The sequence below is a fragment of the Aythya fuligula genome, chromosome 1 (assembly GCF_009819795.1).
Source record: "Aythya fuligula isolate bAytFul2 chromosome 1, bAytFul2.pri, whole genome shotgun sequence".
Classification (NCBI taxonomy): domain Eukaryota; kingdom Metazoa; phylum Chordata; class Aves; order Anseriformes; family Anatidae; genus Aythya; species Aythya fuligula.
Window position 1 is genome coordinate 179,138,894 of NC_045559.1, and position 118,397 is coordinate 179,257,290.

Below are 118,397 nucleotides of genomic sequence, written 5' to 3' on the forward strand. Positions count from 1 at the left end.
GTTAATCAGACACAAAGAAAAAGCCATCCCTTTTCCAAAACATTGTTCTGGTATCACCATGATGCTGTGCTCCAACACGAGGCTGCAGGGCTGGTAGGAGTCTTATTGCCATTATATTTGTGAAATCCAGAGAACAAGGGGAAAGCAAAGGTAGAGGGGGTTTTGTTTTTTGTTTTTTGTTTTTGTTTTGGGTTTGGTTTTGTTTTTGGCAGTCAAGTAGGTTTATTGGTACTAATAAGAGCAAAATAAGAAGAGTAATAGTAATAGGGTTTATACCATCTCATAAGCCCATCACTCACCAGTACTTTTCTGTAGAAACAACTGTAGAAACAATTTCTGTAGAAACAACCGGTGCTAAGAACGAAGCACTAAGGCAGCTTCTATTTAAATGCGAAGTAGCATTTACGGTGCTAAGTCCAATAAAACCAACTCACAAAGCAGTGCAAAGACTGAAGAGCTGTCATAGCTCAAGTGCCTAAGCCTAGCCATCTTGTTGCCTCTGTGTGCACAACTTCTGTCTCAGTGTCTGTCACATTGCAAATGGCCCTGTTTTTTTCCTAAAAATGTGTTTTTTGATTTAGTAGGAGTAAAAAACAAATAGCTGATAGATCTCTTGATCTTTCTAGTTGGTCCTATGTCAGAGAAACCGAGCAGAATGGTTACTGAGGTTGGTAGCTAGTGACAGCTGAACCTTCTTCGAAGTAAGCCATTAATGATCCTTTCCACCTCATTTTTACAACCTGGAAGTTAGTACTCTGCGCAGCCTGGTTGTTATTAATGGACAGCATCCTGAAAAGGTGATTTTTTGTATTCCAGAAAGAATTATCTGCTGAAACTGTGGCTTTTTCTAATGTATGATAAGATGAGTCTATACGGCTATGTGGGCTCGCACACAAAATTTATAGGTGGCTGTCTTCAATGTCACTGCAGCGTCTTCAAGAATTGGAGGCAATCCTGTGTTTGAGGAATTGAACTGAGCCTTCAGGCTGGACAGGATAGGCCAGGCTTTGAAAATCCATTTGGTTTTACATAAAGTATTGTTTCTCTCTCGTCATTTTATAAATCTCCAATAAGCATAGTTTTTAACCTGTTCTGTTGGGAGGGGAAACCTCCCCTCTCCACCCTACATATTTTCTCCAGAGGTTACCATCTGGTTTTCTCTTACAGCCCACCTAAACGGTTGTTGAAATTGTACCCTTTTACCTCCTTCCTGCCCCACAATCCACTCTGCTGTGGTTGTAAGGGCAAAATTTGTTTGTCACCATTTTGGAATCCGCTCCCCGATACCCAAAACATTCCCATCTGTCCACAAGGAAGCACTGAGAAAGTGGACTAAGCTATCAGCTCAGCTCGCAGGCAGCCAAGGTAGGCAAGTTGATCCGGACCCCCTTTTCCAGATGTACTCTCGTGACTGATATTAAGGAGTTTTAGCCCCTTAATTTCCAGTTATTTTTTTCTCAGCTGTTAACTGCCCCCCACCCCTCCGTGACTTATTGTGTGAGGCACGCTCAGCCTTTCAGTGTGAATTAAAACAGCACCCAACAGCCAAAGGGTCGTAACTGTTTAAGCTGTTAAGGCTCAGCTGAAAGAGTATATCCAAGCATACCCTTCAGCTCTCTGTCCCTCGGCCTTCAATCTATAAACTGTGAATTACGTCTCCCTGCCTCATCACGGTGAGCTGTGACAGTTGCTAGCTCACAGGATTACGTTTAAATAAAAATATATTTAAAGCTGAATCCAGTGAACTCAACCTGAACTTTTTTTCAACTCCCATATGCCTACCGCAAGGAAGAATCCCTCTCTGGAGGATGTAACTACGTGGAGACACCGATTTTGGGAAAAGCAAGGTGAGATTACCACTTGGTTCATAACTCCACGCAAGACAGACAAGAGTAGCTGTGCCCTGACCTGGGCTCCCAAATCTTGATGGACAGAAGTTTTTTCTCTGCATCCAGGTCATGAGGTGTTGGTTTAGGCTGGGCTCTAAGGAATAGAAGCTCTGAGTAGGATTTAATACTGCCATTTGTTCCCACAAAGAAAAGCCCCTACAGTCTTCGTGCTGCTTGGGTATGGCTTTGCCTTTAGTAAGCACAAATTGAACTTCTGGCCTTCCTGGAGTATGGGTAGAACATAAACCCAGCAAAAAAAAAATAATAAAAAATGTTAGTAGGGATGTAGCAAGATGATTGCTCCCAAGATAACTCACAGGTTTACAGGGCAATCTGTGGGGTCGACAAGGAGAGATTTCCCATGCACATTCCTCCCAGGCAGAACAGGACTTTAATTTTTGCGTGTCCTCCACACCCAGAACAGATATGACACGTGCTCTGCTCCTGCTCTAAGTAGACAGAGCAGTGGCAGACCTGGAGTGCGACCGAAATGAGAAAATAAGCCTGAATGTGGTGGGGAAATGGGTAATGGATGTGCTGCCCCAGAGCTGCTCTGAGTGTGCTGTGTCCTTTTTCTCCAGCAGGTTGGTTGGAGATGGTAGCACTGGCAGAGAGGAGGCGTGCAAGGAGGATTGCCTGCTGTGGTTTTTGTTTTCAGGCCAAGTTGTCCCTGTGTTCATCCATGTGGCTCAAAGAGACTGAGATTTCCCCTTCAGGTCTACTGCTTAGTGACCAGCAGTGCAAGCCAAAGGCAGTCCTACAGGGATCAGAGTATTTCTGCAGGAAACAAAGTGGGGAGAAAGGGCTCATGATGGCAAGTAAAGGAACAGAGGTAGGAAGGGCAGAGGGGGGAGAGAGAGAGTGCCTGGACAGCACAGGAAAGCAAAGACAGCCATGGTTCAACACCTTTCCAACCTCTCATTTTGTCTGGGAGTTGAGCAGTGAATACACTTCTTTATCTGTGCCAATGGTATGTGAAAACCACTAGGTAGAAGGCAACTCATTAGGATGGACATGCTACTCCACGGCAAGAAGAAAATGTTTCTGAACCTTTTTAAGGAAAACCAGCACAGAAATGAGTTTGCCAATAGCACTTACAAGGATCAGACCGATTATTTTTACAGTGTCCTACTTGGCTTTGAAGACCCCTGAGAGATATCTGTCCCAGAGGATGTGCAGAGCACCTGCAAGCAGTGACATTCTCAGATGTCCATGTCCATGTGTCCCCTCATTGTCTGTATTTTTGACTCTGCCAAAGTTTAATGACACAAATCCTATCAAACAGAAGGGGAGTTGTGTAGCTAAATTCTGTCCTGGGCTTCGGAGGTTAAATGAACAGCGTGGGTTAACATCTTTATGTTTATAGGTTGGCACAGCCATTGTGCTCACAGTACCTGGTCTCCATGAGACAAGGGGAAAGGCCTGGGGAGGTGCAGGTAGGCCAACACCTGGTTACACACCTGGTGTCAACAGGAACCAGCAGTTTGGACCATGGGACCTGCTGTGAGGGCTGAGGGCTGCTAAGGAGAGATCTCTTCCAACAGTCTGACCAGCTTGGTGAGGAGAGCCGAACTAGGAAGAACGGGAGGGAGGGGACAAAGACGACACAGTGAGGTAGCAGTGTAAAAGAGTTAAGGAAAAAAAAAATAGAAAGATGGCAGGGTTTGGGGTAAAAGAAAGACTTCAGAAGTAATAAAGGAAGGCAAAAGGACAAAAAAAAAAAAAAAAAAAAAAAAAAAAGGATGGATGTGTGGTTAAGGATGGATGTGTGGTTAAGGATGGATGTGTGGTTAAGGGAAGAGCATTGGCCATTATTTGCACTGATTTTAGCGAGGTTTTTGGTATAGTTTCTCACAGTTTTCTTGTACCCAGCTTGGGACGTTATGGTCTGGATGGGTGGTCAACCACATGAGTAGAAGCTTGGTTGGACAGCCAGGCTTGGAAGGTCATGGTTACTGATCAAGCCCTACCTGGACACCTATGATGTGAGGTATTGCAGGGCTATCCTGGGACTTCTCCTGTTTAACAGCTTTACCAGCTACCTGGAGAAGGTGGAAGAATGTGCTCTCATCAAATGTGTAGATGACACCAAGAGGGAAACCAATCAATATACTCAAGGACAGGGCTGCCATTCAGAGGGACTGAGACAGATAGAAGGGGCCAACAGGAACCTTGTGAAAGTCAACAATGACAATGCCAAATCCTGCACCTGGGAAGGAAGAAGCCCCCCAGTACATCTAGGAAAGTGGTCATCCCACTGTGATCAATATATGCTAGATCATATCTGGATGCTGCATCTGGCTTTGGGCTCCTGGTATGAGAGCAATATTGAGAAACTGGAGGGAGTTCAGGGGAGGCCACTGAGATGGCTGGGGGCTGAAGCACCTTGTCCTCTGAGTAGAGGCTAAGAGAGCTGGTCTTTTTCAGCCTGAAGAAGAGACATCTTCACGCAGACCCAGCAGCAAACCCCTAGAGCCTATAGGAAGGTCATCAAGATGGAGCCAAGCTCTTCACAGCAGTACAGAATAAGAGAAAGCACACAAGGAACAGGATTGCTTCTGACCACAAATAAAGAAAAGCTTTTCTTCCTTTTAAGACAGTCCAGCAGTGTGGCAGTAAAGAAGTTGTGCTGTCTCTGCTACTGTAGGTTTCAGGACATGAATGAAGGGAGCCCTGCACAACCTCGTCTGATCTCATATCTGACCAAGGAGGTTGGATAGAGACCTCCTAAGGTCCCTTCCAATGTGAATTATCTGACTGACCTATGCAGGACCTAGATGAATTCCCATATAGTGTAGACCACCATTCTTAGGAGAATAAGTAATACCCAACCTTGATTTGTACATCCAGACCTTGACAAGCTGTGCTTATTCTTAAGTATCTTCCCAGTAAGAAGTATGTACTTTATTTTTATCCTAAGTTGTGCTTTGCCTTCTGGACAATAAATTTCTTCCTCCTCTGTTTGTGGGATGGAGAACATAACTGCCCTCTGTTCCCCAAGTTGTCACGATTCAGCTTTTCTCAGGGAAGCTGAATAGATTGGAGTCTTTTACAATAAAACTTACTTTTTCTGTTCTCTCAGCTCAGGTATCAGTTCTTCAAAATTCATATCCAACTTGGTGTTCTTCAATTCTATGTCCATGGATCACAATCTCCTTTTTGACCACGATGTTGCACACAGTGTGGGTGGTCCATCAATAGTACTCTGGGCCCCTACCATGCATTTTTGTCAGATTCATTGTTTCCTGGGATGGCTTGAGCTGCTATGGACATATATGGCTTGTGGCCCACTGTCGTGACAGTAAGTATCAATAACTTCTTGTTTTTCACCATTAGTACTCAATGAGGCATTGCATCAGCTGTAAATATTCCTAGGAAGGTTTCTGTGTGTTTTGCCAAGTTGTTGTAAAATACGTATTTACAGAGAAAAAGAAGAGGTTATCATCTTCCACACAGCCTTGCTTGACAGAAGCCCAGCTGCCGCTGGTGCTGATGCTAATGTCCCTTCTGCAATTGGAGGCTTCTCTCCCATTTGGGCTTGTTTTCACCTACCTGATCTGTGGGTCACTGATATTCATTTCTCATTGAAGAAGCCATGTGGTGCTTATCCTCTGGTGTTACAGCAGCACTTGTTTGTTCAGCAGTCTTTAAAGCACTGCTGTGAGGTTCAATGTGGTTTATCTCCTGTCACAGGTCTGGGAATGAAATATATGAGATGGAAGTAAGGATCAGGAGAAAGGTGTCTTAATGAACAGGAGACACCTTCCCTGGGGACCAGAAAAAAAAATAAAACCAGAACCTGACACCAGCATGGGAGCAGGAAAAGGGAGCAGAGATCTGGAGAAAACAAGGCCAGGAAGGTTCACGACCTGCAGTCAGTGACACCCACACTGGTTCCCAGCCCACGAGCTATGGATGGCAGTCTGCAGTTTTACAGCGAGGCTCCTAGGGTTGCAAGGATGGGGTTAGGTCTCTCTGGACACAGATGTCTCTTGATGCCAGCAGGCACTTCTGCTCTGCATTTCTAGGAGCATCAGGGCCCAGACACCCACCTCCAGATGGACCCAAACCAACATCTGTGGGTTTTATTCCCCTCTCACACAGGTAAACCTGACCTGACCTGACCAAGAGAGGAGCTTAAAAGACCTGGCTGGCACCTGAATCATCTGGATTCAGTTCTTGACTTGCACCAAAGCCCCTTTGAGATCTGGGGTGAAGCACATACCTTTTTTCTTTTGCCTTGTGGAGAGGAGGGAAGGTAGAAATCTCTGCTTTTCCCCCCATCTATGGTTTTGTGATGCCTTGTACTTTTTAAGTGAGCTCCTCGAGGCAAGGCCCATTTCTTCAGCCATGTTCTTGCAGCTCTTGGCTTGCAGGAGTCCTGATCTCCAGCTGGCCCCCCGTAATCTCAACCATAAGCGTTGTGCCTTACTGAGGACTACAGGATTTGCCCATCTAAAATATCCATTAAACAAATAAATCCTCCCTGAACAGTGCTAAGTGCTTTTTGATCTTGCCTCAAAATCCATTTAATTGGATGTTTCATTTTTGATCTACACCGCTGCACAGCCCATGCTGAAAAACATGTGTGTTTACTGGTGCATATTTGACTGAAACAATTTTAAAATACTTTATTCTCCAAAATACTCTATTCCTTGGGCCCCAGATTCCTGTTGATTTCAACTGGGCACGAGTACAGCCCCTGGTCTGTGTTCACTGGCTGCCGGCTTCGGACTGCTGTTGGTCGATCACCCCCGGGGGAGCAGTATGAAGCTAATGACCAAGGGCAGGAGAGAGTTACACAAAAGACTGCTGAATACAGCCTGCAACAAACCAAAAATAACCGGGGGAAGGCGAGGAGAAGGAGGGAGGGCTGTGCCACATGAGGCTCTAGACCGCTGCTGTGCACTGCATTACAACGATGTGGGCAATAGGGGCTTAGCAGAAGCCCCCATCCCCATCTCATGGGTCTTGGCTATCACCAGGTGAAGGACAGCAGCTCCCTGCCCCGAGGATGCTGCCTGAACATAGGGTGGTGTTGGATGAACTGGGATGAGTGTGGCTCTTCCATCCATACAGCACTTAAAAGGCTCTACAGTACTTAAGCAAATCCCTAGCAAAGCGTTGCAAGCAGCAGACGTACGGTAGCATCCTGGTTTAACCCAGGGTGGAGGTGAAGATAGGGTTGAAAGCATTTATTTGTGTTTTAACGGGCTACTACTCCACAACTCCTTTTCAAGGATGAGTTAAGCAGCCCCATTGTCGCAACGTTATTGCATTTTGAAGTTAAACAGCCCCGTGATCTATGAACTCGAATCACACAGTTAATTACCCTGTGCCCCCCCTCGGTCCCCTCCCCATCCCCCTTTGCTCTTGAAATACATTATATTTCTTTGACAGTCCTCCGAGAACAATGTCTGCTTTTGTGACAGCGACATTGCCAGTGGTGTAAAAATCTATGCGTCTGTCAGGTTTCCCCATGTGAAACATAATTGCTTAATTTCCATTTGAAAGTACATCCCTGACATTAGAACAACGTAGACACACCAAGGATAACAATGATTTCCTGACACCTACAATGGGGCATAATGCGGTAATAAATATGTGTGCAAAATGAATGCTCTGCACACAGAGGGAGCAGGTCTGAATTTACAGCTGCAGATGAAGTGTTCCTCAGGAAAGAAAAAAAAATAATAATAATAAAAAGAAAGAAACCAACAGATTAGCATCAGTGTGAGTCTATGTCAACCAGATGGCTTGCTATGGAAAAAGAGCTTCCCTGCTTTATTCCAGTAACCCTGGCTAGCAGGCTGAATGTCTGAGATGAGAAGAGAAAAATGATCTCATTCAGGGTTTTTCTTTTCTTCTTTTTTTGCCTCTTGCATGCATGCAGCTTGAGCTGGAGCAAAGAAAAAGCTCCGAAAAGAGCACAGAAGTTGTCCCTTAACTGTGGCACATGAGATGAGGTGGACCAGGAGAGCTCAGAGATGTGGGTTCAAACATGCCAAGAGCAGAGTGTGAAAGCACTGGGATCACAAGAGGGAAGGAGGAGAGCCCCTGGGGGACGTCACCTTGAGATGATGATGTGCTTTTCCTCTGACTCCTCCCTCCCTTACGAAGTCCCTGAAATGTTTGGAGCAGAGGTCATCTCCCCAGGCTCTAGTTGCACCCTTAGATGCTAATGGGATGCCAGTCATGGCCAGGCCTGTTGGTCCTGGCCTGTCAAGGGATTTGGCCATGCAGCACATAGGCAGTTTGTGTGGAAGCAGCAGCTCCGATGGGCTATGGCCTTGCCCAGGTCCCCCCACCTCATCTTAGGCCTGTAACTGAACCCTGTGTTAGGAGCTCGGCTCTCTCCAGGGTCACCAGAGACAGAAGTGTGTCTCCATTTGAGTGCCTCTTTCCACTGATGTGGGAAGAATATCCTAGTGTAACAAGACTCTCAACTTGACCTGATATTAAATGGGATGCATCCAGGCCCAGATGCCTACCTTCAGGGCGATGACCGCTCTCCTTTCCTGGAGCAGGTCAGGACGGCCTCACTATCTGGGTCACAAATCACTTCTCACTGCAGGCACCTCAAGTTTGACAGCTATGGAAGGGACCTGTAATTAGCAGTTTGAAGAATGCCATGCTTATATTTACAGAGTTTTGAGACCCAATACTCGATTTATAGCCATGGCTCACAGCTAAGCTTTCATTTCAAGACAACTCGAGTACAGCGGTTTCTGGGTCAGGCCTTGTCTTTGGACACGGTGCTTCACACAGCAGGAAATTTGGCTTGGAGTTTCTGTGTTCAGTGAGAAGTGAGTGCATTTTAGTGACACTGTGATGAGAGCCGTCCTACAGAGAGGTTGTAAAAGTGAGGGTGACTCGACCTGTCTTATCTGCAACAGCTGATAAGATGTGAGTGTGCACCAAGAAATAGGAGATGAGAGTCTTCCTTCTCATAGGAGAAGTTATGACATGGTTTGTCAAAACCTCCTTCAAGGCAAGGGCATGATTCACAGGGCAAGAGCTGAATAGTTATTTTTTTTGTGTTTCTTTGTTTAAATTCTGTGCCCAGTGGAAATTTCTCACAGTAAGAAAGGAGGAGGATGTTAACTTTGATTGGGCCTGTGGTAGAATTAATGTGCATGGAATATCCAGTCCTTGATTCTTTGCTTGTCTTTGGCAGTGAATGAATGTCTGTCAGTGCGAATGTCTACAAAATTACTATTTTAATGACCTGTTTGCTTCAATTAAGGCCTGGCTATTATCTTTCCAAGAAGCAGAGGGTTGGGGAGGGGGAGATGGAGGGAGAGAAAAGAGCTGATCACTAGGACGTGTGAGCAGAACATTTAAGGGGCCAGCTGAAACCGAGAGTAGATTTGGAAAGGCTGTGTGATGAATCTGTGACATTGCAATATTTCAATCATCACATTTCAGATTCTGGTTCATGCATCATTTGCTATGAAAGTTTTGTGATTTTAATCAGTGTTTCAAGAGTAAATTGATACAGCCTAATCATTTAGAATCTCTGGCACAAGCCCAAAGTGTATTATGTTAAGTGTATGTTATGTATTATAAAAGCTGCTTGCTGAAAATTAATTGAGTATTCCCGTGCTAGATAATGTTTCTCCATTCCCCAGAGCCCATCCCTTTGCGTGCGAGTGTTTTCCCAAGTGCAATGCAGATGCCAGAGAAAAGGTGAATATATAACATATGTAAAAGACTGGCTCAGCACAGTATCAGGCCTGCTAACCTCCCTGGCTAGATTGTGTGGCTGTTTATTTGTCTGCACGATGTGTAGGAGGAAAACTGCTGGGTACAAAAGAGAAAAAAAAAAAAAAAAAGAAAAAAAAAGAAAAAAAAAAGTATTTTCCATAGACGCAAAGCATAAGAGAGCCTGTGCCGTGACTCTAATTCATGTAAAAAATTGGAAACGTGTTTGCATTTCTCCTGATGACTTATGTGGACTTGGCAGAACAAGCCACCCAAGTAAATGACACGGTTAGCAGCCAGTGAGTCTAGGTAACAATCGTGCCATCATACCGTGTATTCAAAGACTTGGTGAATTCCCATGTCATGGTTGTCGTTCTTTTTGTACCTGTGGCAATGCTCATTAAATGAATGTGTATGGAGATGAGGGGCTGGGCACACCTTTAATTTGCCAAAGGCTGACAGCGGGTGGCCACCAGCATTATTTATGCTTGGTGCTGACATTTCTGATATAAACCATTTCCATCTGGAGGGGTTGATTTCTCAGGGGAAATTGGGCCCCTTTTGCAAAGAGAGGTTGTTTTTGGAGTCTACCCTAACTACCTAGTGCACAGGCAATAGGTTCAAATGCTTTTGACCTGAGTTAAAATAACCCTGCTGCTTGATTCAGGGCTTTGAGCAGAGGCTCTCCAACTGAATATTCCCACCATCCAGATATATTCCCCAGAATTCTGGCTAAAGCTGTTTAGACTGATTTGTGTTTTTCAGTCATTCTCAATGTTCAGCACAAGAGGATGGGTGCTTACTACCTATCTCAAGTCACCCTCACACTTCTTTCCTTTTGATCACACAGAAATGATTTTCAGAAATTGGAACATGAGCATCCAGGGCACATGTCCATGCACTCTTCAGGTGCCAAAGCAAGACCTTTATTTTCAAATGGGTAGACCAAAAGCTGTGAAGCCCATTTGTATACATCCCAAGTGAGAGTCTCCTATTGCATAAGACCTTCAGGCTCAAAGTGGGGAGAAAAACATTTCTTTCAATGGCTTTGCCTAGAATAACTTATGTCCCTGTGCTACTGTCTTTCTTTACCCCTTTGGCTTTTTTAAAGCTCCATAACAATGGAAGGAAAGCATATGTTTTGGAGTCACTTCCAATGCTTCAGTCCGCCAGAATTAATTGTTTCATTCTGCTGAATATGAGGAAATATTTTCTTTCTGTTTCAGTCAACACAGTCTCTCCCCACAAGGAAAATCAATAATTCTCAGTGGCCTTAATCAAAGCATGGACATTACCAGACCTTTTAGGGTCAGATGTGGTCCGTAAGAGGGAGGAGGGAGGTAGCTGGCAGGAGGTCATCCTGCTGTTCTGAGGAAAGAGCATCTCATGGTACTCAAGCAACTCCTTTCTAGTCTGTAAGTTTGCAGTGCCTTCCCTCCCTACAGGGTCTGGTTTGACTGATAACATCACAGAAGGGTCACAAGTAAATTTGCTGCATGCACACATACTCTACCTCATTTACTGAGCTGGGAAGTCCCACATCTGGCTTCCCTTAGGGCCAGGTTATTCTGCAGTCATACGTTTGCAGTACCTCTCTCTAGTACTCTCTGGCTTCTTTTTCCAAGAACAGCTAGCTGGCCTCATCTGCAAGCCTCTTGCCAATTGCCCAGTGGCCACAAAACAGCCAAGGGGTGCCCTGTTAGTGGTTCCCCTGCTCCTGGAGGAGTCCTCCTGCAGTCTAAGGCTTTGCTTTATCACCTGACAAATTAATGTGCTGTCTGTGGTCACTGAAGGTACTTGGGTGTCCTAAGTTTCATGTTCACAATCACAAGTGATCTTACATTGCAAGTAAATATAGCTTGGCTGCCCACGGTCATGATAAATAATAGAAATAATCCAAATGTTTAATCAGTAATTCTCTCTTCATTTTTGGCACCTTCTGGTAGGACACTGAGCAGAAAATAGAAAGGGGATACCCAGGTTGGTAAATTTAAGGTTTACAGCCGATATCCTTCAACACTTAGGTTGAAAGTTCTTCCCTTTAGGAAGAAAGGAATGATTTAGTAACCATGAAATCCTCATCTTCTCCCCTTCCATCATTTGGACATAGATAATATTCCTCCAAGGATGGGAGGCCAAACTTTTTTCACACGGGTCATGGAAGAGCTCGAAGAACTTCCTTGGAATATCCTTCAAAGGCAGTGTAGCTTTAACACCAGATGCCAGAAGATACAAATATTTCTGCTTCATTTAACACATATATAAAATGGCATAAAACCAAGCAAAGAGATGAGATTTAGGGCTGCTAGAGCCGAACATCTCCTTCCTAAAGCTTGCTGCCTGTAGCTGGCTGCTTATTCACAACAGTGCTATGGTCATCCAAATACACTTGGTCTCATTTGCTGTGCTTCTCCAGAGGGGGCCTAAGAGTAGACAAGAAGAATCAAAAAAAAAAAAAAAAAAAACAAAACCAAAACCAAAAACAAAAAAACAGTCTGCACTGGGCCAGCTGGGGCATTTCAGGGAGTCTCCTCTCAAACTCCTTTCTCCTCCATCCCATTGATCTAGCCTGTAACATGGGAATTGCTATCATCCTCTGCAATGGTATTGAGAGGTCTCACACTTCTACAGCCCCATCAGGCCTCATAATTCCCCTCCTACAGCTACTGCTCTACTCCTCTCTCAGCTCATCTCAGCATCTTCCAGAAGCATGGAGGGGCAAAGTGGCATAAGGCCATCCCTCTCTGCCCTGTTCTCTGTGCCCTTCACCTAGGCCAGCTAAAAGCCCTGCTGCTAAAAGCCCAGCTGAGTGCAGGCCAGGGATATTATCAGTGATAATATACCTACAAGACCTGTTGCAGGCTGGGGCTCTGCTGGGCTGCAGACTCAGTGGAAGTTGTGTGACTGTGGTTCACAGTCAGATACAACAGGCCATAACAAGAGCTCAGCACTGCCTTCACACGGTTTCCAGTCAGGAAGGGTAAACGAGAACTCATGAAGATAGAACAGAGAGAGTTAATGTTTGCCAGCTCTGCAGGAGCCATAAACACTTCTGTGCTCTTTTACCTCCCAGAGCTAGGCCTGGGTGTGCTTGTGGGACCTTTTCTCTGGATTAGCTCACAGAAAGGGAGGGATTGTGGAGGTTGAGAGCCCCGGCTATATCTCTTGTTCATATCCTGACCACTGCCAAGTTGTTTTGTCTTTCTGTGTCTACAAGCCCTTGAGCTAAATCCCATGGGGCTTATGCAGCTCGGTGAGGCATCTGGTGCTCTTACAATGGAAGGGCCAAATTGTGACAAGAAGTAACCAAGATACCACAAGCTGTGTATGGGGATTGACCTTAAGAATGTCTGCATCAGAAAAGTAAGAAATCACAGACAAAATATTCAAGCAGGTCTCAGAAAACATCACGGAGGGACAGACCCTATCATCATGAGAATCAACCTGGTGTCAGGGCAAGAAATCATAGCTTTACTCATTTCTGTAAATTTATGGTTTCCATCTTTTTCTTATTCCCCATTTACAGACCCTTGGATTATTTTTTTTTCTAAGGGCAGGACACATTGCTGTTCAGTGAATTTAAGCCCACTAACAAAAAGTATTCCTGGTCTGCACAGGTCACAGAGAACCTGGGTTGAAAAATACGTGCTATAGCTGTAAGTAATAACTCTTAGATTCTTGCTGTTCCAGACCTTAGAGGACAACACAATCTCGTTTTCTTAGCCAAAGCATTACATGGGCCGCCTACTACCGGATCTCTGGCTCCCTATGCTTAACTTTGTGCTGCGCTTCACTTGTGAATGAAATCAAGCATAAGGAGCCAAAGTCCTTGGTCAATGTTGCCTCTGAATCTTCTGTATAGTGCAGAGGACTTGAATTATGGATCCAGATCCAGCTTGTAGATACCTGCCCTCATCTTGTATGTTTTTTATTAAAATAGTCTCTTGGTGAATGTCATATTAGCAAACCAAAGTTTGGGGGCTCTTTCCTCATTTAAAGGGCTGGTGTTGTGTCATGATATTATACCTCATCCTCTTTATATTAGCAGCCAAAGAAAAAAGCTCTAGACTGTATTTGCAATAAAGTTTCATCTTTTTTCATTTTGGAACTCAATAGCAAAAGCACTGAACACTTCTGTTTACCTTTTTTATTACACATTATTGGCATTCATAAAGTGTGGGCTGAAAACTCATTATTTTTTTTCATTAAAGTGCTCAATATCAACTTTTCTGCACTGTATCGTTCCTTATTTTCAATGTATTATGACAAAACACTAACCCTAGGATGTCCACTGCCACTGCTAAAGAGCTGTGTCCTCGTGTGGTTGGAAAGCCACTCTTCACTGTTCCCTTTCGTACACTCTCTATCGAGCCAACTGGCTTCAGCTGCTGACAGATAACAAGTGAGAACAAGAAGAGGTGTTAAAAAAAGTGCCAGGAAAATCTCCAAGCAGTCCTTGGTGTGAACAGACCTAGTCTGTTAGCCACCCCAAGAGAAAACTCTGGCCAAAATGGCAAGCCTCTTGCTTAGATGCCTGTGCTGTCCCAAGAGACTTGCTCATTTTTCTGGGCTCATCTGGTGCTTTGAGTGGAGCTCTGTCTGACAGAGCTGCTGCATCATTTCTGATTCATCTGACATATCCCAGGTTCTACGGACCATGCAGCAAAAGAAGCAATGACAAACCCCAAAACCTTAGAGCAAAAATGTGCCATACACTCTCTTATGGGAGGTGGAGTAAAACATCACCAGGTCCAGAGAATGTATGTGAAGTGGCTTGAAGAGACGTGTCAGACCAAAGGAACAGAGGGCAAAGTCCTGAGCATGATGCCCCTCCTGGTTTGGAACTGTGTCTTGGCAGACCAGAGGTGAGGGTGATGGGCTGAGGAGTGATGTTATAGAAGCACAGGGTGTCTGCATTCTTATATCCCTTTGTCTTCTTTGGAGCTGTACTGACTCATCTGCTTCCCTTTCCCCATGAAGCCAATAGCAACTTTACGATGTCCCTAGGAGAGTCCAAACTTGGGAAGAGAAGTGTACAGCAAACATAAAACTCTCAAAAAAAACAGCGATGAAGGTCACTCATGATTTTGAAGCAGGGCTGCTACAGACAAATGGCTCTTGGAGGGGCAGGTGATTCGGCATCAAAAGGACTGGTTGCCAATGCAGCTTGGGAGCTGATGGTTTGTTCTAACACAAAGTAGATGAACCTCACAGTAACTCGTCATCAACCCATAAAAGTGTGAACTCTGCAGTGTCCAGACCAGATTAGTGCTGTATTCGATGGCAGCAGTCCTCAGAGTGAATAGGGCCAAATCAGGCTATAAAACCCCTTTAGCTCACATTAAAGTGTCCCACATAGTGCAGTGGTCAAAACCTGGCTTTCAGCGTGGTTTTGCTCTGGTGGAAACCTAGCAGAGATGCCCTTTAGCAACAGCTGGGTTTAACACTAACACAAATCCCTGCTGCCAAATCCTGTTGCTGCTGTGCAGGTCCATCAGGCTTAGGGTAGGTTTTCACTGGCACTGGTGACCGTGAGTCTTTGCTCTAGGAACAGCCAGGGACCAGGTGCAAACCCAGGCCAGCAAACAAAGCCACAGCCTCTGCCAGCACCAAGCAGAGGTAAGTTGTTAGGGATGTAGTAGCAATACCAAAGGGGTAGATTTTAAAGGGACTTTGAAGCACATAAGTGCCGTAGAAAAAAAATTTGGCCCTCTGGGCACTCCTTGTCATAGCAACCTGATGAGGGATGGCCTGGCTTTTGCAAGGCTCATCTGCACCATTCTCAGCCCACCTCTGCTTGTGTGACATAAAGTGTTGGGACCATTTTAAAGCCAGCCTTTGACGTACTCACCACTGCTCATGGTGAGCAGCTAGTTGCCAACAGGGTGCTTCGTAACAGTGAGCATCTCACTGGTCAGGCTTCCTACAGCATCTGGCCCTACAAGGAGCTAGAGGAGGGAGAGGGCAGGAATGACAGCACACATGAGCCATGGTGGGCTGAGGAGCTGAGAAACCAAGGCCTCGAAAGAGGAGTGAGAGGGAAGGAAAGCTCTGAAGGGCCAGGCTCTCTTACATTTGTATTTTCTTTTAACAAGCGTAGGTTTTCTTGGGCTCTCCCATACGCACAAGGGCGCACGTGTGGTTGCCAAGCAGCGTCTGTGTGTGCGGCTATCACAGAGCTATGGAGCAGTGGGTCCAAGAAGGGATTAGACAGATTCAGAGAGGGTAAGTCCATGGTGGCTGTTAAACTTGGTGGTCTGGACGCAACCCTGGTCCCAGAGAGCCTTTAAGTTGCTGGTTTCTGGAAGCCAGGAGAGTATGCCAAGTGGAGCCTCAGCCTCTGCATTTCCCATTCTCAAGGATCTTCCCTGAGGAATTTCTACTGGCCCCTACCAGGATACCGAGCTAGTTGGACCTTTGATCTGCCTTCATGTTATTTCCTGATGTAACTTGGGCACAAAAGTGAGAGATGAGCTTAGCTGTCCTCCTCCATCCCTGTGCTGTTCCTAGCATGTCCCGCACACGGAGGTTCTGCAGTCCTAACTTGTTCTGGCTGAAGGCTAAAGTCTACATGCGTCAAGGAGGAATTCATAAATCTCTTGCTGTTTTCACACTCCCAAGGTTCAAAACGTAGTCTTTGCCAGTAGCAATAGTCTTTTCGTCTTGCTATATGGGAAGTGGGATCCTGCTAACTCACTTTCTGCCATGAATGTGCCTGCCCTGTTAGTATTTCACTCTTTCTGTATGGTGAGGATCCATGCTGAAGAGCATGCAGAGAGTTTTCATCTGGACTGAAGTTCATGGGACACTTCATGGGATGTTGCTTCCATGACATTTGTTTTCACTGTTTACTGCAGGGTGGGAGCAAGCACCCCATCAATGGGCACTTTAAATACAAGCAGCTAAGCATGCTTAGAAGTGAACCCCCCTCCTATTGCTGGCAGAGGCATGTTAGTCACTGATTGTGGCTGGCTCCCACTGGCAGAAGGTAGGGTGGTGGTGGGGAGAGTGCACAGCCTGGGGAGATGCACCTTTCTGTGCAAACATAGGCTGCAGCAGGTGAAGGTCCTGGGGCAATTTTGTTCAGAAACAGGGCTCAAAACAGCCATTTGAGTCACGTTTCTAAACATAAGCCATCCCTCAAACTTCCCTCTCTTACACACCAGAGAAAGTTTCTATTCATGCTTCCGATCCTTTGCCTGGTCCCTTGTCCTTTTGCATGTCTGTCTGCTGGTCTGCCCAGACCATTTTAAGACCACCAAACTCCCAGACAAAGAAAACTTTAGCTCTTATGTCACTTGATATCCTATTTATGTAGATTTTGTGTTGTCTCCTCCGGTTCCAAGCCCCGTGCTGGAGACCCATCTATTCTGGGCCAGGGCAGCGTTTCCCTGCTTTATATGTATGGCATCCCAAGCATGGGGAGGCATAGATGTAATTGCGTGTCTACTGCTTTAATTTTCCTCTCCATCTACTTTCGAATGACATCCTGCTACCTCATTTTCATAACATCCTCTGTGCTCACTGACAGCCTGAGGGGAAGGAGGAAAAAAGGTATACCTGGTCACTGTGATATATAAATTGAGTGTCTTGAATGATTTTATTTGGGATTTAAATTAAAAAATAAATCGAACTCCCTACCTTTATACAAAATTTAGAGGAATATTGTTTTATTGGCTCTATATTAGGCCAGTAGCACCCCTGTACTTCCATCCCACTCAGCCTGGCTGCAGTGAGGCACTCTCCCTTTGATTTCATTCTCAGTTGCATGCAGATTCTTCCTCAAAAAGTATGCAGTCCTCTTCCCTTTCACTTCCTCTTCCGTTTCTCTTCTTTCATCTATTTCAAAGCCTTGGTTTTGCTGAAATCTGCACAAAAGAAAAGGTGGAAGGTAGGACAAGGAGGCCTGTAGCAACAACCAAGAACTATCAAAAAGAAATTGAGAGCCAAAATGACCATGCAGCATTGTTTGATACATTTTGATGGCCAGGACAGTGGTACCCAGGGCAAGAGCTTACTGTTCTAAGTGTGCTTGCCTGTGTTGTAATGGGTTCTGGGTGTAAACAGCTCCCTGCATATACAGTGTTATATAAAAGCACCTAATTGTGTAAACCCCAGTCCTCCAACCACTCAATATACCACAGCCTACTACTTCTGACAAGGATCTACCTGGAGTGGAAAACATATCAAGAGCTTATTTACTTTGAGAAAGGAAACATTTTTTTAAAAATCTGGAGGAAGCGTTACCTCTCTACTTATTATATAGCTGTACAAATGAATTTAAACAGAAAACCCCAGAGTCTGGTTTATAATGTCTAGTTTATAATAGAGCATGCAGGTAGATGGCTAAACCACTGCCCAAGCATGTCAGGTTGCAGGACTGGGGCTCAGTGATACCTTTTGTTATGGCATATTTCATTTCAGTATCCAAATTCCATGCACAAAAAAAAAGGAGTGTGAGGGTCCATACTTATGGTTTCTGATCTGATTTTCTCAGTTTTTACCAGGAAATCATTTTCATGAATGCCAGCTCTAAAACCATTTGGGTTCTGCTCTTTTCTGGCTCATGCATCATCACCAGGAATAAAAAATCCTGCAACTGGAACTTAACAATTCCACTGCGAGGCATGAATCAGAAACGAATCCAGAGTTCTCTCCTACAGCTCCATTAGCTCTGCAGTGCTAATAAAAATAATTTGTTGCTAGAAAAATTTTTGAGAGAAAAGAGCTTTGCAAGACTTCTCAGAAAGGGATCTGCTCTAGGCATTTAAGACTTCATCTGCACACTTATTTTGCTGTTTGTTATGGCACCTTACAGTAGTTATTGCTGGTGTGAAATTTGTGAAGGTGTTATATGTTGGGCACAGCGTGCGGCTTTTCGTGACTCTCTTTAATGAGTATTTCTGTCTGTTTTTGTGGGACCATGTGTCAGTATTATACAATGCAAGTCAAAAAGTCTGTGTGGTGCTGAGCTCTCAAATTGCATTGCAGTAGAATTTTTCCCTCTTTACATAAAAATACATAAATATCTTGATCTCACTAACAGGCAACATTTTTCCTGCAGGTAAAACCAGAATTATTCTGGATTGCTAATTATGAAGTGATGCCCAAAGTGACTAGGGTGTAGGAGCCAGCTGAGAACCTCGGCTTTACACAGGGAGCAGAGCAGATGAGCTTCAGTCAATGGTGTCACTACTACATCGTCTGAGCAGATTTTAGACTACTGAGGCAAAAGGCCCATTAACACCAACATAATTTTTGCCTGAGCATGGAATGCAGAGCAGGACTCTTTATTTGTTCGCTAGGGGAGGAAGTAATGCCACAGTGAGAAAGCTGTTCTTGTAAGTTATTTATTGCTGAGCTTGGGGTTGGTTAGGACTTGTGCCAGGTACTAAATCACTGCAGGTCATGGAAATTTTATTTTTAAGCATTGCTCTTTTGGATGCCCCAAAAATTGCTTTAGCTGTGAATTATTCTGAAAGACCATGACCAATAAAAATGTGCGAACCATAAATCAGAGCCAACGTGTTCCTGCTGGAGAACCTGAGTATAAAATAGGAAACCAGAATCAGGACTACCAAAAAATAGGTTTCTTTTTCTTCTGCAGGTAAAGATAAGTTTGAATCCTGAGCATGTTTTCAAAGAAGTGACTTTAATTATTCCACAAAATCTATACGAATCTAAAAAAATAAAATAAAAAATCATGTTTATTTGCCCGAGCAACTTCTCTGAATCCTCTATATATTTTGCTTTCTTCTCCTGTCTATTCTCTGCTCTAAGTTTATTGTGTGTAAGCACCTAGTTCCAGCTTATCCATCCCACATTTAGCACTGCTGTAAAGCAGCCAGTCTCTCAGAGCTCCTGAGATGAAGTACAGAAGACAAGACCAAGTTGCTCAAGGAATCTCCAGATCCTCTGTAGCTCAACTCTTTCCAGGTAAAAGGCTGAACAGAAGAGAAGGGAAGCCTGCCAGAAAAAAAGTCCAAGCAGAGAAGGCAGTGGATGTTCCACCCTTTCCAAGTTATTACTTCACTCAGTACACTCTGTTACTCTGAGAGGCCTTGAGCCCATGGAAACCTGTCCAGGCAGGGAAGCACGCTACTGCCGAGAGGTCTGGCTCTGTCTGCCAGCAATGGACTCTTGCGTGAGCAAAGCATTTGCTAAGATTTTAACAATGTGAAGGTTAGGAGAATCTTTCTCCTCCATTTAAGTACCTGAATTTTAGCTGGCAGATGGAAATAACAAATAATGTGAAAATAATTCTGTTCATGTGATGTGTGCCTGTGGGTGGCACTGTTCACAGCTCCGTTATGGCTTCCCTTGATGTCTCTCTTACACGTTCTGGATTGGTCTCCTGAAGCATCCTTGACCAGCGCTGGTCAAGGATGGATCCCAGCTCTGAATCATCATGAATAAAGTAATAATAATAATAATAACAACAACAACAACAACAACATGATCTACCACATGCAGAAACATCTTATTGTTACTACCTAGAATATTTAGCAGTTCTTGAACCACCACACCATGCGTGACCTTGATCAAGCTTTTCCCCACATCCCATTCTAGGAAATAAATAAAAGCTTACTCCTCCACAGGAACCCATGTACTTTCTACAGAAACAAGAACATCGCCTGGGGCTGAGAACACAGAGTGTGTTGTTTGTAACAACAATAGGATGAAGGTGTGTAGCATTATATCTACACTTTCCTATCTTGTGACCTCTATCTTTTGACTGTCACACTGGTGATGGTAATTTGCAGAAGAGAAGAAAAGGGTACAGCACCATTGTACCAGGGTAAAGATCACCTTGGACACCTCTGCACTTGACTGTTCTCTCCTCCTCCTCACCCAGCTCCTTGAAGTCAGTTCTATGTGTATAAACAATTAATGTTAGGTTTTTGTAGCTGGTTAGTAAAGACTTATGTTTTCAACAAACAATCTAACATATGCCCTTGTGTAAGCAGCTCTTACAATTGAGGCACTAGTTCAAAATATATCATTACGTCAATTATTTTGTGTCGGTGTGCAAGTTACTAAATGACTTTCTAATTATCTCTGAACACAAACAACAGTAAAGATAGAGTCTGTTTCTGAGTACTTACTTCTCTAAATAGCCAGTGGCCTGACAGCTTGACTACTATTAAATGTGTGTTTCAGTGTGTTACTAACTCCAGACTGCGAAGTCCTGCCTGCTGCAAAATTAAAGCCTGGATTCACAGTCTGAATTCAGCAAAGGACACGGATATTACCTTGAAGCACAAGTATGTTGAACTCTGATGGGACTTGGGGTCTTGCTTAAAGTATCTATTGATATATTCATTCATTTCAAAGTAAGAATTCTGTCATCCTTATCTAAATGGGCTTCTCAGTCGTGAACTCTTAGGAAGCAAATCCCATACCAAGTGCAAGGTTGGGCACTCTTGGTGAATGGGTAGCAATGGGGACAGTGACTCAATATTCTGACCCTGTTCTTTCACCTGAGAACAAGAAATTTTACAGTCCTAAAATGCTTGATCCCTGTGACCCACTGAAGTAAATGGAAAAGTTCCCATAGATGTGAGATGAACTCCAATAAAGGATCAGTCTTACGAGACATTAAGTGCCTCCATTTCCATTAATGGCATGGGTATTCAGACACTGAAATCATAAAAAGAGACTCATATACAAGATAACCAATGTTCCTTTATCATTTCAAAAATTACCTGGGGACTAATTTTTAGTTTGTTATTTTCTACATGGATGAGTAAAGGAGAAATTGATAAGATCTCTAAATTCTTATCTCAAAACATTGAAAAGAGAGAGAGAAAATACCAGGTTGCAAGAACTGATGGCTGAAGTTCTCAACGAACTATGTCCATCTCAAATTTTCAGCCAATGTCACTTCTTATTATCACCATCAGTTCTGTTTTGTTAGATAAAAGAAAGCTCATCATAAAAAAATAAAAAAATAAAAAGAATTACTTTATAGACATTGCGGACACTTTAATCAATCAAACTTGGAGTAAGCTGAATTCATCGTGTTCACTATTTGGATGGGCTCGCAGGCAGAGCAAATATTTGTGAACATCACAACATCACTGAAGAGTAGTCGGCAGGAATCAAATTCTCCCAAGTACAAAGTCAGCTCTTAGATGTACATTTATTCATAAATGCTTCTATTTCTATTCAACTGTATTAGTACGAGACTTTGACAACAGAATTCTTTAACTTTCCAAAATCCCATTAATTGTTTTAACAGCAGAAGCAGAGCTTGCTGTAGGCATATGAAAGGTTCCCACCTTTCCCTGTTTGGTATTTGAATTATACTGACTCGTGGAGTGACTCCATTTCTCACTTCCAAGCTTCATTTGACATCCCAGACTGAGTATTCTAATATCCTGAATCATTTCTATCATTTCTGTTTTGCATCTGTTTACGAAGTCAATTCTTCTGACAGAATTTTTCTGAAGAAGTGGAAGTGCCCAGCAGACCTCCTGCCAAACAGCAGGCTGGGACCAAAGCAGACTTCTACGCCATGCTGTGGAGGTGTGCTGTGGAGTCATGGACTGAGAAGCAGGATTTCAGCTAACAAAATACCTCAGTTCACTTCCCACACAGTGATTTTTCCTGCCTATGAAAAGTAGTGAGCTAGGATGGGGTAGGGAGTGATGGGAGATGTTGCATCATAGAATTGGGCAAGGTGAGGATGGGATCTAGACACAGGAATTTAGGAACACTTCTGTGCTTCCCAGTTTGGCTGTAATTGGAAAATGCCTTTGAACCTCTATTTTCAGTGAAAAATCAAAGGTGCAAGTTTGCAGAAGTAATTCCAAATTCATGGTCACTATTTTGTTAAATAAACGCATACAAAGTAGGCAACAAAATATTTGTGCTAGGTGAGGACCAGTCAAACATCTCTAACTGGAGTGGCTGAAAAGCACTTGTTAGCACATGTTGGATGGGACTTTGCTGAGGTAGTAGATTGGAAATAAAGCAATACCCATAAAACAAATGCCCTCCTTGTTGTGAACTAGGATTCTACTTTTTCGTAACAGGGTTCTTCACAAAACCTCACATCAGTGGTATTCAGGCATGAATTTATGATTAAAATCCCATAGCTCGAGTTCCCAGACAAAGCCTGTTCTGTACTTCATTGTCATAGCTGTGAAGGTCTTTGATGATTTTTGTGTTCTCTAGCTGTTGTCATTCATCATGTAGAGGAAAGGATACCTTGGAACTGTTGTGGAAAATACAGTGTTACAAAGAGAACTGCAAAGTTTAAGAACGGACACACTAGGAGAACCATAAGCAGAGGAAAATAAAAGAACTTCCTTTTTTTTCCCCTTCCTTAAGCTGATTCCTTAAGCTTCCTTAAGCTGATGTGTTTCAGCAGCATGGCGTGCAGCAAGTTCTCTGTCTTTTCTGACTCCAGATTCTTGGAAATGATCCTGAGCTCTTCCGTTTTCCTCTCCAGCTGGCTTCCTCTGCCAGGCACCACTGGTTCAGCAGGATAAGTTTACTTGTCTTGTCATGAATCATAGAACCATGTAATATTCCGAGTTGGAAGGGACCCACAAGGATCATTGACCCCAACTCCTCAGTCCCCAAAGGACCACCCAAAAAATCAGACCATGTGTCTGAGAGCACTGTCCAAACACTTCTTGAACTCCAGCAGGCTCAGTGCCGTGACCACTGCTGCCCTGGGGAGCCTGTGTCGGTGCCCAACCAACTTCTCAGTGAAGAACCTTCTCCTAACCCCCAGCCTGACCCTCCCCTGTCCCAGCTCCATGCCGTTCCCTCGGGTCCTGTCGCTGTCCCCAGAGAGCAGAGCTCAGCGCCTGCCCCTCCGCTCCCCTCGTGAGGGAGCTGCAGGCCGCCATGAGGCCTCCCCTCAGCCTGCTCTGCTCGGGGCTGAGCAAACCCAGGGACCTCAGCCGCTCCTTTGGGCACTGACAGCTTTGTGCCCTCCTTACACCGTGGCACCAGAGCTGCACACAGTGCTGGAGGACAATCCCTTCCCTTGCCCGGCTGGCAGTGCTGGGCCTGATGCACCCCAGGGTACGGTTGGCCCTCCTGGCTGCCAGGGCACGCTGCTGGCTCCTGTTCAGCTTGCCAGGACCATAACACCCAGATCCCTTTCCGTGGGACTGCTCTCCAGCATCTCATCCCCCAGTCTGTACACACAGCCAGGGTTGCCCCATCCCAGGTACAGAATCCAGCACTTTCTCTTGTTAAACTTCATATTGTTGGTGATTGCCAAGCTCTTTAATTTGTCTAGATATCTCTGCAAGGCCTCATCACCCTCGACAGAGTCAACAGCTCCATCCAATTTGGTATCGTCTGTGAACTAGCTCAAAAATCTTTAAGACCTACATCCAAATCATTTATGAAAACATTGAAAAGGACTGGTCCTAAAATGGAGCCACGGGGAGCCCCACTAATGACAGGTCACCATCCCAATGTAACCCCATTAATGTCAGGGAGTTGCATCTGCAGTTCTTCTAGCAAGGCCAAGCTACAGAGCCTTGGGGTGAACAAATACATCATGCACAGCATGGACTCCATATAGATTATCCAACCTTTAAAAAAATCATGGGTTAGTGACACTGCCAACACACATGTTTCTCCTTTACACCTTCCCAACCAAATTAATTTGTGATAGAAATAACATATACAATCTAGCAATGTTTAATATTTTTTAGAAACATGTAGTAGCATTTGTCCCAACCTTGGGAAGGGAAGCTCTAATAATAGACTAGTATAAACAACCACGTAAAGCCTCCTGCACAGTCTGAGGTATAAACTTGGCTTCCTCTCATCACACTCCTGCCCACTGTTATACCTCATTCACTAGCAAGACAATGCCAGTGAATTTTTTGTCATGCCCTAAAGCCAATCAGGCAGCTCCTCTATGTATTTGGCTATTGCACCTGGTTATGGAATAGGATAAGACCGTAACTAATAACCAAGGTAGAATTTTGTACAACTAAAAACCTTCCTAGAAAACATACCCTGCCTGCGGTGCAACCCATCATCTCCTGTCCCTGCCCTATGATACAACAAATGTGGGACTTGTTTCATGGAACAGAAACAAAGAGACCTGGCAGGTTTTACAGACATTTTATCAACTGTCACCTTCATGGAAAGACAGGCAAGGTGTCATTCAAAATTAATTGTTAGGAACAAGGACATAACTAAGATCATTCTATTGATGCTTTAATGAGAGGATTTTTGAATTTGGTCATTGGTAACATATCTTTGTTACCACTTCAGTTAGCACTAAAAGTCTCTGTGGGAGCAGATATGATAATGCAGAGTATCTACACATACCAGAAATTACATGTGGAATTATGGATGCTTGGGAAAGGAGTGCTCTAACAAGAAAATTTCTAGGAGAGATATATATTCTGAATAATGTTTTTTGTTTGTTTGTCTGTTTTTTTTTTGTTTTGTTTTGTTTTGTTTTGTTTTGTTTTTCCTATAAAACATATATTCACAAAAGCTTCCCCATGTTTTTTGTCTGTTTTTGTTTATTTTCTTTTTTTTTCTCTCCACTCCCAGGTTTCTGTCCACAAAAGAGAAGTAAAAAGATACTGCAGAGCACCAGTACAGACTGGTTTCTTCATGATTTAGATGAATTTTCTCCTTCTATTTTGAAAACAAAAAGTCATGATGCATTTCCTTATGCTGAAAATGGGGATAGTAACTGATAGATCAATAATGGCAAAATATTTATCTAAACAGGTCCCTGTGTCCCATATTTCTGATGTGAGCTTCTGAATATTCATATCTTCTTGCTAGTTCCACCAACAAAGAAAAGAAGGAAAGCTATGAGCTCCTGTTTCTCATCCCCTCTTTGGGAGGAGGACCTACTCTCACTATTACATCCTCAGAAGTTTATATCCACACTGTTCCCAACAGATTAAAGCACTTAATGTAAGGACATTATCACTTTTAAATTCCCCTTGAAATCAAGGGATAAAAGCAGGCACTCTTAGATCCTGATGTGCACTCTGAACTCTGAACCTCTGAAGAAAGTATACATGTATTGTAGATCTCTCTTTCACTGCTGACTATAGTGGGGTTCTTGGCTGACCAAACTCTTGACTCTTGCGCTTCAGCTTCTGACAGAATTCTAACTCCACAAATGCCATAATTCTGCTTCTGTCTCAGCCCCTTCATTTGGGAAACACTGTAGTGTCATTTAATGATGAAGATCACAAAGCCCCAGCCTCCCAGTTCTGAAGTATATCACATTTTGAGAACACTGACAAAGTTTGTTTTAATTTCTCAGATATATTAACACAAGCATCAAGTGAACAATGTGGTGTTCCTTGATTTCCAACATAAGATAACAAAGGCTCTGGGGAAAGAATAGAAAAAAAAAAAAAAAAAAAGGAAAAAAAAAAAAAAAAAGGAAAAAAAAATCTACCTGCATCAATTTCATAAAAAGGTGGTACAATTTATGCCAGGTAAGGAGCCAGCCCATGGACTTATTTCTCTGCAATAAAGGTTTAGATCCATGTTCAAACCAATAATATTGCCTTTCTGCTTCATCAAACACAGCATGGAAAGGAAATGCACAGCAGAATCTCCTGTCTTCAACCCAAAGCTTCTCTGGAAAAAGATCAAAAATAAGTTACAAGTTTCTGTAAGAGAACACAAGACAAAATAAACGCTAATGCCAAGGATAGGATTTTGAAAAGTGTAAGTGCTGCTAAAGCAAAGGTCTTGATGAAGGAGTTGGATGTTTTTCTGCTCTTTATACCTTCAGAAATATTCTATAACAACTCATCCTAAATAATCAGGCAATTAAGCAAAAAATAACTTTATTATCCACAGAACAAAATATCTTAACAAAGCTGATTTGTAGAAACTTGCTAAATAGTTATGAGGTGATACTTTTTTTTTTTTTTTTTGGAGAAAATTTTAAAAAAATCAGTTTTCAAGGAAATCCAGACTATTTCAGTTAACTTTCATTTTACTTTGCCTGCAGAAATGCTTTTATTACCTTTCATCAAAGGAATGAATTGACACTTTTACCCTTTCTCCCATGATATTATAGAATCAAAAAATCACACAACAGCTTGGGTTGGAAGGGATCGTAAAGATCATTTGATTCCAACCCCCTTTCAATAGACAGGGAAGTCAACCAGTAGATCAGGTTGCCCAGGACTTCTTCCAACCTGTTTTTTAACATGTCCAGGGATGAATGGGGCATTTACAGCTTCTCTGGACAAGTATCTCATATACTCATAGGCAAGCTCAGGAAGCGTGAGCTGGATGAGTAGGTGTGGAGGTGGATTGAGAACCAGCTGAATGGTAGGCTTCAGAAGGTTGTGATCAGCAGCAGAGAATCTAGTTGGAGACCTGTAGCTAGCAGTGTTCCCCAAGGACAAAAAAATACTGGCTCCAATATTATGTAACTTGTTCATCAATGACTTGAATGAAGGGATAGAGTGCACCCTCAGCAAGTTTGCTCATGATACAAAACTGGGAGGAGTGGTTGATACACCAGAAGGTTCTTAACAGACTGGAGAGATGGGCAGTGAGGAACCTCATGAAGTTCAACAAAGGCAAGAGCAGGATCCTACAACTAGGAAAGAATTACCCCACACACCAGTACGGGTACTGTGAAAATGTAGCTAGCTAATTTATTCTGGTAAGGAAATAAACATAAGGTAATGAAGTAGTTTGAAATATTTCTATGAAGCAGGCTAAATGTGAGTATTTTTTTCCAGTTCTTGGACATTGTCCATTTCTTGATGAGTGCAGCCTTACCAAAGTAAAAGCAACAAGTTCATACCAATGCGCCAGGAAAGAGCAATGAAACATTACAGGGAAATCTACATGCCTGAACCCAGGTATAGTCATGTGCAAATTAACAATGTCCAAATTATTTTTAAATTTCCAAAGTAAATATAAAAGCAAAACATCAGAAAGCCTTAGTTATCATGTTGAAACTGCTCCCCAGTGCCAAATTTCTTCCCACAGAAATTTTACATTTTAAGTCCAGAAAATAAGTTTTGTGAAAAATCTGCCAGAAAAAGATTCTGCCTATAATAATAAAAACATTTTTCTTATTGCTGTACAGAACTGCTTTGTATTGTGCTGGAGGCTACCTCAGTGACTTTTGAGATGGCACTTTCTTCATTACAAATACTCTGATGAACATTGAAAGGCAATAGTTGCTATTGATGTGTCTTGGTAGAAACAGCAGTATCTTGGCTGCTTCAGCCTACTGAAATTCTGTGGCTGGCCAAGAGTGCAGTTGTTTTCTTACTGACAGTGGAAGAGTTTGAAGGGAAACCAAAAGCAGTCTTAAAAAAGCATTGAAATGCAGCACATCTGGGCATACATACATATTAGTACTATGTATGAATTCATGAGCCTCAAAACTGAGATCTTGTCTTTAGCCAGCATACAGGTATACAGGTGTATACATATAAGTGTGTATGTGTAAACACTAGTGGTGGTAGCAGGCAACTATCAGCAGTACCTATCTGATATCTGAAGAGTTATCATTCTGATAAAGAAAGAGCTTTCTTCCCCCTCATCATCCTTCAAAACATCGATGTCCCATCTGACACCATTTATCAAGGGTATGTTACATTTCTTTCACTTTGGACTCTTCTTGACAATCTAACTGAGAACAGTTCCTGTCTCCTCCTCTGGTTGTATAAGCAACCGCAGCAATTATGTAACTGCTGAAAACCCAACCTCCTTTCAGGACAAAACACACATAGGATTGAAAGTAACATAAGGAGATCCAGAATATGTATTTTTCCTGAGCAACTCACCCAGTGAACCCAACTATACAAATGGAAGTTAGGCCAAAGTAAAAAATACTACAATCATGAGAAAATAAAGTCAGAAGAAAATAAACTCACTGCATATGACAATCTAGCTGCATTTAGACGAGAAAACCTCTCTCACCAAGTCCAAACTCTGCAATCCTTGCATAAATCAATGACATCATCTTTGGTGACTCACTGCCTACAATATTTATATTCAGCAGGCTGTGTCCCTCGTGGGAAAGTGTCTGTACTGCTGAGACCTATATCTCATTCTGATCCTTGTAGAGGAGGTAAAGAGGATGTTCTCTCACCTTGCCTTCATTTCACACACTCCACACAGTATCCCAGTAGGATTTCTTTTCTCAATTTCATAACAATGTTGGACAATTCTTCATCTCCCAAGAAGCTTCATCTTGTGCTTTTGAGGGAACAGCCTAGAGAAGAACATATGAGTGTGCTCATGTTCATGTGTATGATATGAGTCATCTTGGTAGACTGTTTTAACATGATACACTAAGATAACATGAAGGCTGAAAGATAACTTAGTAAACATGAGATGGCAGTGGTGCATGTGATATTCATTTTGCTTCAGTCTCTGAAAGAGTGATGACACATTCTTTCATTATATCCTCATACAGCCTTTCTCAAATACTCTCTCACCTTTTTTTTTTTTTTTTTTTTTTTTTTTTATGTTTTCCTATTATCTGAGCTGGTCACCTGAGGCTTCCTTTATAGTCAGTAAGAAGAAATCAGCATTTCTGCAGTGCAATTCATCTCATCTGAAAATAGACATCTAAAATATGACAGCTGAATCACACTTGAGAAGTATCCCTCAGTCATTTACACCTGCATAAAATACAGCTGCTTGGCCTGATTTAGCTCACAGACAATTGTCCTGTGTGAAAGGCAAAATAAAGGACAATCCAACTCATCCTTCTCCATCCCTCTTTAAACTTCAAGGCGGTAATGTGTGTTATCTCTAAAATATTTCTGGTAGATGAAAAGAAAGCCAAACTGGCAGAGAAAATTGTAAGCAATTTTCCTCATTTCTGTAAATCATTGAATGCACCTCATTATCTTTATGAAAGGCTCCATTTTCTGAATTTATATCTATTCTTGTGTTTCTTTTGGGGCTGTTAAACTTCTGCAGCACCAGGAATACTACATGTTTCTCTCTCCCTTTATGCTCCTCTTCTTCTTGATTAATAATTTCCATTGTTGCTTCACTGTTGAAGAACTCTCTGGGAATAGATTCTAGCTTACCTATTTCAAAAGTAATCATGGCTTTGTATGGTGGTCTAATGGTTTAAGTAAATTATTCTACATTTACATTATGAAAAATCTTTTCTCTTCTCCATCTTGCTTAACCTGCCTTTCTCTTGTTACCTAGTTCATCAACAGGACTATTTGGTATAAAATATGTCATATAAGGACAATTATAACTATATTTAATGATGATTTATGCTCCTGCAACTTTGCACTTCAATAGTTTTAGTCAAGGTGCAATGATTCCAGATTTACACCAGAAGAACTGAAGTCAACATCTGGCTCAATTTCATTCAGAGTGAGAATGGTTCAAACTCTGAAGCTTCTTTGTGCATGTGCTGGTGAGGGGTAGAAAAAGCAAGAACAAAGGCATCTTTTTGAAATAGAAACACTAGGCAATATTATAATTATATTACTAAAAGTTAGGAAAGCAAGTTTTTTTCTGCCATGCCCAACATAAAATTATAAACCCAAAACCACAATGTGCATCTGACCTTTTAAATGTTATCTAAGTTACTTTCTATCTATGGTTTATAGAGTATCCATGACTGCATACAGGCATCAACTGCATAACCACAACTATTCGGACATAACCAAGCAATTGTTAATTTTAATTATGAGTTCCACTGCCCATGACAATGCAATGCTCACAGTATGCATACACATGTACAGAAAATAAATCCTGACCTTCAGAACAGCCAGAGCTGTGTCTCTAAATATGGTAAAGACAGGCTTAGATCTCAGGCACTTGTAAGCATAAATAATGCAAATCATTGGTTCTGTGTGGAACCAGGAGTTGGACTTGATGATCCTTGTGGGTCCCTTCCAATTCAGGCTATTTTACAATTCTGTGTGCTTATTCCAATACACAGCATTTCTAGACACATAGGTATGGTTCAGAAATAGCTTAGGTTTTGTTCGTACAGCCTCTTCTAGCTATAGTTGTATTGGTAGAGGGACTATCATTCCCAGCCTGCCCAAGAAGTGTCTCACCACCCTGCTTTCTGGCCAGATTTGCCGGCTGTGCTGCTTGTGTAACTGTTCTCTATCTATTTTATCCAAAGCCTGGCATCCAGAAACACACAGACATTTCAGAAGAACAATGTAGGGAGGAGGAGTAGAAGGGAATATAATAATTGGTTATATACTTATTTTATATTACGGATCCCTGTATGTGACTCCGCTTCCTGTGAAAGTGTCCTGTATTCACAAAGAATACAGGATTGCTTTTCTTGAAGCAAGATTTTTAGGACATGCCTGGCCAAGTGCATTGCAAGTGAGGTAGCACTTCTGTCTTAAAGATATGACAAAGGCCTTTCCTGGTAAAACAGCGGTGAAGAAACATTCTTCTTTCTGTCATCCTTTCCACACAAAATGATGGTGCATTCATTTCCTAGTACAGAAAGGTGAAGACCCAAATTTTTTAGAACAGAACTTCATAGCATTTCCAAAGATCTGCAGAGTCTAAAAATATCTTGGGCACATCAGCTGCTGGTGAAATCAGCATTCTATATTTGAAGTAAAATAACATGTCTCAGCCAAGGATCATGAAAACAACCTAACTTACTGGAATGAGACATCCCTTTTTGTTTGCTTTGTGGATTTTGTATTTTGAAATATAGCAGATGAAATTCAGTGTTAATCTGGGGCAGACAACACAGGAGTGCTACTTGTTTCTATGAGCTTTGGTTATCCCTAGGGAGAAACAGAGAGGGATGTTACCTTGTGCAAGCATGAATTCAAAGAATGAGGCACTGCCTCTTCATGCAGAGATTGTACACCCTCCATTAGCCTGGCCAGCGGTGTCCATTTCCCCATTCCTCCATATGCCTAAGCTCAGTTCAGTTATCAACATATTGCTGTCTGGTGACATTTTAGGTGTTACAGGATATCTGAAGCATCCGTATGTAGAAGAAAGTTATGATATAGACTCTGGGGGCTTGTGGGTCTGTAGGAGATGCCCTTCGGGCAGCAAGAAGAATATTTGTTATTGTGCATTCTAAAGGCTGTCTATTCAGAAAAGAATGAGGTATGGAGAAGATATAGAAGGGAACATTAGAGCTGAGGCTTGGGAAAAAAAAAAAAAAAAAAAAAAAAAAAAAAAAAAAAGGACCTGGAAAAACTATAAGGATTGACAAGAGCAAAGAATCTAGCAACACTTTTGGATTTGGGAGCATTGAACGAGAAGAACGGAGCTCTGAAGAACACCATTGCTAGGATGAGATTACCAGGGTACCTAGTCAACAGACAGATAAGATTTTATGAATGCAGCCTACATTTCACTGCTTAGTTTTACACAGGCTTGCTTATGCCAAGTGAAGCCTGTCTATAAGAGGATTGACTAGATCTAGCCATCTAGGTGTGTCACTTTGACAACAGTGTGAAAGACCTGGAGCATAGTCTAATGCAAAGCTAATCATCAAAAGTATAGTGTATGTTCCTGTCTCTACAGTCCATGCCCTTTGTGTGTCCTTTCACCATGTACACGAGGAACACTGTGTCTTCTGGAGCACAAAGCTTCACAGGGCTTACTCTGGGATGGAAAATGATTCCCTTTGCCCTCAGAGAAAGGATATGGGCAGATCTGCCACAATCTGGGATCTTGGCATGACAGAAAGATCTGCCAGGAGGCAGTGAGTTTGATGTCAGTGCTTACTAAGTCTTAGAGAAGTAGCAGACTGTCTTTATTTAGTGTGTTACAGGCTTCTTAAATCAGCCATATGGTTGTGACTTCATCATACACAGCACAGGTCATGAAGGTGTTTTCACCTCCTGCCTGGGTTCTGAAAAATACGGAGGATAATGGCTCCAAGCAACATAGAGGGAAAAACACCCAAATTAGTTCCTTCTGAAAATGAACCTGCCAGTGATAGTGTTGAACACAGGAGAACCAGAAAGCAGGGCATATCATGCTTTAAGCTTCTAATTTTAATAGAAGTAACTCCCAAGGAGCAAAAAGAAAATTTAATCAATTTCTTGATCCCCCTGTAAAGATGTCTTTGGAGTGGTGGGCTGAGGTGAACTTCACAATAGTGAGAGTTCTGTGCTTTTGTCAGAAGGCATAGTTCCTCTAACAGAAATGCAAGTGGAAAAGCCATGTGAGAAAATAAAATGCTAGCATTACCTCCTTAGATTGCCTTATCTCTTTATGCCTGTTTTCAGCTCAACACAGAGCTCCCCATGCCTTCCCTGTTGATAAAGAAGATCCATAGATGCTCTCAATTAGAAAAACAGGCAAAACACCACAAATAATGGCTCATCAGAGTATGCGCGTAGCTTGCATTCCTCTGCATTTTCTGCATTTGAGCAACTTCTCAAGGCCTCTGGCCTTGCTGTGTTAGATGCTACAAAAATGCTATGGGGAAAAAAAACTTCTGGCACAATGGGAGTATGCAAAGGATGACAAGGAAAGAAAGATGATATGAGTTTAGAGGAGCAGTTAACATCAAGGTTTCAAAGGTAGGTGTTGGACAACCAGTCTGAAATATTTCAAAGGACTTGATGATCAAGTGTTTTAAGCTGAACATCTAAAATCAGAGGAATTTTCCAAAAACCTTGACCTACACCACTGTGTCACAATAAACAAAATTTTCCCCTACACAATGAACATTCATGATTGAGGATTCATCTTTTGGTGACCTAACCTACATTAAATATCACTCTTATCCACCTACATGTATGATGCTCCTCATGTGGACATGGTTTGTCATGATTAACTTCTAGACCTGACCAAGTAAATGCATAAAGCAGATTACAGTAAATTCAAATTTCTTCCTAGTGCAGCTACTGAGGTTAATTTAATCTGCGATCCTTTTCTGATGGCCCTGTAAATATCAGCAAAACAGCATAAAAACTACGGAGGTAGGGACAGAGGTACTCAGACTACCCACAGTGTGCTTAAGCATATGACTCCTTTCCACTTATGACCAGGAACATTGGATTCAAGCATGTCTGGATATTCAGCCATCTGGCTGAATGGCATATTGCTCTAAGATCTCACACGTGTTGCGAAGAAAAGATTTGCAATTCCTTCCACCTGACTTTGGGTTGCTAAAAGCCATGCATGTAAATCAGAGCTAATTGCTGAGAGTCCTTTTATAGACCATGAGAAAGGCATTTTCAGAAGGTGATTCATCCTACCCGTGCTAACTCAGAGACGAACAGCCTGTATGAATGGCTCTCAGCCCATGCTGAGCACAGGGAGCTTAGGCATGGCTTATACTAGATGCATAAATCTTTAGATGGGAAGGGTTGTGCCAACAGAGTTACACAGCCCACATACCATGCTCCAGAGGAATTCAGGTGCATGCATTTCTTTACATTTCATAGAGGATTCTTACACCAGCTAGCTCTCTCTCTGCATGCTCTTGTGTTTCGGCCAATATCTATCATTACATTTCTCCTCCTGTTCTCCTGATGTTAATGCAGAAAGGCACTACTGGAGAAATTCTGTTGTACTGACAGAAGGAGGAGGAACAAAACACACTGTGTGCAAACCTATTTCAGAGGCTGAGAGCAGAAAATTTGAGTGCAAGCAGAAGAGTCTGAGCATTTCTGGCGTGCTCACAGGCACAACACAAGTAAACATCTGAATGACAAAACTACTATCGGCTTAGCACAGAAAGAAAGTTGCCAGATTCAGACAAGAATGAGTGCGAGGCCCAACCTAAGCATGTGTGTGCATGCTGAAGGGAGCCAGAAAACCTCCACAAATGTCACCTTCCATTCCGTTTTGATATACAGTACCCAGAGGCCAAGAACTTGACTCTCGGATCTTTTTTGTGCAAACTGTGACAACTCCGACTCACATCAAGAGCTTTCTATATGTTTTGGCTCAATATCTGCTCCCAGTTATGTTGGTGGAAGGAACTTCAGATTCACACCAACCTAACAGAGTTTATTTTGCCATCTGTCTGTGTTTAGTCTTCATATTAATAATTAAGGCAAGCAATGCAGATTGGGATGGAAATTCTTTCTCAGGGAGCAGAGCTGTGTGCCATGCAAACCACCTTACAGCTGCTGAAGCTGTTGTTTCAAAAATTACCAGTGAGAAAGGTCTCTGCTCATTTTTCCATAAGTATCGACACTTCTAGCATGTCCATTGCCACGGACTTGTTATTGAACATTTCTGCTGAACAAAGAGTATGTCCAAAAAGTAGCAGGCTCTGTTAACATGCTGTGAACCTTGTGAGGATTTCTGGTTTTGTTTTTGTTTTTGTTTTCTTTGTTCTGTTTTGTTTTGTTTTGTTTTTTTTTTTCTTTGTTCTGTTTTGTTTTTTATTATTTGTTTGTTTGTTTTGTGGGTTTGTGTTTTTTTTTTTTTTGGGGGGGGGTGTTTGGGTCATTGGTTTTTTGTTTGTTTGTTGTTGTTTTGAGCTACAAATGTACTTTCTAATGAAATCATCCTTCCTGTCAATGAAACAGGAGCCACGGCTCCTGGCTTTGTGCCCACACACAGACATGCACACACGTGTGCACACTGTCCCAGCAGCTCTACAAGACCTACGAGATCTGATAGAAGCATAGCACAAGGTTACCTGGACAGAGGCTCACCATCCCATTCACTGGTCCAGGAAACCCTCCCGTTAAAGGCCACATCCCTCCTAAGTATGTATTTTCCCCCTCCCTGCAGGTATTCACAGCCCTGGGTGAGATCCCCTTGAGCCTCCTCTTCTCCAGGCTGAGCAGTCCCAGGTCTCCCAGCCTCTGCTCACAGGAGAGGTGCTCCAGGCCCTTCATCATCTTTGTGGCCTTCTGTTGGACTCTGTCCAGCATGTCCAACACATATGCAACAACTGAAATCCCACAGGGAAAAGGTGAACCTGGCAGAAGGTAAAGGCACTATTAATCTCATGGATAAATGCATCTGTCACTGCTGAAGTGGGATGTCTTTGCTTCTTCTGAGTTGTTTCCTGATTTACACTGAGCACAATCCGCTCAGCTTCTAAGGGGATATGACTCAGCACTGAATTTTGGCACAGGCTGCTGTGAATTAATTATAATTTTGAAGTGCAGAGCTGTGGGGGCCCCAGTTCTTTTGATAATCCTCTTCTCTACGTAATCAGATTTTAACCCCCTTCAGTCCCATTACAAAAGTCCCCATCCAGAACCAGTGTTTCTCTTCTGGAGGACAGAATATGTAATCAAGTTTTTTCCCAGGTCCCTTTACCAAAGTTCTCCATAATAAGAGATTTCAGACAGGAATTGATAAATCCATAGTAAAGGGAGGGAAAACATTAACATATTATACCTCATGGAATAAAAGGGGAAAAACAGAGCTCTTGAAACACTAGTTAAAATGTAATGGCAACCCTCTAAAGAAAACGGCAATGCCCTCGTCTTGTGTACGTTTGTTTTTTTAATGGCTCTCCTCATTTTGACCCCCAGTCCTAAATTCTTCACATCAGTATTCCAAGTTTCCATAAGGAAAACATAGTAAATTTTGAAGCCAGACTGTAATTAAAGACAGTTACAAGAAAATCATCTCTGGGTAATTTGAACCCTTTTAGAACCAATATGGCAAAACTATTGACAGAATAAAAAAAGGAAATTAATGGATCTCATATCAGACTTGAGTGAAAAGCAACTATTTTGTTTGGGAAAACCACACCACAATTGGCATTTAAATCTGACTTACAAAGCTTGCTATTGATTTTTTTTTTTTAAAGTGTTCTCTCACCGCATATTTTCATCTTAAGCAGTGATGCTGAAAGAAGCTTACCATGCTTTGGCTGTCTGCTCGCAGCTTCTGCAAGGCAGGTGCTCTCAGCTCTTTACAGAGCTGAGACCAAGTTGCTCCTGCTTGTTGCTGTTCTGGCACACCGACTGTGAGTTTTCTTTTCTTCTTTGTTTCTTTTAATTATTATTTTTTTGTAGCACTTCAGTTTTGAATGTCTAGAGCTGATGGTAGACAGGATTGTGAGACTCACAGTGAATTGAAAAAAAAAAAAAAAAAAAAAAAAAAAAAACATTATTTGCCGTTCCTTTCCCAGGAGAGCAGGAGAGCATATTGCTCTGAAGAAAACAAAGAGAAAAGTAGTATTTTTGTTGGCCTGAGTCTGAATTGTGTTTCAGGGTGAAAATCTGAAGTTGCTCAGGAGATGTTGGGGATGGGGTGGATATTATTTTTAATAGAATGGGTTTGAAACCCATGGACTGTGGAAGTATGCTACTCACTTATTCAACTGCTGTTGTTGAGCCAGATCAAATGTAGTCCATCTGTGTGTATCTTGGTGCATGTCTACCCAGTCAAAGGCAGCCCACTACCTGCCCAGTCTTAGCTGACCAGAAACTCTCCACAAGTTGTGTACCAGCTGTACCTGGAAGTCATGCTGATCTTTGTCACCAGAAGACATCATACCATATGAGATGTAAGACCCATACTATGATTAAAAATGAAATGTTCAAACTGAATCTCTTCATCCTGGGATCTTTACTAGGTAAATTAATTCCTTCCTATCTTCTGGTTCCTTTCAGCCCCCTAAAGTCAACAGAAGAGCTCTGGACCTACCAAAGTAAGGGAGATCAGTCTCTGTTCTTCCAAATCTTGCTTCAACATAAAAAAATCCCTAAGGAACAGGACGTGTGGTGTTGACATATGCAGCATCCCCTGGCACAGGAGTACTTTTTCAAGAGACTTTGGACTTGGATGAATATAAGAGCAGCAGCAGTTCTCATATTCACATGGCTTTCATAGAAAATCGAGTTTTGTGAGTAATTGCACTTCTAGGAACACAATCAACAAATCCTTAGGGCACTAGTTACATGGGAGCATCAGTAACAACCAACAGCGCTGCTCAAAGAGGGTGGCAAGGGCTGTGGAAATCTGATAAAGGTGTGGGATGATTCCTTTTTTCAGAAGATTCCTTTTTTCAGAATTGCACTACTTGAGAGCTTCAAGTTAGCAAGGCCTAAAGTTAGCCAGACTGGGCTAATTTTGGACTTATCTCAGTCTAATTTCATTCCTAGAAGTGGAGCTGCTCAAGCTTGGCTCAAAACCATCTTTTCCAAAAGCAAACAGGCACCAGTGCAATTGTCAGTCACCACTGATGCTGGTTACATGATTTTTGAAAATCCCACTAAGGACAGCTGAAAATCTCATCCCAAGTACACTCACTTCAATTTACTCAGCTGTAATTACAGCTCAGCTCTGCTCACACTGGAGTCCTTTGACTGATCTGTTCACTTTCCTAGTGCAGCAAAGATCTATATTGTTGTGGTGAGGGGGACAAAAAAATATTTCTGCCTATTAGAAACTGAAAAGTGAAGCTACTGAAGAGTAAGAATGAGATGAAGGCATAAAGAAGCTTAATATCTATTTATCTAATTTACAAACAATAAAAAAGATATTGTTTATCTATCCCCCTTCTCTCTTTGCTGCTCCCCGTAACAGTATCTGAAAACAACCATACCGTGTTTTTTAGTTAACAATGTCATACAACAAACCAGAAGTCCAGACTGAAAGCCTATGTGTAAGCAGTTCCAGCACTGACATTATACCTGTGCCTTATTAATGCAAGGAACTTTATTAATCTGAACACCTTGGGACCATACTACCATCTGAATTAATGAAAGTTCATGTTGCCAGTATGTAGTCATAACCTGTGTAAGGACATTAAAAAAAAAAAAAAAAAAAAAAAAAAAAAGTCTTCAAAAATTTGGAGTGCATGCACAATACATAAAAATTATCTGGAAACCACAATAGTAGGAGCAGGTTAGCTTTTGATTAACCAGCTGCCTGGATTAACAAATTCTGGAATAACAGCATTACAGGACCTAAAATGGTGGTAATCTCATACATGGATTCTCCTGGGCTTTGGAAGCAACTTCAAAATCAGGTCAGATTAATATAGTTCTATCTCAAGACTAAACTTTGAATTATCAAATCCTCTGCTTATTAGTTTAAAACCCTCTCTGTGTTTTCTGTGCCTGAGAATGCATACTTTCTGGCAATTACATTATTTTGGCCCGTTGCTTCCAGATGCAGCAAGTGGTCAGCATCTCAGATGTGATTTACTGAGGTCTTGGTGTCTCCTATGATGTCACGGTTATCTATTTCCTAAGGAAATAATCTCCCTGGAAGAATAAACTCATTTAAAGAGCTAATGTTAATTGGAAACTGCCAAACAAGTGTTTGTCAATTCAACAGCCTAGAAGTGAATAACAAATACACACACTAACTTCTGTTGATGAAGCAGGACAAAACATTCCCATTTTCCTTTTATCCTCAATTCTCTTGTTGATCACAGAAATAGGAGGGCTGCAGAATAGCTAGGAATGAACTGCCACCGTGTGGCCAAGGGACAGTTTTAGCTGCATTTCCAGTAAAGTTCTTCAAGAGCTGTTGCTCTCAAATAAGTGACAGTTCACAGTGCTTCCTAGTAAAAGTTTTAGTCTTGATCACACATTTCACTTCCACGGTATTTGCGATGCCTCCCTAGCACTGGTCACAGGCTTTTTGCTGAGGGATTGCTCCCTTTTCATTCTCATGTATAAAAATAAATAAAAAATAATTAAAAAAAAATGGGTTAAAAGTGGGTTATATCACTTCTAATTCCACATATTCTCTGCATTTTCTCTAACTGGTCACCTCATTTCTCATCTTCTGACAGGTGTCAGGGTATCAGAATCACTGAGCCATTTAAGCATTGGTGCCTGGTCTTGCCTTAAAAAGGGTGGATAAATTTTTAATAGATCACTTAGTAGACCAAAATGTGGCAAAAGCCCCCTAAACACAGCCTGCTGTGACCAGCCATCCTCACATTGCTTTTTTTTTTCTCTTTGTGGACCTGCTCCACCATGGAAACAGAACAGGAATTGTCCAAAATTTGCCCATGAAATGCTATGGATTGTCCCTACAGCTGTGAAAATTTTGAAGACATCCACTAGGTGCTAATCTAATATTTTTTGTGCAGCCCATTCAGTCCTGAGCTGCAGATAACCGTATATCTTTGCTATGCATTACCTTGGAGGGCTTCCTGCATCACTTAATGCGGTGCTGACACCTTCTGCCTTCATTGTAACTTTATGGCACTGAAAGATTCAAACCAGAGTGCACATCTTGTCCAGCTGCCAACTTTCCATTAGCTGCCTATATTTCTTCTATGTCTGCCAAAGACACTTGCAATTTCAGCTCACTTACGTTCATTGTGGTTACACCGACTTGCTCAACACAGAAGGATAGTATAAATAAAATGATTTTGAATCCCCTAGGACATGACTTCTTCAACAGACTTCATCTCTCTTCAGTTATTGGGTTTCTGCACACAGTGTCTAGTTTCTCACAGACAGCTGTGGTTGTGGCGTCACCGAAATTCATAGCCAGAGGCCAGTGGTCAGCAATGACATTAGGTAAAGGAACTTGAAATACCCCACTACTTCAGCTGAGCTGGATCTGAAACAATGAAATAAGAGATACTCTCCTAATGATCTTGCCCGTTACTCCAACACATTCTGGAAAAGAGCTTTTGGAGCTCAGTGCTGTTGGGAACGCTCACATACAGCAACCTCCATCGGTAGATGCCCTGAGTTTATTCATTTCATTGTCACAGCCTGGGGACGTGACTGAAAGGCCTCACTACTAATCTCTGCAAGGGATCTAGGTCATACGGAGCTCTGCCGGTCATAAATAATTCTTCTGTGCAGTTTGCATCATCAGGGCACCTGTAGTAGCTTCTTAATTAATTACCTGAAAATAACCGCACATTGCATCAAGGTAATTTAGAGGGCCTACACAAAGCCAAGGGGCTCCCTTTGCTGCCAGAGCAGACAGCTCTGTCTCCAAAGGCTTGGAGGGTATAATTCAGAGCAGCCAACAGGCACCTTCACAGGCCAACCAACTGCTCCTGGAAACTTAGTGGAAAGCTGCCTAGACGGAGTTGGTGCTAGGCAGAGGCACATTTTAGTTTTAGGGTAACACAGAGGCCACTTCCATCCACACGAAAGACTTCTCTGAGGAGGCAGCCATCACAGGGAGTGGAAATGTTCCCCTTTCCTCTCACCTGCTCCCTTTCTGCTAAACAGGGCTGTCCTAGGTATCAGAATAACCATCTTCTGGGCTTGAACCCCCAGCTCCCACCTCCTTTCCCTGGTGGAGCTGAGCCTTGTCCATCTGAGGAGCACACAAGGCCTGAGATGACTGAAAGAGAATAGAATAAAGAAGCCTGCATCTGTGGACTAGGAGGTAGAAAATGTCCTCAGAGAGAAAGTGCTTTGTTTTCTTTTCTTGATTACTTGAATTAAGATTTCTTTAAATTATAATAGGCTTGGAGTGAGCTTTGAGAAAATAAAATAAAAATAAAAGGAAGGGAAACCAAAAAAAAAAAGAAAAGAAAAAAAAAAAAAAAAGAAGAAGAAGAAAACACAGAATCCAAGACAAAATTAGCAATCCTTTTTTTTACACTGGAGTTTGTGTGCTGGACAGCAGGGGGACCCTTACCCTCTGTCACAGAGAGATGACCAGAAATACCGCAGCTTTATAAGGATGGACAAGAAGTTACAGGGAAGCTCAAACATGCTGAAGCAGTCCAGTTTTGCACACCATAGTGCATCCATGAAGCAACAGCAAAAAAGATCGGCTACTCCAGTGAGTAAAACCTTGGCACTATGAATACAAAGTATACCCCAGGGCTGAACACCATTGGAAACCTTTTCTTCTTCTTTCATCAGTATTTTAATTATGCACATTTAATTCTATTACAGTACATCAAAATGACGATGAGGTTTTCTGTCAGCATCTCTCGGTGTTTCATGTCCCAGTAGCAAAAAAAAAGTGACCACACACTTAGGAAAACTGTTCCTCCACAACTTCGGTGTGAGATTCTGCTTGGAGAGGAGTTTCAGGGTGTCAGAGTTGCCAAAACAGTGCAGCAGCCCCCATTTTCTCACACACATACAGAGCTGCAACCTTGAGGTACCCCAGGCAAGGGGGCTGTGTTTGGAGCAGACTGTGCTCTGCCTCTCCCATCTGGCTGAAGTGAGTGGCCTTGTGTGACCACATCAAAGTCAGAACAACTTTGTTGTAATGGGCAGTTGCAATGCCCAGGTCAGGGCAGTCAGGTCAGCACTGGGGAGTTACAAAGGCAGTGATGCTATCTGTACACAGACTAGTTGTGGGAAGCACCAACAGCAGGGAAGCAAAACACAGACCTTAATTTAAATTTAGTTTACACAAAGATGTGTTAGTGATGTTGTTTTAACTGGTTACTTTCAGAAGAATACAGACTAAGAGTGGCAAAAGCACCTCCAAGATTAAAGCACTACAGAAACAATTCCTCCCTCCCCTTCACAAACTCTACTAGAAAAATAAACAAAATGCTTTAATCGAACAGGAGATGCCAGCTGTGAATAGAGGAGCATATATTCTTTGGCACTCTCCTATCTCATGACAAAAAGTGTCCTTGATCAGTGAGATCTGAGAGAGGTACTTCCACCTAGTGGCAGAAATGCTGGTTGAATAAAGTCACGAGGACCAGGATCAGCAGAATTGCCACTCGCCAAATATTGTGTAGTGCTTACAAGCTTTATGATGGTTATGATATATCAGATGGATGCTATGGATGGCCAGTGCCTCAGGCAATTTATCCAAGGCTGTGGGCATAAAAACTACCGACTGTAGAAACAAGAAATCACGAGGAAATCATCAGCTGGTCATACAAGCGTTGCCATGATCTATCTGCCACAGTGAACAACCAATTCAACATCAGATGAAAAAGTTAACGACTTGATCCCAAACATCTTAGCAAATTCTTAAGGCAAAGTTTGAGCAGGGGATTGTGGCTCAGGCTGACTCCTATGGTAGGAGTTCAGGTATTGAGAGGTAATGCTCCCTCTGAAGGGAGAGCATTAGTTAGTACATCCACAGGGTCTTAGCTTCATGTCACATTCTTTGCATTTTTACATTGCTGTACATCAGTAAAATAGTCAGAGTATGGGTCTTAACAGTTCTAAATATCACATGTAACACATACCACCTCTAAGGTAAAAGAGCCTGAAGAAGAACAGCTTTAGACCGTGTTCTTCCTAACATGTACTTTTAATGACGAGCTAGCAGAAATCCAAATACTGGCTATAATTTAATGCTGATGCAATGAATTTGCTCATGATTTATCTTCTGCCCTTGAGAACAACATCTCCTTCAATTTGTTCACCAAGTGCTCTTCTCCAAGATTTTAAGCTCACGTTCACTGGGTTGTCTGTATTCCTAGCATTTGGATAAGGTTCGTTCAGCATCTGGGTGTTACCATATGAAAGAAAGCTGTACACATTTATGCATGTATTTATGCATGCTTACTATCCCTTGGCATTGTATCCAAGTACAGAATGATTCCCAGTAGTAAGCAGAGTACAAGATAGTTTGGGTATTTCTTTCTTTCTTTTTTTTTTTCTTTCCAGAACACACTGGAGCAATTCCTCAAAGCAACATTAGATTCCCAATGCTGATTCTCTGCAACCTTTTCTGCTTGTACCACAGCCTGCCTGTACCTCAGTGCTGCTGTATATTTTCAGGCCACAGAGTCAATGATGGCACATACAGATTTTCACATGCAAAAAATGGAGAAAATTCTGCATTCCCACTCTGAAGACGCAAACACTGGTGCAAAAGATCACAATGTCTTAGCTGAATTGCTTTACAGTACTAGAGTCTGAATAAAAATTACTGCACCAGGCAATCTCTGAATCATTGCTTTCAATAACAGCACTACAAAAAGGCTTGTCAGGTTGGAGTTCCCCCAAGCTGAATGACAAAGCAGTATTGTTAGGCACAATGAACTCAATGAGTTAAACACTCAAATGAGTCCAGCGTTGGAATTGCCATGGCTTAAAGTACATCCCACACAAAGAACCTTCAGTGACTGCACATGTGACTTCTAGAGAGCAAGAGATGGGCTGGGATAAAAAATAAATAATTAATTATTTTTTTCTAAAAAAAGCAATTCTTTCGTGCCTCACTTAATATGTTCTGTCTTCAGCTGAAGATGGAATATTCTTTCAATATTCTCTCTTATGTGTTTTGGGCTTAAATTTTAACGTGTTATATGCTCCTTCCACCGCTTTGGGCAAGTACATGGGATGCCTTTCCAACCTCTTCCTAGAGCCAGTGGTTCTCCGTTGGCTGTTTCTCTGAGACTGGTTTGCAGCCTTGGCTGTTTGGGCAGTATCTTGAGAGTACCTGCGGGGAGCACGAAGGATCCAGTTTGAATGTAAACTGTGTTCACGTGTGCTCTTAGCAACTGAAAGACAGAAGATAATCCCAAGTTAACAGAGTTTGCCAGTGATATATTCATATGTACAGTAAGAGAACAAGGTGGTTCCTGGGTCCTTCCTGAGTAACCAGAAGCTTACTGATAGGTTTCACCCTCTTTACACTTCAGGATATCACTTGGGGTGGGATTCATCTTATCTACTATTTTAATGTCTGCAGTGCAAATACATGTGTCAGAGTAAGTCCTGAACACTCTTTTAGGGCAAAAATAACCTGACCTGTTTCAGGTATTTACCTTAGTCTAAGCCAAAGCACAGACAAACAAAGGGAAAGTCGGATTCTCTCCACTGATTATACAAGATGGATAATGAGTTCAGATGGGAACCTCTTCATTTAGTCAGGTAATCCCATTCTTTCTGATGGCAACATACCATTATTTAGACTAACTTCTAAGGGAACACTTTTTTTCTATTTAGAGAGAAAACATCCATCCATTTGGGATGGATGCTGGGGTTGTTCACTCTGGAGAAAAGAAGGGTCTGGGGAGACCTTATACTGCCTTCCAGTACTTAAAGGGGGCTTACAGGAAAGCTGGGGAAGGACTCTTTGTCAGGGGGGTGTAGTGATAAGACAAGGGGGAATGGCTTTAAACTAAAAGAGGGGAGAATTAAATTAAATATAAGGAAGAAATTCTTCACTCAGAGGGTGGTGAGGCCTTGGCACAGGCTGCCCAGAGAACTTGTGGGTGCCCGATCCCTGGAGGTGTTCAAGGCCAGGCTGGATGGGGCTTTGGGCAACCTGGTATAGTGGGAGGTGTCCCTGCCCACGGCAGAGACATTGGAGCCAGGTGATCTTCAAGGTCCCTTCCAACCCAAAACATTCTATGATTCTATGAATCTGTGATTTCTCAATGAGAAAAATGAGAATGAGACATTTTCATAGCTCTTTTCTGAGAACAGCTCAGGGTAGAGGTGCGGTGATGGAATTTAACCCTGGGCAGAGGACAGACACTACCTCAGCACTCCAAGTACTACATTTGCTCATATAATGGTCACAAATAAAAGTTTTGCACCCTTTCAATAGGGATCAAGCAAAGTATTACTGTAGTTTCACCTAATGCATGTAATACTCCTGGATTTGGGAAGTAACTCTGGGAGGAAAATTGTGTCCTTTAAATAAACAGACATGGAACTACATTGCCACTCTTTCCTCTATTTGTCCCACACTAGAAGTATTAATATTTTGTCTGTTTTATACCCTACCATCAAAATCAACATCCACGTTTGGCAAATCCGTGTCAGGAACTCTCCGCCATCTCTCTGAATCCAGATCTGCAATAACAGAGTCAAAGAATGCTATTGCTTCTCTTATATCTGAACTGTGCTGTGGGACTATTCTTCTCTCCATAGATGCCTGTTAAAAATAAAATAATAATAATAATAAATAAATAGCTAAGGGTTGGACAAAATTACCCCTTAATGAGTGAACTGTATAAGGAAGTTGCAAAGATTGTATTTGGTTCCATATTTCAAGCTGCCAGAAAGGGACATGGGTCCAGACTACTCCAGAGCAGCCATCAAAGAAAGCAGACCAGCAGCCTAACAAGTGTCCATCTTGTTACGTGCTCAACACGAAATATCTTCCACTTGGGCACTGCCAGCAGGATTTTATAAAATCCCTCAGAATCCCCTTATCAAGCTATTTAATTGGGTGTCTAGGTGACAGCTGTGCTTTGTGGCCAAATTTATTCTGCCTAGCAGTAGGCACCTAATGAGACACACACATTAGAAATGTAGTCATATAGGGTTCCTTCTCTAATTAATACAGGGCTCTGGTGCCTTCAGAAGATGAGTCAGACCTTAGGTAGGCTGAATTCCCCTCTGCAGGCAGCTCTGTCCCTTAACTGCAAAGGGATCATAGGGTAACTTAGTTACTAATTTAAGCATATTATTAAAATGCCTAAGTTAGATGAGATGAATCCAGATCTAAATTGCTAAAGTCTTTTTTGAAATGGAAAAGGACTGTGTGTGCTAAAATGTGAGTCATTCAACACTGTGATAATTCCCACAGGAAAGCCACGGGTTTTAAAATTAGGAGCCTGTCTTGATAAAAAAGTACACGTCTGCCAATAAATGCTGAAGCAGTCATAAAGTCCTCGGTTAGCAGTTCTGTAGGACCATGTGGGATGAACCCTTCTGCCATTCATGGGGGCTCTGCCCAGTGAAGGGCTGTGTATTTTCCATTCCAACCCAAGCTAGGCATGTCGCCAGAGCAATTCCAAGTCAGGAAAGTACTGTCCTGGGTTTCAAGTACATAAGCAAAAAATACATGCTGTATCACATCTTTAAAGGGCCAGCTTGCTCCCCATTAGTGGGATGGTGGAGGCAGACAGATGAGTTGGCTTCCCCTCCTGACATTATGGGATGATTGACATCCTCTGTAGAGCTAAGAGATAACAGCTACCACACATTGACTGAGAACAGTGATGGTTGATATTACTAAGCCCTTACTGTTTAAAAGACATACCAGACAAATGTCTGTGTACTTCCAGCATCTGACACACCTCTCTTTTTTTCTCAGTAGTCCCAAGAGGCAAACTTTGAATCCACAAGCAGCCTGTAGTCCAGGCTTTGGGACTTGCATCTAGACTACAACTACAACTGCCCTGAGGACAATGTTGTCTGGACAAAGCACATTCCTATTAATCATACAGCAGGTAGGAGGAAAAAAAAAGGGAATGCCCAATGACAGGTAATTTAACAAAAAACAGGTAGTAAGGGACAAAGCCACTCAAGCCTGCTGATAAAATCAACTTTGTGGTATATGAACATAAAACTTGGAGTTACAAAACAGAGTATTCTGGATGGTCTGGAAGTCTTCTTGACCTCTTCCTAATTTTTGCAAAGTCAGGGTGGTACAGCTGTGGCCCTGCCATTTATGTCAGCAAGAATAACTCACTGGGTGGCATATGTTCCTTTTGATGTTCCTGAGGGGAAGGCTCATAGAGTTACCATGATACCCAGTATCAGGGCTCTTGGTGCATAAGAGCTAGTTGGCCACAGCGAGATCACAGCACTCCTAGCCTCATCCTGTGGGAGATAAACATATTTGCTAAACCTGAGTTAAACTTCTGGTGTTTTTTTTAACTGGTACTTTCAGTGGCAAATCTCAGAAAGTCACAAAGTTACCTGAAGCCTAGTTGGGAAGAATCTATTTCTCAGCCTTCTGGTTCCTGGTTTAAGTGTTCTTCTGCATTCATTTCTCCCCCCTTATTTAGTGGTTAGCTATGTTCTGCTCCCTTACATCACTGTTCAGCTCATCAGGGGATTCAGCATGCTGTAAATCTCCCCTGTATCAAGCCAACCTTTGTGTGATGGTATGAAAAGTCAGTTCATAAGCTGTGTATCTGTAGTCTTGAGATTTGTCGCCCGGCACATGGCACCAGCAAACCACTCTCCTATATCTCAGTCATTCTCTTTGGATGTTTTCCTAGTCCTAAATAGTAACGTCTTTATAAAATTTGTCTTCTCCAGCCCCCTGAGCAGAGTGTTGTTTCCCACATTTTATTCCCAGCTTCTGAGAATCACCACTCAAAGCATTAAAAAGATGACATAAAACCCAATAAAACCAAATGAAAAATTCCTGCTGACTGAATGGGTGTTAAATCAAGAAGTAAAATGAAAAAATGTGGCATCTAGCTGTAAAAACATGAGTTTTGTCCTTTGGTTAAATAATGCCTGCAACAGAGCTCAGCCTCAGCCATTCTGACATTATGCTGTGACAGAACATCTAAATGTGGAAATAATTTTCTGGTAAAGTCCACATGGATTAATCAGTAGGTCAGCCATATGTCCCTTCTTCCCACTTTCCCTGCTAATATCCAGTTCAAAGGCTGCACTGGGTAACCTGTGAGCCTGCTGCCAAAGCAGGTCTGGTTGCAATTCTTTCCTTTTTCCTCACTGAATCAAGCCCATGGTGAAATTAACTGCTGAACTGTCTAGTGACACGCGATCTGTAAAAGGCAGCCATGAGGAAGCTTTGCATTGCTTTTCTCTCTAGGATACATGGAAATAATCTGCATGAAAAATTCAGTGTTATTTTTCAGTGTCATTACAGCAAAGGGTAAAGAACTACACTGTCTGCCTCACAACTACTCAACAGCTTACTAATTAACAGAGAAAGAAACCCCTAAGAATTCTTCATTGGCTATCAGTAGAACTTGCACCATAGCTAAATGTAGCACTAACAAGCTACCTGACCAGTCAGAGAAAACTGTAGCTGTTTCAAAGAATTCACAATTATTTTCTGTAAGTAATTTTATGCCAATGAAAAGGCTGCCAGTAAACCCAGGGATTTACTGTGCTTGTGGTCATTAACAGCTATAAATAACCATAGCAGAGAACTCTGAGGCACTTAAGTAGCCTGTCAGAGTACTGAGAGAGCAGATCTCTTTTTCATAACTTGTTTTCAGATACTTCCCATACTCTCATAGTTCTTTCCTTATTTTCTCTTCACACACCTCCAAACACATACGTTTCTTTCCATTATCAGTCATTCATACTTGACCTCACACTACTCAGAAAGAATCCTAAGGTATTTAGTAGTATTCCAAATGATGTAACAATAAAAAGACAAGTAGCTGAAACCAGTAAGGCAGAAAATCAGCAGAAGTCATACATCTAATTGATTCATGGCTTAGGACTATTTACATGACAGAAGTTCTTAGGTCTTCAGAATTACCTTAGAAGACTCTTTGGTAGGAAGTAGAAGAAATGACTTCTTTCCGGTTTTGGATGACTTTGTGGATGTTGGGGAATCTGCAGTCCTATGCATGGATTTCAAGTTATTAATGTTGTCAAGATATTTTTTCCTCAAGGCTAACAGATCCTGCAAGTACTTCAAGCAGTCCTGAGTCTTAGAATACATCCAGTCCCTGTCTTCCTCTTTTGACTGGAAGCAAGAGTCAATGCTGGATGTACTTTTGCATTTTTTTAGTGATTCACCAACTTTTTCCTGCTCACCTCCAAGGACGTACATAGAACTGCTGCGGATCAATCTGACAGCAGAACCTGTGCCATCACAGTAAGGGATGTCATCTGTCACATTTCTTCGGTGGAAGCTGGGGTGAAATATAGAATGGATCTTTTTGAACATAGTGTGTCGCTTCCTCCCCTTTATACCTCGTCTCTTTCAGCTTCTTAATTTAATCTAAGATCTAGTAACCAGTAGCTGCAACCCTTGCCCTCAGCTGCCAGACGAATTTGTCACTTAGTGTAACAAGGACACAAAAATCTATTACTGCTTCACTTGCCTTCAGTCTAACACGATGTGAAGAGCATGATGAACACAGAAACGTGCCTTCTATTCCGTCAGTGTCAGGAAAATAGCTCAGTCCTTTCCTCGGATTAAAATATAGCACAGGAGGCCAAACGTCATGCTTTGACCTTCTGTTTGACGGCTCCTCGTACAAACCATCAGCGTCGGGATGGAAATTGCCCCCTGATGTTTCTCTGTCCCCTCGTTTTCACCACCCCGCTCCGAGGGCCGGAGGGCGCCCGGCGCTCTCCATGGTGCTGGATCCCTCCTGAGGTCCCTGGAGCATCCAAACCCGTCCTGGTGGTGCAGGGCACCCCGCCCTGTGCTCTCTGCAAGAGCTCCTTCAGATCAGCCTCGACGGGGACAAAAGGCTGAGTGGGGAGGAATGGTTTCTGGCGGGTGGAATTCAGAAGTCGCTCTGGGTTTCACCCTGTGGTAACCAGGAGATGGCTACAGCTACCCGATACCGCAGCACTACCGGGAGCAAAGCGGATTCAGATGTCAGGGTCTATTACACTCAATACAAAGTTGCCCTGTTTAAGAGATGCTGTAAAGTAAAACTGTTCTAAAATGCTTCTCTATCAAAGAAGGAAGGAAGGAAGGAAGGAAGGAAGGAAGGAAGGAAGGAAGGAAGGAAGGAAGGAAGGAAGGAAGGAAGGAAGGAAAGAAGGAAAGGAGGGAGGGAGGGAGGGAGGGAGGGAGGGAGGGAGGGAGAGAGAGAGAGAGAGAGAGAGAGAGAGAGAGAGAGAGAGAGAGAGAAAGAAAGAAAGAAAGAAAGAAAGAAAGAAAGAAAGAAAGAAAGAAAGAAAGAAAGAAAGAAAGAAAGAAAAAGAAAGAAAGAAAGAAAGAAAGAAAGAAAGAAAGAAAGAAAGAAAGAAAGAAAGAAAGAAAGAAAGAAAGAAAGAAAGAAAGAAAGAAAGAAAGAAAGAAAGAAAGAAAGAAAGAAAGAACAAGCTTTTGTTAGCATTTGTGACTTTGTAATGGCATGATACATGCTTTAGAAATAAGTAGAGAGTATATTTGGTCATCTCTCACCACTATGATGATCAACACCTCTTCTAAAGCAAACAGGAATGTCCAGATTTAAAATTTTCAGAAGAGCTTTCATAATTCGTCTTACTCAAGCGTTAGATGTTTGAGAAAATAACTAGACTGAAAGGTCTTGGACATCACCCTCCAGACTTTACTGAGTAAACTTCTGCTAACGATACTGGAAGTGTCAAATGAAGGTTTATGCAACCTAAGAGCTATAGGATCTGAAAAAGAAAGATATCTTCTAATATAAATTTGCATCCATTCCCTCAAGCACTCTGATCCACCAGGCACTAAACATATATTGTAACCTTCTTAAAACATGCACTTTGTCCCTTTCACTTTTAGCTAAATTTGAAAAGTGCTTACAACAGAATGAAAAAATTATGCAAAATAACTTCTTGGCACTTTTTCATCCTTTTAATACTAGCATAGATATGTTTCCTGCTGCAGTTGAGAGCAGCCTAGAGATTGCTCAGAAGTATTCATCTGCTTAAGACCTCGTACCTGTTCAGAGGTATTCCATTATTGATTTTCTCACCATGTCCCATTCTATCCTACAGCTAGGTAATAAATAAAGTTGAATTTATGCTAGTGTGGACCATTAGAACTATGAAAAGAGATGAAACCTATCTGCAAAATTACGTCTGAGTTGGAGAAAAATTCTGGTCATCAATAATGACTTGATTTGGTGTTTGGGTCTATGTTTGTAGACATGACACAATACCAATGAGCCTTAGAGAGGCAGTCTATAAATGACCTTGTACTCTTGTACTCACTTTACCCAAAAACCAACCAACCAAACAAACAAAACAAATAAAATCAGTGGAAGCTCAAGGAGTTATTGGCAATGACTCTAGTCAGTAAGGGCAATGGGAACTCCACAAAGCAACTGCTTATAGGATCAGACATTGTCTTTCAGTAGTGACTGATTTCTAAGCTCAACTGGACTCATGAAAAGCTACAAGGCAAATGAAAAAATATGGAAAAAAAAAAAAAAAAAAAAAAAGGCTTCTGTTTGTAAAAGAGAAAAAGAAGGTACATTATGTACCGTGAAGAGTAAAAACGATGACATACACTGTGATTTGAAAAACATTCCATATAGGCCATAGATTTTCCTGTCCTCCTTCAACAAAGTACTTAAGGCATATGATGACATCTCATTGATTAAAAAGAAATAAATAAGTAAAATTTTCAAGCTCTCAAGAGGGTTCTCACTTTCAAGTATATTTCATTCCTTTTTTTAAAAAAAAAAAAAGCTTGCTGGGCCACATTCATTATGTGTCAATGTATGCATGGTTCCCATTTTTCATTGTAGTTTTAAAATAAGAAAGAATTAATAAATGCATGAGTCAATATAATAGCTGCATTATATACCAGAATTTCATTTGGTGTAATAAAGGGTCATTTACAATTATTTCAGACATGAATATTTTATTCTGTGCACTGGTTATGAGCAGTGGGAATACACAATCTTCCTTTCTGATTGTAAAAATTAACATTAATCTGTTTTCTTCAGAGTCTCTACTGTAATTTAAATAGCTCCATGGATTTAGAAAGTTAGAGGGCAAAATTATGGATACCTTTAAAGGTCACAAATGTCTCTAGTGTGTTTTATAAGCAGAGGAATGTCCTACTTCTTTTCAAGATACCTTCCTATAGGGCATTTGTGTTCAAACATGTTTCCTGAATAGCGCTTTATTTATTTAAAGTCAAACTCAAGTCCCCTTGTATCTGTGAGTGCTTCCATTTAAGTAAATAGCAGGGCAATTATAATTCAGCCACCACAGATCACAGGTCTCTTCCCATCTCACCACTGGGAACAGAATATGTTACCATATCTAAGCTGGCTGATAATTAAAAAATGCGGTCTTATTCCAGAATGATTTTGTTCTGCACAAGGACACTTATCAAATGACAATTATGGTTAGAGAAGAATATTTACTCTGTTAACTCAAAGTACCAAATTCACAGGCAGCTATTAGATCATAAAGACCTCCTATAGAAGGAGTTTGTGAGAAGCAGATCACATAGACCACACTAAATATTTAACAGCATCTAAGATTACTAACTTTGACAAGACAATGCCCATACCTTACTGTTCATTTGACTGCTTGATTCTGACTTTACTTGTTCAGTATTTTTAAGTGACTTCTTTCTATTACTGCTTTCAATTTCTGTTTGGCTTTGTAGTTAACATAGTGATCTAATTTCCACAGATCACCACTCAATAACACACAAAATTGCCTTTATTATCTACACCTGGCATACTGGCAGCTCCTGAACCATCATGACTGGGTAAGAAAATGCAATTAGAAAATCCAATATATGTGTTCTGTGTAACTATATTAACAGTGCAGTTGAACAAAACCCCATAAAATCAAATGTGTATACAGATGTAATTAAAATAAAATAGATTGATAGCAAGTGTTCCTGATTAACGAGTGGATTAAATCATAAAATCACACATTTGTAAGGTTTTTTGTTGTTGTTGTTGTTGTTGTTTTTTACAATAACTTATTTGTAAAAATGTATGGTTATCTCCAGAACAACATATCATGTATACAAATTTTGCTTGACTCAGATGATGACTTCACCCAAATCTATGATTCTATGATCAAAATGACTGATACAAAGGAATGTCAAATCTTTCTTGAAACAAAATAACGTTCTGATGCCAAAGAAGGAAACCTTTGTCAAACTGTAGATGACAAGATATTTTTTCTCTGTCATAGAGTTGTATCAAGCAATTCTATCTCATTCAGGATAATAAATTTTGTGCATTTAAAAATATATAAAAACAAATAAAAGAAAAACACTTTCCCTGCTTTTAAACAAGTAAGCAATAAATAAATAAAAATCAGTACTTCTAAAATACATGAATGGATAGTGAGATTATTGAGCCTTGTGTTATTTTAGACAGTTCAGAAACTAAAGTACAGCTGTCAATCTCTGTTAAAATCTGGCTATGTCTGTATAGTTTCATAAAAGAGCAGATTGTCTTGGAGAGAGCTAACTGAAACAGTCCAAAACAGAGGAAAAACATGAACAGCTATTCATCACCATACATATCTACTGCTTCACTTTGTTCCCTAGTCCTCTACTATTAAACACTTTTTATGTTTACTTTGTGTTCTATGAAGAAACAAAAAAAAACACAGTCTCCTAGAGATTTAAGAGAAATAAAAAAATAAAATAAAATAAAATAAAATAAAATAAAATAAAATAAAATAAAATAAAATAAAATAAAATAAAATAAAATAAAATAAAATAAAATAAAATAAAATAATCAGGAATGCTGATGTCAGTACTCAATACTAAAGAAAAAAAAAATATCCCAACATTTGATACCTGCTTATAGTAGCTATCATGGCACTTAACTGTTTCAAAGACTGTATGTACTTGAAAATATTAGGTGGTGGGGCATTCCCAAATCACAGGTCAAGTGATTTTGGGGGGTTGATAAGAAATATCAGAGGCACAATATTGTGGGACTCCTACCTCTCTGACTAAAAGGGAAGATGGAGGAACAGACTTTGTTACCAAGTAAAGAAGAATCCTCAGGAATGGTTGTTTCTTCTGCTCTGTCAGTCCATTAAAGTAATGGTCTCAAGGAGTTCTGCCTCTTCAAAACTGTTATCTGGAACTGCTTGATGTTTTTACTCTTTCAGGAAGTTCCCAATGTATGGGATGTGAGCACAGTTCTGATACCATACATTCAAAAGAGCTACTACTGCTTCTCTCAGCCATGAAAGCAAAAAAATCAGTTCCCCAAAATGAAGATGAAGATGTTCATTTGAATTGGTTTAGATGTAAATGCAGTGAAATCTAGATGCCTTGCCCATGCCAGATTTAATGATTGTCTTTTTTTTTTTTTTTTTTCCAAGAATACATGCTTGAACTGTGCTGTCACCAGGGCAACACTGAACTGCAAAACCAGCTGAGTCAGAAAACCAAGGCTTCTCGCAGAAGATGAATAGAATCTTTTGTAAATCTGGAGCATAATCTTCCCATCCAATTTAGATTTGAATCCAGGTATTTCCATTTGACTTGCACCCTATATATTCTCCATGAATTTTCACTGCATGTGACATTTTAATTCATTGAATAAGTTTGTTGCAGCAAAAGCACTGATTGCAACTAACCAAAAGAATGATGGCATTTCCACCAGGTAGCATGAGAATATAAAGAAATGCCATGATTTATGTACAGAGAAAAGCTTAAGAAATGTTTATGCAAATGAGACATCAGTCTTTTTTCTTGTATATTTTAACTTATCCTGGCATTGCCATTTGGAAACATTTTGTGCACATCCTATGACAAAGCAATAAAATCCACTCTAGTGAAACTCCCCCTGCTTTGCACCCCTATATCTGTAGCTGTTGCCTGGCAGCATTTTCAGAGGGTGAAAGGTTACCACACTTACCCGCTGCTCTATCTAGCCTTCTCCTTCCCTTTGTTTCCTCAAATAACCCTGCTGTCATTAAAAACTCCCTCTCTGTGACAAGCTTGACAAGAGAACTTTGTCTTGTCTTCTGTCACACAGGGTCAAGGGACAACCAGTTGTCCTTGCTTGTTTCATTGGGAGAATTCATGTCCTTTTAGGAGAAACATTGTTAGGAACTTTCTAAGCTTTGTTAGTCTTTGTTGAATTAGTTATTCTCTCGCCTCTTGAGTCTTTTGTCCCAAAGATGGCTGAAGAGTTATTGTGATGTCTAGCTTGCTGCCCGTCACATCCATCACCCATTGATAAAGTCTTTGCCAGGAAAGGATGATAAATAGTTAAGATTCATTCATGATAGCTCAAAGAAGAATGGATGTTGTAAGTAACAGTTCTTCAAATTAGTTTATAGAAGACAAATATTTAAATGACCTGTCTTGATCTTTAACTGGATCATCTGTTTCTCATTCCAATTAAACTCTAATACACTATTATTCCTTCCCACAAAAGGAAGCCCATCGGAGTATTTGTGACAGGGGGCAGTCTGAATCTTTTGGTTAGCCAGACCATATCAGTCATCTTTGCGTAAGGTTCACACAGGATACTCGTAGACTCTTTTGTAGACACCCTTGGATTCATGTTTCTATCTCCTCCCTACTCTGCTAGTCCAATGAATCAGGGTAAAGACGACTTAAACCAGAGCAGCAAAAAAAGGAACACTTTGACTGAGTGATCTTAGAAAGGGGGACTTAGTACAAGGGAGATAGTATACGAACACTAGGGAGGATAGAAAGAAATAGAAGAAATACATCTTGAGCACTTCTCAGTAGTGTTTTTGAGAATATTAACTATTTTTCTGCTCAGACCACAAGGTCTCTGGGGAGAAAAAAATTATATATATCTGTATATGATGTGGTCTAACACACAATGCCCTGATCCTGTCCCTGCTGACATGACTTAATTAATAAAAAGGAATTATTCTCTTTACTTTATATTCCTTAACCATAATTCTTAGTGTGGTCCATTCAGCATCTGCAAAAACAGTTTCTAACTTGTGCAGCTCTGGTCATGCTAACAAATACAAGGAGACAGTCAGGACCCTCTCAGCGCACAAAGCCAGCTAAACTTGCAATGACACCCTACAAGAACTGAGTCCTGCAGCACCACCACGACTGGGAGTGCACACTGCCATCTGTCTGCTCTAAAAAACGTTGCTGTCGCTCCATACACCATTGGGCCAGAAAAGGTTTTACTGGGAGCAAGCTGTTCCCTCTAAATGGCACAACCAAAATATCCAGGAGGATGATTATTTTCTAGGACTTGCAAGAGCAGCGTTTTTTGGTTTTTTTTTGTTTTTTTTTTTTGCCTCTCCCTGAGTGCTTAGTAAAGCAGCAGGAGAATTAAGATTCCACATTGCTCTTGCTCATTTGCCATTTTTGACTGGAAATACTGTTTCTATTTCTCCTTGGCTAGTTTGATCTTCTGCCTGCTTATTTCTCACCTGGCTTCCCACTACCCTTGTAAACAGCCCTGCCAGTCTGTATGCAGTGAAGCACAGAGGAAAGGTGAGGAAAGGAGAGGAAGAAGTGGCTATCCAGTCTCACCTGCCACATTCAAGCTAAACCTCAGAAAGCATTTCCTATACCCACAGTGAACAGTCAAATCACACTCCTCAGAGCTGTGGCTGTTTACAGGGGCAAAGATAACTCATTTACATCCTCCCAGGGATTTTCAATCAATCACTTGTCTTCCACAATAATTAACCCACTATGTGGGATCTAAATATGAAGAAAAAAGCAGTATCTGCACAGAAGTTGTAAAGAGATCTACCACCAGGCTGGTGGACAAAGCATAGAGCTGCTGGAATACCTGGATTCAAAAACATTACACAAAGCCCCTTGGCAATACGAAGTGGATGCTTGAGGTGTCCCTTGAGTAGATGTTGCTTAAAGTGGATTGATAAATTCTAGGAAGCTCTGAGGTGGCTCACTAGTAAAAAACAGAGGAAGTAAGACAAAAATATCTAAACCTCTATCTACTCATGTTTTTAAGCAACCTGAAAAGGCTCAAGAAAGGTACTTGTTTGAGATTTCAATCAGGTCAGAAAGCCAAAAAGAGGCATAGATGCTGGTAAGCATATATATTGAACTGGGTTTGCAGCTTAGCAGGTGTTTACAGTAATCTGCAAAGCCGAATGATGCTTTCCAGCCTAAGCTACTCATTAAAATTAGATGATCTTTAAGGTCCCTGCCAATTGAACCCATGCTATAATTCAATGATTCTATGAAAATTACAAAGTCTGCAAGTAAAGGAACATGGAGATTCATGCCTATACCTTGAAATAAGGCCCAACACTGTGACCCCAAGATGAGCAAAATATGGAGATTCTAAATATTTTTTTTAATTTGAGCTAACCAGGTCAGGCATAAGGCTAGGGAAACTTAAATGGAAGGAAATAGTTGAGTAACTCAGATGAGCTGAAACAGCTGAGTCTTGCAGGCATCTAGTCTGGGTATCAGCATCAACAGAAAGGAACCACCAGAATGGAAAGGACTGAGGTAACCAGCTTTCCTCTTGTGAATTTTTCTAAAACTGCTATTAATAAAAAGCACTTCCAAGAAGCTATGGTAATCACATAAGTGTACAGGACAGAATAGCAGAGCAAATGGGGGTCAGTGCTGGCAGAAAGCAAAGATCACTGTATTTCTGAATCAAAACACTGTCAGCAAGGACTTTGTGGTGGATCTTTTATACATTCACTAGAATTAAGCAGGTACAACTGGAACATCCTGAAGAATTTCCTGCAGTGGAAATAATGAGCTGAGATCAACCATCCATAATTCTTCCTGCATACAGAGAAATCCAATTGTTTTAATACATGAAGCAGCAGGAACTGAGTTGATATTTCAATTTATTTCAGGTCTGTTCACCTTGTATAGACTTCAACACTGTGCAGAACACTATCTTTTATCACAAAGTGTCAATGTTTCTCATTTTTTGCCTAGTGAATATGGTTATGGCTATTGATGTGCTTATGAAATATGCACTCAGATTCCTGCACAGCATGTCTGGATGTGTGCCCGTGGATATCAAGAATTGTACTGCTGTGGCTTGTTTGTTTTATTTTGATTGTTTGTTTGGGGGAGGCAATGAGCAGGGCGAAAGAGGCAGGCTAATATTGCACAAGCAGTCTCTGCAAGGTCAAAAACCTCTTTTGTTATGGAGTTCACTGCGTGTTGCAGCGCAGCCTATAAAGTCATTGCAGTTTCCAAGAAAGGCTCTATTTGTTCCATCTCTTTGGCATATCCTTGCAGAAGTAATTATGAGCCAGATTACAGCTCTAAACCATGTGAGGGGAAAAAGATTATCAAGAGCTTTTGGCAGGATGACCTCAACCTGGAAAATGTCATTCTTCTCACCCTCTATGACAGTCACTTTTTTTTTTTTCTGAAAAAGAAATCTGAAAATACAGATTAACATACAGAGATCAGTCTTTGCTTTCTGCCATGCCTGATGCAATGTTTCACACTTAGGTCTCATTCAGTGCACCCTACAGCCAGTATTTATTCAGAATGTCATGCCTGCTTTTAAATAAAAGGCAATGCCCACTCCAGTGACCTATATTCCCTTCCTGCCTGGTCTACGCACCTCCTTCCGAACCTCAGCGACGTAGTAGGTTGCCTGGTTGCTTTTTTTAGTTTTTCCTCCTTTTATTTTCTTGCTTTTCTCCCATATGCTACTCGGTCTGTATGCTTATCTGGGTGTTTGCAAGGACCTCACCAGTCCTCGTTCCCTAGAACAGCTACTTTTGCACCTTTAGATTTTACCACTAGATGGAAGCCTTGACCTCCAAAGTTATTCTGTGAGATTCCTGACCATTTAATTGTATATCCGAGTTTCCAGATGAACAGTTTATCTACACTCAGTTAGATATGCAAGTAATAATTAGCTGGGTTCAGACATTTCTGTAGCTCACTGATTCTTACATAGAAGTATAAAAGTGCATAAACCTCCCAGGTATCTCAGATAAAACTGTACAGACTACCAGGGCTATGTAAATCTTTATTAAAATATTGAGACTAGCCATGGACAAGCAAAGGGAAAGGAATGGGGTCACTGGTGTCAGTCTCAACACAGGAGGTAGTCACCAGTGGTATATATATGAGGCTGCAAAGCCTCTTAAAGGCTGCGTCCTTCAACAACACAAAGCTCCCCAGCACACGACTTGGCTCCCAACACTCCTGATAACATCATTGATGGAAATATATTCTGAGTTTCCTACAACATTTCTGGTTGCAAGCACCACGTGAATGAAAAGTGAGCTTTCAATTGTTGTTTGACATAAGAAATTACTCACCAAATACCTCCTGTGGATGGATAGTTTATATATCTTATTTCCAAGCAGTTCATTGTGAACTTTTATGTTCAGAATTCAAGGTGTTTAGGACATACGGCTCTCAGGGGATCATTTGCTGCCTGGCAAGTAGCTATTAGTGGTGGGATATGAGCTGCTGAATACTAGTGATTATGAACTCAGAATTCGCTTTTGAAGAAAACTCATGTTGGCTGTTAGCCATTATCAATTAAATCAATGGGAGATATTTTTACTCCTGAGAGCCAAAGCAGATGCTGAGAACTCTATTGCTTTAGCAAACAACAAATTCTCTTCAATGTTTAGACAAAGCAAACAGAAAATACAGTTTATGGAAATCTGCTCAGAAAACCTGAGTTTTTGATGTTCATGCATCTTTAGTTCTTACTTTTATAAGCCTAGAGAAAGAGCTGGGGGCAGAGGAGTGTTCCTCACTTTTTGTTCTTTGATTAGTTTTTGAATAAAAATGAAAAACTCTTGTGTAATCCACATGGTTATCTCTATGGTTATTCTGACACTCAATACTACAATTATTATTTCTGTAGTGCCATTACATTACAGAACAGTTTAGATTAGATGGTATGCATGCCAAACCAGTGGCATGTGAGACTACATGTATGCAGGTACAGTCAAAGGTCTAACTGCTGCCTGTGAGGCCAACCAACATGCAATGGATTATGCCTATCTGAATAAATTCTCCTTTTACCCCAGAATGCCTGGCTTTGTCCTTAATGCCAACTGGAAAGATCTCTAGCCTGTTGTGTCACCCAACTTGTGACAGGCATTGTTTGATGGAGTGCTATTTAATACCAGTTAAAAGTGATGAAAAGCACATAACCGGTGTGGACAGCCACAGGCTAGTCATGATTCCATGGTGCCTTGGACCCACTTCAACCAGCTCTTAGAGTCAAGGCCCTGAGCTGATATAGACAAGCTAATTCAATGGATTCACACACATTTATTCTAGTCAAGGATTTGGTTAACACTAGTGCAGATCATTACAGATTAGGAAAGAAAACATCTGTAGATTTGTTTTCTTCATAACATACCTGGGAATTTCACACTGCCATTTGAAAATGATTTGTATGTAACAAAGACAGCAAAGCCAACACTCTAAAGGGCTTCACAAACAGTTCTTCTTTCTTGGATTTAACTTGGGGTTAGGGTTGTGGTCTCATTATTCTAGCTGTCATAAATCCATTCTCTTCATTTGAGTCGATATTTCATAGTCGTGCTTGGTTTTATTGGGTGTCCTTTCTGTGGACTGGGGCAGTAAGGGGAATATGTACCGTGGCTGTGAAGCAATCCATTGTAATAAGCGATACTAATAATTACAAAAAGGAAAATACTTCATTTGTGAGGTAGTCCACACTACACACGTTATCTCAGTGGTACAAACCACTTAATGTCTAAATGTAGTACGTTTGAACTTTAAAAATAGATTGTAAAAAAAATACTTTTCCTGGAAAACTGTTTGTTTGGTTACCGCAAGTAACACTGGAGATTATTTTAATTGAAAGGGATGGAAAATCTTGGGCTTGGGCACGGTTTCTTTGTGCATTTTGTTCCTCTACACTCCTTGTGGACTATACTGTCATATGCTGTATGGGTTAGGGTGTGGTCCTGCACCAGCTGGCGTTTCTGGCTAAGATCTCCTCAACTTCAGCATTACAGGACAATAGCCTGAACTAACAATATTTAGCCTGTATCTATCTTTCACATGGTAATGAGGAAGAGAAGGTGCTATAGTTGAAACCAAAAATAAACAAGACAATAAAAACACCAATTGGCAGGACTCTATTATCTGAGAATACTGTGAATTCACTTCTGAAACCAAACACATTTCAGGTTGCCAGTGTCGCTTTAAGAAGTGCCATTGAACATGAAATCTATTTGGAGAAAAGAAACAGAAGTCTCATAGATAATGGGATCAACGTGGAATGCAGAATGATGTCAGTATTTCATCATTGTCTTCTGTGGAACAGCCAGTGTTTATTGAATGTAGAACTGTAAATAATAAATATCTACCTTTTGTACTACTAACCATTTTCAATTTTTGTGATTTGCAGACTCCTGTGATTTTGTCAGTGGAAAATAAACAAAGTGGAGCACAGTGTATGGGAAGAGGCAAGAATGCCAGTCTGATGGCTAAAATTTGAATTACTATTCAAACTGAGTTTTATTTTAATAGATAGTTATAACACAGTCATGTGAACATTCATTTTATGGTCAAACTGCTAAAATATTTTCTGCCATTAATGAGCCAGCTGCTGCCTAAAGATATTCACCATATTCAGTAGATTCACAATCTGTCCCTTAATCTAATTACTAATAAGGTTGCCCACAGAAAAAAAAAATAAAAAAAATTAGATTGCTCAATTTTACACAGTTTAATATACATTTACCCATCAAAAATATAAGTCAAAGGCTGAGAAATTTGCACTGGTTCCAACGTCTTATACAATTAGTTTAATGGCATGAAGCCACTGGAGGGTGCTGATTCAGGAAGACTGCTCTGTGCCCAGGAGCTAGACCAAGGACTGTATTTGCCCTTGTTGTCAAAGAGAAGAGAACAGCAATGACAACAATGGCTAGAGGCATCTTTCTGGAAATAAAAACTGTCAGTCACTCCTCGCATTTTCATGATCATAGGCATCTGTCCTACAAAGTACTCCCAATTCATAGAAATTTCAATAGGTTTTTCTGGATGAGGACAGAGAACTTTTCACAAATACATACATACATACGTACATACGTGTATATATATATATTTCTTAAAAAAAAAAAAAAAAAAATTAAAGAAAGAAAAAAAGAGAACTTGGTCTAACGAAAGATGTGAACTGCCACACTCTGCAGGCTTTACATAAGTAGAAGAATGAGAACATACGGAGGCATCAGAATGAGGTCTCCCTGGAAGTGAGAACTCATCCCAATTGACTTGCACATACCCAGAAAAGTCCCTAATGTGTGAAACTTCTTGTGGCACTCATCCTAGGTGTAGGAGTTTTCTCCCCATTTTCTTTCTGCTCCTTGTCTCCATTTTTTCAGAGTTCTTTTTTTTTTTTTTTTTTTTTTCCTAGTTTCTAACAGCCTGCTTCCAAGCTGTCTTTTAGGTTAGCTGTACAAAGTCAGTACTGGAATGAATGGTATACCATCCTCCTTGGCCATTGTTCCTGCTATGTAATGGCTTATTTCACTCATTCTTCAAGTGTGTGATCTCAATGGCAAGCCTGCAGAGCTCTGTCCTGCCCTGCTGACTGAATTTGTCTCCAAGCACTTTCTCATCCTTCCTGTTCCCCAAAAAGCTGTCATGTTTGATGTCACATCTATACACCCCTTCTACAACAGATGTACTGCGGAGGTGGAAGGAAGCTATCTGGATACAATACAGATCACATCCGAAAGCAGTCTGCGATCCCATGGCACTACACCCATTTTCACGTCCCTTGTCTAGGTGAATTCAGTCAGTGTGATTTGGGACTTGAACGGGCAAGTCTGCATGCCTGGGGAATCTCAGTACTGTGCTCCATGCCCCCATGTAGACATCCCTCTTGATGTCTCCCTTCCACACACATGGACCTCCACCAGCACCAGATTGCATTAAGGACATTTAATTGTGGAGTGGGAAAGGAAGCACTTGGTAGTTTTCAGCACACAGGCCTGGGCTGACAATAAGTGGAAAAAGCTAGAGGGGATTTCAGATGATCTCCAAGCAGTCCCTTTCTCCTCTTGCATCCATGTAGAAAGTGGAAAAAGGAATCCATCCTTTAAAGAGAGATTTCCTTATAAAAGAGCTCTTGAGTTGCTGGAGAGTTTAACTGTAAACTGAGTGCTTCCAGGAGTCCTGAAGCATGCCAACTCTAGAGATTTTATTGTAAAACGTAATTCAGATAAACACAAGTAGCATCTCATCACTCAACATTTCCCTTCTTTGCAACTCCTTTCTGTCCACCCTGGCTACTGTGCTGGAACTGATCTGTGACCCATGAAGATACGCAAAAGATTATACAGCAATAGTATGTAAAAGTAATACAGAGAGCATTTGATCAAACAGCTTCTTTGGTCATTGCTATTGAGGTCTTAATGACAACAATTTTATGGTTCAAGGTAAGTGCCATGGTTTTGGCTGGGATGGAGTTCATTTTCTTGGTAGATGCTCACACAACGCTGTGTTTGGGATTCGTGATGAAAACACTGCTGATAACCCAGTGATGTTTGGTTGCGGCAGAGCAGGGCTCGCACAGTGCCAGGATGGTTCTGCTCCTCATGCTGCCCTGCCTGCGGGGAGCCTGGGAGGCACCAGGAGCCACAAGGGGACACAGCCAGGACAGGTGGCCCAAACTGGCCAAGGAGATGTCCCATAGCACATGGCAGCATGCTCAGCAATAAGAAATGGGGAGGGAGAAGGAGTAAAGGGGGAGTGATGGCTTTTGTCTTCCCAATAAATGTGTGCTGTGCCCTGCTTTGCTGGGAGTAGCTGAAAACCTACTTGCCGATGGGAAGCAGCGAATTAATTCCTCATTCTGCTTTGCTTGTGCACACAGTTTTTGCTTTCCCTAGTGAACTGTCCTTATCTCAACCCAGGAGTTCTCGCACTTTTATCTTACCAATGTTCCCCCCATTCCACATGGGAAGATTTGAGCAAGGAGCTGGGTGATGCTGAGCTGCCTGCTGGGCTGCACTACCACAGGAAGAAGTCTGCCTTGCAATTACACAAATGCATTGCTAATTTCACTGTCTCCAAGCAATGAAATTAGGTGAAGAACTCATCTTCTTGCAAAAAAAAAATGTTCATCATAGTAAGTGGAAAGGAGCAAAGTAATTTTGTGTTAATTCAGAGCACCTACTTATCATAGAATCATAGAATATCCTGAGTTGGAAGGGACCCTTAAGGATCATCAAGTCCAACTCTTGACACCGCACAGGTCTACCCAAAAGTTCAGACCATGTGACTAAGTGCACAGTCCAATCTCTTCTTAAATTCAGACAGGCTCGGTGCAGTGACCACTTCCCTGGGGAGCTTGTTCCAGCGTGCAACCACCCTCTCTGTGAAGAACCCCCTCCTGATGTCAAGCCTAAATTTCCCCTGCCTCAGCTTAACCCCGTTCCCGCGGGTCCTGTCACTAGTGTTAATGGAGAAAAGGTCTCCTGCCTCTCGACACCCCCTTACGAGGAAGTTGTAGACTGTGATGAGGTCTCCCCTCAGCCTCCTCTTCTCCAGGCTGAACAGGCCCAGTGACCTCAGCCATTCTTCGTACGTCTTCCCCTCCAGGCCTTTCACCATCTTCGTAGCCCTCCTCTGGACACTCTCCAACAGTTTCATGTCCTTTTTATACTGTGGTGCCCAGAACTGCACACAGTACTCGAGGTGAGGCCGCACCAGCACAGAGTACTTATCCTCACTGACTTTAAAGGAAGCCCAGAGAGAGAAATTTCCTAGCCTGGGCACCTCAACTTCAGCAGTTGGACCTACAAATCTTCAGCCTGCAAGTATTCTCCAAAAATCTCTGTTATGTTGGAGGCCAGGTGGGAGCACAGCCCTGGTCCTGTGGCACCACATCCCCAGGGCAGCACGGTGAGATGGACAGAGGAGGCAGGCAGCCTGTGGGCAAGGGCCTTACTGGAACTGCTTCAGCAATACCCTTGTCCCCTTGGCAGGGTGTTCAAAATCCGGGAAAGTCCTTTCTGTGCAAGGGCTTTTTGCTAGATTGTGATGCAGAGGCTCTAGGGCTACTCCTAGTGCATTTCTTAGCTGCATGGAGATAGAAAGGAAATCCATGCTGGAACTGAGGAACAGCCCTATAAATAGTTCAAAAAGCAATGCAATGAATAACATGGGAAAGTTTCCTCTTATAACCAGATCTGTACAAATAGTGAGAAAAGCAAATAGCAGCGTCTCTCTACTATAGACTAAATAAATACTCTGCTGCGGAGGATGCTGTTGAAAGTAGAGCTTGTGCTTAGCTAATAAAGAGATCAGATTACCAGCAGGACTCATTGCCCTTTATATTTACTAACGCATGCAAAACAACAAAGACAACATCCTTACAGCACTTCATATCGTCATAGCACTGTGTAAACATTAGTCATATACCTCAGCAAACCCCAGGATCTTCTCAGTGCCCCGGCAAGGCCTTGCTTTATCCAGATACCTGCTGTGCTGGCCTCCCTGCGTATCCAGCCTTTTGCCTCCCCTTCAGGGTGGTTAGATATGACTGTGGCCTTCTATCACTTGCACTGGAAGAGGAACCTACAGCAGATAAATCACTGTGTAGTTATCAGACTGTAAACCACTGGTATTTTATTCTGTTGTTGGCTGGTGAAATGATCCAGCGCCCACACTCACTTCCCTGAGCCATCTAATACCCTTTCCACAGTCATTGCAAAATTAGTCACAAACTATACCATAAGCTCGCACCATTATCACCCATTAAAATTCTTCCTTACTTACAGAATGTTTAAACATGTGGTATTGTATCATGGCTGATATAATCATGGCTGACAGTGTGGGTGGGGAGGTGAATAAAACTTTTTTGGTCCATTTACTTCTTCCAGTGCCCAAAAGCTTTGCCAAAAATGCAAGAAAGGAAGCAATCACTCAAACAATCCAATAAACATTTTCTTCATGTGGCTGATCTCACGATACAGCAACCACAGTAACTCTAGTAGTTACTAAAGGGAACTTTTCTACCCCAGATAAATGATCTTATCCCACAAGAAATGTTTGCCTGGCAGAAATAACCAGCAAGCTAAGAGAGTTACATTAACTACGGTTTATTAGTTAGTGTCATAAAGCTCCTTCAAGAATGAGGAATTTGTAGGCATCTGTCTACATAGGAAAATACTGTTATTAGCCTGGACACAGCTTCCCTGCCACCCACGTGTAGGCTTCTTCCCTAGCAATGTAGAAAAACCCCATGTGATGTGAATCACCAGAGGATGCCTGGTTTTTTTCAGTGACTAAGGAAGGCAGTTGACTAGGTCACCTAAACTTCTCACCAAACAGTGCTCAAGAGTGCCTAAAATTAAGAGAAATTCATTCTGTCCGATACCTGTTTGGTGTTCTCCTGGCATACAAAATGAAGCTGCACACAGGTTTTCACACAAGGAACTGCCCCCAATATTAATGCACAGACAATCTTTGTTTTTATCTTTCAAAATTTTCTTTCAAACAAATCACTCCCTTTGATCTTTTCACCAACTGGAGACATTTCCACTATCCTGTGCTTTTACTCTGAGCTTGTGACAAATCTGCCTGGCAAAAATCTGTCTTTCTCCTTGTACATTCAACACAGACTCCTGAAGAGTGAGACTGGAAAGAGATTACACAGCCCATGTTTATAACAGATTTTTCTCTGTTCCTGCACTGCCTTGACTGAGTATTCTCCAAACTTCATCTGACTGTCTAAGGACAATAGGAAGATGCTGGAACTCACAGGAAGAGGCATTTTCACTGTGGGTTCTTGGGAGCACTATGAAGAAGAGTGGATTTTTGAGGAAAAGAAGTAGAGGAGGAGCAGGAGGAGGAGGAGGAAGAGGAAGAAGAAGAAGAACAACAACAACAACAAGAACCAGGGACCCTGAAAATGAGCTTAAGAAGGTTAAACTGCAGCAGTGAAAAAGGCAGAAAAAGGAAAAAAAAAAAAAAGAAAAAAGAAAAAAAAAAAGAAAAAATACCTCTAGAAAATAATCTCCTTAGGGAAATGAGAAGAAAAAGAAAGGTCAAAAAAATGTTAATTTATATGAAAATGGGAGCAAAATGAAGGGATGTTTTAACCTTAGATGGGTTAAGAAGATCCTCTGCACATTTCTTATAATCATTCCATCCTTTCTTACATGCTTTAGACCTTCTTTATCCTCTGCAACATAAATTTGAACTAATGGATCTTATTCAGAGCAATAAGAGACACAGTTTTTAAAGAATGCTGAGTATCTGCATTGCCAATGGACAGTAAGCTCTGGAAATCTTGTGATTTTCACCTGGGAACCTAAACACAGATGTAAATACCTAAAACTGAATGGATAGGCTTAAAACATATTGTCGAAATGTAGCATCAGATTTTATTTGATAAATCCCAAGTGAAAAAAACTTGGCATCTGAATTATAACTCCAGCCACAGAGCTTCTGGAGAGCAGTTAAGGGAGCAACTTCTGGGCAAGCAGAAGTAACTAGTAAAACTTTTCATGTTCTTTGAACAAAGGCAAGTGCTTTAAAATCATGTATTTTGTTTCTTCCTTTGACAGACTTGGAATGAAATTTTTACAAGTTTTTTGCCCAAATACATTTTTTTTGGCTCTTAAATATTTCTTAAGGGTTTTTTTTGTTGTTGTTGCACTCACAGCTGTAACATTATCATGGAAAATAGTTATTTATAAGATCAGTCTTGCAAATACAGAATATTGTCCTATGTGTTTATCCAAAAAACACAATGCAGTTCTGTAAAATACTACGCAGTAATAGGCCACAGTAAATAGTCCCAGAAATGCCAACATACACACATACGTATGAGGGTATAAAGGATGCATATGTTCAAAATGAAATTTAACATTTTAATTATTAGTGCCATTTACTGAGTAGATTCAAAATAAGGAACAGTGTTGCTTTAGTGTTAAGATTAACAGTACATTTTCAGACAATGAAGGTTACTGTTTCATTGTTTTCATGCATTTCTGTTTAGCCCAGAATCCATGTCTAAATCACTTTATGGAAGTCACACACCATTTCTTTGAGCATAAACAACATTCCTCACTCACAGACAAGAGCGTGATGATCAGCTTTTCCTTGAATGGTTAGTTAAAGGAAAGATGATTATTTTATTCCCCATTCTATGTGGAGTTGCTTTTTTTTTTACATGCTGACGTGCTGTGATGAGCACTTTATGATGCATGACTGACTGGCTCTAATACCACTTGATCCTTTATAAATTAAGAGGCAAGAGGCTGCAGCCTATCATGTAACTCCATTACTGGGATTTGGATTAAGAGTGTCTTGCACGTGTTATTTTCTTTCTTTCAGCTGCTACATGTTAGGTGCCTTGAGAATAGCTCTTGGAATCCTCTTCCTCAAGTTGTCCCTTTCCTGCCCACTTCAGCTCTCCTAAAGATCAGCCAAGGATATATTTGCTAGTGAGCTAGTGAGCCCAACTCAGGGAAAAAACCTGTAATCAACAGTAAGAGTAAGAAAAAGAGTAAGCTAGGAAAGAAATTTCCCTGTTTTATTTCCATCTGTCTTGCAAAAGCTGATCCTGCCTAGTAGAGCAAACACTTTCAATTGCACAATAATTTCCAGGTTCAGCCTACAGGTATTTTACCTGTTAGGCCGTGGAAGTAACTGTTTTCCCAAGAAATCTGTTATAGCAGATAGAACACTGCATACAACAACAGTTAGGCATTTTTCCTTCATCTTTGAGAGCCAGCGGGTTTTTAAAGTCTGAAGACTGCTTTCTCACTTGCACTTCTCAGCAAATACACTTAAGCACCTTAACTGTCTCTGTCCTCCAGACACTGCGATGGCTATAGCACGCAGTGACCTGGTGGCTGCTGTGGTCCTGCATTCTCCTGGGACGTGAGACTTCCTACTGCAGTGCACCCACCACCAGCAGCTTGGTTTCTTCACGCTTGTGAGCAGCTGGGCTTTGGTCTGTGCATCACATAGCTTGAAGCTTATGGATGCAATTAGCAACTTCAAGAGTTGGACATTGGACATTTTCTAAAGAAAATTAATTTAGAGCATAACTGCTGTCAAGACAGCTTTCCTGTTTCATTAAGATATTTTTATCTTAATGAAACACTCACAAAATGAAGCGCACACAAAATCGGCCATGTATTCTAATAGTCAAACTGTTACCAAAACTAGATAAGAGGGTGGGAAAAGCAAAGCCCTGCTTTGATCCAGTGTGCAGGTTCTTCTGATCCCTGGTCTTCTTAAATATCGATGTTGCATCTCCAGATAGATCAGCAAGGTATCAGTAAAAATGTGCATTGTCATTATGCTTTTCTAAAATGTCTGCTTTTGGCCACTGAATGAGACAGATACTGGGCTAGATGGGTCTTGGACATGACCTCGTACAACTATTCTTATAGTCTCTAATAAAAGAAGGTTGAAGAGCAGCCAGGGGTTCCTGGAGGCACAGTTATTCTAAGGGAAGGCATTCAAACACTCCAGTGATGGGCAGCCATCCAAAACTCTAAGGTGGAAGGGTGGCAATAAACCAAGGAGATAAGCAGATGGCTTCCAAGCTACGGTATGAGTTTACAGCAACAAATACTAATAGTCTTAAGCCATTTTATGAACTTCTTACAAAATACCAAAAACAGCTATTATATGTCTGGGCTTCTTAAACATCAAAGCTATTTTTTTTAAGTTGATTTATGCAAGCCAAAAGAAGTTATGTAATTTTCAGTTAAAGCTTGTAGACCAAAGAAATAGTGTCCTAATGTTTTCCTGATAATCCTTGCTGCTAATGGATTCTGGTCCAAGTTTCTGCCCTCAATGCTTTTATATAGCCCAGTTACACTTCTGCAACACTTTCAGTGCAGTTTGAGAGCAGAAGCTGGAGTCAAAATGAGCCAATCCTTCCCTGGAGGAGCCATGCAATACTGGCTGTCCAGTCCCTCCTTGTTGTCTTGTCTCTGGCCTTTGTGCAAGCAGAAGGTGAGTCTCCTCAGGAAAATAATTTGGCTGAAGATGAGCCACTTTTTTCTCTTGCTGGGCTGGTTTTCAGTCAGACCATCTCCTTGAAATTCTCCAGGTAGTTTAGAGACGAGGAGGTGTACCTGCCTGGTTACGGACAGGAGAGAAGGGTAAAATCTCTGCAGCCTCATTTTAGCAGCGTATTAGCTGCTGAGGAGCACTGATGTTAACAAAAGCATGAGACACCCCAGTTCTTCAGGTCATTGGATGCAATTTGCAGGTTTGGTTGAGACCTTTAATTTGATCCATCATCTCTCAGAAAAGTCCACCCTTTGTACAAATGGATCAGCCAGAAAACTGTTTGGCCTCTGGGATGCTTTACATCTGCTCAGTGATCTGCCTGCTGTGAGAGAACCTTAGAAAAGTGCCTGGCCCATACCTTGGACAGTGTTTCTCCTCCTTTTAAGTCCCATTGATGCTTCATTCCTTGCCAAATTTTAACAGAAGCTGACATTTATATCAAGCAGGATTTCTCCCTCCCTTCTCCCTCTCCCCACGCTGATGACCAGAAATGATACCTCTGAAGCAAAACATTCTTGGCATCACTGCCTCACAATATTCTCAGCACAGGCAGAGGCATCGTGCATATAAGGCTGCTTCCAGTGTGAGAGAAGGGATATTTTAACATTCCTTCTCCCACCACACCAGTAAAAGGAGTGGTTATAGCCTCAGCCTAATGAGGGAGGGGAAAGAAAGTCTGTACAGCCAGTAAGACACAGCCACTGGACACAGGAGCTCCTGCAACACCAGCCAGTGTAAATGGGACTTTGCCATTTCCCTCTGCAGCAGTAAAGCTACCCTTGTTTATGGATCGCAGAAGTGGAAACAGAAACAAGCATCTTCTAGCAAAAATTATTTAAGTTTTATTTCTGTGATCGACTTTGTGATGTTTACCCTGGCTTAGATTATGCATTAAACAGCCATTCCTGACATTTGCTTGAAAAGCCAGTTGGTAAATCCCACAACTACAGAACGAAGAGTTTTAATAAAAATATTGAAACCCAATAAGCCCAGCTGATTATCAATCTCCTGATTAAAAATTTATGCCACAGGTAATTCAAAACTGGATTTTTACAAATGTGGTAAAGCAATTCAGAAATAAAATCTCCCTTGGAGATTCAACAGTGTTTTAAGTGTAGCTGCTGCTTTCCAGAGTAAAATGTTTTACTGTCACAACCAGCTGCGGTGGAAAAAAAAAAGAAAGAAAAAAGGAAAAAAAGAAGATCATTTTTTCCCCTCAAAAGAGTCTACACATAAAAGCTGCTATAATATTTACTACTACTGCCATAGGGGTTTAATTCTTCCTCTTTGAACACCAGTGGGTACAAGACTGGTACTTGAAAGTAAATGTTTCTTCTGCCTTGTAAAACACACTATTTCGCGAAAAACTTTGTTTAATGGAAGTTGTCATGGTTACCATCATAGGAGTGCTTTTGTGAACATTATCATCATTCTTCGTAGAGCAGTGACACTTAGTATATGTGATGGGCTCTAGGTACTTGCCAGAAGCCAGAACTGTCTCGTTGACCTTATAAAACGGACAGAAGGTCCGCTGTCTGCTCTCCTGGCAATCTTCTCACATACGTGGCACAACACGACACTTGCTAGCACTCCTTTAGACGTGACAATGGAAATATTTCTGCTGTGCTGTAATGGATGTGAGTTAATACATTCTAGCACTTCCATCAAAGAAGAAATGAGGTAAATGCTTGAGCATCACTTAACCCTCTCTCTGGCTAAAATGTTTTCTCCCTCCCCAACTCAACAAGTCCACACGAGGCAACTACAGTCTCTCTCCATAAGCCAGAATAGATGAGAGCAGCTGCCAGCCAAACAGGCAAAGAGCACTTGGAAATATTTACAAATTTGTAGGACTTTCCAGCTACTGAGATCTTGAAAGTATCTCTCCAGGCCAGTGGCCATCCCATACAGCCTTGTCAGGACTGTGGTGATGCATGCTGTTGTGGGGCACCAAAGGAGAGGTGCAGTGTAACACCCATGGTCTCTGACAGTTCCTGTCCATGCTTTGGGCTCGATGCTTCTTTACAGAAGCTGGTGACCAGAAAAAAAGGGAAACTCACCTGTGTGATCTCCACACCCCTTTGCAGAGCTGTGGCAGGTAGCCCTTGTACACCAGGCTGCCACATTAGGGGTGCTTAAACGGGGTGCTGATCTTTGCATCTATGGGCAGCAAGCCCCTTGTACTCGCCTTGAGTCCCAGGCTTTGGGATGATACAGAAAAAGACTCCAAATACTCAAGTTTTTATAGGAGTTGTTACTGAATGCTACAACTTTTCAATAAAAATTTTAATGTACTAGAATTCAAGTTAAAAAAAAAGAGAGCAATTTGCTTATAAAATACATATTTGCTGTGCTGTACCGTGAACTTTAGTGGGAGTGTGCATGCTAGGGTTTTCAAATGAATTTTAGAATAGTGGGACCTGGGAACCAAACTCCCTTAAACTCCACTGAAAACCCTTGCTTGGTGCTTTGAAGAAACAGCTTTTTATTGCATTGCTGTATTTTACCTCAAAATTGTAGAATTTTAGGAGGTTGGGTGTCTGGCTTGAGACCTACCACAAATGGACCTGACCTCACCATAACCTTTTAAAAAAACCAACGACCCAACAGCCTATGTGAGAAACTGCCACAAATATTTTGGCAGCATTTACCAGTCTGAAAGTCAGCCTTTTAGGGCTGACCTAGCATGAAGACTGAACCACATGCCAAGCCGTAACTCCCCTTCCTTCCAAAACAGCAATCGTCTTTATGTTTTTTTAATCCATAACCAAGTGTGCTAAGTCCAGTGCTGAATGATAACAAAATCTTGATCTGCAGAGCGATAATTTCCTTTGGGGCCACTGAAGGAGAAAAACCTTTCTACAAAGGCCAGGCCCTGTAAACCGAGAAGTTCCTCATTGCAGCACCTAGAATGGGAGGGAAGGTGCCAGGATCAGAGCCCAGAACCCCACAGGAAGATCAGGATTCTGCCGACAGAATGAGATAGCAGAGGATGGGGCCAGCGTGGATATGGGATGTTTTGAAAAGTTTTAGTCTGGAATGAAAAATCCTCTTGTGTTTTGTCTTTATCCACAGTTCTGAACCCTCTAAACCAGGTGGTTTTTCTTTCTTTCAGAACTAGGACTCTTATGTATAGTATAATGCAAGAAGGAACTGCTGTGGCATCTGTCACTTCTCTTCTGGAATTGCAACAAAGAGAGAGAGAAGAAGAGAGAGAGAGAGAAATCCAAAATGCTGCATGAAAAGAACTGAATGGAGGATTTTTTTTCCTAGCTGAGTCACCTTCCACCAGAACTTAAGTTAGATGAAAAGGGACATATTTTTCTCCTCTCTTCCTACCTTACAGTGAAGCTCTGCCACTATAGAAAGAAATGTGGGAGGCTAGAAATATTCCGTATGTGATACCTTGATCAGTAGGTCATCCATACAAACAGAACAACCACCTCTTTTTTGCTTACTCCTTTTTGGGCTAGAGGAAATCCTTTTTGGACTCATGCTTTTCGTCACACGCTCCATCCTCACGGCTCGTGCAGGACAGATGATAGCCCGCCAGATAGAGAGTAGAAAAGAGATTGAAATCTGAACCCAGGTGTAGATCCGCCAGGGAAATCGATGCTTTTGCCTCCTGTTTTAGTGCATGTATGATCTGACATGGTTTCAGCTTTCGGCTTTCAGCTTTCTGCTCTGCCTTCATCTAGCAGCAGCCGGCCCTCTCCTGCAGCTTGCTCTCAGCTACTCAGACCAGTGTGTGATGGATGAGGAGGAGTTTTGCAGGTCCTCAGTGTTAATTCATTTTTGACAAGAGAGGGGGTTAATTTTTTGTCTTCCTTGCAGATTTCTCCTGCTACATTGTGAGCACTGCTACTAAATGTTATTTAATGAAAGGCTTGAAATTTTGGGAAATTTAACCTGGGAATATTTTTATTATTATCCTTATCTTTACACCATTATTACAGCCTCAAAAGGGTAAGAAAGTAATTAAAACTTAACCTCTCTTTTCAACAAACCATACAGAAGAGCTCATGTGAAGCACTAGTAGCAGAGAAAAGCTAGCTAAAGGCTAAGACTTAACACCTCGTTCATTAAAATCTCTGAAATGCTTGGAATTTAATGCAGAGAAGTCTTCTTTTCACCATAATTATGTGAAAGACCAGAATAAAACAGAGTTAAATGAAGAAAATGTATAAATAAGAGAGCCTAGAGTTTGTGGTAGCTTTACTTACTATCTTAATTATATATTTCCTTAGAATGTTTCTTTTTTCCCTCCCTGGGACAGATGGAATAAATTAATCTTAAATGCAGCATAAAATCTATTCCAGATCCTCTCATATGCCAGTGCTTAAACATTACTAACTAGAATAATAAAAGTCAGAAATGGAAAAGATCTATTAGCTGACCACCTAAAATTTAACATACAGAAATATATCCATTTAACTAAATCTATTTCTAAATATTTAAGGAGGTTTGGTTACATCTTAAATCAGTTCAATGGTGGCTAGAGTCAATTTATTTCACTTTGAAACCACACTTAAAAGTGAGTGGAAGTGACCTGCTTTTAAAGGCAGTTACGCTAACTAAATAAATACATGTCTGCAGACTAAGAGACATCAAGGTCTGTCCCATCCTGGTAATACAGAATGTAAATAAATACCTTCTGAATAGGCCCTTTGGGGGTTCAGGGTCTCCCATCACCACTGCAGTTGCTGGATAATAAATATCTAGCTGCTCCCAAAACATGTTCAAGCTGGAAATTAAGATATACTGAAGCTTTCTCTCAGGTTTGCCACTCTCTTGCCCTGGCTCAATCATTTAACCATGCACAATGTCTGTAAACATGTTAATGTCTTTTACCTGAGTATGATGATTCAAGTATTAACAAGCTAAGAGTGCAGCATTCTGGTCCCAATCCTAAAAGAAATTGTATGCATGTAGTGTTGTGTAAGTGAACGCATTGATTTAGATGGCAGTATATCAGTTATGAAGGACAGAAGAGTTTGTTTCCTTAAGTTCTTCAGTACTTGTATGTGCCTGCACAGGACAGTTTTGTATGAGCACTTTCTACAATTTTGTCCAAACTAACTTTTAGTAACCGCTGAGGGAGAGATGGAATAGGGGTTCTAATTAAAGGGGCTTGTTCCATACTTAATAAAGCATTATATTTATTGAAATACTTATGTGAAATCCTCCATAAAAACTGAAGAATAATTTTTACTGCTTTCAAAATGTCATGCATGCAAAACAAGTCATATTCAGAGCAGATAAAATACCAAGTTTCCTATACAACAGTACGATTTTTTCTAGTAGTTGATGAGTAGTACAGATTGAAAGACTCTCCTAAAGACTTCTGGAGACACACGTTGGATCAACCTGTGATGCCAAGAGGCTGCAGGACTGTGCACGAGTCCTGTGGCACTCTTTGGTAGCGCAGCGGGCATTCACCAGTGCCAGGACAAGCATTGCTGGGTTTGGAAAATGCTCGTTGTTCCTACAGTGTGCTGACACCACCTTTGCAGCTGTTCCCAGGCTGTTCCCTCTCATTTTACAGCACTCACACCCGGATACAGATTATTTTAGACAACCATGGCCATAAACTATTAGAGACAACTGTTGCATGAGCTACATCCATTATGAGCCTTTTAAACAATATTAAATGCTGCTTTTGATTTGAGCTACTGTATGGTTATACACGGTTTACTGCGCCACTGGCAATCATGAACATGTCTTAAAAGAAAGGACATCAATGCTGTACAATGTAGACATAGCCAAACATGTACTAGTGAAAACTAAAGCAGTTTAGCTTGTCTTACTCCTGGCTTGTGTGATGTATTTCTACCTTCTGGTACTGTGAAGTATTCTTTTGATTTTGAGATTTTGACCATTTTTCCTTCTTTCCTGGAAGGCAATGGAACAAAAGTATAAAAAACAGGCAAACCAACAAACAAAAAACACCCTGACTTTTAACTTTTGATCGCATTCTGCAAATAGCTACCTCCAGCAGCTGGCAGAAATTAGACAGTTGCTTGAGATTTTTGAAGAGAAAATTCCCATTCATCAAAGCTGACATTTTCCACAGCACATCAGTGGGAGAAGTTCCTCAGTCCTGGGGCAGATTTATTTTTTAATTGCCACACGGTATCTAGATTGCAGGGGGCACAGGAACGCGGATTCTAACGTGGTGTGAAGCTGATGTGGTGGAGACACAAGCAGGGAGGGGGCAAAGAGGCCGCAGCCAGGCTCTGTTCAGGGGTGCCCAGCGCCAGGCCAGGGGCAGTGGGCACCAAGGGGCAGGCAGGAGGCTCCCTCTGAGCACCAGGCAGCACTTCTGTGCTGGGCGGGCGGCTGAGCACTGGCCCAGGCTGCCCAGAGAGGCTGTGGGGGCTCCTCCTGGGCGATTACCACAGGGTGCCTGCCCTGGGCACCCTGCTGGGGGTCACTTCCCAAGCGCCGTCAGGCCGCAGGGCTCAGCCCACGATTGCGAGGCCGCCCCCGGGAGCCCCCCATAGCGGCAGGAGGCCGGGCTGCGTGTAGGGGGGGCCGGGGAGGGAAAGGCTCGGCCCCGACCCCCGTGCAGGGGCGGTCCGGAGCCTGCCGCCGCCGCCTCCCTCCCGCAGCGGAGCGGTGCGGAGCGGAGCGGCATGGACGGAGCCGCGGCGCCGCCGCCATGGAGCAGCAGCAGCAGCAGCAGCAGGAGCCCGGCGGCGAGGAGGACTGCGGGGACTCGGGAGCCGAGACGGGAGGGTGAGCGGGGGAGGGCTGGCAGGGACGGGGTTGGGAAGGGAAAGAAGCGGGGAGAGGCTCGGGGGGGAGGCAGAGAGAGTGTGTGCCCGTCCCTCCGTCCTTCAGCCCCACCGCCCGGGGAGGGGGGGGGGATGCTCCGGGGGTCCATTTCTCCTGGCTGGGAAAGCCCTCGGTTACCCCAACCTCCTTGGGGTGATTGGGAAAAAGCCTTCCCATCCTCATCATCCTCGTTATGCACCTTGGGGGAAGATAACAAAGCTGAGGGCAGGGCCCGGGGGTGACTTGTTGAGGGCTTGGTGCTGCCCCAGCCTGGGGTAGTTCACATTGAGGATGGGCTTCGATTTGTGGGTGCCTCAAATTTGGGGTTAGTGTCGTCACGGTGCTCACCATACAAAGTGCCCCCAGCTTGGCCAGTAGGCGTCCAACCTGTAAGTGCCTCGCTAAAGTCAGGCAGTGATGGTTTTACCTGGCTCTGTGCCCCAGCGTGCACTGTTGGTCAGCTGGATGGATGACTCCTGAGACCAGGGATCACCCATGGGATCCCCCGCTCAGCTCCCACCCTCAGCCCACCTCTGCAGGAGAGAAGGAGCTTCTGTCCTGCCTGTCCTGCCTGCTGCTGCCAGGTCATCGTGTTGGGAACAGCAGCGAGCCTCTGCTTGTTCTCTGGCCCCAAAAGGACAACCAGGTTGCACGATCCCCTTAAAGCTGTTCTCTCCTAGCTCTCCTCCCTCCCTGCTTTCCAACTGTATTTGCTCCAGCTCCTTGTCTGGTGGGTCTCACTTGGTCCCTAGTTTGCATGGGCATGAGGGTGTGCACACACCCAGGGGTGTATCCTGCTCTCAAAGTGATGCCGGTAAATAACAGCACCTACCGGGGTGCCAGAGCTCTGTGCTGGTGCATGAGACTGAGAGCATAACAAAACCGTAGAGCTAATTCTTTGCAAAGTGGTGTCAGGTTCACGGCACCCAAACTGAAGTTGCAGTGCTATAAATTAAAAACAAACAAACAAACAAACAAACAAAAAAAGCAGACATGAAATATGACTATCTCTTTCATTTACCAACTATTAATTCAAATAACTTCTTTTTTTTTTTTTTTAACTCTTCTGTGCTCTGAGAAGCTGAGGACTTTCTCCATCACCTTACATAGTTGTAGTATTGCAGACACACCTGGCGGTGAAAGTTTAAAAATGTTTCATGGGACAGAAAAAAATCTGTGTCTTCTTTCTAGTTCTTGGGATAACATCTTTAGGGGATGTGGGTGAAAGGAAGACTAACTAATCACTGAATTCATGGCTGGTTCAAAGCTCAAAACATCCTCGATGGGTCAAGTCACTCTCAATTTGCTGTGCTTACCCAGAATAGAGAAATCTGCATTTCCTTGGGAGGGATGCGGGGAAGGATTTGCCCCAGCTGGTGATGTTAGCCTTCAGACCTCAGTGATGAGCACTTATGTCTGGTGTTGGTGAGGTGTTAAGGCTGAGGATTTTACGAAGTGTCCCTGTCACCGGCCTGACACTGGAAGGTGAAGCTTAGCAGAAGAGTCTGTCTGAGGAACTTCAACGAGGGCATATGGCAATTGATAACCACAGGAGTTTATTTGGAAAAGCAATAGGTCTCTGCCTTTCGATTATTATTTTTAGCTCTGGTTAGCAGCTATTTGGTCTGATAAACACGTTGCGTATGTCTCTTTCACAATGTTTATATTTCAGTTTTCTCACCAAGCCAACTGCTCACAGCACTTGCCTTTTCTTCTCACCAGCCGATCTGCTTTTTGCTTTGTCTCAGCCCCATCCTAGACGTTGCTGAGTTGAGCTGTTTGCCTCTTTCTCTAATAATTCAATGGTTAAAAAAGAAAGAAAGAACAATTTGGAAGTTCAGCCACCATCCTGTGAAAGTATAAGGACAGACAAGTGTCAAAGTGATTCAGTAAGAGGTTTACATCGGGTGCTCCCTTTCTGTCACTCAGGGAACAATAGCCTGCAGTAAAGCCAGGCGCTGCAAGCCGCTGTCATCCCGATAACTGCACGTAACAGCGTGTGGAGTATGTGCCATGGAAGCTGTTTGTAACAACCAGCCAGCCTCGTACATCAAGTACCCCGTCTGCTTCTTAAGGTTTTGCTGCAGCTTCCACCTGCAAGTGCAGGCGAAGGTCTGTGCTCCAGGAAAGCTCGGTTACAGTTTTAAGCCTTCGTTTTCTTAATCTGGTGGAAAACATCTTCCTCATACTGCATTTGCCTTGGTAAATAGGGTTGGCAAAGAGGCTGCAGAACAAAAACAATGTATTTTAAGTGACTGAATCCAATCAGAATGGATTGAGCTGTTGTTGTCAAGTACCTAAATAGAGTGAGTAGAACGTATAAGGCAATTAGTTTATATTGGCCGTTTATTAATGAGATTTGAAAGAGTTTGACCATGCTGGGTCTAAGAGACATTGCCTGTACCAAGTGTGTCTTCTTGGGGAATGTATCTTTGAGCTTTCTTGTGTAAAACCCTTATTTCATCTGCTACTGAAATCTTTTAGCCCCCAAGTATGGGAGACTGAGAGTTTTCTGCTATAACATTTTTTGTAGAATTTTGGTACTATAAAACCAGAAATTTTAGGAAGAAAATGGTCTTTTGGGGAGGGGAGGTGGACATTGATTAGAAAGCCAAGAGTGGAGGACAAGTAGAAGAAAGGATTTAAATGGAGGAAAAATACTTATGTTTAAAACTGTAGATCAGTCATAGAGAAAAGCAAAAAGGCTAGAAAAAAATCATGCTAAGCTGCTTAAAATGAGTTGTAGAAAAGTGCATTGTTGAATTTCCTTGGTTTTACAAGCCATGCAAATGCTGTTATTTCACTATCCTTACTCAGAATAGCAGAGCTAAGTTTGGGGGGGGGAGGTCTGAAACAACCAAAGTGGCAAACTAAAACAAATTTAGAAGTTGTTGGGCACACCAGATTGAAGCAATGAGACAGATTCTTGCTGTCACTGATGCCAGTGGAGAAGCATTGGTTGAATTCATTGAAGACTGATATCCAGAGAGAAGCATAATGAATGCAGAAAAGTGGTAGTTTCTCAGACCTAAAGTCTTAAATTTTTGATTCCTAGATTTTCGTTAGGCCCAGTTGGCTGTATTTGAGGATTGCTCCTATAGGAATGCTTCCTCCTTTTTATTAATGGTATGTGCCTTAACTGAACATAACACTTCAGTGAGATAGCTGTCATTAATGATGATTTCACTATTTGTGACAATTCCCAGCAGAACTGCACATGTTCCCTTAGACATCTCTAAGAGACGATGCCTTAAGAGGTTCACACTCTAATCATTAGCTTGCTAACAGTGTCAAACTTTGCCTAAGCCCTTCATTTTTTGCCTTCCTCACTTAAAAGTCATTTAAAGTTTTGACAAGTTATAACTTTCAACTTAAATGACTTGAATTTGCAACTTGAGCCTTAACTCATGTACTTTAAAAATTTTATTCATCTTTTTTAGAGCAACTGAAGACTTGAAATCTTCCCTTCTCAATACACAGAAGTATTGAAGTAGAAGGTTGTTTTTTTTCTGTATAAGTTAAAAACCTCAATATTAAGGTTTTATTAATGATGCAAACCATATCCACTAGTAGTTCAATGCTGAGTATTTGATGAATTTTAGGAAGAAGGAAAACTATATATTTTTTGGTAGCAATAAACTGCCAAGGAAAGTTCAAAGGTGTATGGAGAAATCCCTTTCAAAACAGAGAAACAAAAAATTGCGTAGGGTTAGGACACTGTATCACACAGCAGCTATTTTTAATGTATATTTAGCAAAATCCACTACTATTTAGTTGTAGTTATTATGTGGGGGATTTAATCCATCCTTTTTGTCTTCTACTGTGGCTATCTTCCCCAAATTTCTGTAGAAATTTCTATGGAAATTGTCAAAACTTCTTGGCTGTGCCAAGAAGTTCATTATTTTTCCTTGTGGCTCTGTCCTTAGCTGCATGCGTGACCCTGGCTAAGTCACAAACTCTTTGAGCCTCCTTTTACTTATCTGTTAATCAGATAAAAACTCCTTTTCTTGTTTGTTGCAATTCTGTAACCTGTGTGAGACTCAGAAAATCTAGCTGTTAATGGGAGACGGGACAGCCTGTAAAAAAAAGAGGGTGTACCCCACTTACAAGTGTTAAGAATATCGTAGTACATGTGTCCTCAGTCAGATTGGGCTGCTTAGATTATGAAATGAGTAGATGAGCCATTTGTCTGGGGTGAGGAGATGTTGTTTCCATGTCATTGTCATATGCTTCTAGCTTAAAGGGTTTCAACACTTAAGACTTTCTCATCTGTGTGGTAGTCCTGCAGTATGACAAGTCAGTCTCTTGTCACAGATATCATTCATTTATGCAAAACTCTCAGGAATACAAATCACTGCTGCTGAAACCTATTTTGAGGTTGTTATTTTTATTTATTTTTTTTTTAATCTTGGGGCTTTTTTAATTTTTCCCCTTTTTTTCCATTTCTTGAAACTTTCACTTCCTAGATATACATCATTCTAGACATGTCAAGCTATACAATTTATCTATGATTTGTCATTCAAACAACATAAAGTTGCTTTTTTTGGTCATGAATTGGGACTGAGGAGCCCTTTCTGATCAGATTTGACCATTGGAGCGAAGCTGTTTCATTGAACCTTTGGGTAGGCAGACCTACTAGTGTGTTGCACTGGGGCTGGGCGCTGAAAGCAAGATTGAAACAGACTGTAAATCCCCTTTGACTGATAACCACGATGGTTAGGTCTCAGCAGGAATGAGCTTTCTGTCAGCTAATTGTGGCTGAGAGGAACAGGACCCCAGGAGGGGACGCTACATGGAGGCAGGTGTGTGCTATCAGCATCCTGGTGCATCCACCCCCCTGGGAGCACGCTGTGGTGAATGGGGTGCCAAGGCAGAGGTGCTAACCAAAACACCACGGTCCCACCTCATCAGATGCCTTGTGGAAGGTCAGAAGCAACACTTCATCCTGATACAACAACGATGGGGATGACAGTAGTGATGTCTCCGCTGTTCAGCCTCAAATCTAGGTATGGGGAATAAGCTCCTGAGTGTGGTGGTGACAGCTGGGCTGTGGGAATCCATCCTCTGACTTCATCACTCTGCTGGGAATCCAGAGCAAGGTGTTTTGAGACGAGCTGCCCTGAGTTATTTCGTTGCAGTCGTCTTGATTACACAAGTAGAAGTACAGCGAAGGTAATGGGTTTGTGTTGGATTGATATTAGTGAAGCAGATTGCAATCTGACCCACAGGAATTCAGTGAGAAGAAACCCAAGGCAGAGCTACAAACCTAAATCTGTCTCACACGTTGTGCTCTAACTGCTGTAAAATCCTCCTGTGTGCCCTGTGGAGGGCTTTTTGGGGGAGGGAAGACAAAGAAGCTGCTAAATACAGCGCTTATATGAAACAGTGAAATATGAAACAACTGTAGGCAGAGAAGACAGGGGAAAATGTGAGTACATCAGGTACCATACCACTGGTCGTAGGCAAGCTAAGGGAGTAGACAACAGAGGAGCTAGTAAACTTTACATGGTCGGGGATTTTGTGGGGGACTTTTTTTTGTTGTTTCTTTTGTTTTTGATTTGTTTTCCTTTGTTTTGTTTCTGGGGACTGAGGAGTCTTGACAATGGGGACCTTGGGCAAAGCAGGGTGTAGCAGCGTGTTGGGATAACCTGAGAGATGCGTTCGTGTTACACAGCAGGCTGCCTTGTGGGGATGTTGTTTGGCTCAGAAACTCTGCTTTTAGCTATACTCATGCATTATACAGCATGTGGGGGCGTTCTGAGCTCTGAGACAGAGCTGTCCATACTCTTGAATACTTAAAATGATTGATGGCATCAGTTTGGATGGGGCCATCTAGCTCTCCCATGGGATTCCTGGGAGAGCCAGGAACTTTTTTTTTCACCATTTTACCATGGGACCATTCGCAGAAGACCTCTTGCCAGGCTGTTTCGGAAGGAAGCGGTTTTAATGGTACAGGTGCAGATTGTTTCACCTCAGTTGGCCTCAGTCCCACATAGTTATCCTGATGACATTTATTACCCTAGATGTCACCGGTGTGGCACTGCTAATGAGATGCTGTGCCACTGCTGATCATCAGACCCTAGTAACCCAAGCAGAGGGAGATGCTGAAGTACCTGGATTGTTTTTGTGATTCAGAGACCTCATACAGCAGTGCTTCTTCCATAAAGAGATGGGTTTAGGATGTTTTTATGTATTGTACTCAGAAATTGCAAGTTGTGCTAGCAGCTACTAGTATCGAGTGAGCTGTTTCCCCCTCTTGGGTATTTTGAGGCTCTGTATTAATCATCATCAATGAATAATGCAGGCTGATCTCAGAGGACTGCTCAGGATCCTTTGTGCTCATGATGGACTTAGGCTCTCCAATAATGCACCGTCCTGATCCTGCAACAGCTCTAGTGGGAATCTAGGTCCCACATTTATCTCAAGCTTCTGCATTCCTGCTTTAATGCCTCTTGACATGCTCACAGCTCCTCTTTGCTGGTGGGCTGACCGTTAAAGCACAAATTCCTTGCCCTAATTTTCAGTACCTCCCACTGCTCCGATACCCCTTATGATCGTTTTTTTCTCTCATTATGCGCCCATAAAGGGAACAGCCCCCCATTTGTTCAGTTTGTCTCCTGAACGTCTCTTTCCTTTTATCTGTAGTGTAATATCTATCGGTAGCACGGAGGAAATTGCTGGCTGGAAAACCAAGTAATTGGCTGGGAGCCTCTGAGCAGCATGGCCCCAGTCTTTCACCATTAGAGGCAGAGAGTGCTTTAGTCCTGAATTATCCTAATGGGAGAATCGTCTCCCAGGGGAATTGATAGGAGCTGATGCTCAGGATGTTTAAAACAGGGATGGAAAGAATGGGAGGAAACAAACTTGCTTGATGTCAAGTGTCTACATGACCCAGGAGTTGTTTATTTCTGTGCTTAATTTAGAATTCAGTATCCTGCAAGGATGACTATAAGGAAAAACATTCTTTTTTTTTTTTTCTGCTACTTTGTAAACCACTTACCATTGCACGCCATGAATCTGCATGGTTTGTGCTAACGTGCTGAAAATATTAAGGATTTTCCTAATTGTCACTTTTGCTCTTAAGGACTAGTAGATTCAAGACAAAAGAAATTCAATGGAAGGAGTCAGAAGGACAAGAGGTGATGCAGGTTGGCACTCAGAGTACACAGAGAGGCTCATATTCATCCCATTTGGTTTTAGGTATTTAGCCAAAGGTCTTACAATAGCAATGTGGTTTCTGTAGGCTTCATCTCTAGACAACAGCAAGGGAGAGACACACTTCAGACCTCTCCTTATCAACTATAGACGGAGCTCAGGGAGAGTGCAGTCCTTATTTCAGCATCTGAGGTTAACGTAAGCCTTTAAGCTTAATTATCCTTATTTTTTTTTTTAAATTTTAATTCTGTGTATGTCAGTTATGCAACAAACATGAATTAAATATTAATTTGAACCATATTAGAATTACAAAAAAAAAACAAACAATAGATTTCTAAAGCCTATTAAAATGCGTCTGTGCAATTAGTCTCTGAGCACGCTGTTGTCTCCTCCCTTTTCACTCCCCATCATTTTATTTTTCTTCTTGTCTCATTTTTCATGCCCCGCCTGTATGCCGAGTGACACTTCCTTGGTTCAGGACTCATTAATTCTCCATGCCCTGTAATATGCCTGCAGCCCTCTGGGATAATAAAATAACAGTGTGGAGTAATAGAAAGCTGCTTCTATTTGCAGTAAGCAAAAGACGAAACGTTGCCTCGCTCCTATCTGAAGCACAAGCAATGCAGACCCGTTGGAATTAGCTGCCAACTGCTGAACACAGATACAAGCAAGGAAAGCCTGGGGCTGTTTCCAAACAGAAGTGCAGACCAAATGAATCCTTGCTTGGGATGCTTGGAGGCAGCTGGGTGTGTATTGCTTGCCTCTGGGCTTGTGAAGAGTGGCTTGCTACGCGGTTTTAACACCCTTACAAATATGCGTGGTGCCAAAGGATACCCGCATGTTCGTTGCTGAACATACCCTGCAGCTTTATGCCCCCATACAGCACCAGCCCCTGGGATTGCCTCCCCCAGAGCCTGCTCAGGGCTGGCCTGGTGGTGTGGAGATGGCCCAGAAGAAGAGAGAAGAAGAAGATCTCCCTCTGCCCGTGCCATCACTGCCTCTACCTTTCCCTGCTACACAAGGGTCCTGGGGAAGTCTGGCTGAGGGGAGGAGCATTTTATTCGTGGAGGAGGTGTTGTGTAGCAGGCACATATAGGTATTGTAAGAAATTCGGGTGGTGTCACCTTTCAGTGGTCCAGCAGGATGGGCAAAAAGAGCTGCGGGTTGTTCCTCGTGCTCTTCCTCACCTAAAGAAGCAGTCCAGGACACCAAGTGCTAAGCACTGGAGTACGAAATATGGGGATGACTGTCATTGCTTTGTTTCCTCTGCAGAGGAAAAGTTCATATCAGAACCTAAAGCATCCACTCTAGTTGTTGAGGGCGATAGCCTTTATTCCCTTGGATGCTGGAGATCTTAGAGTATCAAGGTATCCTGAGAATATGCTTAGATGCTCTCTATTTCCAGACAAGTATCTTAGGAGTCAAGGCTCACAGATTTTTTTGATTTAAAGAAATACTGCACACTTGTTGGAATTGTTTATATAATACTATATAATAATAATAGGTTTGGATCCAAGAACTGTGTTGTGGCTCCATGAACAGTTTGCCTGTTGTGTTCAGGGCACTGCAGGGCATATATGCAAGACCTTGATAGTGGCAGAGGGCCCTGGCAAGTGGGGTCTGTTTGGGGAAATCAGAGAAAAAGGGGTTGGGGGGTCTGTGAATGACTGAAATCAAGCACTCAGAAGTCATACACAGGGCCTCAGAAGTGGAAATGAATAAAAAATAAATAAGTAAAGTACATTTATTTGGCATATTCGTTTTACTTAAGTGTTTCTGAATCTTTAGGACATGAACGGGCCACGTTTATGAGTTTTAATCAGCCCTAACAGGGCTTTCAGAAGTTTGGGGTTATGTGCAGCTGCACAATTAACTGCAGTAGTGCTCAAAACTCCTAACAGCTCTCATGGATAACCCAGTATGCACTAAAGTAGAACCTCTAGCCTGTATTTTTGCTGAGAGATGTCTTGAAGAGGAAAATGATTTTCTAATACAAACAAACAAACAAAATAAAAACACTTTGTAATCTAAATGTTTACCTTTCAGTCCTCTCTTTTGGGGCCTTTCCTGCCACTTCTGTCCAAAGAACAATAAAAATTTTGTGAATAGAGTTCTCTTAAAATAAAATAAATTAAGAAAAGACATCTGCAAAACAGCTTTTAGATGATGTAAGACAAGAAAGAAGAGGAACAGGGTCAAAATCTAGTCAACTTCAGCTCCTAATCTTTGTCTGAAGCAGCCTTTTTCTTTTCTTATAGAAAGCCTCTGAGCTTTATTTTTATGCCTGAAGTGAGGCAGCATTACCAGCCACTGTCATCCCTAGGAAAAAAACCCTCATTGCTTTACTTAGCCTGCATAAATGTTTTCAAAATTTGCACAAGATGCCAGTTTTTCTGAGGCCACGTTCAAAACTCCTTCCAGTTATTGTCTTCCTCAATAATAAATAAATAAATAAATAAGCATACTAAGTGGACTTTAATTTACTATGCAGTGTGAATTAGTTTTGGTACCTTTTTTTATTATCTCTGTTAGATGTAATACGGTAGAGCCCCATTTAACTGAAGTCTTTGTCTTGCAGGTCTGAGTACAGCCGCATGTCCTCTACCAGCAGTGAGTATAACTTTGAGTCTTTTTGGAAACAAAATCTCATCTTCCTGTTTTCCTGACTGTTTCTGTTTATTAACGTCAACCCAATGTTATGATGGAGCTCACACTGACACAATAAAGCCCTCCTTCCTTCTCTTCTTGGATCTATGTCTAGAAGCAGCATATAAATTAAACTGATTGGAGATTCGTGACCGAAATACAAGCCATGTGTAAAATCATAAATATTAGAGGTCATATGAATGCAAGGCAAAACGAGAACAAAATCTGTAAATACGGCTTGGCCAATGTGCATGGGTCCTGCAACCAAATGAATCTGTAATGATGAATGTCATTAGAGCTGGGGCATGTGGAAATAATTGAGTGCTTATTGTGCGCTGATGCCAAGGACGCAATTGAGAATAAATCCAATGAAGCTTTTTGTTGATTTCCAAGGCGATAGATGCTCTAGTGAGTGTCGCAGTCTTTCTGTTTATGATAGCTGAATTTCAGGTTATCCTACTGATAAAAGATGAATCGTAGTATCTGGATTAGTTTTCTTTTCCACCAACGCAAAATGGCATTTTTTAAAGCAATTTCAAGTAGTGAATTTTCAGTCCTCTATCTACCCACTCAAACCCACTCTTAGTTGTAGGACATCCTGTATCTACAGCGCTCATCAAAGGGCAAGAGGATGCCTCTCTCCCTGGTACACACACAGTCCAGAGTATTATTTATGCCAAGTAAGCAGATCAAGAATTCATAGATGAGTAATTGCATTTTATAATCCGGATCTTTAAGCACCATGAAAATCAGAGGGGAAGAAAGCTGTCGGTTTTTCTTCATTCACACACTCTCCATGCATGGAGAGTGCTATTTTCTGTCTCCCATGGTCTTCAGTGGAGAGCTTTTATTGATTTCAGCAAGAGCTGGATCAGACAGTATTCGTAATGTCTGGCTCCTGAGCTGATGTGACTAGCAGGGAGCTTGCTAACTTTTCTCCATCTGCTCTGTGTGTGTGCACACAACTGAGAAAAAGAGAATTCAGCTCAGCTTTTTCCTAAACTTTGTTGTTTAAATACATTGCTGGCTTCCCACTGGCAGGCATAGTTCTTGAAATGACTGGAAGGCAAAATCCAGCCGATTGACTTTTTCCACAAATAGTAAATGCGTATTGAATTTGACTGGTTACCCCAGGTGTGTGCTTTTCCCCTCACATCACGGTTTTGGGTGATGGTTTGGGTTTGCCTCTTAAGCATGCTTATTTGGCAAGTAAGTTCAGAAGGCAAGGCACAAGTAAGTAAAATATTTCTCATTAGGTTTTGATCTCTTAACAACTTGATGTGTCTGCCACGTATTTTAAAAATAAAGGTAACGCTAATTTTCTAAGTCTTCATTTTTACTAAATTAGCTGTTTGCACAAGTAATGTTCAGCCGTATGGCAGCTATAGTTTGTCACGCTGTGTGGTCACCTTGCTGTCTTGCTGCCCAAGGCTATACAATCCCCACAATATGTGGGGATTACAGTTGTATTTCAACACTGGTAATTTGTCAGAACAAGGATGTATTATCATCCCAGCACAGACACAAAAGTTCAGGAGACAGGACTGTCTCTCTCTTTCTCTTTTCTGCTTCCAAGGCAAATTATATTGATACAGCTTCACAAGTAGCAGTATTTAGCTTTGCATTTCGTGTGGGATTTTTGTGGTCAGTCTGGTCAGCCAGTGTGAGAGCAGCAGTAACATTGATGTAAAAGAAGTTAGGTGGAAGATAAATGTTTTTGTTTTGGAGACTGGCAGTTGGGGGTGCATCATGCGTTTGAAGAAAAGATTATTGTGCAAGAGAGATTAGAAAAAAAAAACACAACAAGTATGATATGAACATTTATTTGGGGAAGAGATTCAGAAAGTGGTGTCACTTGTACAGAAAACAGTCTGGTCAATGGTGGTATTAGGACTTAATGCAGTATAAAGTAAACTCTCATAAATTAAAGAGCAGTGTCTCCATTATCTACAGCTGCTTCACCTGAAGCTCCTGTGCTAATGAAATTGAACTTGTCTGAACCAGAAGCATCAGTGGCTCGTTTGGTTTTTGCAAGAAGTCTTATCCTCTGGTGCCAGTGAGGCTCCCATTTCAGCATTTAATAAATGAATATTTCTGTAGTGTGAAGTTCTGGATAAACTCCACTGGACAAAGGTTTGCTGCAGACATGCCAAAGGAGAGGGTGGGAAGGATTTGGTGGGTGAATTAACCAAAGCTGCCTGTATTGCTTGCTGCTAAGGGAGCAGCTGAGCAAAGTGCAGGACCTTGCACCAGTGCAAAGGCACACAGGAACCCTTGACCTGTGGCAAGAGGCACCACCCATGTCAAGTGAAATCTCAACAGCTGCTTTGTGGCAATGGAAAGATCAGTCTGTGCACACTTTATTTCCAGGACTTCTTTTCCCTAGGGAGACGTTCACCAGCTCAAAGGCTTGTCTGGTGCATTGGTTGGACCTTTGGTCTTAGGCAGCATCCCAGTCCTTTTATTCTTTGCCCTCGTGTGCCAGATTGGTTAACCAAAGAATGCTCTTCACCACAGCATCCAGCTAACATTTGGGCAAGAGCACTGAAGTTTGCAGAGTGTCTGTGTTCATTTCTGTGCAGAAATGGAGCTGCTCATCTCCTGTGCCGGCTCTGGCTGTTGCTAGGGTGACTGTGGGCCACTTTTCCCTTTCTTATCGAGCCGAGGAAATAGGCCAGGCAAACCTGCCTGATAGATGCTGGGGTTTGAGGCATTACGGCTTTGAAAGGTTCAGCAGTGTGGTTTCATGGAAGGTGCGTGCGAAATTAATGTTGACATTCTTCTTTTCTGAATCCTCCTGTGCATAGCCCACTTCTCCCTTTGTTATTCAGCAGGAGGTGTGCTTCGCCCTAATAGGATGTTTTGCCCGGTGGTGTGCTCTTCATTAATCTAGCAAATGCAATAAGCTGCTTTTTGTTCATATTTTCAATTACCTTTTCAATTACAGTTTTCAATTACCATTAGGGATCCCTGATCATATACGAAAGGCAATTGTGCTAGGCACTTTAAAACACAGAAGAGACCTTTACCCAGAGCTCATAATACCAAAATATAAAGGCCGTTGGCGGTTTATGGATACAGGCAGTTGAAATCACAAAGAAATAATTAATTAGGATCGGTCAGCATAATAAGCAATGGTCTCTGCACATCAGCACTGCAATTATCTTCAAGCTGCTTTGAGCTGTGCATTTCAGGGATGACTTTCAGTCGGGGAGGAGGAGCTGTGATGGAGCCTGCTCACATCCTCCTCTGCACAGTCTTTGCGTTTGTGAAGCTTGGGAAAGACCCAAGCCAGAAGCAAAGACTTCAAAGCAAGATTTTTGTGATTTGAGATGTGAAATATTCCATGCTTAGTCAGATCTGGAGCCAATTTAACCACCTTGTCTTAGAAATAACTGTGAAAATAGGTGTTTTTTAATTTGGTTGGTTGGTTGGTTTATTTGTTTGTTTTACTGCTGACATTTTTCATCTAAGAAATCAGTAGGGAACTGCCTGGATACACTTTTGTACCCTGTCAGCTAAGCCAGTAAATGAACACAAAGCTGGCCCTATGGGATAAGGCACAAGCTCGTGGCAGATTGTAGAGCATTCAGGTTAGCAAAACCGTGTAGCTACACCATGGTTCATGTCACGCTGCTCGGTGAGGTAAAAGAGGCTTGTCACCCACCTGCTTTGCAGTTGGAAAGCTGGTAAGTCACCTTCCCCTGCTCCTCTGCTTTTACCTTAGCAAGTAGGAAATAATTCAGCACTTCTGGGTTGTTTTTAGGTGGTTTGTGTTCTTCCACTGTAAACCTAAGGCCAGGGCTATTAAAATTTTATTTCCATGTTGCACATACTTGTAACCCAGGGTTCTAAAAAGTAGGCACAGGACAGTTTCTTTTGGCAGATTTACAAATTTACAACTATGTGAGTTACCAAGCATGTGTCTTTTTTATTAAGATTTACCTTTAAATTATTTTCTGTTTGTGTTCTCTTCCTATGCTAGTATAAACTCAGGGCTCTGTTCTGGGATTGGATCAATGTTTTGTTGGCATTGCCTGTATCAGCTCACGTGGGCTGTGTTTGGACTCTGTTTTCTCTACAAGTGTCAAGAGTCCTCAAAATCTTCACTGTTATTCTCGATGCCAGAGGCAAAGAGACTAGCCAAGGCTCTTACCCCTGTGCACAAGCTGTGCATTGCAGCACTCTGCCCTAATGAAGGCTTAGGCAGCAGTTTTTACCTTCTGAATGACACTTGCCTGTCCAAATACTTGTTCCTTCTCCTTTTCTGCTTTCATAGCAGTGCTTTAAAATGTCACAGAGCCACAACAGATGAGTAACCTTCTCATTCATTACTCCTTCAGTTTCCTTCACTCCTTGTGAAGAAAAAGAAGCAGTGGCACACCCTTTATACTGGGTCTGGTCATGGGGAACAATTGATCTCTAGCACTCCAGAAAGAGCTTTTTTATGAAAAGAGCCTTGAAACCTCATGTTGGCGCATGTGTCATTACCCCATCCAGGACGACATACCAAAATCGATGTTCTTTTTCTTTCAGACATACTTCCAATCTTACTTAAACACCTCACAGTTCTCCCTAAAGGCAATTAGAGTAAGTTAATGGCATGCAGTCAAGTCACAACGTCCAAACAGGAAAAATAACAGTTGCCCAAAATGAGTGCTGTCCTGAATTTGAGGTTATTCTTTGCAGTTTCCCAAGGCTGTGCTACCTTTCCTTTCTGACTCTGTGCTCTGCCAGACTGCTTTCATTTTGAGCAGGTCTACTCTGAACCCTGCTGTGAGGTTGCTGCACCCAGGGTCAACATCAGCAGTGGAAATTCAATATTTGAGTGTGTTTTCATCCCGCAGACCCAGCAAAAGCTTCTCAGGTACAGATATTATTCATCAGGGTAGAGCATGGGGAGTCAGTATTGGGCCATCTGTCCTGTCCATGCTCAGAGCTTTTCAATGCACAGTTGTCACACCATTTTCATACTATAGGCATGTAACAATGATACCTTTCTCCTTTGATCCTTCTGTTTTGTCTCTTTTTCTCTGTTTTTCATTCGTTTTTTTTTTTTTTTTTTCTCCCCATGGCTTCTATTTCTTGATGTTACCACAGAAGAATCAAAATCTTCCATCTCTATTCAAGTTCTCAGACTGTAACCATTGTTGGAAGGAAATGTGAAGAGAAACAGTATCCCTGTATATTAAAAGTGTAATATCTACCCTGAGGACCAGGTCATTTATACAGGAAAGCAAAGTCAGTGTCTTCAGAAGTTCTCCCATTTATAATTCTGAAGAGTTTTTATTACCAAACACTCTAGAGACTGAGGGATCACATCGGTCAAAATGGGCACTAGTGGAGCTTTTGACTAAAGACAATAGATTTAGCAGAGATAACAGGAGCTACAGGAGTGTAAGGATTTATAGTGTTACGTAGATTTATAGGTATCCTCAACATCAGCACATGGAGAAATGGATTCCTGTTACTCATGCCTCATTTCGAAATCTGGTTGCCTTCACTTAACTATTAAAGGTGATGAAAACTAATCAGAAGCAGGAGAGGGGTGGGTTTGATTAGGACCATTAAACATCTGTTACAAAGGTAAAAATTAGTAATGTATTTGCCTGCTTTAAGCTCAGTTAGTTCAAACCAGTTCTGTTCCAGGTGCTGCTGGACTGGGTATATTCTCTGTGTGTTTCTTCAACCAGTATCATTTAGTAAGTGTAAGGATATAACTCTATTCTTTTACTGCAATACGAAGATATACCATAGTATATTGTTTCTTATTTCTACAGAGAACTGAGATGATTTTACAATGGCTGGCAACAGGCTCTGTTAAATAAAATTGCAAAATCAAATTATGGTGGGTTTGCCAGAATCATGTTATATTCCCAGAAGGTATTATTACAAAAAGAAGATGAATCAAAGTGTAAAGAAAAATGAAAGAGGAAATTGGGCCCAAATCATGTAAAGCTGTCAGCCTGCAGCATCTGCCAATGCTGCAAATTCAGGTGTTTTATGGAGTGCTGAAACCTGAAGTGGCAGCTCCACAGGAAATACAGGGAGTATCTGCTGCATATCTTACCCAGCCTGTGTCATGCTGCTAGAGATAAAGAGCAGAGTGCTGCTGCCCACTGCAGCTGTGTGAAGAAGGAAAAAGTCATGCTACATGCCACCTAGCAGTAGTTGGCTGTGTAAAATGTGTTGGTGTAACTGCTCATCATCAAAGTACCCTACCTTTTAAAGGTTGGGCTAGATGATCTTGGAGGTTTTTTCCAACTTAAATGATTCTATGCAAGTGCCTGGATATGGGATAGAAAAATGTGGTGCTGAATCACAGAAAGCTGTGGTTGGAAGATTGAAATGGTCTGGTCTAAGCTGGAGATGATCACTGGAGATGGTTGTCTGACCACCCTCACAGTAAAAAAACAAACAAACAAAAAAACCCACAACTTTTTCCTATGTTTAAATAGAATTTCCTGTGTTTAACAACACCAGCCACCCCCATAGCCCCACCAACATCACAGTCTTATCTACAAGTGTCCACTCCTGTGTTAGGCACTGCTGCTGCATCACAGCCTGGGAGCTGTGCCAGAGCTGCTGATACAGAACTTACATTGCTGTTTGCACTTTTACCTTTCCTGAAGATGAGGTTAGGACACTGTTTCCATCGGGAGATAATGTGTTGAGGATGGTCTTACTGCGCGTGGTTATTTAGAAACATAAGTATTAGAGGGGAAATATAAAAACCCTAAAGCCCTTAAAGACACGTGCCCTTAATGACATGATTAAAGATGGCCAGTGGCCAGAAACAGAAGACAGTGAAGAACTGAGGCAGAGCCACATGGAAGAACATGCACAAACATCTGTGTAGCGGTGCTTGAAACCAAATCCTGATTTCTGCATGTCAAGTATGTGCTGTTAACCACAAGCAAGCCCTTCCTCTTGTAAAGGTTGAAGTTCCTCTTTAAACGTCTTTAGTTTGGGGTAACCCATGCTTTGTGTTAAAGCCAGAGTTTTAGTCTTTGGGATCATTTAGCACACACCCAATTGTGTGTCCCGTGGTTGAAGTGCTTCCTCCTGGCTTAGTGTTAGCTTGGGATTTCAGTATTGAAGGGGTATAAGCTTACCCTAAACAGTTAGTGGACCAGAGCTATCAGAACTCTACTTGTGCTGCTCCTTATATCACCATTATATATTATTTTCTGACCACATCCAGTTCATTCTTTTTCCTGTCATAGATGCAGCTGATAAAACCTGGACAAATTTTACAGAAAAAAAAAAAAAAGGTATGAATGACAACCTGACATTTTTTCTAGCTTCTGTTTTTAGCGCACATAGCCATAATCAAAACCACATAAGCAAATCTTTCTTCTTTCTCCTTACCAGACATGATTCAGAAGCACAGGGAAGCTTTGATAAACACTGAGCTATCGACTACCACACAGTCCTAGTAAAAAATTACAGAAAAGATCTCAGAGAAAGTTAAATGGGATTATGAGGTGATGCGGATTGTATTTCCCTGTGTGGAAGCGTTACTGCTGCTGTCTCAGAAAACCACAAGGAGCTAGGCAGCTGTTTAGTGGGTCTTTCACCCTGAGCAATGGGTTGCAGGAAAGATCCTGACACTCCCAGATTCAGCTGCTACAACGATGAAAATGATCTGAAAATTGTTGAGACATCTGCCTGAATTGTTAAAACCCACAGAAGGAAGCTAAGTAAATCTGTCCCATAATAAATCTGTCAGGCAACTCCTGGTTCAGAGGCACCAGTTATGATAGGAGGGGAAAAGCCATCGGATTCACCAAGTGAAATGGCAAAACACTTGTGCAGGCTAAAGCTGTTGAGGCAGTTTCTACTAAATGGTCACTATGTTGACAATGGCAGTCTGAATATCTCCTTTGCTCTGAAGCTGATACAGGTGATTGCACAGACACAAATGTGGCAATGCCAGACCACACCTCAGGGCTTGATCCCATGGTTTATTTGGGATGCGTCCCTCCTGTAGATGCTTTGTGGTGGCTCCTGCCTTCCCTCTGGCTGGGTTTCCCTGCCACCTCCTTGTGAGAGCAAGCTGATTAAAAGAAACCTTCCTGAGAATTAACATTTTTGGCCAGTTCCGTTCTCTGACTGCCACCAGAAGGAACAATCCTGATTATTCCTCGTCTGAGTCTTTCTTTCCAGTCTGTTCAGCAAGCTGTTTCAACTCGCAGCTAGATGTGACACATGGGAAGCAGTGGAAACACTTAGCTGGGAATAGCAGGGGAAAGAGTGCCAGCAGTGAAGTCTTAAATTGTCTTAAGCCAATCATAAAATCACACTCTCAGTTAACTAGAGTACATTGTGTGAGGTATGGAGCTCACTGTTAGACCAAATTTGTCAGCTGCTCAAGTGTACAAGTTTCTTGTGGTGTTTTTTTTTTTTTTTTCAAATGCCATGTTCTTTCTGTGCTTTTATAAAAAAACATATTTTTTTAGAATCTCAGCTTTATATAGGAGTCAGGTTTGAAGAAAATGCAATGCTTGCAGTCAAAGGACTTTAAACTATATGTTGCTGGACGCAGTTTGAGTGCTGACATGCGTAGAGTGCAGCCTCTGATTTATCGGGGATTGCTGACAGGACTTTTACTGAATTACCACACCTTGTGACTCCAAACACAGGTCTGAAACTAATACCAAAGATCAGTACCTGGGTTCTTGCCCAGTAAAACAATCCGTATCTTTATTTCGGAAGACTTTATGATTGGAAAGGACTTACATCTTTTCAAAGCTTAAGCTGTCTAACATGAAAAGTTGGAGTCATCTGGAATACCGCTCTCCCTTAAAAAAGTGGGGCAATTTTTTTCAGTTCTACATGCAATAGAAAATACCAATAAGACAAATTAATGTAATGGTTGAGCATTGATAATTAGTGCACTTTTCTTGTATTTTTCCACTGGACTGAATTTAGCAGCAGCCTAGGCTGCTGTGTAGAGTCCCGTGCTTTGCCTGGGCGATGCAGCACCAACAGCATCACTGAACTCACTGGGGCAAACCTGGTGAGCAGCAGCTAACCACTATGACTGACTTCTCCCCAGAGGGTTTTCTGCTTATTGTTTCTGATATATACAGAATAACAAATGCCAGCTGTTCTCCGCAGATCAGGAATATTTTTCAGGGTGTAAAACAAAATTCACTTACTGTTTCTCATATGGGTATCAGGTCTCCTGTGAGAATTAATCGCTATCTGATGGAGCCATTTGAGCCCCTGGATGGGGAAATAGAGGTAGATTGTGGCTTTAGAGTGAAGACAGGTAAGGAAGATGCCAAATCACATGAATTCATTTTGTGGTATGGACACACATGCAGTGCAGACTGGGCTAAGACTCCCAAGACAGCTCTTGAATTGTGGTGAACTCTGTGGGAGGGAAGAGGAGAAATTAAAACAATCAGCCTCCAGGAGAATGCCCCTAAATTCCTAGCATAATACTTTATGCTAAGCTTCCCCACTGTAGCTTACATAGCTTTTCAGTGAACATTTGCCCCAGACTGCTCCAGGTGTCAGGAGTACCTAAGTACAGGGCTAGCACCACAAGTTGGACTGCAAAGTACTGTTAGAAAAAATGGTTAGAAGGCCCTGGCAACATCATAATAGGTGGAAGAGCAAGCAGGCAGGGCTGATTTAACAGTATTGCCAGTTTCTGCCATTTTACCACTAGTCTCGATTTAGTAGTGACTGTCCCAGAGATGTGTGAGCACATCAGCACTTTGAGGTTCTTCTTTTTCAGCAAGCTCATAGCTAAATCTGTGGTGCTTGCGGAGAGCACTGAGATAAGACCTCAATTCTCCCCAGAGAGTAAGTACCTGATAAGGAATTTTTAACAAAAAAAAATCTGTTTGCCTGCCTGAAGATCCCATACACCTTTTTCTTGGAGTTGGGGGTCTTTTTTTCTAGATGCTTAGTATACAGCAAGGCACAGCCTCTGTTTTGACATGCCTGTAGGCAGCATAAAACCTAGATAGAAAATACAGGATTTGCAAAGAGAAGGCTGAAGTGTGAGGGATGCAGGATTAGACAGCTAAAAACACACTGTAGCACACCAGTCCCTTTCTTTTTAGCCTGTTTTTGAAGAGAAACGCAACACAATTGTGCCATTTCTCTTCAAAAAAAATCATTTTTTTCAGGCCATTGCTCACATTCAACAAATTTTGATAGAGAAATAAAGGTCTCAGAGATGTTAACATCCCACAGGTTTCATCAGAACTGGAAGAAAGGCAGAGGAAAAAAACCTTTTGCCTTCAGGGATTAAAAAGGCTGCAGTGTGTGTTGAAGCCGTTTGTTTTCTCAACCTACAGCTGGACAGTCAGCTTGCAGACAACACAGACGTATCTTTACACCAAGTGTGAACTGCTCCTTGTCTGCCAGGTAGTTAGGGAGTAAGTGAGAAGGCTGAAGCACTGCGAATGAGGAGTTGGGGGAAACAGGGACTTAGGGTGCATCTGTGAGCTAAGGAGCGCCTGAGGGTTCACCTTGTAGTGATCAGCTTGACTAATAGAATCTGAAAGTTGCTTTCAGATTACGTAATCACATCATTCGAGAGTATTTCTTCTGTAGTGATTATCACTAAAGCATGTCTTGTTTGTTGACAAAGTGGTACAGCAAGATAAGCTACCAGAACGAGAGTGATCTTCAAGATAAGCACATAGGCCCACGACCTTTTCCTGTGAGTTGCATAGCTAGGGAATGAAGATGGAAATGCAGTTACTTAGCTCCCACTACACTTGTAGACAGTGGAGCACTGTGGCCTTGACTACAAAAGGAGTCCAGGACGCGTTTCTGCTGGAGGGACATCCATTAGGTTCCTAAACTTCCACAGGGTGGCTCTGGGCTGCAGTGGTTGAGACCCAGAGAAGAAAGGGAGAAAGAGGGCTTTATACGGTTCTGAAGACCAGCTGAGATGGCACCAAGGACAGGAGGAGCACAAACAGGAGAGCAAGTCAAGGTGCAGTTGTACGCTCAGCTTAAGACATGTAGCTACAAAAGCTACCCCGGCCAACAAAACAGAGTGAGCAGGAGCGCATGGAGGGGTGAAGGAGGGAGAGTGAGATGGCCCCTATCAGCAGCAGCTTAAGCTGAGCATGAAACAATGCCGTTAGGTAGGTCAGGGCTGGTGGGGAGGCATCGGGTTTGTAACAGCAGGTGGGGAGTTCATTGGGTCTGTAGCACAGCAGGGAGTTTCAGCAGCTGCTGCACCATCTAACAGCAAAGGTACCCCACGGTGAGATCTGCCATTGCCTTTGCTCAATCACGCAGTGCCTCTGTGGGCATCAAGTATCACTTTTTAATAAGATTCAGTCCTGCAGGGTTGGCTGCATGCTGTATACTAAGGGCAATGACATCTCCTCAGAAGGCTGTTCATATTAATGCATCAGAAAGCTTTTTATCTCCATCGAGCAGATAACAGGCTTCATTCTCCAGCTTTGGTTTTCCTCGATACCTTTTATTGAGCCCTACAGCAGCCAGATAAAAGCACAAAGAGCCTAACATTATGTGCCTGTCTGGAGGAGCAGATTGACCATTTTGCCCTGCTTGTCAGTGTGCAGGTCTGCTATGCATTTTCCATACTACCTTAGCAAGGATGGAGGAGTGAGCATCCTGGCACCATTACCTCTGTTAGAGAACATTCAACTGCAGCTCCACAGGAAAATGCTGCTCTGATGGGAGTGTGAAAGAGGTTTCTCTTCTTGTCACAGTGCCATGCAGAATATCCCCTTTCTTATCGCTTCTGAGCATCCCTCGTGAGTTTGAGGTGGTGTGCTAAGCAGGACATGCTGAGAAACACATTATGCTGCAGTCGTGCATTTGCCAGATGACATGAAACAGTGGGAAAAGAGAATGGAGGAGCTGGTGAATCTGTCACATCCCGCCTGTTCAAAAGATTATTGATGCTGCATAATTCATCAAAGCATGACCTAGCAGTGGGTTCTGCTGCCAGAGGTGGCCAGTAACCACGTCTGTTGCAGCTGCCCACAGAATAATGCTCCTTGTTTGTGAAAATAAACTCTGTCTGCCCAAGAGCCTTTCAATTAACCCACCTAAAAGGGTCAGTCTTGGGTTAGAATCAAATGAAATGTGAAGGTCCTGCTCGGTGAGACATGGTACCATTTCAACATCTATTTGTGTTTTGGAATGGAATTGAAATAGGGAAATACTGAAATTATCTGTGCAACAAAAATCCCAGGAAGAGTCAATTAAGAAATATTATAGTGATTTTCTTTTTTTTTCTTTTTTTTTTTTTCTGACATTATTTATATGAGGAGATGTGTTTTGTTTCTTTGTTTGTTTTTTACATTCCCAGAGTTCGAATATTTTTATTTATTAGCAATGAACAAAATATGCTGATCTGTAATGTTCAGTTTTGAGTTCTTTCATTACCTTCTGCTAGCAGTTATTTCTTGGTAACGAAGCATTGTTTGATGGGTGCTACAATTCTGGAGCTTGGTGTGTTTGTTCTGATCCTCTCTGACTACCTCATTTACCTCTCCTGTAGTGCTTCACAGCATCAGAAATCAGCCTGAAATGTTACTGATGTAGTGATGAAGGGATCCAGTCTATCAGGCTGTAAGAGGCTCAGACAGAGGCTCCCTCAGTTTGGAAATGCACTTTCCTATGCAGAAGCTGGGGCTGGGATCCAGTCTGACTAAAATCTCTCTTTGCCCCAGTCTCCATCCTAGCTCACATACCTTCCAGGTTTGCCTAACCCTGTAGATAACTCTTCATTAATATCTCCTGGTGAGCGTGAGGGGTCTTTAGGTCCCTATCTTGATTCACCAAGACAGGTGTAGGAGAGATGTCTTGGGTGCTCGTCTCCCTCCTAAGCTGTGCTACAGGCCAGATTTGGGCAGTTAATGCAATTCCAGCCAAGGAAGGTGAAGCCAGGAAAACCAGATGTCATCCAGACTTATGAAATGAGGAAGTGTTTGGAGCACTACCCCAGCAATGGACAGGTCTTCATGCAGGACCTCTCCAGGGGGAAGGTAATCTGGGCCTTCTTGCACAAGAGGGGCCAGGCTGCCAGCCGCGGCCTGATAACCGCAGCAGCCTTTCTGCTGGAGGAGTCCTAGTGCCAAAAAACAAATGCAAGAGGGAGATTTCTCTACCCGAGCAGTATCCAGCTGGCATGGGGAACCCTCTGCCCATTCCTTCTAGGGATATATGGCTTCTGAGCAGCTGGGTACTGACCTGAAGTTACAGCTGCTCGTGCAGCTTTGGCACCACAAGCCCTACATTCCTGGCCAGCTTCAACAAGGACGGTGTTACCCAGATACCAGACTCTGAACCTCATGGCACCTCCCAGGGGCAGCCGCTGTCCCCCCACCCTCCACCCTTAACCCACGGCTTCCCACGTTGCCCGTTTGTGTCACTGAATGGCCACTGTCCTGTCTGTCCCCAGGACAAGGCAGCATGAATTTCGGTGAAGCAGCTGGCACAGACTTGACAGCGCCCACTGCTTTTTGTCAGGATGTCTTTTCCTGATGAAAAGATCCCAATTTCTGGGCAGAGAAAGGAGGGGAAGAAGAGGCACAGGATGAGACTGCCATGCTGCTTTGCAGGACTTCCTTTTTTTTTCTCTGCCCAGCAATATTGCACCAGCAACACAATAAAAGCAACACATACCAGCCCATCAGGAGCTCAGTCATAAAATACCAGGCCACTTTCTGCTGCCAACTTTAGGACATCAAGTGTGAGAGCCCTCAGCATTTGGGCTGTTTGCTAACAGCTTTAACCTCTCCTGGTGGCAATGCTACCTAGCAGATGAGTAAAAAGTCTCGGATTGTGAAATGCTCTTTCAACCTTGATAGCAATTACCTCTTAGCAATGTTGGTGCTTTGCTAAGTCAAAAAGAATTAATCCCCTTCTGTCATAGGGGGAAAAAATGTCATAGCTGTGAGAACTGCAGAGCTTATTTCCAAATAGATGTCTCAGCATTTTGATATTTTCCGTGGGATTAACCACTAACACAGAAGGGCTAATACATATGCAGAGCTTTCATTTGCTTCTGTGACAATTTGCCGGAGGGCGAATTGAACTGTGTCATGAGAAATGGTGCCATTTCTCCCTTTTCCCTGTGAGTTGAAGCAAAGAGCCTTGTTAGTAACACAGAAACAATTTGCAGCTTACCATCAGCTCAGGGGAACTTTATCTCAGCTCCTTACCTCTCATTTCTGATTCTCTTCAATTTCTGGTTTTCTTATCAAAACAGAAAGGGCTGCCATTTTACAAGCACAGAAGCCACATAATGAAAGGTGTAAAAGTGGCACCCATACTGCAGTAAAAGCATCCTTGCTAACAAAAAATACAGTTACTGAAGCTCTTTCTGTACTGATTTGTTACACTTTTCCACCTTCAGCATAGTTAGCTGCTTCTAGTTAAGGAAAAAAAAAAGGGGGCTTTTCACTGTTATATATATAACCCTAACTGCTAATTATGGTTTTGTGCAGTGCTTTGGTGGTCTTCTGAGGCTGGATCTCTGAGCATCTGGTGCTGATGGGCACAGGCAGCAGAATACTAATACTGGTGCTGGCTGCAAAATGAAAAATGCTTCAGCCCATTCAGTGTCCAGGCACCACGCTGAGCAACGGGAGGGCAGAAAAGCTACGCTCGGGGAATTTTTTTTCTTCGATTCAGAGTAAGAAGCCCGCAGCAACGATGGCTCTTTGCTTCGCATTGTTGTGCCCAGGCTTCTTTCAAAGCTGCAGTCATTTATATGCATAAATATCAAGCCTGCCGCTTGTTGCATGCTCTGATAGCATTTGTGTGACAAAGGAAATGGAGGGAGAAAAGAACTGAACATCTTCTATGCCAGTCTTAAAAAATGAATGGCTGCGTAGCTATGGCAATTATTTCCTTTCTGGTTTTATTAGATCACTGTCCTCTGTAATTTGTTTTGCCTTCCTGTCCTGCTGTCCCATGCAGAAGGCCATGAGAAGGCCTCCCCCCCCATACCCTTTGTCTTTCTCCCACACTGTGACTATCCACAGGGGATATCTCCAAGAATTACCTACCAGTAACAATTGTCGCAGCGGAGCCTCTTGCTGTTTACTGACACAGATTTTTTCTTTTGCTTCAATTTTCTTCCATTAACCAACTGACAGAGTCACTCTGCATCACCCATTTCATGCAGAGACACAAAAACTCCACAATGGTGTTTTTTATAATTTCCTTGGGTTTTCTATATCTCCCCTGGGCAAAAAGCTTGTTATTTGTTCTGCATGCCATATAATTCTGCAGCGTCTAAACTGAGGCTGGTGGTGTGCTTACTGGACATCTCTGGGGAGCTGCACAGTTGCATCTAGCTTTTCTCTGTGTCTTGCAGCTATCCTGTACTAAAAGACATCTAAAACACACTACTTGTATAGTGCTGCTTTTCCATTAAAGCAATTGCTGAAGTATCACAGGAATGTTGTTCTGACGCCAGGATGGAGGAGGGAGAGGTTCATACAATTGCCAATAGGAGGGGGAACAGCCTGTGAGACAATCCCTCTATTAAATGTGGTCTGCACAATGAAAAGCTTGGGAAGCCTTTCTAAGTCTTCACACACTTAGGCTTTGTGCCCAGGCCTGGGGTCTCAGACATGTAGGTAGTTTCAGAACACCGCATAGAGGGAACCATTTCAGCAAAAACATCCCGATTACCTGCATGATTTATTAAACTGTCTTGGATGTCTCTTTACATGCTTCTCTCTTGGCATGCAGCTCCAGCAGAACAGAAGTGATAATTCCACCCCTGCCCTCCATCCAGCCATTGCTCTGCTGCTGAGCTGTCAAAGAGGTTTTAGGGACAGCAGCACACACAGCCCCTTTGAATGCTCCCAAGGCAAAATGGGGATTTCTTTTTTCCCTTGAGTAAGTGTAACTTTTGTGCTTCCTGCTTTTACCAGTCATCCCTAATCTTATAAAAACCTTGAAGCAATAGTATTTTTAGTAATGATTGTCTAAGGATATAAACAGTGCAGGATTTGTAGGGAGAAGTAATATCTTTTCCCGAAGAAGTGCTTGTCTGCCTGAAGACTCCTCTGTTGTTTTTTTTCCCCAGCTGTACCAATTGGTCTAACAAAAGATATTGCCTCTACCTCTAAACTTTGCCATATTTATTAAAACAGTTGCCTTCAGGACACAGAACGGTTTAACTTGGTGGAAAACTCCAGTGTGATAGAGTGGAGTTCAGCGGTGCAATTTCCATGCCCCAAGCCAAGTGGCAAATTAAAACAAGATGGGATAAACACTGTCCACTCCAATCGTTCTACACATCATTAGTGTCCCTTCCACCTCAACTCTACGTCAATATTTTTGTCTTTCCTACCTCTTAGCTGTAGGAAGCAGTTCTTTTCTAACACAGAAATACACTATGGATAATGTCCTTTGGGTCCTATCTCAGTAGAAGCAGCAATTGTTATGGCATGTTTGATGAAACTTCTGTCTTCTGATTACTTTATTGGTTGCTTTATGACTGCACATTATTTTTGCTTTATTGTAGGTGAGCCTGAGAGAGGTGAAAAAAAAATCCCAGTGTGTCTGAGTAGACTGTTTCTTCATCAAGGAAATGAGTGGGTTCAAAATCTTAAAGGATGTTTTTCTTTTTTACACTCCCAGGTGAACTTTCTGTGGAAGACATACAGGACCCATTCCTCGTTAGTGTGCATATTATCACTGACCCAGGTGAATCCAAGACTCTTCAGCAAGCCATCGATAAGCTCCTAGCCTGGATCCACCCGGACCTGCAGCTGTTTCGAGTCTCAGAAAGACGCGTGTCCAAGAAGCGCAGGAAGCCAGGTAAGGCTGGCGCTCCTCAGCCTGCCCTTGCCATCATTCTGTTCCTGCAGGAGGAGTACGGAGAGGAGCCCATCCTGCAGCTCCACGAAACCTTTCAGCGGCCACCTTGGCATTACCACCACACAGAGCGAGTGCACGGCAAGTTCCTCCCTTACATGCCGTGCAGCCAGGACTTTTACACCTTGGCTCCCGAGACCCCTCTGTGGGCCATTCGCCCGGTGCACTACGGGAAGGAAATTATCCGCTTCACAATATACTGCAGGAATGAAAACTACGCCGACATTCTCAAGTTGTATGAGTTAATACTGAAAAGACCGGTATGTCAGAAAAAAGCAGACTTTTGTGTTTTCCCTGTCTATTCCAACATGGAAATAGACATTCAGTTTTCTTTAAAAAAGCTTCCAAAGGGCCAAATGCCAGTGCCAACCGAGTCAGCAGTGCTGGAATTCAGAGTGAAGGATGTTGGACAGCTCATTCCTCTCCTGCCCAACCCTTGCAGCCCAATTAGTGAAGGCAGGTGGCAGACCGAAGACCATGATGGAAATAGGATCCTCTTGCAGGTAAGTCCAGGAGCCGGGAAACAGAAGCACATTTATTGCCTTTGTGCAGAAAACCTTAACCTAGAACAGCAACCAGAAGAGGAGGCTTTTCTATTGCTCTACTCTAGGTGAAAGAGGAAGGACTTTGTTGCTAAAGAACTCAAAACCCCTTGCTGTGTGTGTAACTGCTCAGGAAGGCAGTTGAGATAATATCCAGGTATCATTCAACCTCAGTTTATGCAAAGAATGATTTGAGATGAGGTGGCTAGTTAAAAGAATGAGGGGAGAGGGAATTACAAGCCCAAGTGGAGAAATGTGGCTGATGGGTGTAGTTTTATGGGAAATACGGGCACAGAACTGACAGTTTTATAAAATAGCTCTCAGTTACAAGATTTTTATGGGAGACAAGCAGAATTCCTGATGGTACATGTTATTTTCTATAACCAGTTTGAAAAAACAAGGTGACAGGCTGTACCTCTCTTTTTCACAGTGATTATCAGGATGAAGGTGGAGGGAAGGAGGTGAAGGAAAAGAAATGCAGCCTGGGAGATATACTCCCACAGTCTGTCCTCTCAAATTGCTCTCAGGTCCTCATAACCAAGTCCAAAAAGAGAATTTATTTGATAGGACACCTGTAGGTCTGATATCTGGGCAGTGCATCAGCATACACCACATCCGAGGGAGTTGAGCAGGACAACAAGCAGCAAGCTTTCAGTAGCTCCCTGCTCTGCAAAGGGATATGTCTGGAAATGCAGAATGAGGTTCACATGCATTCCTTCACAGCAGAGGTGAAGGAATTTACTGCTGCTTAGTTTGTGAAACAAGGAGTGCAGAGCCTCACCTCTAGAAGACTGCTGTTCGGATTTTGAAGTAGGGTATTATTATTATTTTTTTTTGGAGTGCATTTCATTCATGAGCTCAGCTTCCCAACCTTTCTGCCAAGGTAGCCACCAGTTTGTCAGGATTACTGACTGCGGTGTAGGCATATCTGTGTCAGGCTGAGATAACTTGTAAACATAAGCTTTCAAGAGACACCACAATACCTTTAGACAGCACCCACTTTAATCTATATCCCTTTTTCCCCAATGCGTTTTTCTGTATGTGTTTGTGTGTTTTTTTTTAGTGTTTTTTTGTTTGTTTGTTTGTTTTGTTTTATTTTTTTTTTGAGGGGAGGTAGGTGTTTCCTATGTGTTACAACTTCGTTTTATGAGATCTTTGCACTGGTTTCAAGTAAATTGAATGGAAAGAAAAATATAAAGAAAAGAAAGCAAACAGACCTTGTAAATAATGCCTTCAATTTCCAAAGAGCAAACTTTCTTAAATAACAGGAACTGGGCAGTACAGAGTTAAAGTGAGATTGCCATACAACATGCTGAGGTAAGCTTTGCAAAGTTAAAACAAGATTTTTATCATGTGCACAAAAGAGAAGAATGAACGCCTGTTAAGTATGGCCTCCAAATGTGATTGATTTTCATTTCTGTTTTCAGTGAGGGTGGTGATGCTGAACAGGAGAGCAAAGTGGTAAATTGGACTGAGGTTACAGAACTGGAAATTATCACATAGAATCATAGAATCATCTAGGTTGGAAGAGACCTTCTGGAAGTGGGATGAGGCAATAGAAGTTTAATATAAGCAAAATGGAGAAAAAACAGACTTTGTGTCTAACATGAAATTGTAGTCATGAAGTCTAGGCCCTGGTATACATACTTAATAATTTTATACAATCAGAATTAGAATCAGGAAAATGTCCTGTTTGTACTCAGACAACTACAAATCACTGTGCAACCTGCCCATGACAAGGGAAATGCAATCTCCAGTGTGTTTAAGAGTTCGTATTTTCCTAAGGAGCATGGGCAGTGCTTGCACCATTGCTCAGGGTACCGAGGGTCCTACCTGTGCTCAGTCCTGGCCTCCAGAAAGGTAACTTTGGAGAGGTGCAGCTGCAGGGAAGGGCTCCCAGCACGTGCAGAAGAACAGAGACTGCCTTTACCAGTGCAAACTGAAGGAGTAGGGCCATGGGAGCCTGGACAAGGTCAGTCTGAGGGGAGCTCTGACTGTGCTCTGAAAATACATCAGAGCCTCAACAGGAGGAAATAGGAAAAGGCAATTTCACCTACATGATTCTTCTGGCACAGGAACAAAAAGCTGCCGATAAACGGATTTAAGTTGGCAGTTTTTCATATTGATGGGCAGCCACCCAGGGGGTGCGGACAGGTTAGTACCTTAATTTGAGTCAGGGTGCTCAGTTAAGGAACAGGAATTATGTGATGGGGTATGGGTTATGGAAAGCATTTGATTTGGTGATCCATGGACTCCTTATATTCTTCAAACTCGTTCTGAGTTATAAACAAATTATAGCGTCTACCCTTTAAAGCAAGATACAGGACTACCTTTTGACTTCTCATAAAACAGTGCTTTTAACAACATTATCAATGCCACAGCATCAGTAACAACTTTCACCTCTTTGCAATTATGCAAATCCAAAGAATGACTTCATCATAGTTTCCAGCCTGCACATCAGGGGTGCTTAGCAATCATTGGCGTTTTTTTATTTACTGCATATTGATACTGTACTTTCCACAGAGTAAAATTACCAATTGTACCCCAAATGGCTGATTTATATCCTTGTTAATAACAGGCAGTGATTAATGTTTGAAATTGGAAGATACTTCCATGATTAGACTAACAAAATGTGACCTCTGTGTTTTTGCTTGTGTGCTTACAGGGACTGGGAGACTTGCCAGCCAGGTTGATCCATGTTCTTCAAAATTGCATTTTGCAAATGGAACTATCAAGGGGCAGAGATAAAGTCAGTGCAAGCGAAAATAAAGTTATTCATGGGCAGGATAAGTCTGTTCAATATCATAGACCTCAGTCCTTCATTTGCTTGGAAGCTGTTCAAAATTCCTTTGTCACAGTAATTTTTCCATGGTGGCAAGTTAGCTCTGGGGTGCACCTCTGTGCCAGCCAAGGTGAAATGGTAAGAGCATGTCCACACCCAACAGGAAGACACCCATGCTGCCTCACCGCTGCTACACCCAGAAGCAGGAGATGTGGGGGCACTTGTAAGAGCAGTGGGAAGAATATATAAATATTGTAGCTAAGAATATACCATATCTTGGTATATGAAACATACTGCTAGCTTTATAGGTGTCGTCCAAATTCCTGGTTGCCTCTGGACATAACCCCCACAGAGTGCTAGTGAATTTGCATGACTGGCAGTGCAATGTGGGAAGCAGGAGAGGTTAATAAGTGGTGGGTTGGCTTGGTTGGGAAGCAAGGAGTAGTGAGCAGGGAGAAGAAAGAAAGTGCACAAATGGATTCTTTAAATTAGGAGAAAGTCTGTGGATAGCATAAGGAAATATAACATAAAAATACAATTTTGGCAGAATTTCCCAGACACTCTGCATGGAGTGAGGATGCAGACATATTTGAGGGGAAAGTAGGCAACAGACAATTAATATCTCTCTAGATAGTTACTCAGTGCTTAAGCATGAAATCTACTGCCGTTTTAGACGCCAAAGGGTACCTGAGACACCCAAAAGAGGCATTCTGGCAGATTAGACTCAGAACCTACAGGAATGCCAAGCAGGCAACCCTAGGAGATATCAAAATGGACCAAGCACCTATGCTCAGGCACCTGAGTCATCCTGTAATAACCAGTTTCTTGCTGAAATCCCTCCCCCTCCACCATCTCCAGTACCAAGAAGCAGATACTACTACCAAAAAGCCAAGATAAATAAAAAATGCCAAGAAATGCCCAGTTTGCCATAAGTCTTTGCTAATCCTGCCTGAAGCAATGTAGTCAGATCTGGCATTGCAAGGCTATTTATTATGCTGATGACCCTATATTGTTTATGGAGTGGCTATTTTCTGCCTAGTGTTGCTTTACAGAACATTATTGAAATTATAGTGCAAATGTTAACTGATTGTAGCTTTTAATTAGAGACATTTTTTAGCCAATATGCTGAGGCAATCAACCAATGTTTTTCTTACCTATACTGGGCAACTGTAATCTTGAGTTCATAAGTGATATAATCATATTCAGGAAACCTGCTTTATTAACTGAAGCGTTGGTTCTGAGAAAACATTGCATGTGGCCCCAACCATTACATCTCATTAACCTGCTGCTGTGTTACCTGCAAGCTCAGGTCTCTACTACCTTGGAAATTCCTCCATCACTCATCAGAGTGTACAAAATGGCTATTACACATCTATGGTTGACCAAAATTCATCCCCTAATGGTTTCATGAGGTCAGCTGCAGTCATTTATGTACAAGATCGGTATCTTATTGTTGCACGTGTCCTTGCCAGAAGTCAGTCTGGGTGTGCAGATGGATGCCACCTGCATTTTGTGAGAGGCATTTGCAGTGCAAAATTGCTGAAAATGAAAAACAGCATGAAGGTTACAAGCCTACACAGACATCAGCGATACGTTATACAGAGAAGGGATTCAAAAGCTTAGAGCTGAAAACCTCTGTGTTTATTCAGTGTAGGATATACAGGTGTCTTTGAGGCTTGTGAGCTCATTACTTCATCCCCTTTTGTCTGGGCCATGAGAATAAAAGTGCCTTTGTTTTCCTCAGGTTGCTTCAAACTTCATGAAAGATGCTGTTGTAGTCCAACTTCATAGTCAAGATAGATGAATGCAGAAATCAGGGAGAGATTTTTCCATGATCCACAAATTCTGAAACATATTTTAGGCTGAGGGAAGGGAGTAGAGGTAATGAGGTAGTGCCGTCATGCAGAGCACTAGTGCTGCCCATAGATATATGGGCAGCAGGGGTGGACATTATTGAGCTGCTAAGGGTCAAACCTATTACCAGATCCAAGGTTAGGACCAAGCTCTTCCTTTTATTCTCCCAGCCCCAGCTGAGAATAAAGGAAACATTTTACTCTCCACTGCAGCACATACAAGGGTTTGCATCTCAAGCCTATCTTGGCCAACAAGAGCCAAATCTTGGAGGCTCAGGGTCTACTTCTGTTTCTGTTTAGGGGTTCAGGACACAGATCAGTGTGGTCATGGTGAAATTTACTTCAGAAGACCTTCTAAACCCTGCCAGACCTCATGTGGGTCTGCACTTCCTATCTCCAACATAAAGCAATGTTAATTCTCCTTCCCTTAGTTTACACTTTGGGTACCATGGTGGTCATTCAACATTGATATGATCTTGAAAAAACATAAACAATCCAGGAGCATTAGTCAATCTTCTTCCTTTTAAGAACATTGGGCTTTGTGGCATCTCTGTCTTACGGCTCTGCCTGAAGCATACAGCATTTAGTCTCTTAAATTTCAGAAAACTGAAACACTTTTGTCCACTTGAGTGTCAGCAGGTTCAGTAAAGAAATGGTTTAATGATTTTTAAAATTATAAACTCAGGTCAGAGTGGATGATAGAAGTGTATCCATATAGACTTATGTTCTGTTAAATTATCTAGTCCTTGTTACTCAAAATCTGGGAAATAAAGGAAAGAAAGCACGGCCTCACAATTGCAGTCTTGTGTCACTACAGTTAAGCATATGTAAAAGAGAGAAAGAGAAGCAAGTAAACCAGGAAGCAGAGAAGGGGAAGAGAAAAGACAAAAACAGGCAAAGGGGGGAGCACTTTGGAAAATAAATCTTTGATCTACAGGGAAAATGGAGGTGAGTAAAGAGCTTCAAGCTTGCTTAAATTGGTAGTACAGATAGAGCAAACCTCAACACAAAGAAGGAAGAAAGGCAAGAAAGCATAAAGGACGAACAAGGACGTGTAAAGTCACCTTTGCAAAAATTTCTTTAGGGGCAAAAATTGACTCAATCAAGTCAGGTGCCTTAATCTAAATTAAATAATCTGTAAGTCTAATGCTGGCCTCCCATTTTCAAAATCTTGCACTTTTTTTTTTTCCTTTCCTTTAGTGCCTTAGGTGTTCGATTCTTCTTAGTGCTAATGATTGCTTTTGGTGGGGATACAGCTGAGTCAGTCAGTAATTCAAATGGGAGGTGATTTTTAAGTTTTTTTCTTTACCCCAAGGTACTTTGTCTTTGTCTTCTCCATTAATGCAGTTATCTTTCATGGTGTGGTAAGATCTCTGATAGCTCTATACATCCAGCAAAATCTCTTGACAGGGAATATCTAATGTTACGAAACACCCATGCATTCTGGTTTTGTAAATACATGACACGCCACTTTTCAAATATTTTCAGTCCAATTTTAAATCACATTTGTGGATTTTGCCTTGTGATATTCTGCCCTTCTGAATATATTGTACCTTACAAATAAGACTTTTTTATGGTGATGTTAAGACTAACTTTTGCCACTTTTTCTCCAGTTTATTTTGTTTTGTTTTGTTTTTTAATTTTTTTATCTATATCAGTCCCACTGGTTTAAATACCACTAAACAAACACTGTTGTGCTCCTGAGCACATGCTGGTAAAATCTGAGTTTGCAATGCAACAACTGAATTTCTCGTTGCAGTACTGACCATTTGACTAATTATAATCTTTTCCTTAAAAAGCAGATAACTTAAAAGAGACTACAGGAGTACTTATGGATTTTTCTTCTCCAGCATGGGCAGCCCATGTGAAGTTGAAAGTACCCCTCTGTTTGCCCCAGGTTGTTTATTGCATTCCTGGATATTTGTCATGAAATTCTTCTGCAACCTATTGTAATGCACAGGGACTCTAAATCCTTCCTGGCTTCACAGAGATTTGTGCAGAGATTACAAATGAGGAGCAGATTAGCGCTAGATGAAAAAACCCATTCTGTTAGAGAGCTAATCGGTTGAATCCTCAGCCGGTTCTGATACACGTATTTGTGGCAGGGCTTGGCAGATCTCCCCCTGTATTTGGAGTCCTTACCAAAACCAATTTTCCTGGTGTGGTGGAAGCTGTGTTGGTGACACAGCCATTTAGATAGTCTTTGTTGTCTCAGGTGGCTGATCCCCCTCACCAGCATCTCCATCGTGCTTGCTCCTAATGCAGGCAGCTGGGTCAGGCTGTGGTAAGGTAGAAGGCAATGCAGAAAGCAAATGATGAGAAGGCTGCAGAGACTTAAACAAAAGAATTCATTAAAAATACAGCCTATGGGACTTCAGAGCCAAAGGAAGAGTTGAAGAGCAGGGAGAAGGCTGAAGAGCAGTTGAATGTGCATGACACATAAGTAGGTCTTTCTGTTTCCAGTCCCACAAAGCCCAAAAGGCAGCAGAAGGTGAGCATCTCCCAGGGCCTTGTTTCTCCTATGAACACAAGGAAATCTGGTTTAGTTGTTAAGTTTTCGGGATCTGTCATACACTATACAGCCAAAATAAAGAGGAGCCACCACATGAACATCCATATCCAGTTCTGGGGTGGTAGGAAGGAGTATGGTCAGTGGGCTTGGCACAGGGCTAGGAGTTAGTTTTGCCTGAGTTTGAATCCTTGTTAAATCATGGAATCCTCTCTGTGATCTCTGACAAGCCACAGAATGTAGATATAGAAAAGTCTCATTAGTCCACGTAATCCAGTTCCCCACAATACAGGATTATTCTGTAATCTTTTTTACTGGTATTTCATGAGATGGAGCGCTACCCACAGTATGTGTAACTATTAGAAACAGCTCAAAACAGCTATTCTCGTGTCTGTGTTTTATTCCCAAATTGGTTAAGACTAATTGGTTTCCTAATGTCCAGACTGAACCTCCCCAGGTGCAGCTCTGTGCTGTTCCCATGAGTCCTGCCGTGGGTTCCCAGGGAGAAGACAGTAGCGCCTCCCTCTCCACTTCGCCTCCTCAGGAAGTTGCAGAAAGCAATGAGGTGTATTTTTTGACAATAAATAAGAAAAACAAATTATTACCATTGTTTAAATACATGAGGTTCTTACTGGTATGCAGAATACCTCCTATACACACCAAATCAGAATGAACACATGGGAGTTATCACTGCAGGATGGTGTATAACTGTAGATGTTTTTTTCTGTGGGCTACAGTCTGTGTTGTCGTTGTAGTCAATGTATGTACTCAAAGGGTATGTACTTACACAGCCCAAGGATCTACAGAGAAATTCAGCTAACCTGGTGCAGCAATCTGGGGAAAACTGAATTGCTCTCCAGATGCCACTGACTGTGCTAACTGGACAACTAAATCCTACTTGTGATTTCTGTGGGCTCTGTTTTACATATACAGACAGGTGGTATGGTCTGCTCAAGGTAAAGGAGAGGCTTTCATACTGCCCAATGCTCTTGTGCACATATCAGGTCTGTCCCTCAAAACCTTGTGTTTCCTTGTAGTTTTGTCTAAGTGGTTACCAGTGCTTGTGATCCCACAGACCTTACCCTTTCACAAACAAGAAGACTGCACTTGCTTGCATCCTTAGTTTCTCTAGATGCCTAATCTGCTCTGTTATCAACAAAATCTGCTTAAATATAAAGACAGCATGGAAACAAACCAGGATCAGGCAATCCGTGATATTTTCTCTGAGAGGTAGGAGAAACATGAGGTACTTCTGTTGGTTCATCAGGAGTAGTGCCTGATTCCATGCAGTGTATCTGATATCAGAGCTACTGCTTAGAAAAAAAGGAGCACCCTTGCTTAGTGCAACCAGCAATACAATAAGGGGTACCTTCTTCTATAAATTTGTCTGAATGGGGTGATCTCTTTTGTACTTGCAGGATATCTTGTTATTATTTCTGTGTTACCCAGAAGTGTTTTCAGCTAAGAAACAACTGGTATTCTCTTCATAGACACATGTCTTTTATCTTGTTGAGTGAGTTCTTAAATTAATTAACTCACCAATTGCATAAATAAAGCGAAGTTGCATGTAGACATCAGACATGACTTCTGGTAATGTTTTGCTGACAATTTAACTCATTTTATTTGATACTTTTGCACTATTGATTCCTTATCAGTTTATCAAACTGTTGCAGTACTGTGGTTAATTTATTCATGAATTCATTTAATTCTTTATGGCATTAAAGAAAACAGCTTATTTTATTACACAGAAATAGGTTATAGATTAACATACCTCATTATGGATACATCGCAACGTATATATTCAACTATGATGCCTGAGTGAATTCCTAGGGATTGGCTGTCCTATAAATCACCTCTAGCTAGGCAATCACAAACAAGCAAAAATCTTTTACAGATGTGAAAAATCTTTTTTTTTTTTTTTCCCTGTAAAATCTCTTCAATAAAAAAGAGAAGATGGCTGCGACGGATCTGGGTCACTAAGACAATACGATGTGCACTAGTGAGATGTTAGAAGCAACAACGTATGGAGTTCTTTTAGAGAAAGAGTATACAAAAAGACCTCCTTGGCTGCCAGGTCTCATCCCTCTCTATCACGTCATGTAATCTATTTCGTAAAACAATCAAGCTCCATCTTTATCAATTTGAATTTATTTTTTTTTTCAAAAGTCATGTGAAGCATTCCAGCTGAGGCCTTACCAGTGTTGTATGCAGTACATTAATAATTTTTTAACTAACTTGAGACAGCCCAGAATCATGTTTCTCACAGCCTTGTCACTTTAGTGGCCAAGATCCTTAATTCTTTCTTCTCTGCTGTTTCTGACTGACAAGTCCCGTAGCTGAGATTATTGTTTATTCTCAGTGGTGTGTTATTCCACATTTTCCCATTAGTTCCTTGCCCTTTTGGAATGGAAATCTAGTTTTTTGAATTATGTGAAGGATTCTAGTAAGAAGAATCTAAATTGAAATTTTAAAAATGCAAACTTCTAAAAGCCTTGCTTAGATAAGTGTGATGATGAAAAATGTTATGATTGCTCTGACACTAGGGGCTCGGTTTAGTTATCTGCAAGAGTGTCTAACCCCATAGGAAGGCCTCCTGACTTCCAGCTGCTTCTTGAGGACATTGACTCTCCACTTCTAACAGCTGCTACCCTTGTGCAAATGCTCAAATATCTGGCAGGTAGACAACTGAATCTGGCTCAGGGGATGAGATTCAGGCCCAGATTCAGATCAAAAACATCAGGTCTCTTCACTCTAGCAGTCTAAAGCAAATTAGGTGTCTAAAGGTCAACCACTGACCTGATCTAGTGGGTGGCATCCCTGCCTATGGCAGGGGGGTTGGAACTAAATGATCTTTGAGGTCTCTTCCAACCCAAGCCATTCAATGATTCTATTATAAAGCTGTCCTTAGATATTTTATAGAGCAAGTGGATTCTGAAGCACACTGTTCAGCCACATGTAAAAGAGAAAATGAGACAGAGCTGGAAGAAGTGGTGTATTCCCATTGAGATGACAGAATGTAGTTGCTTGCTAAAGTTGCTTTTTGATGTCTCAGAGGAAAAAATAAAAACGTTAACCACAGTAATGAAGAAATAAGGAATGAGAATGGTAGTGCCATCCATCTGCCATTTCTTCATGTTTGTTCTTTAGATGTCTGTATGGCAGTAAAGTTGGAAGGCAGAATATGAATGAATCTGAGCAAGTCAATAGCAAGGGAGGATTTCGAGCTAGTGTAATTCAGCCCTCAAGGCAGGGCTCCTCTACCATTTATTCTTGTTGTCTTCGAGGCTCCTTATGTAAATATTTGGGATTTTGGCAGGGTGGTTTCTCTTTGTTATTGAAGTGAAACATTTGCTGTGAGCATACTGAATGAAGTCTGCTTCATAATTATTTGCAGTAACAACTCAGCAACGGAGACTTAACGGTTGTAAGGCTGCCAACTGTGTATTAATATGATCTTCTTTTCCCCCCTCTCCTGCTGCAGCAAGCACGCAGTTGGTGTAGGAAGTCTGCAAAGCAGAACAAGCAACCGTATCCATCTGTGTCAACAGATTCCCGCCTCACCACTTTGCCAGGCTTTCTTCCTCAGAGCCACCAGCCTGTCCCTGAACAACCAGAAGAAAAGAGTCAAAACAAGGTACACCACGCAAACGGCCTTGGTCATCATCTTGGTTTCTCCCAGCAGGACTTGAGGCACGGTGATGGAGGAGACTTCACTCGCAGATCCAGCAGTGCTTCCAGCATTTCGTGGTCATTTCAACGAAGCAAGTCTCTGTTCTGCTTGCCCACGGTGAGCACCTCTCCAACCTCAGAGACTGCTCATTTCAGTGAACCATTTCAGTTTTCAAGTACCGGGTCACCTGCAACCAGGTTGAAAACGTGGAGGTGCAGCCCCAGGCTTAACATTGATGATTTGGAGGGTGCACAGGAGACTGACGTAGACACGGGGAGGAAGTTGTCCTTCTCAGACCTGTCTGTGGTCTCTGCATACTCTGCCCTGAATGGATTTTGCAGTGACTTGGAAGCCTGTCTTCCCCCACAGAAGCATACCCTCGGTACAGCTACACAAGCTGCTACCAGTGGAAGGCCTGTATCTGTCATGTGCAATACCTTTGAGCCTGGGGATGGTTCGCTGCCTTCTCTCTCTGAATGGTCTTCCAGCTCATTTAGGTCAACATCTCTCTCCAGGCAGCCCAAACAGCCCTCGAGAGCAGCCCCTTGTTCTCTGGATGACTATGGCAGCATTTACCCAGCTTCACCAACCAATGAAGAAGAATTTTACATCTGAGGTTCCTCTCTCCCAGGGAAAATGTGTTCTTCTTCTGATGACCACAGTGGGCCTAGTCTGAGCTTACAGAAATTTCCTCACGAAGAAGAAGGTGGTGAAGCAGAGCATGCTAAATATTTGACGAAAGCTCTCAGATCCTTCAGAGATGGGTGTCCCCAAACCATGTACTGTAAAGCAGTCTGAGCTGGTGCCCAAAACCTCTGTCCTGGAGGAAGTGATCTCTACAGGGGCTTGTCTGTGGCAGTGCAAGGTGGATGGTTTCTGTGACTGACTTTTGGACTGGCAGTGAAGGAAATTCCAGAAACGCTGTAAAATAATACAATTTTCTTCAGCGGAAAAGGAAGAGTAATTTGTGACACCAAACTGCTTCAACTTTTCTGGGAAATTATTTTAACTATGGAAAGATAGCAGGAGAAAGGGATCTTCTTTCCCTTTTACAAGTTCCAAAGGCAACTCTGAGGACAGCAGGTCCAAGCAGCACATCTCCGGTAGCCTCAAACAAGTTTTCAGTGGGGACACACATGGTTCCTTCTAACCTCTGAGAGTTTACAGTACTGAAGGGGGAGAAGCTCCGTTTCTTCCACATGGAAGAGGAATCTCCACTGGATCTCTTTATTTTGACAGTCCAGGGTATGGAAAGTGCCAAACAGGAAACCTTACAGAACATTTTCTACCCATCTCCACATGAATCCCATTCTTTCCAGCTGTGACTGTAGTCTGAAGCACTCGTGCAGTCAATGGTAACCTAAGTGAAAAATGTTTACTACTTCCAACTCAGGCAATACAGAGTTTACCTTTTTGGAATGCAAAACAAGAGACATAACCCAGCATTTTTATATATTCCTACACCACTAGTCCTGAATATATAGCGACTCCCTGCTTTTTTAGGGGTTGTTATTTTTTCTGTTAAAAATAATTGATGCAAAAATGTATTCTACATATTTTCAGTGCAAGCATACTTGGTTTTGGGTAAAACACATTTTCTCTCAAATAAATCTATCCAAAGGGAAAACAAGTCAGATTTTACTGGCTTTTCAAGTTATATTTTTTAAAAGACACCTGCTTCATAACCTGGTTTGCTCCAATTAAATTGTTATTAATAATAATAATAAATAAATGAATAAATAAATTGTAAGTACAAAGCTATTAATATGGCAGCTAAGTATCTTCAGCAGGCTTTAAGTCAGATTTATAGATTGGTTATAGTTCTAAAAACTTACGTTGGTGCCAGAGATGTGGCACTGACTGCAATTCTGGTTTAGCCAGTAGGAAAGTGACCCTGATAAAAGGTGTATGCTTAATGCTGTATGTAATCTATGTACAGGTGCACATGCTGAAGACCTACCATGAGAGCATTGAAAAAAATGCATTTGGGAAGAAAAATGTTTGTTATATTACCAGGGATTTTTACTCAGAAGAGTTGCTGCTTTAAAAAATAAATTAACACACATGTACTCTAAAGTAGTTACAAGAAGTGAAACAGCTCCCCTGGCCCATTGTAATGATTTAAGTAAAAACACAGTCTGCACAAACAATTCTGGAAGAAAGTCTGAGGGAAACTGAACACAGCTTTATAGGGGAGGAGGGAGTATTCCATTAAACTTGTAGCCCAAATCCAGAAGGGGCCAGAGGGACTGTCAGAGCCAGTAAACCACTCCCTAAGGCTTTCTCTTTTTCGGTTATTTTCTCCTCACAGAGAAGGAGACGTCAGGCTGAAGTCCAAGTCTCTTTGTGAGATGCTATCGTAGCATGTACCAGAGGTAGGGTTGTCTTCTGTACTAAATACCATGTATAAATAGGAAATTCTGTTCAGCTCTAAGAGCACAGGAGATTATTGGCCTTCTCCTGCCCTCATAACTGTTTAGATTTACTGCAGTTTTTGGTAAATCATTTTCTTTAAAAACGTCTGGGACCAGAAGTGGCACCAGTGAAGGATTTGTCGTGGTATGCATGTGTTTACCTGCTCTATAGTCAGAATATGTGTAAAACACTGTGAGGTCAGACCAGACATGGTTTCCAGCAGCTTGGAAATCCCTGTGTGAGCAGCAATGCTCAGGACAGCCCAGGTTCCACATCTTTTCTGTCATATTTATGGTAGTACAAAAGTAAATGATGAAATAGCATTGCATATTTATTGGACTGCCATTTCATCAACACTAACCACTTCCAGATATGACAAACAGTATAACGTTGGTTCAATACTGTTAAAATTTTAGTGTTTATTATTTGGAAGAGAAAAAAAATATCTTCTCAAAATATTTTAATAACAGATAACATTTGATCTGAACATGAAATCAAAAAGTCTTCAGAGAGCTGTTTTCAGCTGACATATCTGTTAGACCCTGGAATCAGGCCAGCACTCAAGCTCTTGACAAAAACTCACTGGGGTTTTTAATGAAGAGGAGACCTTGAAATGTCTTTCAGCCTAGCACGTGCATCTGGGGGCCATCTCCTGACATGGCAAGAAGCACTGGTACTGGAAGTCTACAGACAAGCACAAGATAATTTTAAGTGTCAATCGTGAGGCGCATGTGTGGCATTAACCTGCAGCTCCACAAACATCTAAATTCCAGATTTCATCCCGTTGATCCTAACAGGAAGAAAGCTGAATGAACTTCCACAGATTCTGAATTTATGGTGTCCCTATTGGTTGTGTGCTCAAGTATTTCTGTTCTGTTTACTGATACTTAGCTAGAAATGAAGGTTTTTATTGTTTACATTTACTGTGCTTGTAACCAAATTTTGGGATAACTGAGTGTACCACTGTCAGGAAAAGCAGTGATGATAGTGTACAGAAAACTTTTTGTCTGTAACAGAGAAAGCCAGAAGTTGAAGAGTGTTTCACTGAAGGTTGTATTCATTGTTTGTCTTTCCGTTATTTAGGAAGGGGCTGATCTCTTCAGAGAGCTGAATATGCACAAATTTCATGACATTTATGTATCATATTATTTGGTTAACTTATGAACAATGTCATTTGAGAACTGCAGGTTTTTCTTGGACTTTCTCTTCTTCTCACCCCAGAATGTGTTGCTTCTGTTAAATAAAATAGAGACAAAAAAATCAATTTTGCTGAACCTTCGATGTGCTCATTTATGAGGTATTGCAGACTTGCTGACTATTTTAACTAGGCTTCAAAATGAATGCAATGACACAAGCTGTCCAGCTCTTGGCAGTGCCTGTCAGTAGGATAATTACAAAATAAACATAGCAAAAATATTTTTATGTTCAACTCAGCTTTGCCTCTGCAGACCGGATCTTTTGTTTCTCATTTTATTATT

General features: G+C 41.9%; 2 protein-coding genes across 3 annotated transcripts; one reads left to right on the forward strand and one right to left on the reverse strand.

Annotated features, from left to right (window-relative positions):
* Window positions 1-43,627: 43,627 nt before the first annotated feature.
* C1H13orf42 (chromosome 1 C13orf42 homolog) lies at window positions 43,628-48,995 on the reverse strand. The gene is made up of 3 exons (XM_032203984.1): window positions 48,582-48,995; window positions 45,104-45,254; window positions 43,628-43,869 (listed from the first exon to the last, which is right to left on the reverse strand). Exons 1-3 carry the CDS (start codon window positions 48,993-48,995, stop codon window positions 43,628-43,630), a joined length of 807 nt encoding a protein of 268 aa, XP_032059875.1.
* A 27,364-nt stretch (window positions 48,996-76,359) lies between these two features.
* On the forward strand, window positions 76,360-118,164 carry FAM124A (family with sequence similarity 124 member A). 2 transcript variants are annotated; one of them, XM_032207810.1, is made up of 4 exons: window positions 76,360-76,454; window positions 86,227-86,258; window positions 102,912-103,651; window positions 114,316-118,164. In XM_032207810.1, the coding sequence occupies exons 1-4, from the start codon at window positions 76,378-76,380 to the stop codon at window positions 115,117-115,119; spliced, it is 1,653 nt and encodes a 550-aa protein (XP_032063701.1). In that variant the 5' UTR covers window positions 76,360-76,377; the 3' UTR covers window positions 115,120-118,164. The 2 variants fall into 2 exon arrangements, with proteins under 2 accessions (XP_032063701.1, XP_032063702.1); XM_032207811.1 differs by having other exon boundaries at window positions 114,514-118,164.
* The last annotated feature ends 233 nt before the right edge of the window (window positions 118,165-118,397 follow it).

Bases quoted from the DNA above. Each gene is read 5' to 3' on its own strand.
- C1H13orf42 (XM_032203984.1), bottom strand. From the start codon at position 48,995: ATGTTCAAAAAGATCCATTCTATATTTCACCCCAGCTTCCACCGAAGA. The intron at 45,255-48,581 runs GTAATTCTGAAG...TATTTTTAACAG, and splicing joins CTACCAAAGAGTCTTCTAAG to GCATCTATGGAGAGAAGAAT. The intron at 43,870-45,103 runs GTAGGGTATAAA...TCTGTCTTTCAG, and splicing joins CGTGGATGTTGATTTTGATG to TTGCTAAGAGCACACGTGAA.
- FAM124A (XM_032207810.1), top strand. From the start codon at position 76,378: ATGGAGCAGCAGCAGCAGCAGCAGCAGGAGCCCGGCGGCGAGGAGGAC. The intron at 86,259-102,911 runs GTGAGTATAACT...TTACACTCCCAG, and splicing joins CCGCATGTCCTCTACCAGCA to GTGAACTTTCTGTGGAAGAC. The intron at 103,652-114,315 runs GTAAGTCCAGGA...CTCCTGCTGCAG, and splicing joins GAAATAGGATCCTCTTGCAG to CAAGCACGCAGTTGGTGTAG.